Source organism: Mustela lutreola, chromosome 9 (genome assembly GCF_030435805.1).
Source record: "Mustela lutreola isolate mMusLut2 chromosome 9, mMusLut2.pri, whole genome shotgun sequence".
In the NCBI taxonomy this organism is placed as follows: domain Eukaryota; kingdom Metazoa; phylum Chordata; class Mammalia; order Carnivora; family Mustelidae; genus Mustela; species Mustela lutreola.
In genome coordinates, this window is record NC_081298.1 from 110,453,773 (window position 1) to 110,596,112 (window position 142,340).

At 45.2% G+C, this 142,340-nt stretch overlaps 5 protein-coding genes across 8 annotated transcripts in view; 3 read left to right on the forward strand and 2 right to left on the reverse strand.

The window, feature by feature from the left end:
* MAL (mal, T cell differentiation protein) overlaps positions 1-16,910 on the forward strand; it is a 25,194-nt gene extending 8,284 nt beyond the window's left edge. Inside the window, exons 2-4 of the mRNA XM_059188416.1 lie at positions 10,568-10,735; positions 12,183-12,308; positions 16,332-16,910. Of these exons, the coding sequence (XP_059044399.1) occupies positions 10,568-10,735; positions 12,183-12,308; positions 16,332-16,406 (369 nt within the window). The 3' untranslated portion in view covers positions 16,407-16,910. The remainder of the gene's footprint in view (positions 1-10,567; positions 10,736-12,182; positions 12,309-16,331) is intronic.
* A 25,260-nt stretch (positions 16,911-42,170) lies between these two features.
* Positions 42,171-64,635, reverse strand: MRPS5 (mitochondrial ribosomal protein S5). Of its 2 annotated transcripts, none has more exons than XM_059188423.1 (12): positions 64,482-64,635; positions 62,158-62,238; positions 60,106-60,243; positions 59,146-59,271; positions 57,495-57,728; positions 55,706-55,740; positions 53,646-53,736; positions 49,789-49,835; positions 49,246-49,303; positions 48,875-48,937; positions 44,952-45,088; positions 42,171-42,547 (listed from the first exon to the last, which is right to left on the reverse strand). In XM_059188423.1, exons 1-12 carry the CDS (start codon positions 64,537-64,539, stop codon positions 42,323-42,325), a joined length of 1,293 nt encoding a protein of 430 aa, XP_059044406.1. In that variant the 5' UTR covers positions 64,540-64,635; the 3' UTR covers positions 42,171-42,322. The 2 variants fall into 2 exon arrangements, with proteins under 2 accessions (XP_059044406.1, XP_059044405.1); XM_059188422.1 differs by having other exon boundaries at positions 64,486-64,576.
* A 10,830-nt stretch (positions 64,636-75,465) lies between these two features.
* ZNF514 (zinc finger protein 514) lies at positions 75,466-85,766 on the reverse strand. The gene is made up of 5 exons (XM_059188425.1): positions 85,098-85,766; positions 83,568-83,656; positions 78,922-79,048; positions 78,508-78,591; positions 75,466-76,594 (listed from the first exon to the last, which is right to left on the reverse strand). The coding sequence occupies exons 1-5, from the start codon at positions 85,114-85,116 to the stop codon at positions 75,615-75,617; spliced, it is 1,299 nt and encodes a 432-aa protein (XP_059044408.1). The 5' UTR covers positions 85,117-85,766; the 3' UTR covers positions 75,466-75,614.
* Positions 85,767-89,855: 4,089 nt separating this feature from the next.
* On the forward strand, positions 89,856-107,738 carry ZNF2 (zinc finger protein 2). Of its 3 annotated transcripts, XM_059188427.1 has the most exons (7): positions 89,856-90,513; positions 93,232-93,291; positions 93,816-93,867; positions 99,288-99,359; positions 100,514-100,640; positions 102,937-103,050; positions 103,567-107,738. In XM_059188427.1, the coding sequence occupies exons 4-7, from the start codon at positions 99,327-99,329 to the stop codon at positions 104,571-104,573; spliced, it is 1,281 nt and encodes a 426-aa protein (XP_059044410.1). In that variant the 5' UTR covers positions 89,856-90,513; positions 93,232-93,291; positions 93,816-93,867; positions 99,288-99,326; the 3' UTR covers positions 104,574-107,738. The 3 variants fall into 3 exon arrangements, with proteins under 3 accessions (XP_059044410.1, XP_059044409.1, XP_059044411.1); XM_059188426.1 differs by lacking the exon at positions 93,816-93,867; XM_059188428.1 differs by lacking the exons at positions 93,232-93,291; positions 93,816-93,867.
* A 21,090-nt stretch (positions 107,739-128,828) lies between these two features.
* On the forward strand, positions 128,829-139,458 carry ZNF892 (zinc finger protein 892). The gene is made up of 4 exons (XM_059188429.1): positions 128,829-129,308; positions 130,049-130,215; positions 134,080-134,160; positions 137,179-139,458. The coding sequence occupies exon 4, from the start codon at positions 137,500-137,502 to the stop codon at positions 138,442-138,444; it is 945 nt and encodes a 314-aa protein (XP_059044412.1). The 5' UTR covers positions 128,829-129,308; positions 130,049-130,215; positions 134,080-134,160; positions 137,179-137,499; the 3' UTR covers positions 138,445-139,458.
* The last annotated feature ends 2,882 nt before the right edge of the window (positions 139,459-142,340 follow it).

Genomic DNA, 142,340 nt, shown 5'->3' on the forward strand with positions numbered 1-142,340 from the left:
CCAGACTTTTCTACCACTCCCACCTCATTAACAGCTAATGTTCCGCCCACACTGGAGCAAAATAACTCCCTAAGGCCCCAGAAAAACATGTAGGAATGAAAAGAAAAGCCGTGTCACCAGCCATCACACATGGATATGCGCGGCAGCGGGAAGAGGCACTGCCAGTCCAGCTGCCCTGAAATTCCACACCGGAGCCCCATAGCCCCAGATTCCTGGTAGAACTGCAGTTGGGCTGAGAGGGGAGGGGGCAGGAAGAGGAGGAGCAGGGAGAGGGCAAGAGGAGTACCCTCCTCCCCACCAAAACTCCTGGATCCAAGTTTGAAGAAGGCCCTCAGAAACCCAAGGGTGCAGGCTCTAAATGAGGGGACAGTCCAGGAACCAAGCCAACAGGGAAGGAACGAAAGTGATGCTGGGATCCTTACACCTGTTAGGAGGGGTGGGGGGCAGGGTGAAGCTCATGACAAGTGTCCTGCCAATGGACCCCGGGATGAGAACCGCAGGCCTGTGCCTTACAGAAGAGGGAGTGCCATCCTTCAGTGTTCTGATCTTTTGCTTGTTTTCTGGTGTTAAACACAAAACCTTGGTATTCTCTTCCTCTGAAAGAACAGAGCCTATTGAACAAGCAGAGGGGCGGGGGAAGGGAAGCCAGCTCCGGAAGCCACCTCCCTTGCAGTTCTCTCCAGACCCAGGGCGGCTGGGAGCCCGGTGAAGGTTAAAGGACTAGTCTCCTGTTACTCCACATTGCTGCTCTCAAGGCCATTGCTAAAGTGACCCTAGACAGAGAGAGACTTCGTGGTGAACCGTTTGTGAGCTGCCTTGGGTAACTGCCTCACGCATGGGGGAGCTGACTCAGGCTCCCCAGCCAGCCTGTGGGAGCTGGTCCTTAGCGGCTGTGGGGATATGAGCAGGCGACTGTGCCTCGGTTTCTGCTTCAGTAAAATGGGGCTAACAGCACCTGCCACACGGATTGCTGTGAGGAATACGTGAATGAGTCTTGTGCAGAAAGCTCTTAACGACACGATGCACGCAGTTATGGTTCAATAGCTCTTAAGTACACCAGTTATTAATTTATTAATGACTCACCCACCTGCTCTGAGATCAATGGGCCAATCCCTGCGAAAAGGGGGCGACTGCAGGATGGGGGCCGGAAGACCCATCCCGATCCGCCTTTGGCCTTAGGTGCCCTTCTCAGGCAGGCTGGAGGCGAGTGAGATTTGGGAGTGGGTGGGGCTGTTGAGGGCACACTTGACTTGTCTCTGAGATTGTCAAGTACACACAGACGCCACCCTCTGTAGGGCCTAACCAGGGCCGCCTCTGTTGTGGGCTATCCCGGCCAGCCTGCTGGGGTGGCCAGGGGGGAGGCTGTGGCACTCCTGTCCTGCCTTCTGCCTCGGGACCAGGGGATGCCTTAGACCTCTCTCACGCACCACCCTGCAGCTCGGTGCCAGGATGGGTGGGGAGGGCTTTGTGAATTCTCAGTGCCCTGCAAACTGCTGCACCTGCCCAAGGGGAAGGGACCAATCGCTAGTGGGCCTGGGATTACGCCTGACGAAAATGATTTGTCTTCAGTGTCAGTGTATCGCCATCTGGGAGAGCATTGGTTCAGTAAGAGGGCGGCCTCTTGCACAAACGAGTACCCCCACCTCTTCCAGCTTCCATCCTGCCCTGTGGCTGGTGATAAGCCAAACATGGTTATAGAGCGGGACCTGACAGGAAGGGTCCCACCTTACTTTTGTGTCTTAGGATGCTTTCCAGAACCAGCCCATAGTCCTCCGCTGGTTTCCATTAGAGGCATTCCTTTAGTGCAGATGGCATGGTGGGACTAAGCCCTCTATCCTTCGGGCCCAGATTTCCTCAACACCTCTACCGGGAAGCCCACCCTGAGAGCACCCCTTTCCTGGCACTTGGCACCTGTACAGCAAGCCCTTGCTTGGCTCTGTCTCCTGCCCAGACCCTAAGATTGTCCGTGTTCCCAGCACAGACCATGCCCTCTGAAACATTTGTCTTAGCATTCATTGGTAGGACGGGGGCTAACTTCTCATCTCCCTCCTGGTTAATATGAATCAATAGAGGAGCCCCTGACTCCAAGGGCAGATGGAAGATGAAGCTGAGAGAGTCACCAGCAACTCCCAAGAAAGAACCCCCAGGACACTGGAAGGAAGCCCCCGGCCCTATATGGGCAGTTCCTTCTCACAGCAGAGGGTACACACCTGTTTTGTCTGTTTGCTCACCACCTTATTATGCTCGTGGTGACTCCCATTAGTACCTCTGGTTTTTCAGGCACTGTGGCCACGCCCATCAGGTCTCGCATTTCCCCGGATTTGCCCTCTTTACAAGTGGCTTACTGGTATTATTCTCGGAGCCTCCTGGTTTCTGTTTATCCTGCCGGGGAAAGCCCGTGGGTATAGGTGTGGTCAGGAAACTTTTCCATCCAGATGAGGACATGCTGGTCTGAAAGCCCTTGGACCCGTGTGGACCCGAAAGAACTTTTCATTCATTCAGGAGTGGGTGACCGTCCTCTGCAGCGGGAGGGAGTGATCGGTGTCCGGAGCTTAAAGCCGAGGTCTAGTGCATATTGCGGAAGAGATTTCCCTGGGACTTGAGGGAAGTGGGATGGAGGGACTGGACAGGACCCTCCTCTCAGTCCATACTCACCCTGTTAATGTCCACTGTGGACCTGAACTCAGCCCCTATCCCTTTGAATCTCAAGTCTCTAACGCCCTCTTTACAACCAGACTCAGTTGAGTCTGAGACTGTTACAACCTGAGTCCTGGTCTTACCTCCAGAAAAAGGGATACTGTCTAACCCTGCCTTGGAAGGGATAATGGCATAATGGAAGGATGAATTTGTTGATGAAGGGTTGGGGAGGGCGGAGCAACTTGCATAGGTAAACTGAGTCAGGTAGCCTCAACACCACTCTTGGTGTTTGCCTTAAGAGTAGCCTTGCGGTTGGACTCTCCACACACAAAGAATATTCTGACCCCTCCCCCCACCAGACACCTCCCTAGGGGGTCTATGCAAATTGCTGGGCTTTGCCCTGTCCTAGGCAGAGGTGGTTAGTGGCTCGCCCTCCCCAGGGCCCTGACACTTTTACCAGGGGATGACTCTGCCCTTGGTGGAGCCTGGCGGCAGGGCTGGAAGAGGGACTCCATATGTCCACCCCGGTAGGTGTACCTACCTCAGTGCTGGCCATGGTCAAGGGCACTGTCAGCATCTGCTAAATGCACGGATAACAGAATCAGGGAGGGAGGGGGTGAGCAAGGTAGCAAGTGAAGGAAGCCTCTCCTTTGACTTGCGGGGGTGCTGAGCTCCTCCACACCAGGGAGGTGGGGCTCACACAAAAGCCAGGGACCTTGGCAGAAGCCCCACGTGGCTACTTCTGCCATCACTACCCCTCAGAACAGGAAGAGTCCCCAGCCTCTGTCTCAGACCTGAAGAGCCAGAGGATGTTTGGAGAAGGCTTCTACGTTTAGGGGTCTGGTCTCGGGCTTTCCCTCTGAGCTCGCTCTGCACCTTCTCCTACCACCCAGTGCTTACGTCTTCTTGACTTCAGCTTGCTGCATTTCCCTTCTCCGTGATAGCACGTCCATAATCAGCCTCTACACACACACCCACACGCTTGCTCAGGCCCATGTGCACTCATGCACGTCCACACGCGCGCACGCACACACACACTAGTCCAGTCAGTATGGTCATTTCCCTCAACACAAATTGAGGTTACTGCTCCTGGTGGCCTCCTGAGAGCACTGGAGGGCTCAGAGCTCACAGCAGCCAGGACCTGGCTCATCTGGGGTTGCCATCTCCCCTTTTCCTTCCTAGGGAGAGGACTTGTGGACCCTCACCCAAGTGGCAGGATGGTGTAGTATTGGGTCACCGTCTACGTTCTATAACCAGTTTCCTTTTCTTCTCGAGAGTTCAGATTACAGACTTCTGTTCACATGTGCCTTCAGGAAACCCACACCATGCCCTCAGAGCCCCTGGGAATTCTGATGCTGGACTCCAAGGCGCCAAGCCCTGCATGGGAAATCCTCTTTAGTTCACACCTTGACTGGTGACTGGGAAAGGATCTGCCTGTGAAGACCTTAACAGAGTAAAATGGAGTCCCAGGAAAATATCCAGAGAATCTGAGCGATTCTCCTGCATTGTCCTCAGTTATCCCAGCCGCGCAGGAAAGACACTGGGCGATTGTGGACCCAGAGCTCTTTCAGCCCGGCGCAAGCTGTGGAAACACCATACGAATCTTAAGAATGTGCTGGAGGATTCCTTTTCCCCCTTTTGCAACCAAAGCTCATTGTTTGAAGACAGGCTCTCTCCTTTTTTAACATCCTTTGTGTTTCCTTCCACAGAAGCAGACACATTTTTCTCAACTTTTGATTTCTGGGAGATCAGTTGTTTTTCTCCTTTTTGATGTTTTTGAAATCATTATTTTTTTAAAAGATTTTATTTATTTATTTGACAGGCAGAGATCACAAATAGGCAGAGAGGCAGGCAGAGCGAGAGGGGGAATCAGGCTCCCTGCTGAACAGAGAGCCGGATGTGGGGCTCCATTCCAGGACTCTGGGATCATGACCTGAGCCCAAGGCAGAGGCTCAACCCACTGAGCCACCCGGGGAACCCCTTTTGAAATTATTTTTAAATTCTAGGCCCCAGTATGGTTTGGAGTGGATATCTGTGCGTGTCTCCCAGACCTGCTGGTAGTTACTTTGATACGTTTGCAGATGAGACTTCACCCCATCCTATGACAGCTGAGACAGCGAACACTCAGGCGCTCACTTTGTGTCAGGCACTCCGCAGACATAACCCCATTTCACCCCCAGCCCATGGGGTGGGCACTGTTGTTATTGCTGTTTCACAAATAGGGAACAGAGAGGTTAAGTAATGGACCAGGAACAACCAGCCACCCAGCTAGAAAGTGGCAGAGCTGAGACTGAAACCTGGTGCTTTCAGCTCCAAAGTCTATACGCTTTGCCATGCTAAGTCTGCCTCCTGTGGATTAATTCAGAAAGAAAAATTGAGAACCTTCTCTAAGTTTACATGAGAGCTCCCCCGAAGACTATCCCCTGAGAATTTTTTTTTTTTACAAAAATCATTTGAGTGGGCAGGCACAAATATAAACTCTTTAAAGTCTTTGGAATTTTTTGGTCTGGTTTTGATTATTACCCCTGGTTCTTAGGAACCTCAACTCTGCTTGGCATCCCAAACCAGCCTGAATTAAAGATGGGTGGTTTCCAGTCCTGAAACACCAGGTGTAGAGGCCTTAGATCACCAACTTATTCCCATTCACAGACATGGAGGCTACATCCCAGGATCTGGAGGACAGCCAAGGACGAGCTAACCTCACGTTCGAGGCAAGACAGGGATAGAAGCTTGAGGAGGGGAGAAGAGAGGGAGCTTTGCACGGAGAGCCCACTCAGGACCTAGAGAGTTTGCCTCAGCAGGCATCGCTAGACCGCCAAGCAGGGCATCAGAGACCGGAGCCAGTTCTTACTCTGTTTGACAGGAATTACCAGGACATAATCCAAGGGCTTGTGTTATGGAAACATGTTCTAAGGCTTTTGGCAAAGAGCCTGGGATGTCTGTTCCACGTGCTAGTCTAACACTCCTTCTCTCCACTTGAGTCGGATCGCAGACATTGGTGTTCCAGACAATTCTAGCATAGGGTAAGGGCTGCAAACTACAGTGTCAGCCCAGACCTACCACCGTTTTCCAGCTTGGGGTTCTGGGCCCCACAGAGAGAGCTCAGTACAGATGATTCTCAGGCCATGCAACTTAGCGACTGTTTCCGGCAACCACCCTAGCCAGCTGTACCATGTCTGTTATGGAGGACAGTGACCTGGTGTAGGCAGGGGGCAGTGGGAAGTTGCTGCCTGTTGACAGAGATGAAGGGCAAGTGGGGTCGTGCCTCCATGGGGATGACTAATGTTTCCAAATGATTGCCTCGGGGCACTTGCTGTGGGGGTTGGGGGGGTGGTCTTGGGAACTGTTTGGAGTTTTCTTTACAAAGGGAAATGCTTGAACCCTCACCTACCCCCTTCTCTTGACAAATATTTGGCCAGTGGGGTCCTGAGGTCAGGATGGGGTGGACTGCTCCCTGCCCAAGATGCCTTATCTCGGTGGGTGTGGGTGCTGTGCTTGTTCTGTTTGCTCTCTGCACACTTAGTAGGTGGAGTGGGACAGGCACTGGCTTTGTCCCATGATTCACACTGAACCCCAGTTTTCCGTGGAGCAGGGCCTTAAAGGCCTTCATGCTGACTCAGAGATCAGTTCTGTCACAAGTGTCCTCCCCGTTAAGCCCCATCTTCAGCACCCCTCCCTCTCACTGCATGCCTTATGCCCAGCTCCCAGGCCTTCTGAAACCCTCACTGTGGCTTCAGCATCTTCTGGACTTTGCCTGTATATTACATTACATTACATTACATTGTAATATCATCATGTACTTCTTCCTCCCCCTGGAAACCCACTCCTTGACCTTTCAGCCTGGTAAACCAGTTAGTCCAACTCCCCCTTCAAGACTTGATTGGGGCCCTGCCCCGGTCCAGGCTGCTTTGTCCCCTCAGGGCTGGTTATCATCCTGCCTTGTAAACCGGCTGTGTCTGCATCTGTCCCCAAGGGCTGTGGGCCCCGCAGGTGAACACTGTCTTATCCCAGTCGGGGATGGTGCTGGGCACGGCACCAGAGGCCTCACTCTCACACCCAGAGCGTCAGCCAGTGCGCACCAGCCTGCAATGTGGTGCGAACTGCCATTTGCCCACCAGGAGGCCAAGGCCCAAGAGCCTGACTCCCGCGACAGCCTGGTCCAGCGGTTTGTGGGGAGAGCACACACACACACCCCTGCCGCCGCCCACTCCTCCAGGGCTCCCAAGCCACTGCTGGTGGCACAGACGCTGCGTGGTGGCTGTGCCACGGGAGCCCGCGGGCCCGGGAGGGGCGGGAGCCTTCGCGCGTGCGCAGCTGGTACAGCTGGGGCGGCTTCTGGGCGGCATCGGGCCTGGCCCCAGGCTTCTCACAGCCGCGGTGCCTGTTTCCAGGGCGCTGCTCACAGACGTCTGGCTGAGAGTAGATGCCGTGGTTCAGCTGTGTTTGTCACTTACCCCTCCTGTTCTCGGGGTTCTGTCTCCATCTCAGCACCCCTCCCAGGCGGTCCTACCCTTAGGACCCAGTGGGCAGGGCCGTGGAGGGTAGTGGACAAGCCTCTGCCAGTCTTTTGGGAGCAAAATCCCCCCGGGTTTTAATCATTTCATTTGTGCTGAGGACATGGCCTTCCCATGATGGGTAACTTAATATACATTCCATTCCAGGGAGAGACTGGGCTGGTGGCATGCTTCCTTCAGGAACGTTCCTGGGAACCCATCGCTCTCCCATCTATTCACAGCTTGGAGGCTCCCCCCCCCCCAAAAAAAAGTCCAGAGGCACGTTCACTCAGTGTCCCCTGGATGACGGGGGTCAGAATGGGCCAGTGGGGTGTGCTGTGATGGTAGAGATATTTTGTGAAAGTCTCCTTGAGAGAGAATTTCTCACTTTGAAAGGCATTATGCTAAAGGAAAGAAGCCAGTCATAAAAGCCCATCTTTTGTCCTATGATTCAACTCAATGTGAAAGTTCAGAACAGGCAAATCTTAGAGAGACAGGAAGTAGGAGCATTAGCAGTCACTTAGGGATGGGAAGGAGAGAAGCAAGCCAAAGCTAAAGGTACGGGGTTTCTTTTGAGGTAATGAAAAGGTCCTAAAGTTGGTCTGGAGTTGATGACGGCACATATCTGTAAATAATCTTTAATCTTTGAATTTTACAATTTAAATAGGCGAGTTGTCTCATACATGAATTATATCTCATTAAAGCTGCATGCGAGAGAGGGAAAATTGCTTCCCACCATCTTACTATGAAACTTGCCTCTCTAAACCAACCATGCAAAGAAATAAAAAGCATAATTGTTAAAAGGACCTTTGCAAGGTCATACACCCAAAGGCAGGATAGGGTCCTGAGATCTGCCAGGGGGCAGGGGGCTGGGACTGAGCCCAGGGTGGGCTTTGCTTCCATGGACAAGTATTCTTACCATGGGCTCCAAGAGTCAGAGAGAGAGAGTTCATTTTCCAGGGAGCTGGGACACAGCATCATCAGACTGGTAAAAACACACACCCAAGGCGGGACAAGTGCCCGGATAAACCTTAACACTCCCCTCTGTAGAGGTACCAGAAGTTCAGCATCAGAACTGGGGCCACATCAAGCTAGCACATGCTCTGGACTCTATGGCAGGCACTCTGGGCCATGGCTTCACTCTGACTCTGCTTTCTTTTCCCTGCCTTTGATTCCTGGCCAAGCCAAAGAGGGAGAAAACAAGCAGTTGGAGAGAAAGTCACAGGAGTCTGTATGGCATCCTGAGAGCCATCTTCCCAGATTTTGCCATTGACTGGTACCATCAGTGCATTAACTTACCCCATATGGTTTTAAGTTAATTTTATCCAAAATAACTATATCACTATCTTAAAATAAAAACAGCCTCATTGCTCAGTTCACCTTTGCCAGCCCATTCCAGGAGCCCCTGCTCTAAGGGAGCTCCAGACCCCTGGCTCAACCCTGAGCCCCTCTTGCCTTAGAAAAAGAGAATTGTTTTTCGTAGTGTAGCATTCAGCGTTCATCAATGCCATGTCCACTGGCTGCCTGCAGGCACCTCTGGCCCACAGTGTCCCTCACTGGATTCCCTAACACTAGGACTCTCCGTCCACACTCAACGCATAAGTCATTCCTGTTTACCCATACCCATCTGACATGAGCCCCTGAAGGCTGGATAACTAACTCATACAGGTGGACAGGTGTCCCATACCAGAGAGTCTGCCATGAACAAGAGGGACCTCACCCCCTCCATCACGTGGTCAGGGATAGTACCATTTTGTAACTAACAAAGGACACCGATTTAATGCTGGGAACTGACAAGGAGAAGGAAGGGCAAGGCTCCCTGAGAGCATATGAGGGAACCTGAGATCGGTCCTCTTTGGACGGTCTTCTGGCGCCCAGTAAAGGACGCTCCGGAGAGGAACATCCCCCAGTCCCTTTCTTCTGCCCTCCATGTAGGCATTCCTGTTCTCTCCACGCTTGGCCAAGTTCTCAGCCACCAGCACGTTCACATCCCTTTACCAGGGTCCATTATGGAAAAGGCGAAGTCATCTCTGTGATCTTATAGACAGCTATGGATGAAAGGCACACACACAGAGATCATATGCTACGATGGTCTAAGGGTTTTTATTGAAGTGTCTGCTCCAATGACAGCAAGTTGTAAAATGCGTCCCACTGCCTCTGCCGATGCCTTCCCGGACCCTCAGATTCAACAGTAGAAGTGTTCTGGTCAGAGATGCCCAGATCTGAGTCATCAGGCCCAGCTTTGTTTTGATAACCCCAGTTTCTTCATCGCTCTGGTTTTTCTACTCAAATGTGTTTCCGTCCTGATGCTTCTCAGCTGAGAGGCTCAGGGAGCACCTGTGAAGATGGGGGGCCCTTGCCCAGCAGATGGACAGCAGATACAGGACAGGGGGCCCAGCTACTACTTGAGTTCACTCCACGGGACATAAGGCTGGGAGGGCATCCTGTCCTCAGCCCCCAGATGCTCTGAAGGACCTTGGAAACCTTTGGCCACGGAACCCTCTCCATCTGTGTCCCAGCCTTTCCGAGCACAGTCCTTACCTGGGTGGAGGACAGTGGAGAAGGCTAAACTGTCTTCCTGGGAGATAAAGAGGGACAGGGGAAGAGAAGACAATCCCAGCTTTGGTGTGTGTGCTTTAGTCCTCAGGGATCCAGGACTGTGGCCTCAGGGGCGTGGTATGACTCCTCTGCTGTCCTGTGCTCCTCTTTGAAAACGTGGGGCTCACTGAGGCTTCAGATACCAACAGGGAAATGCTTCTCTCACACCAGTCCTAGGCCACCCAAGGAGGCGGGCTGACCTCTCTACTCCAGCCTGGACCCCACTAGTCAGAGCACTTCCTGGACTTGGGGATTTAAGGGTGAAATTAAAAAATATATATATGCTTATGACATAGTGTGGTCAATTATTTTGCCAAGTAAAGACCAAAAAATCTGCTAGTCACTAACTTTTTATAACGGGAAAGATATTTTAATGTCAAAATATTAGGATCTAATCTAGGATAAAACCTCAGAATAATGATAATACTGGAGGAGATAAGTCCTTTCTTGGGATGACAGATTACTTAGTGTCCACGTGCCTCAGTTTCCCCATCTGACAAATGGACCTCGTCTGTAGGGTTATTGAGAGAATTAACCGAGTTAATATTTTCAAAGTGCTTAGGATGGTGCCTAGCATATAAGTGTGTGGTATACGTTTTTGTTAAATAAAAAATCAAAATTGCATTTAAAATGTGAAAAAGGCAAGCAAGAAGGGATTGGACCAAGACCCGCAATGCAGGCAGAAAGAGTGGTTTTGGGGGAGGAAAATGCCCACCGCCATTCTCTGCCTCTTTCCTGTTTTTCTGCCCCCAATGCCCCAGCATGACTGTGGGTCTGGCCCTTCATGGGTGCGGGCTCTCCCGCTCCGAGGCTCACCCCTGCCCTCTCTCCCTCCGCAGGTCTTTGGGGGCCTGGTGTGGATCCTGGTCGCCTCATCCCTGGTGCCCATCCCCCTGATCCAGGGCTGGGTGATGTTTGTGTCCGTGTTCTGCTTCCTGGCCACCACAACCCTCCTCGTCCTGTACATAATTGGTGCCCACGGCGGGGAGACTTCCTGGGTCACCCTGGTGAGTCACAGCCCGGAATGTTTGAGGTGGGTGGGTGGGTATTGGACCCTCTCCACGGGCAGGCTGGCTTTTCTAGGGCTGGGGGAGGCTGTCCTGTTGATGAGTCCTAGCCCCGTTCCCAGGCTAAGCTGGCCAGGCCTTTGGCTCTGACCTCTCCCTAGCAGCCCAGGTCTCCCCACAGCAAGGAGGTCAGGAGAAGGTGAAAGCAAAGGTCGATTGTTGCTGTCTGATTCCCATTGGGCCTGCTGATTCCCATTGGGCCTGCTCGGCTTTCTCCTACATGACTGCCTTTTTCATGGACAACCAGCAGCCCAGCCCCCCTCCCCATCCGCCTGCACCTGCCAGGTGCCTGCTGGCGTCTCCCAAACCCCAGGAGAGCTGGTTTCCATCTTAGGAAGGGGCAAGGACCTGGGGGCTGGCCTTAACTGCCCAGTGGGAGGCACTGGGCTTCCTGGCCAGTGCCCAGTGATGATCTTCTAAAGCAGGGTGCCCAGAGAAGGACTTGGAGGTGGCAGAGACATGGCCTCTGGTCTGAATTCTGCCTGAATTCTGCCTTCAAGCCCTTGAAGCAGGTAGAACTTACACATGGGACACCTGCCTTTTATCTATGGCAGAAGAGGGCAGGGCCATTTGGCAAGGCCTCTGCTCTCAAAAGGCCTCCTACTTAGAATTTCTTTCTCTTTTTTTTAAGTTGTTGGTTTCTTTTTTTTAAGATTTTATTTATTAGAGAGTGAGAGAGCACAAGCAGGGGGAGTGGCAGGGGGAAAGGCAGAGGGAGAGGGAGAAGCAGACTCCACCCTGAGCAGGGAGCCCAACCCAGGGCTCAATCCCAGAGATCATGACCTGAGCCGAAGGCAGACACTTAACCAAATGAGCCACCCAGGCACCCCCTACTTAGACTTTCGAAATTACCTCCAAATTACAGCTGCTTAAAACCCTATTCTAGTCATTTTTTGCTTTTAAACAAACCTGGAGTTTGACTACCCAAGAAAAATTGAACACTAACAAGAAAAAAACCATAGTGGAAATGGCCTGGGCCCCTCTCCCCCTGCCCTGGTCACTGAGGCCACATATGAACTGGGACTGTGACCACCTGGGGGTTAAATCCCAGGCTGCCCTTCCTGACCCCCAGCTCTTCCTCAATCCCACGTCAAGGGAAAGCAGCGTGCCTTCTCCCCTGAAGTCCTGACTGTGGCCCCCCCACCATGAGCTAGAACCCACTGGGCAGTGTTGCTTACCCACACTCTGTGAGGAGAGGGCTAGGGTGGGGTGACGGGTGGACAGGGCAGGGAGCGGGGCAGGAAGGCCCTTCTTTCCCAAAGGAAGCAGCAGAAGATGAAGGCAGGACCTGAGCCATGCCAGGAGAGCAAGGAGTGGGGGTAGACAGACCTGGCTAAGACCACAGCTGCCCCCCCTCCACTCCTCACTGCTCTCTCTGACCCTGTAGGATGCAGCCTACCACTGTCTCGCTGCCCTGTTTTACCTCAGCGCCTCCGTCCTGGAAGCTCTGGCCACCATCGGGATGCAGGAGGGCTACACCTACAAACAGTACCACGAGAACATCTCCGCTGTGGTAAGTCCCCCGGGTGACTTGCCCCTGGGCCCAGCTCCCCCTGCCCAGTGACAGAGGGTCAGCAGAACCCTGTTATGGACCCTCCCTCTCTTTCTGCTTCACCGACTCCTGAAGAAACAAAGCCCTGGAGGAGGGAGCTGACGTGCCCCAGCCTCCCTTAGCCCTCTGGTCTGCGCCTGGGTGGGCTTTGCAAAAGGGAAACGACCGCGAGTGTCAGGCACTGTCTGAACTCTCCATGAAGGACCTTGTTTAACTCTCGCCATAGCACTAGGATGTAGGCGCTCTTATTATACCCATTTCACAGATGTGGAAGCAGGATGTTGAGGACATGGATAGCTTGCTCCAAGAGGGTCAGGAGTTGCTGGTGTCCAGAGCTGGTGTTCTGTCACCCCTACTCTTGGCACCTGTTTGGAGCAGTGAATCTAGCCACGTGGGTGCCCCCGGCTCTCCCTGAGTGGTCTTCCCTTCAAGCACACAGTCAGGCCAGGGAAGCGCAGAGGCCACAGATGTCAAATCAAGTGGCCAGGGTCTCACCAAGCCACGGGCTTCAGGGCTGGGGTTGTACAAAAGCTCTTCTGGGCCCAGCGTGTCCAGACCTGTAGGTGTTTGCTGCTGCGGTTAGGCCATTCAGCTCTTCGTGACAATGCTTCCTGCCCAGCGGCTCTGAGAACCTGCTGGAGCAGGAGGGGCCGGAGCTCACGCCCCTGCCATTTCCTTGAGCCGGTACCTCAACGTGCTCATCTGTCCAACTCCCTCAGAACCACAGAGACGTTAACTCCCTTTCTCCGAGCCCTCACAGTGAGCAATGGGGGCCCTTGGGAGCTTCCTTCACGCCGTCGTTATAACAAATGGGGGTGCCTGCTATGTGTGGCCAAGGCGCATGGCGCATGAGGGCCTCTGGACTCTGAAGGAAGCGTTCTCCAACTTTGGGCCCAGACCACTGGTGCACTTTGAGGGCATAACCCGGATTCCCTTTTTAATGGAATGAATCAGACAGAGAGTAGGAGAAGGTTTCGATTCCTAAGACCTTCTTCCAGGCTGCATGTGAGGCCTCCCACCAAGATGTGAACTCGAAATAGCAGATGTATCTCTAGCCACTTAAAAAATATGAAAGAGGTTCAGGAACTAGCACTCCTCAGGTCTTTAAAGGTTGACCTGTGAGTTCTACAAATCCTGAGGTCAAATGTGATGATCAATCACAAGATCTCCAGGAGAAAAACAGGGCTGTCCCCACTTTTTGGAAAGAGTAGAGCAGAGGCTGAGAGAAAACGCACAGGGAGGGGCATGGTTGGGCTCTTGGAAAGGGTTTGGGGGGAGTGTTCTTCCTGCTCCCAGAGGGAGGGGTCTGGAGGAAAGTTCCTGAAAGCCTTGCCTGCAGGCCCCTATGGGCCCATCCCCCACCCCAAAGACACACATTCCCCTTAAGTCACCAGCCTACTCTCCAGTTCCATAAATATGACCACTTCTGGTCCCTGGTATCCCCTCAAATGTCCCATAATGTGGGAATGGCTCCCCATTTGGCTCAGCTCCCAAAATAGCTGGTTTCTAAATAGGAACATGGCCAGGCTTCACCTTGGTTGTTCTCCCCTCCCTCAGGAGGCTGGTAATCCCGCCTCCTCTGTCATCCTTCCAATGACTCTGTTGGGAGCCACCTCGCCCCATCCCAACCCCAGAAGCCTTCTCTCCGAACAGACATCAGCAGCACGAACGGACATCAGCAGCACGGTGTTAGACAACAAGTGCCGTAAAATTATTGCAGGTGAAAGTCGTGAAATGCACGTGGAATGCAGCCAGCAGGGAGCAAGCCAGTTAGGGTGAATGACTGCTCGGCCCGGGGGACAGGTCTCTAGTTGAGAACCTCTGTCATCTCCTGTGCTCCAGCTTTTCTCTTTTTCTCCTTACCAAAATGCAACAGACATCCAGAGAAGGGAGTGGGTTGCCAGTGTACAAGTGGGTAAACTTCCATGAAGTGAACTCCTCTGTGCAACAAGCATCCAAATTGAGAAACAGAACATAATAAATGGCTCCCAGGGTCCCTCTGTCCTGCTGCTATCACTGTGCACCCAAACGAAGGATACTGGTCTCCTGATTTCTAGCTGCTTAGTTCAGTTGTGCCTGCTTTTGAACTTGGAAATGGAGTCATGCACTGTGCACTTGTTTATGTCTGGCTTCTTGCTCTCAGCCTTGGGTTCGTGAGCCTCATCCACATTTTTGGGTGGAGATGCAGAATGTTTATTCTCACGGCTGTCTAGCATTCCGCTGACGACTACACCAACATCTACTTATCCACGCCGCAATTGATCATGTCCCCCCGTTTATGTTAGATGAATGAGATGTACATGGGCCAGAATCCAGAATAAAAACACTGCCTGCAGACCGGTGCCCTGGGCTAAAGGTCATGTAGGAGCCCGGTTTGATGTAAAGTCATGTCTCTCTATTGGAAATGTCAGCTATATCTGCTTGCAGGGACGACCCTGCCCAACCACAGCGTGCCTTTCCTACATCCAGGGGGTAGCAAGCCCTGGAATGGGGAGGTAGCTCAAGACCTCCTCCCACACATTCCTGGCCTTTGGAAGCATCTGGCCTGCCTCTCCCCTCTCTGTTACTTAGCTGCGGCTGCCTCAAAAGCCATGCTTCTCCCTCTCTCTTTCTCCTTCAGAGAGTCTATGCCAGAGGGATCTCTGGGATTGGTGGGAATTGAGAGGGCAGCTGGAAACTTCTGCAGAAATCTGGAATAACAGCCATTTAGGGAGAGGGGTTTCTGAAGGCCCAAGTATATGCTACATGCATGCATGTCCCCGGCTCTCAGGGTCCCCAGGGTGCCATTGCTTGACTCCACTTGGAAAATAAGTGTCTGTTTCCTGCTACTGCGGGGGACATCTGAGGGGGGTTCCTGCCAAAGGTTCTCATTGGGTCTGGAATTCCCCAGACAATAAAGTGCTCCCATCTGACAGGGAGAGGTGTTTTGGGGGCTGGGGTGCTGCTCAGTCAAATGCTTGGTCACGTAGAACTGCTCCTTTTAGATGCTGTTTCCAGATGAGTTCTCTTAAATTTGTTATTAAGTAACTCGGCTTAGTCATTGCCTCTGGCCAATGAGGGTGCAGGGTTCGCCCATGTGTGGAGGCAGGGAGAGAGAGCCGGCATGACGACCTCTGGTGTTTATGGGCATTTCCGAGAGCCACGGAACCGTAGCTGCCCTAACGTCGTGCGTGGGTTGGCAACTTTTGACCCCACACCCAAGGTCACAAATCCAGGTGCAGATATTTGACTTGGGGGCTGGCAAGCCTTCAGAGAGGCCAGCCACCCAGAGCAGGTGATAGGAATAGACGGTGCCTGAGTGAACACAAGGCTGGGCCTTGACAGGGACAAAGGGACCATTTGCCCCATTTCCAGGGCCTTTGTTCCCATCGTCAAAACCCTGACTGGATCTTTCCAACAGCTTTCTCATTAAGACCCCCCTTCTTTTTGCCAAAGCCCCAGTCCCTTCTTCTCATGCCAGTCCCTCATTTCCTCCGAGCCCATGCTTATGAAATTAAGATCCTAGAAGAAAATTCTGGTGGGTGTCTGAGGATGACCAGACAACATCGAGCCCTTAACCAGAGCCAGCAAACCCACATGTTCATATTCTCTTAGCCAAGGCCAGCGGATCACCACTGGCAGATCCTGCCCTTACTGGTGCAGGGGGAGGACGTTTTCCATGGAGAGTGGGTATCATTTGAGGGGTCTCTGAGGGCCTCCATTTCTAGCTGGGTCGCACCAGGACGATGACTTGTGTGATGACAGATACTTGACCTTGCACACCAAGTCCTGTGGACCGATGGGTCACCTGGAGCTCTGTGCTGAGCGCGTTCTGGGGCCACATCTGGGCTCAGCAGGAAAGGATGTCTGCGGGAGTGATGGTGGCCCGCACCCTTTTGGGCCATCATCCCGGAGCGCCGTGCCAGTGGTCAGCTCAATATGGACAGCCTGCGTGCTGCCCTCTCCCCGTGCACCCCCATTAATTGTTGTTTCTCTCGGTTCTAGGTGTTTTCATACGTGGTCACTCTCCTGTACGTGGTCCATGCAGTGTTTTCTCTCATCAGATGGAAGTCTTCTTAAAGCCACAGAACTTTTGCTGAAAACTCAGACGGTGTTCACTGACCAGCCCGCCTTCCAGTGTAACATTTTAGAATGCAGAAATACTCCCGAGGGTGGGAAAAAGAAACCAAACAAAAAGCAACGCTCTGTCTCTTGTGGGTGTTATGTTGACTCTCCCCTATACCTTCATGTCAGGGTTGGGGGGCTTGGGCATTTAACCTCCAGTGACTGAGCTATCTTTCTAGAGCTGTTTCCTGTTTGTGAAAGGGGGCCGCGGGGGTGGGAAATGGGGACCGTGACCACGAAACCAAGATGCCCTGCTAAGCCCTGCACCAGATCTTGAGAACTGTCTGCTGGAATTTTCCACGAGCTCTTTTGAGGACCCATCCTGGGGCCTGTTTCCAAGTCCTCACGGATAGCCTGCCTGTCCTGGGGGGTAGAGCTCATCGAGCAAGGGGTAGAGCTCACTGAGCAAGTGTCTGCAGATGTCCACGGTGGAAGATGATAAAACTTTGGAAAACGTCATGCAGTGCCTTTATGCTCAGTACCTTTGTAGGGTCTTGGGGGGTTTTGTTTTTAATTTCCCCGTTATCAGGGACTCCGTCATTTCCATTGTCTTTCTGAGGAATCCTTGGGCTTACATGGAATCTGGAGAGGCAACATCAATGGCAGGTCAGAGGACAGCTGCGTACACCTTACCAGAGAGCCCGTCACTGGGTATCGGCACCCCACGCCCCCAGCAACCATGCTTGTCCGTGGCTCTGTCCTCTCTGGAAACACATCAAGTACCAGCCCGGGGGAACCCCTTCTTTCTGGTGGAGCACAGACCCCCTAAGGCAAAGGGGTCTGTGCTCTACTAGAAAGTCCTTAAGCCAGGGGACACCTGGGTGGCTCAGTCTGTTGAGCATCCCACTCTTGATCACTGCTCAGGTCTTGATCTCAGGGTCATGAGTTCAAGCCCCACACTGGGCTCAATGCTGGGTGTTGTGTCTACTTAAAACAAAGAAACCACAAGTCCTTAAGCCAAAAGAAAACAGGGTGCAGAAAGTTCCTTCTCACTCCTCATGAAGCTGATCAGAAATTCTCTGGGCAGTGTGCTTTGTGCGCTGTTGCCAAATGGGATGAGGGTAATAAAATGTTTTCTAGAATTTCCTTGGGCCACTCCCAAGGAGAGCAAGCGGACCAGACTACTGAGGGAAAGGAAGTAAGAGGACAGGTGGTGAGTGCCATGTTTCAGGTGCGGGATGTCTGGATTGAAAGGAGAGGGGGCAGTTAGGAAGGAGGGCGCTCAGTTAGGAATCCCAAAAGCCTGGCTTCCATTTTAAAATGCTGCTTTGTCCCTTCGCTCAGAGAATTTAATGATATCCCACAGCTGGGCACACACCAAGTGTCTCAAAAAACCAGTTGCACCCCCAGCTATGGAGGTCTACAGGCGGAGGCTGGACAGCCTCTTGCTAGCAGCCACATAGAATGAAGATTCAAGCCTCAGGCAGAGGTTTAGCAAGTGGACATTTTACTCCCCTTCCAACTTAGGGATGCCTTGACTAAATGGGGTCTCTGTCGTATTTTCAGGTTATCCCTGTGATCCCAGGGTCATTGTACTGGAAAAAAAGGCCACTTTCAGTGAATCCACTTAAAATAAAATTGAAGTAAAAATTTCACAGTAAATTGGGAGCAAAAAGTTTGATTGAGGCTTTATCCTGAAAAAGTACACATTAAAAATCATGAAGAGGGACGCCTGGGTGGCTCAGTTGGTTGAGCAGCTGCCTTCGGCTCGGGTCATGATCCCAGCGTCCTGGGATCGAGTCCCACATCGGGCTCCCTGCTCAGCAGGGAGCCTGCTTCTGCCTCTGCCTGTGCCTGCCATTCTGTCTGCCTGTGCTCGCTCGCTCTCTCTCCCTCTCTCTCTCTGATAAATAAATAAAATCTTTAAAAAAAAAAATCATGAAGAAATGATAGGAAGTTTGTCATGTGTTTAACAAAATTTGCAATCAAGAGTTGATTGAGATAAGTGGCATTTTCACCCCCCAACAAAACTGCCTACTTGCCTGCTGGCGACCCAGCAATAGGGTGCCGATGAAGGAGCATTTCTGGGCCCCAACAAAAAGAGAAACCAAAGGCTTGCTTGAATTTCCCAAAGGTTCCTCAGTGTTTAGGAATTTTAATCATTCTCTTTAAAGGAATCTTGATTGGCGCTTTCTCTTTTCTCATTTTCATTTGCAAACTGGCCTAATGATAAAATGCATAAAATCCCTATTCAGCCAAGGCTTTCTTTGCAGGTGACTCTCTGAGAGGACTTCCTCATTCCTCCCACACTGAATTCTTTTTTTTTAAATTTGCAATTTCATCTGGTATTTGACTTGCATTTGTTCTCATTGGATGTTAATGGAATGCCAGACTCCGAAAAACACCCTCTCTTGGTCTCTGGTCTTGCTTTTCCCATTTGCCCAGACCCTCCTCCCTGCCACCCGCTGCTCGCCCCCGAACCTAGTCTAGTGCCCTTGCTCGGGCATCTCATTGCTCAGCTCTTCTGCACTCTGATGTTTAGGACGTGTTTGTAGGGTAAGGGCTGACTCTTGGACAGGCCTTCCTGCTAAGGGTACTGACCCTCTGGGAACCCACAATGCCTGGGTAGGGAGCACTTAAGTCTACAGGGCAAGAGCCAAGTTGTCCTCAGACCCCACAGAATGGATTGACTGAACACCTGCTCTGCTGGGACCGTTGATGGTGTGGGATGCTATCTGCCCCCCAAAGATTCTTGTGGCTGGCATGCCTCACCCCTGTGCCTCTGGGTCTTGAACAGGAGGGATTCCTCTCTGGGGCTTATCTTGGTTCCAGCCCAAGGGAATCTATGTTCCTTAGATATTGCTTGCTTCGTGTCCCTGATGGACCAAGGGTAAGGTAGCACCAACACCCCAATATGACCGCCCAGAGGACCCACCTGTGTACCTGTGCGGCCATTTCCCTTCCATTTTTGGAGCTCTTGCCTTGGGCCTGGCACTGGATAAGCCCCTTTCATGCACATGTGTAGCCTCCTATCATCCCTGCAGTGGACACAGGAGATAGTGAATCCTCTTTTTTTTGCATAGGGGAAATCAGGCTCATTCAGCTGGTAAGAACTGGGGCTGGGTTTCTGGCTGGCTCCTCATGCTTCCTAGCCCGAGGCTGCCCAGACCTGTCTTCATGCCAGTCTGTTCCCCTGCCTCTCAGGAAGCAAGAATGAGACAAGCCCTTGTAGTGTCCCAGATACCAGCGGGCAGGGTTCTTCTGAGGCGGTGAGACCAGCATTTGGGACAGCCCAGATTGCTGGAAGGGTCTGTAGGGGCCAAGTGGGGCTGTACTGAAAGGGGCTGGCGGCTCCAAGCTGCAAAGCCACAATAGTGCCCGCCCAGGCAGGTATCAAGGTCCGCTTTGCAGCCTCCAGAGAGACAAAGGCCCACCCGGTACAGCAGATCCTTTGCTAAGAAGGCGAATAACAGGATGGTTTTAAGGTCATGGAACAAAGAGCAGAATCCCTGCACGGATCTGAGGGAGGATTAAGAAGCTGGAACCTGGGATGGGTCCAAGAGCCAAAGCTTGCAGAACAGAACAAACCACAGTCACCATAAACACAGGGTGAGTGCCTGCATCAAGGGAGGGCACAGGGCGACAGACAGCCACGGCATAAATCCAGCGGCTTTACCTTAGGGAGACTCCTGCCTGTGACTGCAGTGGCCGTGGCCCCCTTGCTTTGTCGGGGCTCTGGGGGCCTTCTCCTGACAGCCTTCCCCGTGCGGGGCAGGGTGGCCTGCCTGGAGCCTTACCCGCAGATGGTCCTCCTCTGTGAACCAATCCCTGAACCCCATTCTGCTCCCAGTGGTCCCCACTGGATCTGCCCTTCTCCCAGAGAGGACAGCTGGTGGGAGTAGGGCTTTGTTAACATTGAGAAGCAAACTCTACAAAGCGCTTCGTATCAGAACCCTGGCAGCCGCCGCATGGGGGATAGCAGGCCTCTCTAAGCTGACCTTACAGAGACAGCAAAGGGCTCGTGCTGCCAGCCGAGGGCTTGAGCGAGCAAGTGGCCTTCGGGGCCCACACAAGGGCCTGTTGTCCTGGGAATCACTCAGAGCCGGTTCACGGGTCACAAAGGGGCCTTTCAAGGGACAAAGAGCTTCTGGCCCAGCGCAGCGTCCCTGCACACATGGGCATCTGCCTGGGGCATTTAAAATAACAGGATTTGGAAAAACAGATTTAAAGTGATGTTGCCCAGTTTTCGCATGATTCATGATTCAAGGCCTTTGTTCTGTCTCTCTCACGCTCGGCCATGGCAACCATGATGTGGTGCTGGAGGAGGACGCCAGGGCTCCCTCTCAGGTACCCCGGGGATAGTCACTGTGCCAGGCTTGGGGATTTGATACACTAGCATGTTCAGCTTCCAGGCCTTCTCTTGACCCATGCATGGTCCACGAAAGCTCCCTAGGTCAGACACCTAGGGACAGGAAGGGGGAGAAGACTCGTCAATGACACCAGTGCTTCATGACACGCTGACCTCTTCACATAATCCCATGACAATGGATGCCATTTAGAGGAGGAATCTGAGACCCAGAGAGGGGAAGCAACTTACCCAAGGTCACACAGCAGGTCAATGTGATTCCAGTTCCAGGGCGTCTAGCTTCAAAGCCCCAAAGATACCCGTCATGTGCCACACCTCACCATGATAGAGTCTCTGTCCCTCTGGGAGCAGGGAGCACAGACATGCCAAGCACGTTCTTCACACCCACAACACGGACAGACGAGATAAGAAGGTTCCAACCCACACACGAGGAGTGTGGGCAAAACTTGGCCAGAAGCCCAGCCCGCCTGGAAGGAATGTCTGAGATGAGGGGGGACTTTGTTGGGCAAAGATGGCTGGGAGGGCCTTCCTGGGCAGAGCCAGGGTGGGGATCGAACCCGGAGAGGGTGGGGAAGGAGAGGTCTCAGGAGATAATGAGGGTCTGGGGTGCCCCTGAAGGTGAGGCCACAGCTTGGCTTTTACCCAAGGAACTCCGGTGACAGAACACCTGTTGGACGGTGGCAGCTGTCCAAGCGAGAGATGGCTGGACGGCAGCGGTGGGAGGGGTGGGGCTGGGCTGGGGACTGGTGGGATGGACTTGACCAGACTGTGGTGGACCAAGAGCCAGTAGAAGGGAGTGGCCAAGGGCATGGATCCCTGAGCTCGCCCAAGTGTATGGCCTCTCTCTCAACCTCAGCTCCCTTGCCGGAGAAAGTGCCAGCTGCTCTTGCCATTATGGGAATGAAGTGAAAGGTCTAGAATGATCCCGAAGTTTCTAACCTGGGCAGAGAGCAGCTGGCCGGTTAGCTCAGTTGGTGCCGATAACCTGGGTAGATGACGGTCATTGGCTTTGTCTTTATTCATTAAATTCCTGACACCAGAAACTTGGATATTTTGCTCTTCCCCACAGAACTGAATGTCGAATTGGCTATGATGTAGTTTAAAATAACCCCATTTAAAATAGCCCGAGTGGCTCAGTCGGTTAAGTGTCCAAATCTTGATTTCGGCTCAGGTCATGATTTCAGGATTGTGAGATCGAACCCACAGAGGGCTCCACGCTGAGGGTGGAGACTGCTTGGGATTCTCTCTCTCTGCCCTACCCCCACCCCATGCTTACTCACTCTCTCTCTCTCTCTCTCAAAAAAAAAAAGCCCCATTTAGCAAATCAATGTCAGTCCCTTGGGAGGCGGCCATTTCCTCCAGAGCCCTTCTGACCACGATGTGAAATGCACCATGAGAGCCAGAGAGGGTCAGAGTCATCCAACCAGACCCTTGGCTCCTCTCAGTTTCCTGGGCTTGAGTAGCCAGGCATGAGCAGCCTGAAGCCCCCACCCCCTAGGGACAAGCGGGACAGCAGTGCTGGGAGGGATCACAGAAGGTGCAGATGAAGAACAGGAGACCCAAAAGGCCAACAGACCCAGCCAGCACCCAGCAAGTTAGCGCTGGAGCTGGCACTCAGCCTCAGGCCCCCAAGTTCCCTCCTGTGCTAACCACCCCCTTGTCTTCCTGCCCCTTCTGCCCTCCTCTTTCCCCTGGTTTTATTAAGATGTGATTGTCATAGGGGCACCTGGGTGGCTCAGTTGGTTGGACATCAGCCTTCGGCTCAGGTTGTGGTCCCGGGGTCCTGGGATCAAGTCCCACATGGGCTCCCTGCTCAGTGGGGAGCCTGCTTCTCCCTCTGCTGCTCCCCTGTTTGTTCTCTCTCTGTCAAATCAATACAATTAAAAAAAAAAAGATAATCATCATATAACATTGTACAAGTCGGAGGTGTGCAGCATGAGGATTTAACACACATACATATCGTGAAATGCTTACCACAGTAAGTTAACTAATATCCATTATCTCATGCTGTTACAAAATTTTTTTCCTTGTGCTGACGTCTTTTAAGACTTATTCTGTAAGCCACTTTTAAATATACAGTACAACGTCGTTAGCTGCAGTCATCATGTTATACATCACGTCCTCGAACTTATTCACGCTGTAACTGCAAGTTTTTGCTTTTTGACCCCCATCACCCAATTCTCCCGCCCCCTATGCCCTATGTCTTGCAACCACCAATATCATCTGTTTCTATGCGCTTGTTGTGGGTTGTTTCAGAGTTCACACACAGTGACACCCCACAGTATTTGTCTTTCTCTGACTCATTTCTCTTAGTAGAATGAAGTCACTATCCCCAACAGATATGGGCACCTACCTTGTTATTAACAGCACTATTTCCAACAGTCAAGACATGGAAACAACCTAGGCGTCCGTCTCCGGACAAATGGGTTAAAAATGTGATATAAAAAGGAATATTATTCGGCCATAAAAAAGAAGGAAGTCCTGCCATTTTTGACAACATGGATGGACCTCAAGGGCATTCCGCCCTGCTCTTTTAAGACCCCCCACTGTTTTCTGCCTCGTGCACCTGCACCGTGGTGAACAGAGCAGAGCTCAGTGAGCCGACTCTGCTGGTGGCATGGCAAGGGGGTGGGGATAAGAGTCATTCCTGGGAGCATGGGGATAAATACCAGGGCTCAGTGGCCCACTGGGAGACCCTGTGGCCTTCAGTTTCAGGGATTAGAACCGATGGCCATATTGAGCATCACACAGGACACGCATCCAGCAATGGCTTGAGAGAAGGGTGCGGCTGTCTCCCAACCTCACGCACAAAGCATCCAGATCCCTGTGAATTGTACTGTGAATGTCAGTGACAGTGATGATGGTGATGGTGGTGGCCATGATGTCATCCACCCTCCTGAACCCTGCCTGGCTGACATGCCACAGCCCTCAGGGCACTGTCCCCCTATCCAGCCAGCTCCCGCTCCTGGGTATCTTGACTTTCCACACCTCAGCCTCTGCTCCTTAAGCGGCAAGCACCCCTACCACTTCCTGGACAGACAGCCTCTCAGGTTTCCCTGCAGAAACCCATACCCACCGCCCCCCAACAGGATAGAATGAGACCAGAAGGACCAACAGCCTCTATGCAAGCTCCCAGGATGGAAAGAAGCAGAGGAAGTGGGAAGTGAACTGGCCTTGCGGGACTCTCCATGCCCCACATCCAGGCCAGGAAGTGACAGCCGGTGGGGGACGTGCAGGTGGACAGTGTATTTCCACGGACCCCTCACATCTAACAGCAGGGCTTGGCCTAGGCCCTGCTTGGTGTAAATAATACCTAGAATGCACGCCAAGGCCGCATGCCCAGGGAGCAGGCCCCCACAGCCCGCTGCTCTGACAGGGTTGCCCTGCCCTTCACCCCACTTCCCTGAGGCAGGCAGTGGCCAGCCCCTGCTGCTAACAGGCAAATGATGCTGACTCTCTCGGGTTGGGGGGGAGAGGGGCCACAGACTGTCTTCCATGCTCTGGGGCAGTCCCCCACTGTCAAGGAAGGGGCAGGGGTTTCTGGCCTCACTCGGCAGGAAGGTGGGGGAGAGGAGCGATGGAGAGACAGAGAAAGCAGCTCGGTGGTCATCGTGGGCCGCCTGCCCTTCCTCTTACTTAGCTCTCTTCCCTCCTGAACTACATCGTGGGGTCCCCAGTGGCTGGGGGGCACAGTAGGACTGAAGCTCAGACTTCCCCACATGTTCTTTGCTGTTTCCTCACAACAGTCCTGCTAAGTAGATGCTATGATCATTTCTCCGTGCCAATGAAGAAGCAGGCTCTCTGATGCTGAATAAGGACCATCTGAGGAATGCCCAGCCCGAGCCCAGCCTTGAACCCAGGCAGCCCCACCAGGAGCCCAGGCAGAGAGGGAGCCAGCCCTGCAGAAGTGTTGCATGGACTGAAGATCCCCGATGTCCCCCTGCTTCCATCCAGAGCTTGTCTCACCCACTGTCCCCGGCCCCCAACCCCTGGGCCTGGTTGGACACAGTTTCTCAGCTGGCCCTGTTCATTTTCGGAGCTCAAAGGGGCTCCAGAAGATACGTGCATTTTAACAAGAGACCCTTTGCAAATCTGAGAGGAAGGCTCTGGTGGTGATGTTTCGGACACACAATCCCATGCTTGCACATCCCCAAACTTTCCTACCAATGAGAATGTTCTTCCTGCTGGAGTGGGACAACGACCCAACCAGTCTTGAGGGCAGTAAGCAAACTCCAGTTTGCCTAAGCAAGCTCAGTCCTCTTGAGACCCAGATAAGTGATTTCCTGGACAGCTGTGAGAAAGAGCATGTGCAGCCGTAGAAGCGGGCAGGGTCCATGAGTGGTCAGGTGGCCGGGAGAGGCACACGGGATGAGGCTGAGTAAGAGCATCCCCTTCTTTCATGGATGTGACCACATGGCAGATGTGGATTTCACGTTCTGATTTCTATGCGGCCTTCGTTCCCTCCAGGTCTCCACTTCAGCACCAGGACCAAAGTCACCTGCCAGATCACTCTCTTGCCACCTGCCCAGAAGGTGGGTGTCAGAGAGCCTGCTTTCCTCCCTGCTCAAAGAGAAATGGCTCTGTGTCTTCTGTCCTCCTCCTCACGGGGCTGAGAATACTCTGTGGCTCTCTGAGCTGGTGTGACTGTCTCCAACCTCAGCAGGACCTCCACCAGCAACAAAGGCCCATCCATAGCCCGAAACAACGCGAAACCTCTTTCCTCAAGGCCCGATTTATCACTCGTTCCCAGCACCATGAGAGACCTCATCTAATTCCAAAAATTTAAAAGGAGGAAAAAGAAGAAAACCATCAGAGGAACTTCCCCCATTGCCTTTTCCTTCCTGGGCTCCTTCTTCCTGCCCCATCCCTCCTAGTCTACAAACCTACTCCCATCCTCCTGGCCACATATAGCCCCCTCACCTGGCTAAGGCCAGTCTCTCCTGCACTCCCGGACCCCATGCCTCCTCCCAGCACCGCCCCCCTTAACCTTCCATGGCTGCTCGGCTCCCTGCTGGGGTTTCCATCACTGCCCACAGCTCAATAGATCGCATACTTACCTCTTCCCAGACACCGCCAACACCAACAGGAAGCAAAACCAGATCAACAAAGAAGCAAAACTAAAATACAAGAAAGTAATAACAGTCCAAGGGAAACCAAACCAAACAAAACCTGTCCACCAACCCTCCTCTTGCCTTCACAGCCAGACTGGTGAAGGAGGTGCCCCCTTGTGCATTTGGAGAGGACAGGTGAAATTATTTCACCAACTTTATTGAGGAATGATTTGGATATAATAAAATGTACCCATGTTACATATATATTTTGATAAGTTTGGCCAACATGCACACCCATGTAACGATTACCTTGATCAAAATATAGAACATTTTCATCACATAGAAAAGTTCCCTTGTGTCCCGTTCAATCAATATCCTACCACTCCCACCCCTTGACCCCAGGCAACCACTCATCTGCTTTCTGTCTCTCTGGATGGATTTGTCATTTCTAGAGTTTCATATAAATAGAATCTTAGAGAATATACTCTTTTATACCTAGCTTCTTTTGCTCATCATGAAATCTATGAAACTCATCCATGTTATCAAGTTTTAAGCAATTTGTTCTTTTTTATGGAGATTTGTTTCTCGTATTCCATTGTATGAATATGTCATAATTTGTTTATCCATTCATCTGTCAATGGACATTCGGGCTGGTCCAGCTTGAGATATTATGAATAAAGCTTTGTCTTTGTGTGAACATGTTTTCTTTATTCTTGGTAAAAACCTAGTTGTTGGATAGCTGGGTCATGTGGTCAGTGAATATTTAGGTTTATAGAAAAACCATTTTGTTTTTCAAAATGGTGGTACCATTTTGCTCTCGCACAGAAATGCATGAGTCCCAGTTCCTCCTCCTACCAATATTTGATATTATTAGTCTTTTAAAATTTTAGTTATTCTGGTGGGTGAGATTTTAATATGTATTTTCCTAATAACTACTGATGTCAGACAACATTTCACATGCCTCTTGGCCATTGTATATCTTCTTTTGTGACATGTGTGTTGAAATCTTTTTCACATTTCCTATTGGGCTCTGTGTATGTGTATCAGATACATACTTGATTCTCACTTGCAGTCGTTACGGGCTATAAAGTCACCACAAACACTGACCTAGCAAATACCCTCCTAGAGTAAATACAGCACTAGGTTCTACGAGTCTCTGGTCACAACATTTTCATCATCTGACAAATACATAAACTTGTTTTATGTGTGTTTCTGTTTCAGGTACCTTATTTTACCTATTTTGTCAATTCTTTAACATTGAACTCATGGCCAACAGCATTTTAATTTATTCCTGAAAATTATCTAACACAGGGGAGCCTGGATGGCACAGTCTATTAAGCATCCAACTCTTGGTTTCAGCTCAGGTTGTGATCTCAGGATCTAACTCCAGGCTGGGCCACACCCTGAGGGTAGTCTGCGTGAGGCTCTCTTTCCCTCTCCCCTTGTCTCTCCCCACCACCCCTCCTGCCATGCTCTCTGACACTTGCTCTCTCTCTAAAATAAATTTGAATCAGAAATAAAGATAGAAAGAAAGAAAGGAAGGAAGAAAGGAAGAAAAGAAAAGGAGGAGGGAGAAAGGTGGGCACCTCGGTGGCTCAGTGGATTAGGCGTTTGCCTTCAGCTCAGGTCATGATCCCAAGGTCCTGGGATTGAGCCCCTCATCAGGCTCCCTGCCCAGCGGGAAGCCTGCTTCTTCCTCTCCCACTCTCCCTGCATGTGTTCCCTCTCTGTCAAATAAATAAATAAAATCTTTGGAAGGAAGGAAAGTAGGAAGGAAGGAAGGAAGGAAGGAAGGAAGGAAGGAAGGAAGGAAGGAAGGGGAAGAAAAACAGAACTCTAACATGTGTTTTCTCTATAGGACACATCACAGCTTGTTTGTACCAGCCAGCACTATGGTTGGACACCATTTAAAAAAGCAAAATCACGAACAAAACACACAAGACTGCAAGACACATGGCGTGACACAGACCACAGAAGGGACAATTTGGTTACAGCACGAGGGCTGAAACACAAAGCAGAGATTGGCTTTTCAACCCCAGCTGGAATGTGCACATCCAGAAACTCAAATTTTTGTTGCCAGAAGTCACTGTAAAAGTGCCAGAAGTATTGAATTGGGGGTCACAAGTAAGTGTTAATGAGTAGATGAATTGTTGTACGGAATCCACATTTAATAAGATGCAGCTACAAATATTCAGAGGAATACATGACCCAAGTTGGATACAAGACCTTTGTCAGATGGAAGTAGTGTGACGATTTGCTCCTGGACTGTCTTTTGAAAAACTGATCTTAGTTTCCTGAAGACTGGCTTATCAATGTTTCTTTTTATGATTTGTGATTTTTGCGTTTCTCAGATACATCAATCTTTGCCCAACCCAAGGTCTTGAAGACTTTTCCCTACATCACCTTCTAGAAGTTTTATTGAACTAACTTTATTATTTAGGTTTATGATCCATTTTGAGGTTATGTTTGTGTTTAGCCTAAGGTAAGGTTGAGATGTATTTTTTCCCCATGTGAATATCCAAGGATTCCATCGCTTCATGTTGACAAGACTACCCTTTTGTTCATTGGATTACCTTGGAGGTTCTGTCAGAAATTAGTTGACCCTCTATGTGTAGGTCTATTTCTGGATTCTCTTTGATATGCCATTGATCTACGTGTCCGTCCTTTTACCAGTACCACAGTTTTTGTACCTTCATAATAAGTCTTGAAATCAGGTATTGTAAGCCTCCTTTTGTCTTCTTTTTTCAAAATTGTTTGACTCTTCTATACCCTTCACATCTTCATATAAATTCTTTGTCCAGTTCAACAAAAAGGACTGATGGGTCTACAATTGGAATTTCATTGAATCTACAGCTCACTTTGGAGAGGACTGACACCTTAACAGTATCGAGTCTTCTACTCTAAGTGTGATCTATCTTTCTATTGATTTAATCTCTTTAATTACTCTCTGGGATGTTTTGTTTTCCAGATACATATCTTGCATGTATTGTTATTCATTTTCTTCCTTTTTAATGCTATTGCAAATGATATAAGTTTTAATATTAAAATATTTGGTGCTATAGATAAAAATATATTTGATTTTTATGTATTGATCTTATATGATCCTGCTAAACACTTATTAGTTCTAGAAGTTCTTCATAGATTCCTTAGGATTTTATACACATACAATCATATCATCTGCAAATAAAGACAGTTTTACTTTTTCCTTTTCAATCTGGATGCCTTTTATTTCTTTTTCTTATCTCATTATAACAGCTAGGACCTCTAGTACAATGTTGAATAGATGTGGTAAGAGTGGGCATTTTTGTTTTGTTTCCAGTCTGAGAGAGAGAACATTCTGTGTTTCACCATTAAATATGACATTTGTGGCAGGTTTTTCACAGATGGTCTTTATCAGTTTGAAGACCTTTCTTTCTTTTCCTAATTCTCTGAGAGGCTTTCTCATGAAAGTTGTTGAATTTTGCCAGATTTTGTCAAATGTTTTTTCTATATCTGTTGAGATAATCATACGGGTTTTCCTCATTCTGTTAATATGGTGGATTACATCACTTTGTTTTTGAATGTTAAACCAACTTTGTATTCCAAGGATGAACTCCACATGGTCATGGTGTATTTTTAACTTTTTTATATAACAATACATGTTACTGGATTCAACTTCGTAATGTTTTACCAAATATTTTCATGTCCTTGTTCATAAGGGTTATTGTCTTTCGTTTTCTTTCTTTGTAATGTATTTGTCTGGTTTTTGCATTAGGGGGATGCTGGCCCCATAGAATGAGTTGGGAAATTGTCTCTCCTTTCCCATTTTCTGAGTTTGTGTAGAATTAGCATTGTTTTATTCTTTAAATGTTTGTTTGAGTTAATCTTCAGTTTCATTTGAGTGACAGCTTATATTTAAAATGGGGTCTAGGGACGCCTGGGTGGCTCAGTTGGTTAGGCAGCTGCCTTCAGCTCAGGTCATGATCCCTGCGTCCTGGGATCGAGTCCCACATCGGGCTCCTTGCTGAGCAGGGAGCCTGCTTCTCCCTCTGCCTCTGCCTGCCATTCTGTCTGCCTGTGCTCGCTCTCTCCCCCTCTCTCTCTGATAAATAAATAAAATCTTTAAAAAAAAAATAATAAATAAATAAATAAATAAATAAATAAAATGGGGTCTAAAAGATGCTTAGCAGTTCTGCGTACAAAAGTCGGCTATTCTGGAGTGTCACTGTAGGGTGATCTGGATGGACTATTTAGTAAAGGAATCTCTAATATCACTATCTGTTAGTCTTTCTTCTTCCTTGGTTACAGTCCCCTAGAGAAGGCTTTTCCACTCTCCAGCTAGAAGGGGATAGGCCAGAGGCCTGCCCTGTGGGAGCCCAAAGGGGGAGGGAGGGAACATTCTTATTTGACTTCATTTTCAGTCCACCCTCTAGAGTTCCATGGTGTCAACAGTTCCTAAACCTTTTGAGGATTGTGTGTTACAAATTGGGTTGGTTCTAGGCTTTCCCTACTGCCACCTCAGGATTTGGTGGGGCGGGGTTTAGTCTGAAAAGCTAATTACAGTTTATCTGGTTTCCAGCTTCTAAACTTTGTTTTCTCTCATTAGTCCTGTCCTGTAAGTTATGCTTTTCAAAAACAACCTATACTATTATTTGAGTATAGTTTCAAGAAAGCACTAAAGCAGATATGCATGTTTCATCTACCATATTAACCCCATAAAGAACTTGATTTTCTTTTCTTTTTTTTTTTAAGATTTATTTATTTATTTGACAGAGAGCATGAGGGGAGAGGAACAGAGAGAGAGAGAGAGGAAGCAGACTCCCTGCGGAGTGGGAAGCCTCACACAGGGCTCCATCTCACAATCCTGAGATCACCACCTGAGCCAAAACCAAGAGTGGAGTGCTTAACTGACTGAGCCTTGTAAGCACCCATTTTCATTTTCAATCCACTGCCATCTGGCTTCTGATCCCACCACTCCACAGAAAGCTGCTCCTTCCTAGCTCAATTAACTCCTACTTACCAGGTACAATGAGCCTCAACCAACCTTTATCTTTCCCAACTTCTCACCAGCATTTGATATCACTAGGTTCCCCTGCTTGACACCTCTTCCTTCCTAGGTTTCAGAGACCTCACTGGGAGGTCACTGGTCTCCTGATCTCCCACATATTTCTCTGGCTTAGTGACCTTCAACACTCCAACTGGAGCCATCTTCTCTCCCCTGCTCCATGTCCATAATCATCCTTGGAGAAATCATTCAGATCCACGTCAATGACTCCCAAGTCCATTTATCATCTGCCTCTCCCCCAAGTTCCAGATCCATGTACACAACTGTCCACCAAGTCTTCTCATCCATGAACATCACACCTCTATTTGATCAAGACGTTTATGTCCTTCAGTAGAGATTTGCTGTCTTCTTAAAAATCTTGCAAATTTTCTGTTATGTGTGTTCCTGTGTTCTTTATAGTTGTGTTGCTATCATGGTTGGAACCTCTTTGATATTACTTTGATGTTACTTTTTCTAACTGGCCATTCTGAGGCACTGGCCTTCTGATGATTTCCTATGGGGTCACCTGTATCAGGCCACCTTGAGCCTCACTTGTATTCTCTCTAAGAGTCTATTCATTGATGCTCTTGGATAATATAGGTAGACAATCACGTCCCCTGTAAATGAAGACTGCTTTGTCCCTTCCTGTCCTTTCTCTTGTCTTGCTATGCTGGGTCAGCTTCCAGGACAGAACCGAATGATGGAGGGGCAGGCATGCATGTCGTATTCCCTCTTTGAATGGAAAGAATGTTTCTGAGTTTTCACCATTAAATTCCAGGTTTACTCTGGTCAGGACCACTTATCATGTTAAGGGTATTCCCTTCTACTTGAAGTTTGCCAAGAGATATTATCAAGAGTGGGTATGACTTTGGTCAGTTTTCTTTGGTCTCTATTAGAGACATCACAAGGCTTTTTTCTTTTAAGCTGTTATTCTACTAAATTACACCAGTGGACTATTGTTGAATTAACCCCGGAGCCATTATTCTGGCAGCCTTCTCAACACCTTAACCCCACTGTGTAATGATTTCTCCTTCTCAGGGGAGTGGACAGAGAAAATAAACCAGGGCCCATGTTCTCAGGCAAGTTTCACTAGTATCTGTTAGTCCCCTTACTAGAAGATAGTCTCAGGTAGCAACATCATGTAGGTCTGTCTACACACTTGCCTTGTCTGATCAGTCTCTGGGTTTGCTTATTGTTTAGTGAAGAGTTGGACACTTCGGGTCCTGAAGGAGGATGGAGACAAGCTAGGCTACGATCCAGACCTGTGATTTTTGGCTTTTAGGGATATAAGCAGCCATTTAGAACACCTCTGCACCCACCTGCTCTTGCCCTCAGTGCCTGGGTATGGATGACAGCCAAACCCCTCTGTGTCCACCTGTAGGACAAGGAAGCCACCACCTCCAGAGTCCAGGACATGCAGACTTAGGAGAAATTTTACCCTTGATAGAAAGAAGGCTGGGGCTGAACAACATTTTTGCTAGTCTCCATCTCTTGGTGTCTTGAAAGTTCATCTCTCTGAGATCAAAGGAATCAAAAGTAAAGAGTCTCCCAGAAAGGGAATTAATTGCCAATTTCATCAAGCCTCAACACAGTAATGGTGTAATGTTCTTCAAATGCACCATAATTTATTGGGGATTTTGGTTTGGGGATGAATGTGTGGGATGAACCCAGTTTTTTTTCCATGCACAGCATGAACTTGGGGAGCTTTAAAAAAAAATACAGGACAGGGCCCAAGCCCTGGAGATTCTCATCCAGTTGCCCAAAGATGGAAACAGGCATCTGTATTTTTTTTAAATGATTGATTTATTTATTTGAGAGAAAGGAAGAGAGAATGGGGGGAGTGGGGCAGAAGGACAGGGAAAAAGTCCCAAGCGGAGTCACTCTGAGCATGGACCCCGACATGAGACTTGATCTCATAACCCCAAGATCATAACCTGAGCCAAAACCAAGAGCCACATGGATAACTGACTTCACCATCCAGGTGCCCCAGGAGCCTTTTTTAAAAGAAGTGGTTTAGAGGGCTCTTAAGGACAGCCAGGTTTGGGAACCCCTGACCAGGAAGATACCGGAAGGTCCCGGCCTCAGCCTTATCACCACTGAGATCTAGGGATTCCTGTAGGGTCTTAGAGATAACATGGAAACCACAGACCTTCTAGCCTGATCTAGTCAAAGTGAAGCAGGAGTGTGTGCCTGTGTGTGTGCCTGTGTGTGTGTGCACGTGCACGCATACTGCTGAATCCAGCTCTCTCTGGGAAATGGGAGACTCTGATTTCATAAACCTGTGGTCCCTGGCCTGATAATCCTGAGGATTGTGAGTATCTATCTGTGGTACAAACACCTATATACTCTTTAAAGCTCTTTTTCAAGTATGTGTCGATGTGTTTGTGATACCTACAATACAACATCATTTAAAAACACTGCTGAACTCAGAGCAGCCTTTTATAAGTTTTACATTTTTATTTACAGTTTACTATTTATTATTATTATTTATTATTTATTTATTATTTATTATTTACAGTTACTGGAAGTGTACCTACTATTATCCGTGTCTCCGGTAAGGGGCCCATCTGTGCTCTATCTGTTGATTTTTAAATTTTAAGTAGGGATCTTCATTCATTGAAAGGCTGGGAAGTCCTAGGGAGAGGCCCCCTGGAGCCAGCAGCGTCCTTTGAGTTAACAGCAGCTGGGAGGTTGCTGCCCTGTCCACTGGGCAGGCGGTCACTCCCCCACACCGCCCCACCCCATCCACTCGGGTGACCAGCTGCCCGGGTGCTATCCAGGACTTGAGTCATCCCAGTCTGTGACAGTGAGGGCTCCGTTATAAAGGAGACTCAGGACCCAGGGATGGAGTGGGTCATTTGACGACAGAACTGTACTGGGGGTGAGGGGGAGGGCACTATGGCTGCCATCCAAGGGCACGCCTGCTCTCCTCCCCGACTTCGAGCTGATTCTTAGATCCTCGTGGGATTTCTCAGTCCTCCTAACTTTGAGTGGGAGAAGTCGATGTATTAATGGTCTCAAAAGCTTCTCTAAGGGCCATGAAGACACTATGCATAAGCTCTCATTACCTAACCAACCTCAAGATGTGAAAACTATAAATCTGGTGACTGACTCACACGCTTAAATCAGATGGTCACAAAACTCCCCCATGACTCCCTACTTGAGGGGACACCAGACTTTGCTCCTGTGAACCTCAAGAGCTCAAAAGCCCTGACAATACTACAGCCTTGAGAACACACAAGACATCTGAGGGTGTGTGTGTGTGTTTGTGTGTGTGTGTGTGTGTGTGTTGTAAAAGACTGCATTTTCCTGAATTATCTTGAAACCCCCTGGCCTCGCAGCATTTTCCCCAAACCCTGTGCACTCCAGATGGGAAATTCTATTGGTCCTGAGTAAATGCAGTTTCTGAGAAATAACCAATCCTACCTTCTCAAGGGTCCTTTTGTTCTTACTCTTGTCAACCAAGCCAGGTGTACCTGCTGTTTGGAAGATGCATTAGGCCACTTCACTTTAATTAACAACCTACTTCCGTACCTATTTTTGCCAACTGTAAGAACTCCAAATTGGATTTTGCTCTTATGAGAAAAGGCAAAAATAGCCGTCCAGTGTTTATTTTTCAGCGAGCCATCCCAGAGGCAGCGAGGGCCCAGAGCGGGAGTAGCGCCGCCCAGCGACTTCCCCAGGAACTACACCTCAGCCTCAGCCTCCAGCCGCCAGTGCTTTGAATCTGTACTTGATCTCAATTTCTTTTGTGCATACATTAGCAAGGTACGTCCTAAGATATCAAAAAAGCCCCCGAGAGCTTATTTTTGGGGCCTGGGAATGCTCAAAAGCTTTTCCCATATAAATTAATGGTAATCGCGCCTTCAAATTATGCCACTTTGGCTCAGGGAGGGTTTCATAGAAATGCTCTACTTGCCCATAACGGAGAAACCTGTAATCTTGTTTTGCTAAAACTTTGATGACAGAATGCTTAGAACTTTGCTCTTGCTTCCATTGTTAGAAGTGGTGCCGTTTGTTCTCAGTGCCTATACCCCCTTTCCTGTACCCCCCACCCCTCCCCAGCAAAATCCTTTCCTGTCCAGGGTCTAGTGCTTTGAAGCAGCTGTCTTCCTCCCACACAACGCAATAATAAGGAACTCCTGGGCGCCTGGGTGGCTCAGTCGGTTGGGCATCTGCCTTCCGCTCAGGTCATAATCCCAGGGGTCCTGGGATGGAGTCCCTGCAGCAGGATCCCTGCTCAGTGGGCAGTCAGCTTCTCCCTCACCCTCTGCCCCTCCTGCCCTTGTGCTCACTGGTGTTCTCAAATAAATAAATAAGACCTTAAGTGGGGGGTGGGGAGAGACAGGAATTCCTCCAAGTTTTATTTCCATACAGGGAAAGAGGGGCTGGATGGGCCCAGTGGTGGGAGTGGTTTCTCCCTGTTGAAGGCCACCTACCGGCTTTGGGCTGGGGGCTGCCAGTCTGAAGTCTTCCTGGATGGCTCTGGGGAGGCGAGTAGCCCTATCCAACCCTGGAAGTGGAGAGCAAGGCCTACTGGAGGCCTAGTCACAGCCTACAGATGTGGGGTTAACAGGCATAAAGCCCCCCCTGGGGGAGTAGGTAAGGACAGCTGGCGGTTGGTGGGGAAGCCTTTCTCCCCGCAAAGGGTGTTGCCACCACAATGTCTGTGGGGCCTCTGGAAAGGGCAGGGCAGCATCTAGGCAGGAAGAGACTGCAACATGGCAAGACTGGTGCTCACCAAGGGGACATTAGGAAGGGGTACAACTGTGTACAAAGACTGCTGTGAACCCAGCGTTAGCAAAGGGCCTGAGTGAAGACAAACTCTCCCCACTTTTTTAAAAAGATTTTATTTATTTATTCGACAGACAGAGATCACAAGAGGGCAGAGAGGCAAGCAAAGAGTGGGGGGGGGAAGCAGGCTCCCTGCTGAGCAGAGAGCCCGATGCAGGGCTCGATCCCAGGACCCTGAGATCATGACCTGAGCTGAATGCAGAGGCTTAACCCACTGAGCCACCTGCCCCCCAAACTCCCCCTTTAAAAGATTGAGGTATGGGGGTACCTGGGTGGCTCAGTTGGTTAAGCATCTGACTGGATCTCAGCTCAGGTCTTGATCTCTGAGTCATGAGTTCAAGACCCTCACTGGACTCCATGCTGGGTGTCGAGCCTACTTAAAAAAAAAAAAAAAAAAAAAAGTTATCAAGAGGTTTCCTGAGAGCCACAGAGACTGACTCTTTGGCTTGTGTTTGCCCTGGATGAATGCCCTTGGCCATGCTGATGATAATCCCCCCTACCCTTGATGTGACCTCTGGCATCTGCCCCAAGAGACTTCTCGTAGGCCTGGCCTCAGGAGGCAGAGAAAAATCTATGCTGGTCCTCTGTCCTGGGCCCTAAGGATGACATACTTTGAAGCGAGTTTAACATCAGTTTTGACTGATGTTGAATCCCCATGGAACTAGGATCCATACTTTTGCACCAGCAGCCGCATTTGTAAGATGAAAATCTTACCCTGATTTTTCAGTTGTATCGCAATGTCCTTAAAGAAAGAATCTCCTGGTTGATGTTTACTAGACATGAATTGAGCTGATCTCCAGTGGCACAATGAGACAAAAATAAAATAGCTCTGCTGTGCGGTGCAGACCCTCCACGGACACCCAGGAGGCAGAATGCAGCTTTCTTCCTGAGGAGTGCCACAGCCAACGATAAATGCATAAACGCATGCCAAACAGTATTCTCTGTAAGGATGAGTATCTCAACACCAAAGTACAGAACAAATGTCTGAGGGTCTGGGATGGCTGACTTCATGCTAAGAAAAAGGCAGGAGTGTACCTGCCTGGTAGAGGTTACGGCAGAAGGACCGTCATTGGTCCCAAGTATGCTCCGAGTGAGGCACCTTCTGCCCTGTGTCCAGGTCTTGTTTGCCAGCAAGTGTTGCTTTTTCCTAAAAAGATGAACCCTTAGAAGCTGCAGGGTTGGACTGGTGAGAGGAACCAGGCCCACCTTACCCAGGTCCAAGAGTGCCCAAACTAGACGGCTCCCCTCCCAGGACTGCCACTTGTCTCCTGTAGCCCATCAGCCACCGCTCTCCTCCATGGCCCTGCCTCACAAGCTCCCCTCCCTCTGATATGGGTCTTGGGCTGCCCCGGCAGGCAGTGTCGATTTTATAAGCAACATTCATGTCATTCCTCATTTTCAGAAAGCTGAGACTGCGTGCTGGAGGTACGTAAAGTGGTTAAGCAGCGTGACTGATGTCACACAGCAGCTTGGCGGACTCTGCACTACGGTCCCCAGATCCCGCAAGCTCCCTGCAGCGGCCCCCCACCCCGACTTGCGCTTTAGGTTTGTGAACCTTAGTTTGAATGCAGTGATCTGCAGCTGAAAGAAGTTTGACTATCCTCATGAGAGGAAGGAGAGCAAATGTGATTCATTCAAGACAGTGTTTGTAGCACAAATCTGAAAGATTAAACTGAATCTCGTTGCTAATAGATATACTAGAAATGCTAGTAGACATTTATAGTCCCTGTCCCCTGGGGATCCCACCTCTAGCACTGCAAATTGGAATGATTTATCTGTGAAGTAAGCAAGCATTCCTAACTACAAAATATTTCTTTGAGAGAGTAGAGTTGCATTTCTACTAGAATCATCAATTTCTATGTTGTAGTAGGTACTGCGGCATTGGATAAATGGAACAGAGGCTATTTGCAGGAGCGCTCCCTGCTCCCTGCTGGTTGTAAGTGTAAGTCTTGAACAGTCTCAGGTTTAAACAACATAAACTGCACACGTTTAAACTTACCAAAACTTTGACATAAGCACATGAAATCGCTATGAAATCATCATAACCAAAATAATGAATATATTAGCCCCCAAACTTTTTTTATGCCCCTTTGTCATCCCTCCCACCCTGCCCACCCCTCTCCTAGTATTATTGGTTTACACTTAAACAATAGAAATTACCCAATCTGAACAACAGAGCGTGAGCAGATGACAAAAACTAAACAGAGCCCAAGAGACATGTGGGGCTACAGCAAAAGATCTCACGCTTCTGTCATCAGTGTCCCAGTAGGATGTGGGTGAGTGGGTACAGTTGGGGGGAGAAAAGCCCAAGAAATAAGAAAATAATAATACAACCCACAGAACGGGAGAAAACTTTTGCAAGTCATATATCTGATAGAGGGCTTGTATCTAGATTCTATAAAGAACTATTCCATTCAATAAAAACACAAATATCCGAGTTTTTAAATGCACAAAGGATCTGATTAGACATTGCTCCAAAGAAGATAGACAAATGGCCAACGAGCCACAAAAAGATGCTCAACGTCCTTAGCCATTAGGGAAATGCAAATCAAAACCACAATGAGGGGCACCTGGGTGGTTCAGTGGGATAAGCCTCTGCCTTCGGCTCAGGGCATGATCTCAGGTCCTAGGATCGAGGCCCGCATCAGGCTCTCTGCTCAGCGGGGAGTCTGCCCCCCCACCACCGCCGCCTGCCTCTCTGCCTACTTATGATCTCTTTCTCTCTGTCAAATAAATAAATAAAATCTTAAAAAAAAAAAAAAAAAAAGAATTACGTAAAAAAAAAAAAAAAAAACCACGACAAGATGCCACTTCATTCCTACTAGGGTAACTATCATCAAAAGATGGAACAAATATTGGCAAAGATGTAGAGAAACCCTTGTTCGTCACCAGTGGGAACGTGAAGTGGTGCAGCCACTGTGGAAAACACGTTAGCAGTTCCTCAAAGGGTTAAGCATAGAATCATGGTATGACCCAGCAAGTCCACTCCTAGGTATATACCCCCAATCAAAAACTGGTCTACACAAAAACTGGCACAAAAATGTTCATAGCAGGGGGGCACCTGGGTGGCTCAGTGGGTTAAAGCCTCTACCTTCAGCTCAGGTCATGATCCCAGGGTCCTGGGATAGAGGCCCGCATCGGGCTTCTCTGCTCTGCAGGGAGCCTGCTTCCCCCTCTCTCTCTGCCTGCCTCTCTGCCTACTTGTGATCTCTGTCTGTCAAATAAATAAATAAAATCTTAAAAAAAAAAAAATGTTCATAGCAGGGACACCTGGCTGGCCTCAGTCAGAAGAGCGTGTGACTCTTGATCTCACGGTTGTAGGTTCCAGCCCCATGTCGGGTATAGAACCTACTTAAAAAATCTTTTTTTAAAAGTTCATAGCAGCATTATTCGTAAGAGCTAAAAGGTAGAAACACGTGTCTATCAACTGATGAGTGTATAAATAAAAATGTGGTTTATCTACGCAATGAAGTATTTTTTGGCAATGAAACCGAATGAAGTACTGACAGATGTATATGAATGAATCTTGAAAACATGAAAATCATTCAAAAACATCAGTTACAAAAGACCATGTATTGTGGGACTGCACGTGTGAAATGTCGAGAATAAGCAAATCCATAGAGAGGAGATCAGTGGTTACCACAGGCTGAGAAAGGGGGTCCTGGGAAAGTACTGCTAATGGGTACAGAGGGCCTTGTTCTTAAAAAGCTCTTAAAATTGATTATGCTAATGGTTGTACAACTCTGTGAATAAACTAAAAACTACTAAACCATTAAGAGAAAATTCAGAAGAAATTTTAGGAGAAAAATGTCCAAGTTTGGCAAAAGACAGATACACCTATAGATTCAAGGTGAGCAACCCCCCCCCAAATAAATGGAAAGAAATCTATCCCAAGACATATTGTAATCAGACTACAAAACACTAGACAAAGAAAGGTTCTTGAAAGCAGAGAGAGAAAAACAGCATCTTGTCTGTAAAGGGAAACCATTCAAAGGAAAGCAAATTGTCATCAGAAACCAAGGAGGCCAGAAGAAGTGGCCTATTTGTTGAGTGGTGAAAGGCACTGTCAGTCTGAGCCGGATACCTGGCTCTGGGACCTACTCTGAAAGTGGAAGTAGAACCACAGCTGTAGTAGCTGCATTATTAACTTAGCTCCACATTTTGTTCCCTACCTAATTCACTTTACTTTGTTCACCTCTATCCCGTTTACACACTGATGAGGACTGGACGGTAACATTGGTCTATTGACATAGCTGACGTGCCAGGTCCCAAAGAGTGCCTTACTGTCCAGAAGAATGCTCACCTCCAGACTGTTTCAAGGCCCCAATCCCACCACTCAAGGTTCCAAGAAACCCCCTACACTCCTCTCCCGCACACAGGCTGTCCCTAGACTCAAGAAGGCAAAGCAGCTTTGGGAATGATCCCCTGGATTCTCGTTGGGCTGCCCTTCTGATAATAAAGCTTTCTTTGGTTCAAAACCAGTGTCCCAGTCAGACATTGGCTTACTGTGCACTGGGGACACGGACAAGCTTAAGTATGGTAATAAACCTGGATTCTCTAGCTGGTGAAACTAGTCTTAAGGAATGAAAAATAAAGACATTCTCACTGGAGGAAAACTAAGAATTTGTTAGCTAAAGGAAGTTCTTAAAGCAGGAAGTAAATGTATGAGATAATCGATATACTTACTTATTTGCTTATTTATTATAGAAAACATATATATATTATATATATAGTAGAAAATAGAAAATAAAATAAATTGCTCTATACATATACAGATCTGTGTATGTATATACATACATAATCTGTATATACATATACAAATACATATTTGGCCCCAGTTCCTGGCACAGAGATCTTAAAACCACTGTCATTTCTTAAGTGATAAGAGCATTGGCAAAATCTTTTATTCTAATAATTGGTCTTTGACCCCAGTTCCTGACAGTTCCTCGAACCCTTGGAATTTCCTAGGTGATGACAGGGTCTTTTGTTCTAATGAGGTGACTCTTGATGGGCTCCTGGATGGGGTCTGGTCACCAGAAAGACCAAGCTGTGATTAGCTTAGAATTTTCAGCCCCACCTCCCATTCTCCAGAGAGGGGAGAGGGGCTGGAAATGGGGTTAATGATCCCTCATGCCCGTGTGGTAAAGCCACCATAAATCTCCCAGCACTACAGGGTCCTGAGGGCTTCTGGGTTGGTGAACACACAGAGGTGCTGAGACTAGCACATCCTTTCCCATGCACCTTGCCCGAGGCTCTTCTCCATCTGGATGTTCCTCTGGATCTTTTATCGTATCCTTTTATGATCAACTTGTATACAGGAAGTAAATTGTGAGCTGCTCTAGCAAATTCACCAAACCCAGCGAGGCTGCTGGGGGAACTCAGAAGCACAGGGGACAACCCACCTGTGACTGGAATCTAACGTAGGGTGAGGGCGGTCTTGTGGGACTGAGCCTTCAACTGGCGGGATTGGACCCCACCTTCAGGTCAACAGTGTCAGAATTGTGTTAAATCACAAGACACGTGAACTGCCTAGGGAGAAAAAAGCCCACAAGTCTGGTGTCAGAAGTGCTGTGATTTCAGCAATAAAGGGGATATGCAGGAGAACGGGGTGTTTCCTACTCAGAATGCTAACAGAGACTCCTGGAAGGTCAGGAGAGAAGAACTGAAAGAATAAAAATATGAGTAGGGCACGTCCGACTGGCTCTTGATCTAAGGGTCTTGAGTTCGAGCCCCACATTGGGGGCAGAGTTTACCTAAAATAAATAAATAAATAGGGGAGCCTGCGTGGCTCAGTCAGTTAAGAATCTGACTCTCGATAGCTCAGGTTCTGATCTTAGGGTTGGGAGTCCAGGGCTTGCGTGGGGATCCATGCCCAGTGTGGACACTGCTTAGAAAAAAAAAAATGAAAATGAAAAAAATAAATCAATAAAATTTTAAAATATGGATAAATAAAATAGGCTTTTGTTTTCGTCTTGAGTTTTCCATATTATGTTTGATGGTTGAAGCAAAAAGTAGAATATCTAACATGGTCCTAAATGTAGGGAGAGGAAATTTTGAAACACTTACAGACACTAGGGAAGGTAAGGGATTTAAAGGGAGGTAAGGTTTCTATACTTCAAACGGGTAAAATATCAGCCCAGTAGACAGGTGATGAGTCAAATATGCATAATGTAATACCTAAAGCAATCACTAAAACAGCATACAAAGTAATTTAAAAAAGAGAATTTCTAGTCAAAAACAACATGGTTTGCCCATTTTCCTCTAGTTTCAAGCTGAGTGACTGTAATCAAGTCATTGGGTTGACTCACTGAATTCAGTGTCTGCCTTTGGCTCAAATCATGATCCCAGGGTCCTGAGATTGAGCCCCACATTGGGCTCCTCGCTCAGCAGGAAGTCGGCTTCTCCCTCTCCTTCTGCCTACCGCTCTGCCTGCTTGTGCTCTATCAAATAAATACAATCTTAAAAAATAAATAAACAAAGTAGCCTTGATACTATGTATGTACTGTTCTTTCGCAGTTCTCGGTAGATATCACATGCTCGATAAGTTAAAGCTATAATTATTTATTATTTGTCAATAAAGAAGGTGGGCCTGTCCTTTAAAAGGACAGTGACATTCCAAAATGTGAGTGGCTGAGCCTCCTCTAGATGCTGGACAGTACCAGCTGCTGCAGCTGTGCGAGGCCAGAGGGAAGGAAGCTCAGGTAGCGGCTCTCTTTAAATTCGACCACACTGAGCGCTTCATTCCCTGTGTGGCCCGTACTTCTTGCCAGTCCAGTTTGATGTCTGGAACCTCATCTTCCGGCTCAGGATCCTTTCTCAGGGCTCCCTGTGGGGAGGCCACCACGATGGGCAGAGGGCCACACTCCTCCCGGAATTCTACAACGTGGAGACTCTTCTTATCGGCCAGCTGTTGATGGGTTTCCTGGGCAAGACCAAATGGAGAACGCCAGGTTAGGTCTATGAGATGTATCTATAACTGAAAGAACAGGAATGTCCACAGACCACTTGGGGACTTAACATTTCAGAGGATTCTGGGTAATGTACCTTGCAGCTAAACGATGGGATCTGGAGTGGATGGCATCATCTCCCCACTCCACACTGGAATGGAGGAAGAGACCTTGGCCTCTGGTCTCTTGGCTTCTAAACCCCCCAATGATGTGTCATGCCATGCCCAAAACTGAACTTGAATCTCATCAAGACCCTAGTTCTAGCCACTGTTTTATAGGACACGTAGGGAGAGAAGACATTAAGAACCCACAAGTATTTAGCAGTAGATTGGGAAGCTACAGGACCAAAAAAAAAAAGGCAAGGAAAGAAAAAGAGGGAAACCTACAGACTAGAAGTGACCTAGAAGACATGGCAAGAACTCATAATGTATCGACCTTTTCTGTAAACTAACAAATTATGCAAAAAACTTTTTAACAAAATTAAACAAATGGATACATTACTATGAACACCACCCAGGTAACTGAAGATGCTGTGAAGTTTCAGGTATAACAGCAGTGCAGGGTATTTTTCAATCTTTATTTTTTAAAAATACATACTGAAATATTTACAAATGCTACAAGGTGATGTCTGAGACCTGGTTCAAATGGGGGAGGTACTGAGAGCAAAGGTGGCCACAGCTACTAACTGCCGACACTTGGTGAGAAGGCCATGTGGATTCATTACAGACAGCAGCCACAGAAGACCGGAAAAAGGCAAATAAATTTAGCAGATGGCTTATTGATAGCACATTAAAATACCTGACATGTCCAACCTCATTTTCCAGACTCTATGGCCATCTTATACTGTTCTAATTCTATATAAGTTTGAAATTAGAAACATGAGCTATTTCATAGAAAGAAAATAATTTAAATTAGTGGGTCTTACAATCAATGGCATATTGCTTAAACTGGTGACATTCTTTCTCTTTTTGAGTGGCACATAAAATAATGCAACATTTTATTTATGTATTATTTTATTATTTTTGAGAGAGTGCATGTGCATGTGGGGAGATTGGAGATTCCCAAGCAGCCTCCATGCTCAGCACAGAGCAATGTGGGGCTCGATCTCATGACCCTGAGATCTTGACCTAAGCCAAAATCAAAAGTCAGTCACTTAACTGACTGAGCAACCAAGGCACCCTAAATAATGCAACATTTTATAGTTGATGGCATTTTAGAAGAGATGATACATGGTGATCATATCAGAAAATTCAAAGTACTAACATAAAACAAAAATATTATAGGGGCGCCTAGGTGGCTCAGTCTGTTAAGCATCTGCCTTCAGCTCAAGTCGTGATCCCGGGTTCTGGGATCAAGCCCCCACATCGGGCTCTCTGCTCAGATGTCTTTAAAAAGAAACAAAAAAATTACATAAAAGAGCAAGTTTCCCTGATCATAAATATAAACTATCTAAAACCAATACCTTAGTTATATCAAACAAACCTCTAATGTGAAGTCTGAATTTAGAAGTCCTTTTGAAGCCTATTTTTTATAGTACCAACACACACAACTGTTCAAAAAGGATCTTTTAACCAAAACTTTTCTTCCAATTAATTTTTCCTATTTTACACAGGGATATGTATAATTATTCCAAAGACCACATTATTCAAAACGAGGTATCACACTTCCTAAGTATCAGGAAGACTATCAAAGTTGAATCTCTTGAACCTGTTTGTCTTTTCTGCTCACCCAGCTGCTAAGGTCTATCCATCCCTTCAAAGGACAGGCCAGCCCTTGGAGCAGGTAAGAGGGCAGCCCAGGGGAGTAGAGCAATTGTGCTCCTCGCCCAGGCTGAGGGGGGAAGGCTGGGTGGTAGCACAGGGCTCTCATCTCTGCAGAGAAATAACTTGGCATGTTAAGTTCATAGCTCCTTCTGACTCAGGTGTCCGTCTGAATGACCTATGCGGGTAACGTGAAAACCGCTTGTGCTTCTCCTGAAGACAGCACTCTTGAGTGGACCGGCTTCACTCTAGTCCCAACTGAAAGGACTAAATCAGGAAACAGACTTTCTCTCTCTTCGTTACATTTCTATACTGTTAGAATTGTAGAACAAGCATAAATTCTGTTCACAATAAAACACAGATTATAATTACTGGCTTCTATAAATATTTCATTTCAAAACTTTACAATAGCCACGAGGTATTTTTTAAAAGTGTAATTTTCATGAACTAACTCTCCAGTTGGATTAATTAAACAGATGCAGCCACAGGGAGCAAAGAATGCCCAAGCCCTCAGGCAGTAACGGGACAGCAACTCCAAGAGGCTCCCAGGACATCACGGTCCAAATGCCCACAACTGAAACAAGAAGAAATTCTGTTTCAGAGCCCAGGGAAGGGTTACCTGGCGGGAGAGCCCATGGAAGAGGCCCCGTGTGAGGTTGAGCATGTTGACAGACCCAGAGACCTTGGCATACATGTCTTTGATGCCAATGAGTCGGCAGATGGTGATGATGGCCCGATGGCAGCGGAGCCCATAGCCTAGAAAAGGAAAAACACCATCAGTCACCTTGCTGCCTTTCACACAGCTTTGGGCTCTGAGTTTGGGAGGCCCTGCTTCACATTCTGGCTTCATCACTTCTCTGGACAACTTACTTCCATAATGGCACTGATTTAAATCAGATGTTATAAAGACTAAAGAAATAATATATATAAATCTCTTAAGCAAGTGGGCAAAAATACCAGGGATGTTATAAAGATTAAGAATATAAACATTAAGTTCTTGGCCCCCCCATGCCTGAGTTGGCTAAGAACAGAGGAACACATCTGTTTTCACCCTCCTCAATTGCTCAGTTGCATTGAGATCTACTTCCTCTTCCTGGAAAAACGCCTCTCTTGGCTTTGGTAACACACCCTCTCCCTCTCCCCCCAAAACACAGCATCTTAATTGCTGTTTTCAGGCACTTCGTGGAACTTGCTTACCTGATGTTTCCCCTCAGTAGAATGTGGGCTCTGTGAGGACTAAAATAGTGTTTATTTCTACTGTATCCCCAGAATCTAGATCAGTACCCAGCAAATGCAGGTAGCAGGGAGGGAAAGACACCCCAAGTTTAGACTCTAACATTTTGATAAGCCAAGACATGGAACCCAGCACATACCTCCCTGCTTTAAGACAGAGGATCTACTCTGTGTTCCTGGCTTTCTAATTTCCAACTTGTAATGGTAACTCAATATATGTATGTAAAAACTATTTGGATATAAGGACCTAACACAGAACCGTGCTTTCTACTTGCAACAGTCAGTTAAATGTGGATCCCAGAGCTATGCCAGATCACGTGAAAACTAGGGACCTCAGAGGATAGCTAAGACAGGCAACAACAGGTGGTTTGCCCTTCTTTGTGGAGTTACATACACAGGACAAGTGTTCACGTGAGAACAAGTGTTCACGTGAGAACAAATGCACACGTGCACAGGTATATATAAATGCACACACCTCTGGAGACTGGTGCCCATGCAAGAGGGTGCAAGGCAGGTCGTGGAAGGGCCTGGAAGGCAGATTCTAACCTGCTACCACTCACAGGGCAAGAGCCTCCCTTCTCCACACCCACTTAGCAGAGCTGATGCTGGGCTCCCGATGGAAGGCGTGGCTACCGCACAGCCACTGGGCCATACACAACGCTCCCCAAATGGGGCCAGTTTTGTATATATACAAACATCCATGCAATAGTGGTCACAACCCTATGGTAATTATTTGGATGTACTTGGATTGTAAACAAATTCCAGGCAAGAACTGTGTCAAAACCCTTGTTTTTTTGGTTTTCTGGGTTTTTTTAAAGATTTTATTTATTTATTTATTTGACAGAGAGTGAGATCACAAGCAGGCAGCAAAGAGAGAGGGGGAAGCAGGCTCCCCAATGAGCAGAAAGCCTGATGTGGGGCTCGATCCCAGGACCCTGAGATCATGACCTGAGCCAAAGTCAGAAGCTTAACCCACTAAGCCACCCAGGCACCCCTCAAAACCCTTGTTGAATGCAAGTTAAATGTATGTGTGCATGTGTGTGTATGATGTGATAGGGGCATGCTTGGCAGTGCTGCATGAGGCATTAAACACCACACTGCAGCCAAGGAAGAAGCATCCCAAGGTCAAATAAGTTTGCGAATGCCGCCTTCTCTAGCCCACTCTGGGAAATTCACACCGCACAGCAGTGCATTAAAGACTTCGACAACCCCCAAGATGCCCAAGCATCTTTTCCTACTTTCCGTAATCGTTTTCCCACATGCACTCTTTCTGGAGTTCACACCTATTAATATCTCCTCACAGAAATAGCAATACATGGGAACATAGTTTAGAAACTGCTATCTTGGGACGCCTGGGTGGCTCAGTTGGTTAAGCGCTGCCTTTGGCTCAGGTCATGATCCCAGTGTCTTGGGATCGAGTCCCACATCAGGCTCCTTGCTCGGCAGGGAGCCTGCTTCTCCCTCTGCCTCTGCCTTCCACTCTGTCTGCCTATGCTCGCTCGCTCTCTCTCCCTCTATCCCTGACAAATAAATAAAATCTCAAAAAAAAAAAAAAAAATTAGAAACTGCTATCTATAATGTATCCTACTGTTTTAGCTTCAAGATCAGAAAATTTAAACCCGGGACGCTTGAGTGGCTCAGTCAGTTAAGCATCTGCCTTCAGCTCAGGTCATGATCCCAGGGTCCTGGGATTGAAACCTGCATAGGGCTCCCTGCTCATTGGAAAGCCTGCTTCTCCCTCTCCCTTCCTACCCCCCATGTTCCCTCTCTTGCTGACTCTGTCAAATAAATAGATAAAATCTTAAAGAAAAAAATTAACCCCAATGCACAGGGAACAGGTTCAACTATATAGAAACCTGAAAAATACAGCTTCAAGAGACAGGGAAGATTTAAAAAAACAACTTTAGCCATTAATTCAGCCATCCTTCAAAAATCTTTCAGATATAAATTTATCTATACTAACACTGTTCAACAGAAATAGGACATAAGCCATAAATGCAAAAGCCATCTATGGAATTTTAAAATTTTCTCATCAATGTATTTGAAAAAAAGAGGTAAAATTAATTTTAGTTAAATCTTTGATTAACCTAGGGGCACCTGGGTGACTCAGTGGGTTAAGCCTCTGCCAATGGCTCAGGTCATGATCTCAGGGTCCTGGGATTGAGCCCCGCATAGGGCACTCTGCTCAGCAGGGAGCCTGCTTCCCTCCCCCACCCTCTCTCTGCCCACCTGCCTCTCTGCCTACTTGTGATCTCTGTCAAATAAATTTTAAAAATATATATTTTTTAAATCTTCAATTAACCTATATCCCCAAACACTATCATTTCAACATGTAATCAATAATAACTTTCAGCTATTTTACATTCTTTTTTTTCATAATGAGCCTGTAAAATCTGGTGTATACTTGAAAATCTGATGTACACTTGGCAGCAGATCCCAGTAGCCACATTTCAATGGCTCGACAGCCACTTGGGGTCCCAGATACCACAGGAATAGTGCAAGTCGAAACGTTGATGTCAAAGTGTTTGACTCAATACTTTTTCTAATAATAAAATAACGGTTTTTACTGGGCATACAAATGATTGTGATTTTAAAGCTGAAGGCAAGTTCTCTTGTGCACAATTAGTACTGTGATGTTTTTTTTTCCTGATTTATTTCTACATACTAGAACCTTTGACATGAAAAGTTTAGATGTTTTATCTTTTTCTGACCCAAACTTTTTAAGATATATCTAGAGTATCATTTTAACTGTAGAACCACAGGCTAAATACAAATCCAAGTGCTCAAGAATTCTACACCCAGAGTCCACTGGGCATGACTGCCCCAGCTCCATGACCCTGAACTCTGCCTGCCTGCCCTTCCAAAGGACAGGAAGGTCCACTTTGGCATCCCCAGAGCTTAGCACAGCACCCAGTTCAACCGATACTTGATGATGCGAGCAAATGACCAGAACCAAAGAAACTGTAAGAGTCCTCCAACTAATACCATCAATTATTCTCGAGGAGGAACTCATGTTCCAACTCATCCAAAATGACTCACTCGGTTGCTCTTTCCCATTCAGAACATGCTCTTCCCACCTAGAACTCCCCTGGAATATGCCTGTGTTCATTCGAGCCTGAGTAGGTTGACTACTTTTATGTCCCTGAGAACCTCAGCCTGCTTAGATCTAACGTAGGCCTTTCCTTTTGGTGTCTTCAAAAGGGAGTTCAAAAGGAAGTTTCAAAAGGGGACCAAAAACAGAGGACAGGACGGATCTGGGAACATTTCTCTGCTTTATCTCTAACAAACTGTAAGAGTGTGTTTGGTTACCTCTAGGTTGTTTCTTCATCTTGATATGCGTCCTCTTAAATCTTAAAGAAATATCATGGAATACTGGAGGATAAAAACATAAACATAAAAGGATTAGGCATACAGTTTTAATGCCCTTACAAATAACACAGGGCAACTGCTACTACCCTAAGCGGCTGGTACACACTGGCCAAGGATGAGTGACAAAACTCTAATTTCACTCATTACTAACCTTCTCAGGGGAGAAAACTTGTTTCTGTACTTTACATAATTATTTGTTCCAGGACACAATAACCAGCAGAGAAACACAAAGACAGCCATAGAACTAAACTGCCACACTTAAGGAAACAAGTGTAACCCTGTAAATTTTACGAGAGAAGATTAGCACTCACTTGTGTGGTCTTCATATCGTTCTATATAATGCAGATAGTGAACTGCCCTGTTCTTCGCCTGAAAGGAAAAAGGAAAATCATTTTCTTAAAATCTATTGATAGAATTTACATTTCCTTAGAGATTTAAAAAAAATAATAATACCTTCCAGAAAATGTTTTATTACAGAAAATTCCACACTCACACAAAAATTTCATTATATACTTCGAAAAGCTGAGGATTTAATTTTAAGAATTTGTGACAGTAACACTATCACATGTAAAAAAAACATTAACAGTAATTCCTTAGTATTTTTGAACATTCTGTCAGAGTTGCAACCTTCAGCTGTCTCGCACTTTTGGTAAGCAGCCACAAGTCTGCCAAAACCAATGCAAAAGAAAACAGATGCTGTCATGGCTGCCTTTGAGGAGACCAGTAACTGATGCCAGGAAGCCTCGGGAGAGGGTTCTTAATTTCATTATTTTTTTCTTTTTTTTTTTTTTTGTAGTTCTAATGGTGCCTAGCACACTGATCTTTTACTATCAACAAAAGAAAAATGTACATACTTTTCTGAAAGCATCCACCCGCTGAGTAGCCTTCCCAACAGCAAAACCTTTAAAAAAAAAAAAGGAAAAATATAAAAAGGGGCATACATTTGGCACACAATGTCTTTCACCACATTTCAAGTGTCAATTCCTAAAATACTGCACAGCACTACATTTGTCTTCTGTCCACAGAAAACCCGTTACCCAAAACAAATGATAAAACATGAAGCTACAGGGGGGAGGGGGGTTGGGAGAAGGGGGGTGGGGTTATGGACATTGGGGAGGGTATGTGCTATGGTGAGTGCTGTGAAGTGTGTAAACCTGGCGATTCACAGACCTGTACCCCTGGGGATAAAAATATAAAATAAAAAAGGAAAAAAAATGAAAAATTTTTTAAAAAATGAAAAAAAAAAAAAAAACCATGAAGCTACAGATGGGCGCCTGGCAGGCTCAGTCAGTACAGCATGCGACTCTTCCATCTTGGGGTTATGAGTTCAAGGCCCACACTGGGTTGTAGAGATTACTTAAATAAATGAAACTTAAAGCAAAAACATGAAGCTACAGAGACTCGCTTTTCTGTTTTGGGGCAATCTGGAAAGATCACATTTGAAATTATCTCTAAAATCCAAGGTTAGGTATATAAAACTACCTTTTATAAATCTCTAGATAAAACTAAATACACTTTAAAAAACTAACCATGCTCTAAACTAATAAGATAGTTTTGAAGATTTTTAAAAATAGATTAAAATAACCAAAACAGTTGGGGAAAAACATATGTTGGCTATAGAGTAAAAGCACAACTTCACTGGAACTTTTTTTTTTTTTTTAACTAAGCTGTGTATTTTTAAGAAGTTGTTTTATTTATTTGTCGGAGAGACAGCACAAGTAGGCAGAGGGGCAGGCAGAAGGAGAGGGAGAAACAGACTCCCCGCTGAGCAAGAAGCCCAATCCAGGACTCAATCCCAGGATCCTGGGATCCTGACCTGAGCCGAAGACAGGTGCTTAAACTGAGTCACCCAGGTGCCCCACTAGAACTTTCATATGCAATTCAGATTTTCAATTAACCAGGAAATAAAATCAACAATTCTAAGTTTGTGAATGCTTAACCTTATAAAATGAGATTTAGGGGTGCCTGGGTGGCTCAGTGGGTTAAAGCCTCTGCCTTCGGCTCAGGTCATCTCAGGGTCCTGGGATCAAGCACCCCATTGGGCGCTCTGCTCAGCAGGAAGCCTGCTTCCCTCCGCCCCCACAACCTGTTTCTCTACTTGCTTGTGAGCTGTCAAATAAATAAATAAAATGAGATTTATCACAATTTAACAGAAATACTGCTATTATTTGCTATTACATTAATTATTTACTTTGAAGAATGTATTTTATTTTTAAATTATATATACAAAAGTAACATAAAGCAATACTGCTCCATGAAATGAAATGCAAGACCTATGATAACCTGGGACAAAAGGGGCTATAGATTTTAATTCCTAGTTTTAACAAAACAAATTAAGCCATATAAGTCTTGGAGGAAAATACCAATGAACTTGTATTGAAGGCTTTCTAAACAAGATACAAAACTAGAAGTGATAAAAAAAAAAAACTAATAAGTTGCAATATAGGGACACCTGGGTGGCTTCGTTGGTTAAGTGTCCAACTCTTGATTTTAACTAAGGTAATGATCTCAAGGTCTCCCCATGTCAGCCTCCACACTGGGCATAAAGCATGCCTTGGATTGTCTCTTTCCCTCTCCCTTTGCCTCTCCCCTGTTCATTCTCTCTCTCTCTCAAAAAAAAAAAAAAAAAAAAAGCTGCTATAGAAAGGTTTAAAACTTCTGTGGATTTAAAACTTTTGTGTAGAAAAAAATTTAAAGTGAAATCAAAGTATAATAGACAAAGGGCTAAGAACCTTAACTTACAAAGAGCTTTTACCAATCAGTAAAAAAACAAACAAACAAAAAAAACCCCATAACCCAATAGGAGAATGGGTAAAACAGGTAAACAGATCTCAAAAAGGAAATAATGGCAAATGAAACATGTAAAATGGTGCCCAGACTCTCATAATTAAAGAAATGCAAATCAAAACTAAGAGATCTGCTTGACAATCAGTGAAGTTTGATAATACCCAGGGCTGGCCAGGGTGTGTTGGTATGGAGGGACCTAAACTGATGCAACCTTTTTGGGGGGCAATCTGGCAATACTTATCAACATTTAGAACACATCTAACTTTGAGGCAGCAATTTCACTGCAAGAAGCTTCCCTTATTGATATACTGGGAAAAGTACAACAAATTACATATATAAGAAGCTCACTGGTTTTTCTAAGCGGTGAAAAATGGAAATAACATGGACATTCACCAAAAGGGAAAAGGATACAATAATTATGTTTCTTCACCCAATGGAACACTATGCAGTCAGTACAAAGAATGAGAGGGAATCTGTTTATGCTCCTACAGCAAGACCTCTGGGTATAATACTAAGCAAGGAAAGCAAGGTACAAAATTATGGATATACTCTGTAAATGTTTTTTAAAGGTAATTTTTAAAAAATGTTTTAAAAGGTAAATGGTGGGGCCCCTGGGTGGCTCAGTCGTTAAGTGTCTGCCTTCAGCGCAGGTTATGATCCCAGGGTCCTGAGACCAAGCCCCTCATTGGGTAACCTGCCCAGCGGAAAGCCTGCTTCTCCCTCTCCCACTCCCCCTGCTTGTGTTCCCTCTCTCACTGTGTCTCTCTCTGTCAAATAAATAAATAAAAACTTAAAAAAAAAAAAAAAAGGTAGGGGCACCTGAGTGGCTCAGTGGGTTAAAGCCTCTGCCTTCATCTCAGGTCATGATCCCAGGGTCCTGGGATCGAGCCCTGCATCGGGCTCTCTGCTCAGCAGGGAGCCTGCTTCCTCTTCTCTCTCTCTCTGCCTGCCTCTCTGCCTACTTGTGATCTGTCAAATAAATAAATAAATAAATAAAATCTTTGGGGAAAAAAAAGGTAAATGGTGATACATGAATACAGAAGTTCTGGAAGAAATAAAAGTAACTATTAAGAGTGGTTTCTTTTGGCAACATAGTATCGTATAGATGACTTGTTATGACACTGTCAGTAAGGGTTTAAATAAACAGTTCTCTTTCCTAACCCATGTACGCACTTTAAAACCAGATATTCACTGGAGAAATTTTACCAAAAAGTATAAAGAAGAAAATTTAAATGATGCACAAACCTATGGACTAAACATTATTAACTTTTGGGGGATTATATTATACAATCTTCTGTGAAGTTTTTTCAGTTGCTTATTTTTACTTAGCATAATTTTGTAAGTAATTCTCCATTACTCTTTAATGGCTACAGAAAATTACAATGTGTGGCTATGCTCTTTTTGTAACTATGCCCTTTTATTGAACATTTAGTGGCTTTTCCCTGCTAAAGTTTCACTATTATACATAACACAACAGTTTCTTTTATTTTTTTTAAGATTTTTTATTTATTTATTTGACAGAAATCACAAGTGGGCCAAGAGGCAGGCGGAAAGAGAGGAGGAAGCAGGCTTGCCACTAAGCAGAGCCTGATGTGGGGCTCAATCCCAGGACCCTGAGATCATGACCTGATCCGAAGGCAGAGGCTTTAACCCACTGAGCTACCCAGGTGCCCCAACACAACAGTTTCTTAAGCCTTTTCAAATATCCATTGCTCTTCATGGAAAACGCAGGTAGAGAAAGATCTGTTCCTTCTTTTTCCTCTAAGGAGTTTTATGGGTTTTTTGTGGACCCAAGCCACTTAAAAGGTTTCATCTGTACAGAGAGTCTGGGCAGCAACAAGAACCCATGGACCCCAGAGCGGAGCTCAGGCCACACCTGTCCCTGCCTCCACCACCAGCACCGTGCCTATCACACCCCATTCACCTGCAACTCCTCGGCCGTTCCCCACCGCGACCAGGACACGGACTGATTTTTTTCTTCCCTCTTTTGCTGTCATATTGAAAACATTTCTTACCTAAAAGACAAAATGTTTCATATGTATAGCACCTTAAGAAAAATCTGGGGGAGCCTGGCTGGCTCAGTCAGTAGAGCATGCAACTCTTGATCTCAGGGTTGTTGAGTTCAAGCCCCATCAATTTAAAAATAAAATAAAAAGGAAAAGAAAATTCGGAATTAAGGAACTAGAGTGACCTCCTTCCACACACACCCCCGTAGTGAGTAGCTACACCATCCTCCCAAGCCATGAGCAGCAACAGCAAACTTTCCCAAAAGGAAAGCTCTCTCTGCGCTATTTCTTCAGTGGTAAAGTGGGAATAAGGCTCTCCCTTCCTATTTCATAAGGCAGTTAGAATGCTGGACTGAGAGCTTTTGAAGGGATTCAAAACTACAACTCTGTACAACAAAATTGTACACTATTTTAATGAATTTCACAAAGGAAAAGAGTTGTTGATTAAACTTTGAAAGAATTTATAACTGATAATAACATATCCCAATTATCAGAGATGTTAGAACATGAGAATATGCTCTTCTTGGAAATGAATGAAAATGCAGTACATAGAATTAGGGTAGGACTGGATCTCTGTATGAAGGATTAGGCTCACCTGATAACGCAGAATTTGGAAATACCTGCTTATTATGAACTACACGAAAATCTGTGTTTTATTTAGCTTAGTTATTTTGGTTTTTTGGTGTATTTAAAAGGCCAGGAATTATGAAACTGCTACTTCTAACTGCTTACATGGCAAGCCCTTTCCCATAAAAATAGCTTAAAGGAAAAGGGAGCTTCTGTTCATGTCCATGGATAATCCTACAGGAAATTATCCATATATAGAAGAATTTTCTTTTTTCTTTTTTTTTTTTTAAAGATTTTATTTATTTATTTGACAGAGAGAGATCACAAGCAGGCAGAGAGGCAGGCAGAGAGAGAGAGAGAGAGGAGGAAGCAGGCTCCCTGCTGAGCAGAGAGCCAGATGCGGGACTCGCTCCCAGGACCCTGAGATCATGACCTGAGCCGAAGGCAGCGGCTTAACCCACTGAGCCACCCAGGCGCCCTAGAAGAATTTTCTAAGGGATTAACTTCCAAAAGGTATAAACTGGTACCGAAAGACATAAAACGCTTGTAAATGTTATTTTAAATTACTGATAACAATGATACAATATACATATTTGATCACAAAATCATTAAGTGGTTTTTCCATATGGTATTTAATCCTGACCATGTACATGGTTCTAGCTCAAAGCGAAGCTCACTGTGAGGAAGTGCCCTGGAAAGAGTGAAATTTACCTGATACAGGCTTCAGTTTCAAGGACCCACAAACAGCCAAGCAGATTGTGTCCTCATCAAGAGCTGGGTACTCACAGCAACTCCAAGCTTTCTTCCCCTGCCCCATGGTTCCTCCTCTCTGCCCCCAAAACCAAGTACCCAATACAGCTTGGTTAAGAATTCAAAGAGAGATTGCTAATCCTACTTTAGCTCTGAAGGAGGGCTTTAACAGTAATCTCCAAATTCTGTTCTCCACAATACCACTGAGGTTGCCTGGTCATGGGACCACAACTGGTAGCCCCCAAAAAGGGCAGCAATCAGGAGAGTCAGTATCAAGTAACTGCAATTAAAATGTCATCATTTCCTTATCCAGATCAACCTTGTGTCTCAGAAAAGTCATGCATCAAAGGCTTTTCCTCAGAGGCACCCGGATGGTGCAGTCCGTTAAATGCTCAGCTCCTGATTTCAGCTGAGGTCATGATCTCAGGGGCCTGAGATCAAGCCCTGCATTGGGCTCTAGGCTGGGCATGGAGCCTACCTGAGATTCTCTCTCTACCTCTCCCTCCGCCCACCCCTATCCCTGACTCTCTTTTCCCGCCTCTCAAAAAGAAAAGAAAAAAAAAAGAAAAGACCTTTCCTGATGGTTGCTCTCATGCTAATCCCACTCCACCCACCCCAACTTCTCAAAGGCTCCACTGGGTATTTAATTCAGCATGCCTACCTCAAGAATCCTGGTATCAAAATCATCGTATGTTTCTGTAGAGAGAGAAGCAGACACACAGATAAAATGTGTCTATATGGTTAGTACATGAAAGCATTTTCAACACAGGCATACCAACAATTTTTAAGTGAGAAAGAACCTCAGATCTCTTGCTGCGACTCCCTGGTCGTCCATCACCACCAGAGACTGCTCCAGCACTAAATTCATAAATTCCATCACCCTCTCCAACAGCATCACTGGAGAGGTATCTCTAGCTCTCTCACTCAACCATTCTCACGGTGATGGCTCCCGGAGCACCCCAGCACCTCCAGATTCTTGACCACTATCTTCCTTTCCCTCAAATCCCTCTGGTCTTCAGAGCTTCTGCCACTCAGCCAAGATACCACAAACCATAGCTTCCGCCAGAGCTTGCAAATGTCCTCAAATCTCTCACCTGCTTCTCTCTCCAACACACTATCCAGGCCAGAATCAATGCAACTGTCTGACCACACCTGGCCTGCTGGGTGCTACAGGAGAGGAGTTGAAGCACAGCACACATGTGGGCCACTAGAAATTCATGCTCCAACTCAATCAAGTTCTCCCTGCTGCCTGATGGCCTTTTAAGTCCTTTTAGGTCCCTTTCCACTCACCACAGCAGCCACTGCAAACTCTCTGTGTTCTTTTATTTTTACTAACTTCTTCCTATAGAAAATTTCAACCATACAAAAAATAAGAGAGAAGAGCAAAATGAAATCTTACATACCCATTAGCGAGCTTCAACAATTACCAACTCATAGCCAATCTTCTTTTCTCTAAACTCTAATTCCTACTCCACTAGATAATTCTGAAGCCAGTCCTAGAGGCAGGGTCTCTTCATCAAAAGACTCTGGTGGCCACGCTCATCCACACGCCCACCCTACTTTCAGCAGACGACCCCACCTCCTCCTCACAGACTAAATGAAGCCACCAGACAGACAGCACTCAGACACCACGCCCCCAGCATGCACACGTTTCCACTACCAACAGCACAGGCTCCCCTGAATCCGTAGTCACAAGTGAATCCATTTATCCATTCTGGATCTGGACCCTCAGTAGGGATTTAGTTATGAGCTTTTTTTCTCTCCAACCCACACCTTCCTCCTCTCAACTGAAGCACTTTGTTCCATTCTAAGCACATTCACCTGAATCTCTCCACCTCAACTTCTCCTCTCCTCTCTAAGCCAAACTTGAGAAAGTCGTCAAACTTTTGTCTATTACTTCATCTTCTACTCGTTGGCAAGAGTTTTTTAGATGATTTTTACTTCTTTATATATTTGGGATGGGGCGAGGGGTGGGGAGGACTCTCTTTTCTAATTCGGCCTGCTAAGTATTATCAATTTTTATTTCATGTATACTTTTGTAAAGCTGAAAGACAATTATGTAGTCTATCTCCTGTTAACAAAATAGCACTCCCAAGCTATGTTGCTCCATAGGTACCCCATGAGCAAACCTGTGTTTGGGGAACTGCACCCTACACGTGGCTCATATAGACCCAAAAGGCATGGTACCACATTCAAGGCTCTGAGAAGTCACACAGTAAGGATGCCACACAAGTACTCTGCTTCCCGTGTGTCGAATACCTCTTGGTTGTGGGCCTCTAATGTTCCATAAAATACAACTAAATAATAATGTGAAGTTATTTCGGTAATGCTCAAATCCTTTCTTGGGAAAAGGCAATTTAAAAGACAAGTAAATAAAATCTTATTAAGGAATTCTAGAACTATAAGTACTCTCTCTGTCACAAAGGAAAGCAACACCAGGACTCTGCTACCTCCATTGGGACCAGGGTCAGGAGGGCCAAGACTGACGCCTCCCCAGGTGTTTCCGCTCCATCCTCGCTCGCGTTTAACCTTCATCTTCCTCTTCCGGTCCCATTCCTCCCTCTGCTGGACCAGATCAGCCTCTACCTTCTCCTGCTCTTCCTTGCTTCTTTGGGCAATGGTCTGCACAGCTCCCTCTCTCATAAGAGGGGCATTCAGACCAGGCCATAAGAAGCCACGACGCCCTGAAGATTTAAAAAAAATACATTAATAAGAATTTTTTAAAATCATCCATTTCTTAAATGTTAAGCTGGCAGGCAACGTGTGAACAGATGATGACACTGCTGGATGGAGCTTAAACTAACGATCACCTGGTAGGCCACTCAGCACGGTCTATTAAAATTTTAAGTGTATCTACCCCGTAACTAGTAATTCTACTTCATGATGTTACCTAGAGAAACACTCCTGTGCAAGTACGAGGCATAAGTGTGCTTAGACAAGGAGGTCCACTGAAGTGTTATTTGTAAAGGCAAAGAGTGGAAACATTCTATTGCTATACAGCAACACTGGACTGGTTAAATGAACTACGGCATCTTTAACCCATGAAATATTCTGCACTAAATTGAAAGAATAAGGTAGCTATATAGGTTCTGATATGGAATAATTTCCAAGACCTATTACCAAGTGAAAAAAGTAAACCATAAGCTAGTTCATACCATGACATAATTTAATTTTTTTTTTAAGAAAACGTGTGTTTCTTTTAGAGTATTTATGTATACAAAAACATTTTAAAAAGTCAGAAGGAAACACATCAAAATGAGATCAATGCCTTGCTTGGGGGCAGCAACTGGGATTGGAAGAGAGAGAAAGGGCATCAAGGGGACTTTAGATTTCTCTATAATCTTTGAATTTTTTACTGAGAAGGTATACGTAATGAGACTGTTGTAACTTTTAGAAATGCTAAAAAATAAGATACAAGGTGAGTCATTAGAGAAAAAGATTCAAGTAGACAAGCAAGTGCAGTGAATGCTATTTTCTTTATGCCTGGAAGCCTATTACAATTAAAGACAATTTGTCAGCCCCCACAGCACAAAATATCGATTCATGTACACTGTACTATTTTTACTCTTCAAAAAAACACACGTATAAATGACCATATGTTCCAGGGGTTGGCAAGTTAAGGCCCCGGGGCCAAACCCCGGCCACCATTTGTTTTTGTCAAGTTTTACTAGAACGCAGCCATCCTGGTTTGATCATGTATTATCTGAACTGTCTTTGAGCTCCCATGGCAGAGCTGGATAGTTGGAACAGAGTCCATATGGCTCCCTAAAGCTAAAAAGATTTACTAACTGGCTCTTTACAGAGAAAGTCTGCCAACTCTCTCAATGAATCATAAGCTCCTTGAGAGCAGTGACTGTCGCAGAAGATGCGACACAATGGCACTTAAAGCTTGTTGAATGAAAAAGTGAATAAATTCCTTTCCACGGGATTTTCTTCCCCCCAGAATCATGGGACATTAAGTGAGCCATGTGGTTGAACTCTAAAACTACAGACCCTAATGCCCTTCCTGAAAATGTGCGAGGCTTCTAGACTATAAAAACTCTCTATAAAACTAGGAGGGAAACCTTAAAAAGCAATTAGGTTTATTATAAATAAGCTTACCTTCACCAATGACCTGACCCCTGTTCAAATCCTTTCTTCTCTTTTTCTTAGTTCTTTTGCCTCTTCCTTTTCTTGCTCCTGCTCCAGTCTCTGCTAAAGCGCCTTTCCAAAGCTCATCTGCTGTCACTATAATGAAACAGGTTTTTTTTGTTTTTTAATTACCAAGCAATGATCGATGGTCCTCTACTGAATGAAAAAGGCCAGAAGAGGCCAGCTTCACTTCTATCACTGTGATACAAGTGGTGATCTTCTTTTTGATTTTCTGTATTTACCAAATAATCTAAAATGAATTGGCTTTATAATCCTAATTTCTTTTTTTTTAAACAGAGACTTTTTTTTTAAGTCATCTCTACACCCAATACAAGGCTCAAACTCACAACTCCAAAATCAAGAACTGCATGCTCCACCAAATGAGTGGACCAGGCGCCCCAATTCTTTTTATTTTCCCCCAATTCTAATTTCTTTTAATTTGCCAATGCTGAGTTCTGAAATCAATCTCCATTTATTACAAGCTAATTTCAGTTCAGATTGGACTATTTCAAATACCACTGCAAACAGGAACAGTATTAGTAACACAATGTCTACTGAAAATTAACTTTTCCTTTTGTACTCTCTCCTCTACCAAAGTGCAATTGAAAACAGACCTCAAGTACATTCTTGTTGTGAATCTAAATCAGCAGGGATTTGGGCCCCAATTCAATACTTTAGGTCTCAGGTGCCCCAGACGAGGGGATTAAACTAGTGCTCACCAAGTACAGTACAAATAGAGTTGGTAGTACGTGAGATAATTCTATGAGGTACACTAAGGAATATTTTTATTTCAAGAGCACATCATATACTAATTTTTTAAGTGTTAATTCATTAAAGGAAGAAGAGGAAAAAGAAAAAAATTAAGATACAAAAAAGCACCTTTTATTTTCCTGCCTCACGAAATGAGAGGTTTGTGGCCAGTCTACGTACGTTTAGTGAAGAAACTATAGGCTCTATACTGTTGGCCCATCAAATTACTGGGAGAAGAAATACAGCACTGTGTCTGTAGGGCATGGCTCAAGCCAATGAAATGATGAATGTCTCTGGTTCCTGGAGACGACAGAGGGCCTATAGGTAGATGGAATAAAACTCCAAGTTAGATGCCCATGCCTGTGGAAAAATATTGCCAGCACCAAATAATTAATTGTTCCTGACACAAATAAGTCACTTATACCTGAACATTTAAGGGCCCTATTTTTTAAAGAGTTTATTTATTTATTTGACAGTTGGAGATCACAAGTAGGCAGAGAGGCAGGCAGAGACAGAGAGGGGGAAGCAGCCTCCCTGCTGAGCAGAGAGCCCCATGCAGGGCTCAATCCCAGGACCCTGAGATCATGACCTGAGCTGAATGCAGAGTCTTTAACCCTCTGAGCCTCCTAGGCACCCCTTAAGAGTCATTATTTTGAGGACAGCCTTTCTTTAAAAAATAATCATATTTAGACTGCTGAGCTAACTGCCGATCCTAGTTAGAGAAGTGAGAGTTCATCCACACGATGGATGCAGCTGTCTAAAAAAGTAGATCTGTCCTTACCTGGGTACCCACGGCGCTATGTTGCCCTGACAACCCCATGATCAGCACTGTCTACTCTGGGCAAGTAGTGACCTCTGCTATATTCAGCAGGCAATGCACCTGCGTGGAAAGACCTGTAAATGGCCTGGTTAGAAGAGCACAGTGCCCAAACAGGAGAGCACCCTACCCTTCATGCTGAAAAAACAAGGAGGGGACACCAATACACTTTACAGACTAATTTCAGATGCATATATAAGAAATTGGTCACAGCAGTTGCCTCGGAGGAAGAAAACTGATGTGTCCGTGGTTAGTGGGAGAGATTTGCTTTTTTTGTTTTTTTGGAATTTCTCTAACCACATGCATGTTTCACACAAGAAGACGTTTTCAAACAGCCATGTCCTAGAGGCAGCCGTTTGACCAAGTCCATGGGTGGTAGTGTCCTGTGAGGGAGATGGCAGGTGACAGGAATCAGGGAAATGGGAATGCTGATTACAAAAACAGTACACACACTCCAGCTTTGTATTTCATTGGATAATCGCGTCACTGTGAAAAAAATGAGAGGGGGATTAAAACAGCCCTGGAGAGAATAAAGTTGATTTAGGGGCACTGGACTTGAACAGAAAGCCAAAGAGTGACAGCAGCTGTTTTCACGTCTGTGAGAAGTGAGGCCAGTCTGTAGCCTTCCTCATAGAAGCCTTCTGCAGACCATCTATCAGCTCAGGCTGGGGATACTGCCTGGCTCACAGCAGAGGACAGAGTCAGTAGCTTATGAATGAGTAAGTCACCCACATAAAGGGAAGAGCTCAGGTAAGCACACTCTTCTGGACCCCTCAAGCAAGGCATGAAGTTATCTCAACAAGTGGGGTTAACAAGATAAAAGGGAGTTAAGACTAAAAGTAAAGTTCCAGAAGGTCTAGGACACAATGAGATTTCAATTCTGCCCTAACCATAGGAAAAGGCATTTCACTGACCACAAGTACAACATGGGCTCAGCAAAGGTTGGCTTCCTTCCCTTCTGGAGAGTGACTAAAGAGAGGGCCCTGCGCTATGTCAGTGTAGCAGTAAGGCCTCTGTACAGACACAGCTTTACTAGGAGGCATCACAGTATCCAGACATCTCTAGACCTAGTCTTGCCACTTACTGGCTGTGTGATCTGAGCGAGTCTCTTAGCCTCTCAGAGACTCACTCGTCATCTGCAAAATGGAAACGAAACCCCCTCATAAAAACTGGTGAGAATTAACCAATATAACATGTTACAAGCCTGACACACAGTAATTACTCCAAAAATCACAGCTATTATTTTTTAAAGCCCTGAAACATAACAACTATAATCATATAAAACTTGAAAACTACTCCAGGCCTTATGCACTTCCATTATAAAAAATGTGCTTTGTTCATTTTCATTTATTCCTACATAAAGTACTCTAGCATTAGATCTTGTAAGAAAAGGCAGTTGTATAAACCAATCTCACCATTGCTGAGAGCAGTCTTCACTGCCAAAATGGAAGCTGCTGGAAAGGTATTTCGGTAAAGCTGTCTGGACCATATGTGACCTGTAAATTTTTTAAAAATTCTTTTAAAATACATTTCTACATTAAAAAGAACATTTGTAAAAAATATTTTATTTATTTATTTGACAAACAGAGATCACAAGTAGGCAGAGAGGCAGGCAGAGAGATGGGGAGTGGGGGATGCAGGCTCCCTGCTGAGCCAAAAGCCCCATGTGGGGCTCAATCCCAGGACCTTGGGATCATGACCTGAGCCGAAGGCAGAGGCTTTAACCCACTGAGCTACCTAGGCACCCCTAAAGAGAACATTTTTAACACCCAAAGAATATTGATATCTATAGAATAATTGAACCAAGAGAAGTAAATGAATCATTTTTGGATCCCATGACCACTTGAACATTACATCATATCTTCTCCTTCATGCTGACATCTAACCAGTTACCAAGCCCTATAAATTGTCCTCAAATATCCATCAGCTGCACCCCCTCCCATTGTCTCACTGCCCTTTCTTTGCTCAGGCGCCATCCCATGGCCACAAGATAACAACAGTCCCCTAGCAGGTCTTGCTGCTCCCCCTCTAAGTCCCCACCTGTTACCAGGCAGGCCTTTCTAAAATAACACGCTTGGTCACTTCCCAGTCCCGATTTACCATTCTTTGGCTCCCTACTGCCTGCAGAACAAAGTCAAAAGTCCTCCACATGGCATACAGGACTACAACGTGGCCCCAACCTTCCACATCAGCCTCATCTGTCACCATTGTCCCCTCCACCCTCTTTCACTACACCAGACTTGTAGTCATTCTTGAACACACTCTGCTCTTCAATCCCGTTGTGTCTCTGACATGCTCTCCTGAAACACCACCTACAACATCAATGAATCTTGACAAACAATGTTAAGTAAAAGAAGCCAATCACAGAAGGATACATGGATACATGAAATATCCAGAACATGTGAACTATAGAGAGAGAAAGATAAGTGGTTGACCAGTGCTGGGGGCAATGAAAAACTTGGGGGATGAGAGCCAAAGGATATACTTTAATGAAAATGTTCTAAAATTTGGTTATACAGTGATGGTTGTATTTATAAATGGTTGTTTTGTAAATATACTAAAAACCACTAAATTGTACACTTTAAGAGGATAATTGTAGTGTGTAAATTACATCTCGATAAAGCTGCTACAAAAAGAGAAGTTTATAATATACCAGAAAAGGGGGTAGGCAAAAAAATAAATAAATAAAAAACAAGAAAACAAACTAGACTCTGGATCCAAGTGGTATGGGTACAAAAACCTGATCCCCTCCCCGTGTAACCTTAAACACGTTTCTCAACTTCTGTGTGTTGATTCCCTCATCTTTATAATGGAAATAATAAAGGCATCTATCTCACAAAGGCACTGTGAAGAGGAAGTGAGGAAGAGCATAAACAGCTTAAGATAATCCCAGGAACACAGTAAGGGCTCACGAAGGAAAGCTACAAATGCCATAGATCTTATTTGAACGGAGCCTTGAAATAGGAGGAGGTGGTCAAAATATGGGACAGAAGTAAAGAATGTTCAGGGTAGATTTTCTGCCATAGGATTTCTGGTTAAATTTCCCAACAAATGAGTTACCAAAAAAAAAAAAAAAAAATCTTCGGTTTTTAGAGGTCTTTGGGTTTCGGAATTACGAATGTTGGGTTGTGGATTTACAATAAAATAGAACGAAGAAACAAGGCCAAGTCGATCATGAAACATAGGGTAACACAGAGCAGACTGCCCCTCTGCAGGCTGCAAACCACCAAAGGTGGGAGAGGACAATTTAACAGCAAAACCTAGACATTCAAAACATCCTTCTTTTCAATAACGACACTGACCAGCCCGGAATCTAAAATGACTGATACTAACCTTATCCGACTCAAGCTGGAGGACTGCCTCCACCTGCCTCGAATCCCCACATCGACATCTCCAAGTGAACCCATCACCAAATGAATTACCATCACGCCCGCCGGGAAGGCGATGCTTGCTTCCCAGTTCCCCGCGCCTCTTAGCCAAGCACGCACTAGCAGTTTGGTGAACTGGAAGGAGACTTGGGCGGCGTCCCGTTCACCCTCACTTTACAGAGCCCTGCGATCCAGAGAAGGCGCGGAAGCGCGCAAGGTCACAGAGCGGCTCTGGAAGGGACGGGAGCCGAGCATGACAGGTCCAGGGGCCGGGTTCGGTCGCTTCTTTCTGCCCGTGCATCTGCAGTCTGCGTGAAAGCCCAGGTTCCCGACCCCGCTCAGAGCCCCTCTCCCAGCATCCCGGCTCTCACCCGCCTGCAAGCCACACAACGTAGGGAGACAGCCTGCGGCTCGCACCGCCGCCGCCATAATGAAGTCCTGCGAGCGCCTCCGTCCGGACCGCCTTCTCCACTGCCTGTCGCGACTGCAACTCCCGAAAGGCTAGCCACAACCTGCGGCTGAATTTCCGAGGCCAGAGGGCCGTGCCGCCGCGCAGACTGAGGTGGGGAGGGAAGGAGAGGGTAGTTTCTACCGGCAGCATGAGAGAGTGAGTCCGGCGCAGCCGCGGACAGCCCCCTCTGGGGTCCTCGCGTTAGGACCCGGGAGCGGGGCTTGGGCTGGCCTCCCGAGAAGCCGGGGCTGGCTTACAGCGAACACTGCTGGGGGCAGACGCGAGTGACCAGACGGAAAGGCTGCAGACTCTTCGGTTCCGTGAGGGCCTCCTCGGGCTGACAGGAGCTGGGGCTGCGGACTCTTAGGTTCCGTGAGGGCCTCCTAGGGCTGACAGGAGCTGGGGCTGCGGACCGTCTGCAACAAGAAGTGCGAGGTACAGACGAGCACGAAAAGGGTCTAAAGCTGCAAGGGGTGATGTCTCGAGAAGGTTTAGAGTAGGTAAGACAGACAAGAAGTATAAAGTTCATACCCAGCTCTGGTAAAGCTCTGACGTGTTTACAGTTATTACGCATCCTGGATTTCACACGTATTTATGGTTTCTTCCGATTCTCACGTTTGATCACACACTCATATCCCAGGCCTCCGGCTGCGGTGTTTTCACCAGCCCGGCTCATGGCTTCACTGCATCTGGGTCTGCCCGGATTGCCCAAATATGTGGATGGAGAAGATACGGATTTTTTTTTAATTACTTTTATTAACATAATGTACTATTAGCCCCAGGGGTACAGGTCTGTGAATCATCAGGCTTACACACTTCACAGCACTCACCATAGCACATACCCTCCCCAATGTCCATAACCCAACCACCGTCTCCCGATCCCCTAACCTCCCAGCAACCCTCAGTTTGTTTCCTGAGATTAAGAGTCTCTTATGGTTTGTCTCCCTCCCGATCCCATCTTGTTTCATTTATTCCCTTCCGCACCCCCCAAATCCCCTACTTTGCTTCTCAAATTCCTCATATCAGGGAGATCATATGATAATTGTCTTTCTCTGATTGACTTATTTCGCTAAGCGTGATACCCTCTAGTTCCATCCACGTCGTGGCAAATGGCAAGATTTCGTTTCTTTTGATGGCTGCCTGGTATTCCATTGTATATTTATATACCACTAGTTCTTTATCCATTCATCTGTTGAGGGACAATCACGGTTCTTTCCATAGTTTGGCTATTGTGGACATTGCTGCTATAAACATTCAGGTACACGTACCCCTTCGGATCACTACATTTGTATCTTTGAGTTAAATACACAGTAGTGCAATTGCTGGGTCATAGGGTAGCTCTATTTTCAACTTTTTGAGGAACTTCTATACTGTTTTCCAGAGTGACTGCACCAGCTTGCATTCCCACCAACAGTGTAGGAGGTTTCCCCTTTCTCTATATCCTCACCAGCATTTGTTGTTTCCTGACTTGTTAATTTTAGCCATTCTGACGGGCATGAGGTGGTCTCTCATTGTGGTTTTGATTTGTATTTCCCTGATGCCGAGTGATGTGGAGCACTTTTTGATGTGTCCGTTGGCCATCTGGATGTCTTCTTTGCAGAAATGTCTGTTCTTGTCTTCCACCCATTTCTTCATTGGATTATTTGTTCTTTGGGTGTTGAGTTTAAAAAGTTCTTTATCGATTTCGGATACTAGCCCTTTATCTGATATGTCGTTTGCAAATATCTTCTCCCATTCTGTCAGTTGTCTTTTGGTTTTATTGACTGTTTCCTTTGCTATGCAGAAGCCTGTGATCTTGATAAAGCCCCAATAAGGATATGGACTTCTTTTAAGAAGTCAGTACTCCTGCTCAGCCAGACCTCCCGATTTTCAAATTTAGTACAAAAATTTTCAAACATACAGAAAAACAAAAATAGTGACAAGTTAGATTCCAAAAATTAAGATTGACTTGGTCGCTTCATCCATTTCTTTTTCTTTGCTGAGTTAGACAACCTGTTTCACCCCTATTTTATGATGCATCCCTTTTTTAGTAGACTTCTAACATATCAAGTTGGCTAAATTAAAAGAGATTGATCCCACTCAGTGCTGGCAGGAATTTGGGTAAGAGGCATTCAAACAGAGGACTGAAGAAGGAAAATTATTGCTCAGTTAAAATCATAATGGTAGGATCACTGCAAAGATGGTCCCAACAATTCTTTCTCTGTCTCTAACTTACATGTTATTAATCTCATCAAGAAGTGAAGTTTAGGGGCACATGGGTGGCTCAGTCGTTAAGGGTCTGCCTTCAGCTCAGGTCATGATCCCAGGATCCTGGGATCAAGCCCCACTTCAGGCTCCCTGGTCGGTGGGAAGCCTATTTCTCCCTCTCCCCCTCCCCTGCTTGTGTTCCCTCTCTCACTGTGTCTTTCTTTGTCAAATAAATAAATAAGATCTTTTTAAAAAGACTGTGCTTGGATGGCACAGTTGGTGTAGCACCCAACTCTTGATTACTGCTCAGGTCATGATCTCAGGGTCTTGAGATATAGATCAAGACCCTGTCATAGTCTCCACTCAGTGTGGAATCTGCTTAAGACTCTTTCTCCCTCTGCCTTTACCCTCCTCTAAAAATAAGTAAATAAATCTTTAAAAAAAAAAAAAGTGAAGTTTATTTCCCCTTCCTTGAATCTGGACTGGACTTATCACTTGCTTTAACCAATAGAAAGTGGTGGAGGCCTCATCAGATTTGAGAAGGCAGAAGAGAACATCAGTGAACTAGAACATAGAACTAGAACTAGAACATAGAACTAGAACATCAGTGTTCTAGATCCATAAAAATTATACAGTCCAAAGAACAGAGAGAGAGAAAGAAAATGAAGGATAAGTAATGGAGCTTCATAAACATTAATACATATGTAATGGGCATTTCCAAAGGCAGAAAAAAATATCTGAAGACTTCATTGGAAAGCTATTGGTGTTCTGGGACTTCTAGCAAAGCCAGAAGAGGACTGGCAACTTCCACGTTCATCCCCTAGGTATCCAGCTACCATGTAGAGAAATGTAGTTCAGCCTAGCCAAGTTGACATTTTAAAGCCATTACAGTCCATTCCATGTCAACTTGACACCCACACACTTTACAGGACCTATTATAAAAGAACTCTATAAGAACCCTTATTCAAAAAGTGTGTTGTCCTTACCATACATAGTGTCCTGGTAAAGTTGTAAGAACCAACGGCATCTTTAACTTAAAATTAGCAAAACTTCTAGAAACACTTTAGCAGCCTGACCAAAGGCAGCCCTTATGGCCAGAGCCCTGATGGCTATATGGGTCACTCCCTTGGGGATACAATATTATCCCCCTAAAAACTGATAACTGGAAGGCCCATGTATTTAGAGATTCTACTGCCAATACTAGACTCTGCCCTGCTGCATGCAGACATGGCAAAATAGTGCAGGAGATTCTTGTACTATACCCAGTTTTAGCATCAACAGGTCAACACTGTCTTTGCACAGCATCTTCCTAAATAGCCTCTTTGTGCTCTTCAGCCATGAGGTTTTATCTATAAGAAGAGACATCAGAGAAAACTTCTCTTGAGCTTCATTGTATGGAACTTTATCAGGTACTGTTAACAAAAAATACAGCAGTGAAACCAGAGTCAATTCTTCAGTACGTATTTCACAACTAAAGAAGAAATTCTTCCAAAAGTAGATGTGGTACAACTAGAAGCCTACTCTGGTAAAGGAGTTCAGACAAGCTTCTCCAAGATACTCTAGAAGCAGATGATGTTCAGAGGAATATAGCTGACCGAAGACCTCTGGAAGAAATAGCTGACCTCAGATAATGAATAGCTTCTGCCCAAGATGTCAGACTGAGACTTCCGTTAAAGTCCTTTGTGTTTTTCTTCTGCTTGCTTCTATTATTTTTCTCATTCCTATAGGTCCCTGGTTGTCACTCACCCATAATGGTCCTTTTTTCTCTTTTCTTTCTCCTTTCATATAATTGTTAGGTTGGAACATATTCACTCTAATGCCATTCTTAAATTATCCCAAACAGTAAGCACTACTCTCAGTCTTACCAGCTGCTAAATATGCTGTCCATTGTCAGACCACCATGATATATGATTGAACAATTCTGGTCTCGTCTTAAGAGACTATAGGGAATTATAGCCAATTTTTTTCCACATGTACCTACAGGGACAAATGACCTTAAACAAATCAACCTGTGACTGCTAGTGTCCCTGACTCCCATAGAAGGCTAGTTACTACAATCTAATGATCAGACCACAGGTAACTGTAGACTTGAATCTGACAACCTTTGTAGTGTTATGGGTCAGTTACTCATCACTTGGGTAGTAGGAATCCAAATAGGTAACAAAACTAATGTAAGGCTTTGGTCCCAATCTCATGTCCTGGGCAACCCCCCCCTTGATTTCTTTTTTTTTTTTTTTTTTTTTTTTAGATTTTTATTTATTTATTTGGCAGAGAGAGACATAATGAAAGAGGGAACAGAAGCAGAGGGAGTGGGAGAGGGAGAAGCAGGCTTCCGGCTGAGCAGGAAGCCCGATGCAGGGCTCAATCCCAGGACCCTGGGATCATGACCCAAGCTGAAGGCGGACGCTTAACGACTGAGCCACCCAGGAGCCCTCCCCCTTGATTTCTATATGCCCCTACTGGATTCTGCTTCCCTTGCTGCCAGAACAACTGTCTTGTTTTTCTCACACTAAAACCTAATGCAGTTTAGAAATAGTATCCTAAGATCTGAGTATGTATAGAAATCCTTTGTACAGAAGTCCTGTTAGTCACCAATGCTGGAAATTCTAACATGGATAGGAGCTCCAAAATGAGGAGCTTGACTATTCAGGCACTCTGGCAAGTTGCTAACTCATTGTTTACTGGACAATCAGAGCAGTATTTCCAATGGAGGGAAATAAAAAGACTTTAGAAGACCTATCACTGACTCTGGCAGAAGTTATTAATGATATCACCTCTTCCCTACATGGAAGATCTGTAAATTTGCCTCATTTTGTTGGCACAAGTAGTTACGGGCATTTGTGCTACTCTAAACCTCTAATTGACTAACCATGGTGGTTCTGTGTCATGGCCGTAATTTCTTGCTGTTCTTAGATATATGAAATAGACACAGTAGCACTGGGTATATATTGCCTTAAAGAAAACACTACTTGGCTCAATACTTCTTCACAACTGCTCTCTTATTTGATTATCGCTGTGATAATACAATAACAAAAGATATGATATAGTTGGGGAAAATTGAAAAATCTGTAAGTTGTAAAGATCTGGAGGTCTAGTATATCTGAATTAGCCAATCTTTCTCGAGGAAGGGAATGACCAAAGCGGGGGAACTGAGGAACTAAATATACCAACGGACAATCGACACACCATATATGACAATAGAACTTTGACACACTCCTCTGCAGTAACCAATCTGAGAGGCAAACCATGGCCTCTACAGCAATCAGCTCAGAACAGCCAGAACTTGGTCAATGACTGCCAGTACCCCTATTTTGTTTGTCCCCACTTTCAACTTAGGATCAACCATAGAGAGCCAATTAAGCTCCCCAAACCAATCATTTAAGATGTCCTGGGGCACCTGGGTGAACTAAGCCTCTGCCTTCGGCTCAGGTCATGATCTCAGGCTCTCTGCTCAGCAAGGAGCCTGCTTCCCCACTCCCTCTGCCCGCCTCTCTCCCTACCTGTGATCTCTCTCTCTCTGTGTCAAATATATAAATAAAATCTTAAAAAAAAAAAAAAAATGTCCTGCTCCCAGTTAACCTACCTCCAGCTTTCCCGTGCTAACAACCTCCAATCAGGGCATCCCTGAAGCTTCATTCTTTTTCTCAGTTTAAAGCATTCTTCCTTTCTGCATGCCTCTGGATCTCTGCCAAATGCAGGTGATAGTAGCTGATCCTTTGCAATCGCAGGCTCTGAATAAATAGCCTTTGTGCTCTCATTTGAGTGAGCTTCACTTATTTTCACAAGTACAGAGCCCTTCATCTTACAGAGAAGGCTGAGACCCAGAGGATTGTGGATGTGACCTCACACCCAAATGGCTTTGCAGTATTGGGTCTTGAGAAACAGATTCCTGGTCATCTGTCAAAATCCATCATCCTCTTTTTCCTTAATAACAGAATCCCCCCAACTTTTAACTGGACTATTTGCTGCCCAGGACAAAGACCAATTTCTGGCTTCCCTTGCCATCAGATCTGGTCCTGTGTCTAAGTTCTCGCCAGTGATCTGTAAGCAGATATAGTATATAGCAGTTATTTGTTGAGGAATATCTAAAGTACAGTCTTCATATTTATGCTTTGTTTATTTTGGATAATTGAAGAATTGAGGATGTGGAGAATTGAAGAATTGAGGATGTGCACTATTGGTGGGAATGCAAACTGGTACAACTGATGTAGAGAATAAAGGCAAAAGAATGTAGGTAAAATTAAGTCTCCTTATAACTTACAGCCCATTGGCAAATACTTGGGTGGGGAAAAAAAATGGAAAAAAATAATTGAAGAAGTATTTTCACATTGACTTGAGTGTGTGCTTCTGTCATAAAGAACTTGGCTGGTCTTTGTCCTTGGCTCCCAGGAGGTAATTGTGAAATCTGTGGAAATTCCTTTGTACAGGAATAAGAGTGTCTTTGTTATTCATAGTGGGTCTTGGGGAACCACACCTGATAGTTCATGCAGATGAGATGACTCTTGGGATGCCTGGGTGGCTCAGTCAGTTAGGCATCTGTCTTTGGCTCAGGTCATGATCCTGGGACCCAGTCCTGCATTGGACTCCTTGCTCGGCAGGGAGCCTGCTTCTCCCTCAGCCTGCTGCTCCCCCTGCTTGTGCTCCCTGACAAATAAATAAAATCTTAAAACAATATATAAAAAGGTGACTCTGGTTTCCCCTGGTTTATACTAATCAGATGATTCAAGATGGGGGCTGGCCAAGTGAGAAAGACCCGTCTTGTGATTAGAGAGTTGGGACTCTGAGCCACGTGATATCAGCCTGACCTCCAAGGAGGGAAGAGGCACTGGAAATTTAGTTCAACTGTGTGGTCAACCCAACTGTGACATGAACCCCAGTAAAAACTTTGGCCTCTGAAGCTCAGGTAAGCTTCCCTAGTTTGCAGTACTCTGCATAGTTAACACATTGCTGTACCAATCAGTGGTGTGTTCCTGGAGAAGATGAAAGCCTCACATTTGAGATGCTGTCAGACCTCAATCTATGTGCCTCTTCCTTAGGTTGAATTTGATTTGTATCTTTTTGTTGTAATAAAATTGTCATAATAAATATAGCCCTTTCCTGTTCTGAGATTTGCTCAGAGAATTATCAAACCTGAAGGAGTGGTGGGAACTCCCAAATTTGTAGCCAACTGGTCAGAAGAGTAGCCTAAGGACCCCCACATTTGTGGCTGGTGTCTGAAATGAGAGCAATCTTGTGGAGTACTGTATCTTTAACCTGTGGAGTTTGACCTAATTCTCATAGTTGATATGAGAAGTCATTGTAGTGCTACAAAATAAAATAGCAATGAGTTTTTATGTACACACATACCAACCCACCCCCCAAAAATGGAACAATCCCAATCTACATTTGAATCTGAAAAATAATTATAGGAATCAACATTGTATTTTTCTAAAAAAATATTTAATTGGTAGTTTTCTAGAAGGAAAGTTTTTCATCTAATACAAAAGTGTGAAGTCAAGGGCACCTGGCTGGCACAGTCAGAAGAGCATGTGACTCTTGATCTTGGGGTGGTGAGTTCAAGCCCCATGTTGGGTAAGAGATTACTTAAATAAATACTATTTTTAAAAATGTGGTATATCAGGGCACCTGGGTCGCTCAGTTGGTTAAGTGACTGCCTTCAGCTCAGGTCATGATCCTGGAGGGAGTCCTGCATAGGGCTCCCTACCCAGCAGGGAGTCTGCTTATCCCTCTGACCCTCTCTGCCTCATGCTCTGTCTCTCAAAAAGTAAATAGTTTTTTTTTTAAATATTTTATTTATTTGAGAGAGAGAGAATGAGAGAGGAGTGAGCATGAGAGGGGAGAAGTTAGAGGGAGAAGCGAGAAGCAGACTCCCCGCCAAGCAAGGAGCCGGACATGGGACTCGATCCTGGGACTTCAGGATCATGACCTGAGCTGAAGGCAGAGGCTTAACCCACTGAGCCACCCAGATGCCCCAAATAAATAAATCTTTAAAAAAATAAAATGTAGTATATCTGTACAGTAAAATATTTTTTTATAAACAGTGTGAAGTCAGAAGCAGTGAGAAAACATGGGCAATACAAGTTTCTCAAATTAACACCTGGTTAGTAAGCACCTATGAGAGGAAGTGGAGGAAATTATCTGAAGCAGCTGATAATCTGGTTCAGGAGACAAGAAAGGGGCAAGCTGATAAACAAATGCTTTAAAGAGATCAAGACAGTAATAAGAACTACCCAAGACATCTTTCATTTTTAAAAACCTTAAGCAAATGCAAATGCTTTTACAATTGCAAATCAGTAAGATATGACTTCACATCAGTGTTCAAGAGAATTCTTCCCTGATGAGAGGGTATTTGACCAGGGCTCTACTTATTAGGCTTCCGAGAAGTGGAGAGGGCATTTCAGGCTGGTGGAGTAGGCAGGGGAGTGTGAAGGTATCTCTGAGGTATGGCAAGCAAATTAGTTTGTCTGTAATAGAGGTTCTTGTCAGGAGTAGCAGGAGGTTAAGGCAGAGTGAAGAGGGCGTTAAATGCCAAACTGAGGAGTGAGGATTTTTTCTTGTAGGCAGTACAGAGGCTTTCAGACAAGGCAGTGGGTACAGACTGATAAGAATGGTTACCATAGCAAAGATACACAAGACAGATGTTAAGCAAAGACCAGCTACAAAGTTGCAGGTATCCAGGTATATAAAGTGACTTAAGTTGGGGTTAGAAAAGAGCACTGGGAGGAAAGGTAAGACAGAGCAAACTAAGACAGTACTAATGTAGTAAATTTGCTGTTTCTCTCCTGTATACTTTGGCTCTCTGGAAAGAAATTCCCATGATTTCTAGGTTACTAGACGGGCATTCTGATCTCAGCTGTCTAGATGCCTCCATTCATCCTGTCTGCCTGCACCTCTCAGCCTTAGCCAACCTGTTGGACCTCTAGATTCTGCCTGTCTGCATGGACCCACTTTGAACTGATTCCCTGAAGTCTAGGCTCAGTGACTTAAAATGCTTGAAGGACTGTCTTTAGTATAAGCTAATCTTTTTAGTCAAGACTCCTCTACTCTCTGCCAGCTCCTACTCCTGGCGTCTCCACATAAATTTCAGATGCATCATGATATGAACTTGAGACCCAGAAAGCTTAGGGTTAACTATTACAGAAAATAAAGACATACATATGGCTTGAAGTAACAGACAAGGTAGGAAAAATAGTTTAGCAATAGTTGGTATATCTGTATATTTGATGTTTTATAAAAGCAATTTTACTGAGGTGTAATTTATATACCATAAATTTCACCCATTTTGTGTGTGCAATTCAATAATTTTTAGTAAATTTACCAAACTCTTCAATCATCAACATAATCCAGCTTTAGGACATTTGCATCACCCCAATAAGACTCTTTCTAATATTTGCATTTATTCCCAGTTGCTTCTCCCGGTACCAGACAACCACTAATCTACTTTGCCTCTGAGGATTTGCCATTTCTGGACATTTGCTATAAATGGAATGGTGGCATTTGGCTTTCACTTAGAATAATGTTTTTGAAGTTTTGATTTTTTTTAATACCCACATTTTAATGATTTTAATGTTTAAAAAAGATTTTATTTCAAAAATCTCAAATCTCAGAGCATAAAGATCTAATGAAATTTGCTTTTTGCTCAGACTTTAAAAATATCACTCCAGCCTCTTAAAGAGAGGTAACATGTAGTGCCATGGGGGTTTTTTTATGGGGAAGACCTTCAGTCTCTCAATCTCAAAACCATAGCTGTGAACCAGAAGGAAGAGAGACCTAGCCCAGCACACGGCACTTTCAAAATCAGTTTTCTTAGCCCTAAGATAGGGTCTGGCTGAATCAGTGGTGGCTCTCAACCTAGCGCAGCTTCAATTCTCTTCACCCACACAGTAGCACCTCTGCTCCCATCAGTAACAGGATAGGGAGGTGAAGCACAGTGCCATTACAGAGAGCCCCACCAGGTAGGAAATCACTTGTTGAATCACTCAGATACCTTTCAGCTCTTGCTTTATGAATCTCAAGCCTGAAAGGAACTTTTCCCACATTCATTAAGTTCCCAGGGTTTCTCATTGGAGTAAAGCCTTAATGTATGCTGAGGCCTGAACTATACTAGTGGGTTTTCCCAGTTTCACCAAATTCAAAAAGTCACTCCAGTACACATTCTCTGATGTGCAAAATGGGTGGAACATTGGCCAAAGGCTTTTCCGCATGCATTCTATTCCCAGGTTTCTAACTAGCAGGGTAAGTTCACTGATTTTTGCAAAAGAAAGAGGTATGGCTGAAGATTCTCCGACATTCACTATTTCCATAGTGTTTTTCTCAAAAATAAATTCTCTGATGTTTATTGAGAGATGAGCTCTAAAAGGCCCTCCCACTTTTATTGCTTTCAAAGACTTTTCTAAGTGTTCTTGGTGCTTAGTAAGAGAAGTATCACAGATTGCTTTTACCACACTTGAGTTATCTGATATTTATTTATTTATTTATTTGCTTACTTACTTAGTTTCTGAATAGTATGTGACTGAAGGCTGTGCCACACACAGTGCATTGATAAGGCTTCTTGCCAGTAGAAACTGTCTGCTGTTGAATAATATGTGTCTTCTGACAAAAGCCTCTCCAAATCGATCCCATCTACTTGGTTTCTCACTAATATGGATCCTCTGGTGTTTGATAAAGGGCGAGGTGTGACAGAAAGCCCACCTTCTCTCTTGACATCGAAAGAGCCTTTCTTTAGCATGTACGGTCTGATGTTGAATAAGACAGGTCTTCCAACCAAGTCTTCCCACATACATTACACATACAGGATCTCTCTCCAGGGTGTGTCATGTGAAAACTCTGTGGGCTCCAGCTGAAAGCCTTCCTACATTGACTGAATTCATATAGCTTTTTTTCCAGCATGACTTTTCTGATGTTTAATAAGGGATGCAGTATGAGCAAAGGCTCTCCCACATTCATTACATTTGTAAGGTTTCTCTCCAGTATGAAATCTGTAATGTTGAGTGAGAGATGAACTCTGGCTGAAGGCTCGCCCACATTTATTACATTTGTAAGGTTTCTCTCCAGTATGAAATCTGTAATGTACAATGAGAGATGAACTCTGGCTGAAGGTTCTCCCGCATTCCCTGCATTCATAGGGCTTTTCCCCAGTGTGAGTTCTCTGATGTTTAATAAGAGATGAAGTATGACCAAAGGCTCTTCCACATTCATTACATTTGTAGGGTTTCTCCCCAGTATGAAATCTGTAATGTAAAACAAGAGATGAACTCTGGCTGAAGGCTCTCCCACATTCACTGCATTCATAGGGCTTTTCTCCAGTGTGAGTTCTCTGATGTTTAATAAGGGATGAAATATGACCAAAGGCTCTTCCACATTCACTGCATTCATAGGGCTTTTCTCCGGTGTGACATCTCTGATGGCGCCTCAGCTCTGACTGGAAATGGAAAGACTTCCCACATTCATTACATTTACAAGGTTTCTTTCCTGGATGGCTTCTCTGGGAGTTATTTCTCCCTGAAGTCTGTCTGAATTCTGTGTCACATTTATAGGCTCCTTCTATAGGAACACTGCGTTGGTTAACAAGGACTGATCTTAGGTCTAAACTTCTCCCAAATTCACTCCGTTCATGATCTATCTTAAGGGTGGTAGATTTGTGAGAGATTGGCATTCCTTTCAGATGTCTCGCCTGGATTTTTGGTTGTATTTCTAATTGGTCATCACAACCACAGGTTGCTTTCAGTTTGCAGAAGCAGAATTCATCTCTGATGTATTTTTCCACTGATGCTATCTGGTGTAATTCTTCTTTAGAAATTCCCTGATTCAGTACGGATTCCTTGGCTTTAGGCCTTTTCTCCCAGTCTGAGAGGAGGGGAAAAAAAAAAAAAAAGACAAGACATTCTCATATTAACTGTTCCATGTGCCCAGAGGAAGTAAAGTCCTATAATGGATGTAAGGTAATGAAGCTTTAAAATAATACCTGAGATGTGTACAGTTTCTTTCAAGTATAGTATATATCTGAAGAAGGTTTTGGAGTTATCAAGAGGTGATAAATTACTGAATGGAGATTAGGAAAATCTAAAAAAATATCGTTTGGATTCCAGTACACAACGGTAAATCTAACATAAAGATGAGAAGAGGGTAGGAAGATGTCCTCCACAAAGTCCCCTCAGCACCTCAGTAATATACTATAGTATATAATTGTGACAGGCAAAATAATTCTCCCCCAAAGACATCCATGCTCTAATCCCAAGAACTTGTAAATGTGTTGTCTTACATGGCAAAAAGGACTTTGCAGATATGATTAAGGGCCCAAACCTTTAGATGGGGAGATTATCCTGGATTATTCAGATGGGCCCAATCTAATCACATAAGTCCTTAATTAAAATCAGAAAACATTTCCTGGCTGGGTCAGAGAGATGTGTGAGAATGACTCAGCCCACCATTTCTGGCTTTGAAGATGGAGTAAGGGCACCATGAGCCAAGGAATGTAGCAGTCTCTAGAAGCTGGAAGTATTTCTCAGTTGACAGCCAGCAAGAAAACAGGGATCTCAATTTCACAACTCCAAGAATTGGTTCTGCCAACAACTCAAATGACAGAAAACAGAATCTCCCCTAGTGACTCCAGAAAGGAACACACCTCTCCTGACATCTTTTGTGAGATCCATGCCAGATTTCTGACCTATGAACTATAACTAAACTTGTGTTTAAAGTCATTAAATTTGTATTCCTTTGTTCCAGCAATAACAGAAAACTAATGTAATAATAGTAACACTTCTGAAGAGGTAGATGATTACTGATTCCAGTGCTCCCAGGAGCCATATTCTGAGTCAGTAGGTCTCGTGTGGCCCCTGGAGATCTGGATCTTTAACAGGCTCCCTGAGAGATTCTGAAACACAGCCATGTTTGTAGAGAGCACTGTCAAGACTAGATCCAGAAGTCACACCCTTGCTCCCATTCTAGAAGGAAAAAAAGATCAAGAAAATATGAATATAGCAGAGATTAGCAACTTCACTCCCTGATCTCTATTCTAGGCTCCTTTAATGAGGCCCAGCCTGTGCTCCCAGGATATAAGCACTTATTTCCTGAGATTTATCTCTGACCCAGGGCTATAATTCTACCTGAGATCGATACTGGCACAGACTGTCACCTTCCTCCATTGTGCCTTAGTTACACATGGAAGGCAGAAGAGCTTGAGTCCAGAATTCTGCTCCAAGAAGTGAGGCTCATCAGGTATTCTCAAGTTACCTAGGAACACGTGTGCTCAAAGAGGTGACATCAGTAGACAGTAAGAAGTAATTTTTGTTCCTGGAACCACCTCTGTTGAAGCTCAGCTTGATCAAGCATGAAATGTCTCTACCTTGATCTTCTTGACATCTACCATCTGTCCTTGCCTGTAACCCTTTAATTTCTAGGCTACTCTACTGTTTGGTCTTTCACTAACTCTCTTAACCCTGCTGGCAAAGGAGGGCCTGGCCATTTACAACTGTCAATCCTTTGATTCCATCCAACATCTCCATATGACATCTAGCGATGCTGAGTGGCACCAAGAACCCAGAAAGGGTGGGCAGAGATGGGTTCCAAAGTATAAATACTAGAGAAGAAAATGAGCATCTCTTCTTTCTGACACCAGAAAGCCCGAGAAGCAGTGGAGAGCTCCTGACAAGTGGTCTTAGCTTCTCAAAGGAGACCCCCGTGAGCAAGGGTTCAGAGCAATTTCTCACCCATGGCTGGTCCTTATTATGTGTGATGTTGCTTAGTTCTCATTCACTCACCTGTTGAGATTTCTCCCTCTAATACACAGGGTTCTTTCCCTTTCTCCAACTGGGAGATGACATATGGTTTAGCCACTGGAAGCCCTGATGGTAGAGAAGGAAAAGGACCATGACTCTGTATGTTAGAGGCAAAGGCTTTGGCTCTAGGTCTCTCTGGGGGAGATCAGACTGTAGGTATAGAAAGCCTCCAAAGAATAGGCACTGTGAAATATTGGGAGCAGAATCATGAAACTTCATATGGAGCATAACTTTTTCTAGGAATTAGGACCCCAAGGTCAATGTAAATGCCTAATTCCATAATCCCAGGGCAAAACTCAGCAAACAGGCCTAGAAACCCCAAGCTTTTAAACACCAATGAAATAGAGATGGCAGGCCTGACAGGCAGGCTTTGGGCTTTGGAGGAGCTGAGCTCACCCAGAGAGGCCAGGTTCTTGAAGTTCTCCAGCATCACTACCCTGTATAGGTCCTTTTGAGCAGGGTCCAGCTGTCCCCATTCCCACTTGGTGAATTCCACAGCTACATCCTCGAATGTCATCAGATCCTGAAACATAGAAAATACTCTTGTACCCTAAGGGAACACACTAGCAGCCCCAGGGAGAAGAGTGGGTGGATGTCTGAGTAAAACCTTAGGATGTAGAAGGGATTCCAAGAGTTCCTAGCTATCCCAGTGCCCAGTGTTTTTGTTTGTTTGTTTGGATTTTTTTAGATTTTATTTATTTGACAGACAGAGATCATAAGTAGGCAGAGAGGCAGGCAGAGATAGTGGGGGGAGGTTAGCAGGCTCCCCGCTGAGCAGAGAGCTTGATGCAGGGCTTGATCTTGGGATTTGACCTGAGCCGAAGGCAGAGGCTTTAACCCACTGAGCCACCCAGGCACCCCACCAATACCCAGTTTTGGGTCTTGTCATCCCCAAAATATTTTAAGCTGCTCCAGGGATTGTATTATTGTTACTACTTGGATCCTACCCACTGATGCCGACTTGTCAGTATCACGCTGCTTAATATATATATATGGATAAGGATCTCAAGATCTCAGGCCTACAGAGACAGTCTGTCCGCTTACATAAGGGAGATAAATGAAATTAATTTCTTCCATTTTCCACATAGTTGCATTTAATTAGAATCAACTAGAAGTAACAGACTAATATGTTTTGCATTCCTTTTTTCTTAAGATGCCTTTACTTATTTGAGAGAGAGCATGAGTGAGTGTGGGAGGGGCACAGAGAGAGGAGAGAGAAACTCCAGCAGACTCCTCACTGAGCTTGGAGCCTGACATGGGGCACCATCCCAAGACCCCGAGATCATGACCTGAGCCCAAACCAATAGTTGGACACTTAACCAACTGTGCCACCCAGAGGCCCCTGTTTTGCATTCTCAGATGCACTAGTATCAACAGTCTCCAACTATTTTTGAAACTTGTGGCCTATGATTTTAAAGACAATTTTTACTAAGTCCAAATCAAATAATTGGGGATTTATAATACTATATCACCACCACCACACAGTTCAGTGAAAGTATATCCAGTGGCCTTAACGAATCAGTAAGTCTTTTGTGAGTTTGATTAACACAAATCCTCTCCCCCAAACCCTAATCACTTTTCGTCCCTACTCATTCAATTCCTGAATGTGCAAAACTGACAGACTGAATCCCAGGTCCCCACAAGGTACAATCATTCTGTGGGTCCCAGTCAGGACTCTCCTGTCATCCTCTGTAACAACAATTAGAACACCTCCCATCTGACTGTTAAATTCCTGTTACTTTTCCCAAAATATATTTAGAAATCAAATCCCATTTAGGCATTGTTTCCATAAAATAAGTCAAAGTAAAATTTTACATTAACATGAAAGTCAGTCCAAAATAGTCAAATATGGAAAACTCACTGCTATAGTAACATCTTGTGATAGATTACATTATTTGTTCAAAATAATCACTGGCTCTCCCTACAGGATTGAGTTCCCTGCCCCAACAATGCAGGGGTAGTCGAATAATCTGCTTTCACAAATGGGATGTAAAACAGGTAATGCAGGCAAGATATAAACCTTTGTTGGTATAAGTCTTTGAGAGTTTGCTGTTGTTATTACAGCATAACTAGCCTAAACTGGCTCATTAAGAAACTAGTACTTAATGTAGGGTTCTGCCATAGCAAAAAGCCTAAAATACCTGACTTTGGCTTCAGGGCCAGTAGTAAAGAAACCTACTGGTAAGATAGCAACCTACATGATTTAATGGTGAACTGTGTGCTAAAACTGTTATCAGCAGTAACTGCAAAGATGAACAATGTAAGCATGAACTTGTGATGTTACAAGAAGAGGCCGGAACATCAGTAGTGTGAGCTGGTTGTTACTGGCAGAATCTGACAAAATATTACAAGAAAAAAAATGAGCTTAAGAGTTTGTGAGTTTACAAAATAAAAGTGGAAGGCAAAAGAAAGTATCTTGAAATTCCAGGACTTGGAGAGTTAGAGATTAAACCAGTTCTCCTTTCCAACTGGTCAGAGACAATGTAGATAAGGCTTTTGCAGTGACAAAGGATGATTAAAACTCAACCTAAGGAAGGACCAAATTATGAGTGTGGTAATCAAACCTTTTGTTTAAACATCTGAATAATTCCAGATGGCTCCTAGGATATCTTTAGGGCAACCAAACTGCTTACTGTCTAAAAGAATGGCTGTCCTAAGAAAAACCCTCAAAGCTCCACAATTAAGCCTAAAGAAGGGTATATTTTAAAAAGAACCGTGGGTAAAACTTGACACATGGAAATAACAGAAAGCTAATACGTTAAAAGCTGATTACATTTTGAGAGTTACACTGAACGTCCCGGACTTGAAAAAATCCTTGGGCCATCAACCTACTCAGGCAGGATGAAAAAGCTGCCTAACCCTCAAGTGAGTTTATTCTCCAGTATCATCTCCTATGTGACCAAGGAGGATACTGCAAAAGGAACTTGTGGGGCAGAGCCAAGAGCTAAGGAAAACATGGGACTCAGGAGCTCCACCCGGGGAAGAGAACCCAAACAGAACCAAAAGACTTCCCAGTCCCAAGATCATTGTTGGTTCTCACCAAGTCTGCCAAGTGGAATATCTTAACGGTTATGGACCTGAGACTGCTGGGCTTCTCCCTTGCTTCCCTCTTTTGAATAGGGGTTTCTTACTGTGGTTAAGTACGTTGGATATATGGATATCCAACTATACGTTGGATATATGGATTTTGGGCAGTTTGTCCTTTTAGTTCATAGTCTCCAGATCCAGAGGAGAAACATCCAGACCTGATGTTGAGGCCATCACCCCATTCAGGACTTTGATCTTGATGTTCCTACTAGGTAACTAAATGGAGTTTTTGGGTTATCTCTTGGGGAGGGAATTTGTGTGGAGGAAGGCGAGTGAATTTTTTTAAGAAAACAGACAATGGTAAACTCATTAGTTGTTCAGAATAGCCACTGCCCCTCCCCTGGCGCCCCTCACTGTGGGAGGCTTATATTTCCCATCTCACTGACATTAGGCTTGGCCACATGACTTGCTTCAGCCAATGGATTGTGGGTAGAAGCAACACATGTCCTTCCTGGGCAGAAGCCAGAAGAACCATCTCCTGGCTCTGACATTGCATTTCTCCCTGCCACATAACATATCCCAGAGGAGGACTAATCCTTCAGCCTAAATCCCAGATCAAAGAGGGTGTGGAGCAGTCACAGCCAGTCCACTACTGATACGTAACAGAGAAGAAATACACCTTTGTTACTATGGGCCATTGAGATCTATAGGCCATTGTCACCACGGTATAATTAGATTAAGCTCTCTGATATACCTCTGAATGGGTACATCAAGGCCAAAGAGGTTTAAACTCTATTAACACTACTAGTTATTTGTGAGACTTCCATACTGGTTGGGATTTCCCCCATTTGCTAGAAAATTAAACACAATATCTATCATTAAACTAGAATACATGAAACTATCATTTAGGTAGTACCAAGATGGTATTACCTTGGCATCCATGGTAGGAAGCCATGCAGTCTGGCATCCACAGCCCTCCACTTGGTTCTCCGGACCACTGTAGCCAACCCTGAATGCACTTCTGGAGTCAGTCACCATTATCCCTTATACCCCCATCACAACTGCAGCTCACAAGGACTAAGCAGTTACCATTTGCCAGAAGATGGTAGCAATGATATGAGCTAGCTGCATTACTGAGTGGTTAAGATCTCAGAGCCAGACAACCCAGATCTGAAATTAGAATGCCTTCCTTATGAGCCAGATAACCATAAACAAGTTACCTTATCTCTCTCTGCCTTGGCTTTCTCAGTTGCCTCTCTGTGCCTTAGATGCCATTCTTCAAAATGAGAATGTTTGAAAGATGTAGAATAGTTCCTGATACATATTTAGTTCTCAGTACATAATGGCTATTACGGCTTTCATCTTTATCATTAACATGATTACCATCTTCATTTTACAGTTGGCAAAAACAATGCATAGAGAAGTCAGGTGCATCTTCCAGCAAGGAAGTAGTGCGTTAAGTCTATCTCCTCACTAATCCAGGAAGATAACATCTGAACAGGGACATAGACTCAAATGGCTTCCCCACCTGTCTATACCCTCAGAACCTTGTCCCTCTTTTCTCCCTGAGCCTTCCCCCAGCCTCTCCAGCACAAGCTGATTTTTCCTTTTACTAAACTTTGAAGGAAAGGCCTATCCGTGACACTCCCATCTGTCATTAAATCATGCATATCCTTACTGTGGCTGGGGCTGCATCCTAGGTACCAGAGTCCTCTCCCTTCTGTGGTAGTGACACTCTTTCAAGGCCAGGGCTCTCTCACATTACTTGGTACTCACTGCAGTGCTCATGACAGAAATAAACCAAAGGATCTGAGTGAGTACATACAGAGCAGAGAGGAGAGGGCCCTGGAAAGGGCCAGGGAGGCCAGCATCCACTTTGATGGGCTCAGGCTCCTACAGAGCAGGAATTGGGGTCCGTTCCCCTTGGCATTGAACAAAGGGGCTCCAGAGAAAAGGGGGCAAAGACGTCCGTAGTTCAGTCATTTGAGAAAAAAACGAAGAGAACCTCAACTCACCTGGGACCTGGCTTTCAGGAATAAACTGGTTGTTCCCTTTTCTCCTGGGTATCTCTCTGGAGGAAGAGGAGGGTCCTGAGAAGGGAGAACTAGGAAGGTAAAAGGATCCATAAGGAAGACTAACCCCATGGCCTTTGCAGCTCCCAGACTCCCCACACTAGAGATCCCTGAAGAGTCAGTGTGTCTTGGTTCTGGGGACAGAGCTGGTTCAAAGGGAGCTGAGTGGCAGCCTCTAGCTATCCCACATGAGAAAGAAGTGCACAAACTCCCCGCCCCCTTCCTGTCCAAAGGCCACAGCAGGCTGCAGGTAACTTGGGTTTCACCATAGCTTGGCCACTCCACTGGACAGTTATTTACTGGGCATCCACAATATAAACGTGGAGAAGACTTCCAAGAAACTTTAAATCTAGCCTGCGGTATAAGACAGGTTAAGAATACAAAACAAGGCCCAGGGCAAGGCCACAGAGGGATAGGGACTCTAAGGGAAAGCAAGTCACACCTTCCCCTCATCCTTGGGAAGCCAGCTCAAAGGTCGGTTCTTCCTGACAAGTTCCCAAGCATCCTTAGGTCTCTGCAACCATACTTTGCAAGTCCCTCTATGATAGGGTTTTGTCCCTTACTGCTTTTAAAGCCTGAAAATCAACTATACCAGATAAGTGGTCACAGCTAACAACAACGATAAAAGCATGGGTGGCAAGCAGCATGGTACAGTACAGGTCAGCACTTCTCAAACTTGAATGTGTGTATGGATTCTTGAGGATCTTCTTAAACAGACTCTGATTCAGTGAATGTAGGGTAGGGCCTGAGAGCCTGCGATTTCTAAGGAATTTCGAGATAATTCCTGTGCTGATGGTCTACAGAACACAAGGCATAAAGGAATACAGAGAGGGTGGTAGTCCCAGAGATGCAGCCCAGTTTTGCCGTTGGCCAGTCTTGTGACCTTGAGCATTGGCACTGAAGACAGAAAAGTCTAATTAAAATGCCATTTGGTGAAGGACAGTAGATTCTAAATTTACAAAGGAATGGCTTAAAACCTCCTGGGTCACCTAGATTGCCTCCTCCCAAGCACTAGTGAAAGAGTGGTACAGGTGACCCCACCCCCTCATGTGCACTGCTAATCTTGTACAGTTGAGCTAGAGGAATCTTATCAATGAAGCAATAAAGGAAAGGGCGGGCAGGCTCTAAATGGCCCCACTGCCCTCTGATCTCTGGCCAAGGGCTACTCCCCCAAAGCTTTATATTGTTCACCCTCTCCCTCCCACACAGGAAGAGATCCTCTCCCTCCCGCTACTCTCTCCTCTGGCCTTTGGGAATACTTCCGTGGCCATCTCCTCCACTTTTACCATGTTATCTGGATACTGGGACCTCATGCTCCTGGACCTGGCAAATTAGGAAATGCCACAGGGAAGACGGTTACAGGCTCTGCCCCATCACTGGAGTCCCCGGCTTATTTCTAGAGTCGTCCTCCTCCTCGGCCCACTACTAACTCCCCAGAGGGCTTCTGGCCCTCTGCACCCTCGAGAGCCAAACCTGATGCTGTGGAGTCCATAGCTGGGTCTAAGGGGCGACGTCCTTTCACTAGGTCCAAATCTCCGTTCTGCGGCCGCAGCCCTGCGGTCCTCCCTACGATTCAGGGAGCAGGGAGTACGCTGGGTGACACCGGGCATTCCCACTCCGCGCGGTGACGCCCAGTCGACCCGCACGGCCCTGAACAGGGATATCAAACCCGGACTGCCGCCCCGGCGCGGAGCTCTGCCGCCCGAGGAGGAGCCGTTCCCCCGCTTTCAGGCGCGCTCTCAGACCCCTCACGAGCCCGGCCTGGGGGCACTGGCGCCGCTCCGCCGCCTTTCTCAGGACCACGCTTCGGAACCCAGTTCCCTCGCAGACCCACACCCACAGTGACGACTATACCACCAGGAGGTAGGTCCGTGGCCACGCCTGCGACCTCGGGGGTCAGTGCGCCTCCGCGGCCCTAAGACCGCAGGGATTCGGGAGAGAGCCTCACAGGGACACGGACCGGCCCTGCAACTCTGTCTCCTAGCTCTAGGCCCCCAGAGCCCCTGGCAGGTGGGCAGGCGGAAGAGCACTCCCAACTCTGTCACGGGCTGGGGCGCGGTGCCCGCGATAAACCCGCGCGCCCGAAGTCACAGATCCCACAAAGAGTAGAGCCCTTCCCGGCCCCAGACCCAGCCCCTAAGCCCAGACCGTCCCGAGCCTGCGCAGATGAGCCGCCTCGCGGGGGTCAAACAAGCGAGCGTCCGGGGCGGGTCCGCGGGGCGGGGCGGGGCGAGTGGCGCCAGCGCCGTGGGGGCGGGAGAGAATGGTCCTGATGGTGCAGGCCGGGAGTCCTTTGGGAGCCGCACTATTAGCCACCGACCAGGGTAGAGGGTTTCCCGGGCTCTCACCACCAGCTGGGAACTGAGAGCAACTTCCATTTTAGGCTCCATAGCCAGTTTTGGGGCTGTCCAACCAGAAGCCATTGGAAATTTGTTAAGAAGAGAAGCCTGGCCCTACTCTGAATCGGCCGAGTAAGGATTTACAGGAGACTCTCTAGGCATATCTCTTACAGAGTGCCCAGGACATGCAGCTGGCTTATTGCTAGTTACTTACTGCTATTCTACAGGCCCTCCCGTGCCTCTCCGCCTTCCTCCCACTTCTCCAAGCTCTGAGTTCAGAGAAGGGTCAACGAAGAAATTATATGGACTCCTTCCTGCTCCAGAAACGAGTATCATTTACATTTCTAAAGAAATGTAGAAATGGTCTGAATATTAAAACGATGGCTCTCAGGAGGCAGTCCTCAGCCAGAGAGGGGACTTGTGAAGACTGAGTGGTTTATAGACCCTGTCTAGGGGTTCTGGGACAACCCATTAAGTCAGGGCAAAACCCACCATTTTCCCCTCTTGCTTTTCAATCTGTCACTTTTCCCCAGCACTCACGGTGGCACACATGGCCAGGATGGCATAGCAAGTGCCCAAAAAGCAAGCCCTCTTCTTCTGGGGCGGGGAGGGGGCCAGCAGGTGGCTGGGGGTGCTGCCAGGGAACCCTGGTTTTGGCCCAGGAGTTTGTTCTCTTCTGTGCTCTGCAACCAAGAAGGGAAAGGGATGGACAAATGAGAAAAAAAAATGTCATCTCATTTGTGACTTAGCACAACTAGGAGAAATGGAACTGCTTCAGATTATCTTGAGGAGCACCCTCTGTGCCTGGTGTGCCTTTTGGCATTGGCCTGCTACAGTGTCTGAAATATCCGTCCTCTTAAATTCAGGACAGAGCCTGATCCAGAGGCCTATGTCACAATGCACATGTTACCCAAGAGAGTTAATCAATAGCTTAACAAGTTTGTTAACAAGTTAACAAAACACTCTTCCAGTGTGTTTCATGTGCTACTGTTAGGGTAGCTCTGGTTTCCAGCAACCCGGTAAGTTTGTGCACTGCCCCCAACATTCCCTTTTGCTGCTCCTTTATAGTCTTTATAACATTTCTCCCATTCCAACCCAGTGTGACTACTGTTCTGTACCCATAGTTTTGCCTTTTACAGAATGCCATATAAAGAGGATTATGTCGTATGTAGCTTTTTTTAAAAAAAATTATTTATTTGACGGACAGAGATCCCAAGTAGGCAGAGGCAGGCAGAGAGAGAGAGAGAGAGAGAGAGAGAGGAGGAAGCAGGCTCCCCTCTGAGCAGAGAGCCCAAATTGGGGCTCGATCCCAGGACCCTGGGATCATGACCCGAGCCGAATGCAGAGGCTTTATCCCATTGAGCCACCCAGGCACCACTAGAATGTAACATTTTGAGAGTGGCTTTTATCACTCAGCATAAAGCCCTTGAGATCCATCTCTGTTGTCATGAGGATCAATAGTTCATTCTTTTGTACTCTTGACTCCAGCTGTCCTGTAAGGAAGGCTGTCCTAAGGAGCCATACACCACATCCACTTACATCCTATTTATAAGAACACTTGGCCCCATCTACCTGCAGAGTAATGTACTCTTTAAACATGTGCCTGGCTAACATTCTATTGCGATGGAAGATGGAGAGAAAAAACAGAAGACATCAGATTTTAGGAACAATATTGGTAAATTGAAGTTTGTTCAGAGGAAGAGCAGGTGGCAAGAACATCTCTAAATCAAATTAGCCTGAGGGAGATGGCTTATCCCATTTTAAGCCAATTATTAAAAAAAAAAAAAAAAAACTGTAAAGGTGCTTTTGTAAGGCAGAATTGAAGCACAGATTTTTCTATAGATCCCCTGTGTGCTCAGGCATCCATCATCACACAACCTCCAACTTTCCTGGGCTGGGAGCCCCATAGTAAAAAACAGAAACCTGTTCACAATTAGGAGTCAGGAGTATGCAGTCATTGACAGTGGACTAAAGATGCCCCAATGGTGGCCATTCTGAAAGAAGGTATTATGAAAACAAAAACATAGAAGTAGAAAGCCGGTCCAATCTGGAATCAGATCTGCGTATTAAAAGCAACAGTGTTGGGGCGCCTGGGTGGCTCAGTGGGTTAAGCCGCTGCCTTCGGCTCAGGTCATGATCTCAGGGTCCTGGGATCGAGGCCCGCATCGGGCTCTCTGCTCAGCAGGGAGCCTGCTTCCCTCTCTCTCTCTCTCTGCCTGCCTCTCCGACTACTTGTGATTTCTTTCTGTCAAAAAAATAAATAAAATCTTTAAAAAAAATAAAAAATAAAATAAAAGCAACAGTGTTTTTCAGGTATAGTGTGAAATTGTGCCAGAATATTTCTCTCCCACCGATCACCCAGCTTCTGATCGTATGCAATTTCCACTCTCAGTATCTAAGGCTAGATAAATTAAAAACAGCAACACCCAGGAGGGAAACAGCAAGAAAGGATGTCCGTCTTAGACATCATGACTTTAATCAAGTCCTAATTCTGGAAGATCCAAACCCTTACTACAGTACAAAACCATCCCCAATATGGCCCCAAATTACACTTGTCAGAACCTAAATACTCACTGGCTACTCATCTTGCTACTAATTTTTTGCACTTTTATCCCCTAATCTGTATCTTTACAAGATGCTATTCTCTTTACATAGATTGCAGTGTGTGTGTGTGTGTGTGTGTGTGTGCACGCGCGCGTGTGTGTGCGCGCGCGTGTGTTTAAAAATTTTATTTATTTATTTGGAGGTGGCAGAGGTAAAGAGAGAGAATCCCAAGCAGAGTCCACACTGAGCATGGAGCCCAACTTGGGATCCTGAGATCCCGGAGATCATGACCTGAGCTCAAACCAAAAGTCCAAAGCTTAACCAACTGAGCCACCAAAACACACTTTCTTTCTTCTTAATAAAGCAAGTGTTTTTTTTTTTAATAAGATTTTATTTATTTGACAGACAGAGATCACAAGTAGGCAGAGAGACAGGCAGAGAGAGAGAGGAGGAAGCAGGCTCCCTGCTGAGCAGAGAGCCTGATGCAGGGCTGGATCCCAGGACCCTGAGATCATGACCTGAGCCGAAGGCAGAGGCTTTAACCCACTGAGCCACCCAGGTGCCCCAAAGCAAGTGTGTGTGTATGTTTGTGTGGGTTTTGTTTTGTATTGTTTTTTTAAGTGGATCGGTTATAAGACTGTAACTGTTACAGGCCTTTTTAAACATTTTCAGCCACAGTTAATTGCTTCCTGCTTGTACTCCCCTAGTATCTCCAGTGTGACATATAGAACATACTGCATTGTTTTAACTTGTACATTCTGGTTTTTCCTTTAGACCATGAGTTCGTCTGAGGCAGTAACTATGTTTTACTTACATTTTTAACAATGCCTTGTGTATGGTAGGCATTACAGGTTCTTTTTTTTTTTTTTTTCAAAGATTGAGGTTTTTTTTTTTTTTTTTTAAGATTTTATTTATTTATTTGACAGACAGAAATCACAAGTAGACGGAGAGGCAGGCAGAGAGAGAGAGAGGGAAGCAGGCTCCCTGCTGAGCAGAGAGCCCGATGCGGGCCTCGATCCCAGGACCCTGAGATTATTACCTGAGCCGAAGGCAGCGGCATAACCCACTGAGCCACTCAGGCGCGCCGCATTACAGGTTTTTTGAGTGAAAGCGTAAACTTGTTTCCGAAGTAGTGTTTTATCATATTCTTGCAATCTCCAGTATTCTCTGAAGCTCTAGCTCGGTGGTTCTTAGCTTTAGTAGCACATCAGAATCACCTGAAGATCTTTGTAAACTCTCTCTCCTCGGAGTGGACCCCCACGTAACAATGTGTCCAAAGCTCTTCAGGTGATTCCGACATGGAGCCACCGATGAGAATCCCTACATGTCTCCAACTAGGGCCCTTCTAGCAGTACCAAAGAAGGCAGGCTGGTGTGAGCTCACACTGTCCGGCAGTCAGCCAACCGCCCAGTTAAACAGACGTGTATCGTGGGCTTTCCTCTTACGGCGCAAAAATGTGCACATACCCTGCCTCGGGCCTAGCCTTGTCCTAGAACCAAATTCTGCCTTTCTCCCAAATTTCAGAACAAAATGCCTGAAAGCGGACAAGCTGAAGCATGGAAAATCCTCTTTCAAGCGCCAGGAGCGCCAGGAGACTCGTTCTCTGTCTTCCGTCGGTGAAAAACAAGGGTAGGGACCGGCCCCAAAGATCACATTTCCTTCGGATGGCCCTTCCATCAGAGGACTGGAGGGACGTGACAACACACGTAGGCAGTACTTCCAGGGTCTTACAATTCTCCCATACATCTTCTCTCACCTGGCTACAGCAACTGGAACGCTCTATTCAAACCGCCAGAGAGCCTTCAGCCCCGTTCCCAGAAACGTGCGCTTGCGCAAAATTTCACACGTCATAGTGGAGCGCGCGGACCGCTGAGACTTCTGGGAAATGGAGTCTGTGAGGAGGCCGAACACTGTGAGCGCAGACGTCAGAGCCTTTACGCAGGCGCATTGCTTTTCAGACCTGAAGAGGCGCCGTCTTCCTGGGTACCCAGCACTCTGTGTAGGAGGTGAGCTCAGGCTGCGGGTGTTTGACTTCGAGATGTGGAGTGAGCGCAGCGGCCGAGAGAAGGGGACACTGAGAACTTGGGGGAGGTGCTATGGGAATTCAACGGGGTGACGCGGGCAGAGCCAGCCTGCAGAGAGAGAGAGAGAGTGAGTGTGTGTGTGTGTGTGTGTGTGTGTGTATCCCCGCTCGGAGAGGTGCAGATGGAAAGTTGCCCCTCGCCTCCTGTGTGTGTGTGTGTGTGTATTCCATCGAGTGTGGGCACTGTCAGGAGTGATCTTTCATCATACACCCACTATATGCCAGATCCCAGCTTTCAGGTTGGAAGTTTGGAGCCTTCCGCTCCTGTCGTCCTCCTTCCCATAATGGGTGTTTAATAAATATGGGTGGAATCAACACTAAATCTGTGGGGACGCTGGCTCCACCCCTACGTCTTTCTCAGAAAACATCTCAGATTGTCTCGGTTAGCTCCCTCCGTACGAGGCCCTCATTTAAGGATAGATACATCATGTTTTAGACTACATCATTGAACATTTAAAAAAAAATTAACCAAGGAAGTTTAACTTTTAAGCTGGTTGGAATCCATTGTTGAAACCGGTGATTATTATTTAGCTTATTGACAAGTTTGATTCTAGAGGTAACTACATCTCTGAGATATCTGTGATTTAAAAAAGGATATTTGCAAATTGAGTCTGAGATGCAGTCCTTAAAGCACTTGGCTTGACATATATGGTTATCCATTAAACCAGTAATTAAAGCTACCTTAATGCCTAATGTGTCTGTTTCAGCTGTCAACATCATGCACAATCTTTTCTTAGTTCAGAGGAATGAATGGTAAAACGAATGCTTTAATATCATTCTTTAGTTGCTAAGGGCCTTGATGAGGCAGGGCCTATCATGGAGGAGGTAGGATTTGAGGTGGGGGGGGGGGAACAGGGAAGAAGTAGCAAAGCATTAGGCAGATTTGAGAGGGAGCTGATTTTAACTGGAGTGAAGTGTCAAGGAGTAGTGGGAGACAAGGGTGGAGAAAAGTACACTGGCATGAGAACAGAGGATCAGGACAAAACACAGGGCAACTGGATAGTATAGTTCTGATCTGAAGACTGTCAGGAAGAAAACTATTTGGGGACAGAAATTCTAGAGGTCACATCCAGGACTAGAGAGAGAAAGGGACTAGTGGCAGGGGGCCAGTTGGGAATGCAAGGTAATCCTGATGTGGGTTGTTACAGACCTGAATTAATGGTGTCAGTGGTAGGAAAGGATAAAAATGACAATGCAGAAGAAGAGTCAGAAGGACCTGGTGAGGGGCGCCTGGGTGGCTCAGTGAATTAAAACCTCTGACTTCAGGTTGGGCCATGATCCCATGGTCCTGGGATCAAGCCCCGTGTTGGGCTCTCTGCCTGACGGGGAGCCTGCTTCCCCCCGTCTCTCTCTGCCTGCCTCTCTGCTTACTTGTGATCTCTGTGTGTCAAATAAATAAATATTAAAAAAAAAAAAAAAAGAAGAAGAAGAAGAAGGACATGGTGACTAGATTTGGGAGGAAAGAGAGCAAGTTAAAAGTGAATTGGAGTCATCTGGGAAAATGATAGAACATCTGACAGAAATGTCAAGCTAGGGAGAGGGATTAATTGGGGAGTTGCATAGGGGAAGATGTTTTAAGGTGCTGGCAGAATGCCTGAATCAAAATTTGCAGTCACTTGGAAATGCCAGCTGAGTTTGGAAGAGTCATGGGGACTAGACTGGAAACCATCTCCGTAGAGGTGGAAAATGGAGGGCCAGGTGGATGGACTTTCTGAGGGATAGCAGGAACATTGTACAAAGACTAAGTGTTGTTGGGCAGCAGCCAGGTTTCCAGGGCAAGACTGGGGAAAAGAAGCCGGAACTTGTCAGAATAATCAAAAGCTGCAGAGAAATGAAGATAAGGAGAAAAAGACTATGGTAATTAGAGGTGCATTGGTCATTTTCAAGTGTACAGTTTCAGATGGTGAGGGGTGACAAGAACAGAAAAAGATTCAAAAAGAGGAGATGGAGTTGATAAGTATGTGTTACCAAGAACTTTGATCATGAAAGGAAAACCTAAATGAGAACTCTTTTGCTAAAGAGTTGAGAGTTGTATCTGTTTGAGAGAGATGAGAGTTGTATCTGTTTGAAAATATGGGGAAGAAGTTACTGGTGAGCTGGGAGATGGTGGAGAAAGCAAGACCTGGTAATGCAGGGACCAGATTCTGAAAAGCAAGAGTAGTGGAAAAGGAGGTAGGACACACAGGACACTCAGGGAAAGACCCAGAGACAGAAACATTTCTGTTTCGTCTTCACACCCCATGCTACCATGCACATAGCAGGTCCTTGGATGTATTTGTTGACTCAGGGTGAATGAGTAGATGAATGGGTTGGTATTGGGCAGTCGAAAAGCAAGCAATTTTCATTTATTGAACAGACTAAGATAAACACTTTACATTAACTGTCTCATTTACTGTTTATAACTACTCTGTGAGGTAGGTAGTAAACAACTGGAGGTCAACCTTTAATTAATTTGCGCAAGCCTTCATCGTTAATAAATACGTGCCCATGGAATGCTTTTTACCACACAGACTTTGGAATTCTTGTGAGCATTCTTCCAAAATCGAATGGCAAGGATGCGAACAGGAAAAGCTTTCCAGGCAAGGGCTCATCTGAAGATCTAGAATAAGAATTTGAAGAGTTGTTCTTTTTTTTTCTCTAGAAATACTCTGAGAACCAGCAGTTGGACAAGAGAAAACACAAGTGACTCCATGTGAATTTGGTATACTTGGGGAGCCCTGAGTATCACTGGGAGGCTACTGAAGCGACTGCCAGGGGAGGGAAGTCAGCCTGGCAGGGATCCCATGAATAATAGCACCTCAGGAGTATTGGCTGTAGTGGAAAAGGTTACTGAATGGCTGGGGAGCTTTTATGCCCACCACCATTTGTAAGGTGTTCAGTGCTCGTTTTATGAAGTCATAATCCAATAAACAAAACAAAATTGTCTTTAAGGATTTAAACATTGAGCAGTTTCAACTACAATCTCAGATGTAGTTCAGCGGATTTGTTTGAAAAGCTCAAATGGCTTTCGACAACATATTCAAATACTTTGATTCCAAAGTGATTCCTACTCTTACACTTAAACCTATTCTAAAAAAGCAACAACACATTGTAATTAATGTTTTCATTCTTTCTACCTTCCTAAGATTATAACCCGTGTAGCCCATTATTCTATATGCTTTATTTGTATTCTACTTACGCATCACAATAGCTCTGATAGGTACTTTCATTATTCTAATTTTACAGATGACTGGGTGAACTGAGACAGAGGTTGAGAAACTTGCCTAAGGTCATACAGGTAGTAAGCAGAGCTGGAATTTTATTTCTGGCAGTCTCTCCTGTATCTCAAAATACTAATTTAGACTTCTTACGAGGGCCCAAGAGTAATGTGGTGTGTTTTTTTAATAGTTTTTTTTTTAAGATTTTTTTTATTTATTTGACAGAGATCACAAGTAGGCAGAGAGGCAGGCAGAGAGAGAAGGAAGCAGGCTCCCTGCTGAGCAGAGAGCCCCATGCTGCGGGGCTCCATCCCAGGACCCCCAGGATCATGACCTGAGCCAAAGGGAGAGGCTTTAACACACTGAGCCACCCAGGTGCCCCCAAGAGTAATGTTTTAAAACCCTTCTGGGAATGGGGGAATCTTGACAAGCAAGGGAAGGATTACGGTCTTAAACAACACAGCTTGCAGGCTACTGATGATATCTTAGCTGTTTCCATTTGTGTATATATCACTCTGCCTCCTCCTAACAAGATTCAAATACCAATCTCTCAGGTCCAAAAAAAAAAAAAATTGTAGTTACACTAAACATGTTTTCCAGTATTTTTTTTAAGTTTTTACCTTTTGCATAGTTTTTTTTTTTTTTTAAAGATTTTATTATTTGACAGAGATCACAAGTAGGCAGAGAGGCAGGCAGAGAGAGAGGGGAGAAACAGGCTCCCCACTGAGCAGAGAGCCTGAGGGGGGCTCAATCCCAGGACCTGGAGATCATGACCTGAACCAAAGGCAGAGGCTCAATCCACTGAGCCACCCAGGTGCCCCACCTTTTGCATAGGTTTAAACATTTTTGCAAACTGGTGTTCACCCTCAAGGTGGTAATCTTTGAAAGTTTTGCTTGGCCAGTGCTCAATAACCCATTGTCTAGTAAATATGTATTGGTCTGGTCTTTTTGAAAATTTAACTGTACCTTAGTAGTATCTCATAATAAGACAATCTAGTGGGCTCATCTCCTAAAGGAGGAAGGATTAAGTCTGCATGATTACTTTGCCTCTTTAGACGAGCTCATACTCCTTCCTTTCCCCAGTACTGATTAGTCTGTTTGGGGTTTGACGTTCCTGATTCTGGGATTACTTGGTTTATCCACATTCCCTTGATTTCTTTTATATATCCTAAGGATACATCTATACTTTGTGAATAGTCATACAATTAATAGAAAAAAAAAAAAAACAAAACAAAGTACTTGTTTGTATCACTAAAGGTGTATTTGCCCTCTTTGTATTACAATGATTTTTAAAATATATTATTTTTTTTCTCATTTTGAGTATGGAACTTGTGGTCTTTCAAAATTCAAACTGTTTCATTCAGCAATAATAATTTTTATAACCTGGCCAGTGGAAGCCAGAATCACCTGGTTTTTCCGATCCAAAGATTTGGTTGGCAACAGCTCAAACTCTAAATACTCCAAACTGTACCCAGTAGCTTTCCCTCCAAACCTCCTCCTCTGTTGCTCATCTCCATGAGTGGTACCTCAGTGCACACCGTTGTTCAGATCAGTGACCTGGAGATCATTCTTGCTTTTCCTATCACCCTCAGCCTCCACAGTAAGTCTGTTGTCTGTTCTTCATTTTTTTTTTTTTAAGATTTTTAAAATTTATTTGTCACAGAGAGAGAGCACAAGCAGGGGGAGCTGCAGACAGGAAGAAGCAGGCTCCCCAATGAGCAAAGAACCCAATGCAGGACTCGATCTCAGGACCCTGAGATCATGATCTGAGCTGAAGGCAGATACTTAACCCACTGAGCCACCCAGGCATCCCTGTTCTTCATGTCTTAATAGTAGTTCCACTTTTGTCCATTTCTGCTGTCACTACTTTCATTCAGCTTTTCATCATTTTTCCTTATTTAATTATGAGATTCCTCACTGGTCTTCTCACCTCCATTCTTGCTCTCCTCTAGTCCCATTCTGCTACAGCTACCCAGAATGGCATGGTTGCCTGTGTTGGAGGTCCCCAAGATCACCCCCCATTCAGGGATTTGCTGGAAGGATGTGGGGCTCAGCCTATACTTGCATTCATGGCTAAGACAAGGATGTACAGCTAGGTCAATCAGGGATGAGAGAGGCAGAGTCTGGAGAAACCCAACTACTGGCTTTCTTGTGCTCTCTCCCTGCCATGAGGAGTCACACCAAACGCATCCTCTCCAGCAATAAAAATGCAACAACGTGTGTGATGTTCCAGCTCACAAAGGCTCATTAGAGGCTCAGAGCCCAAGTTTTTTTTATTGAGAGCAGGTCAGGCAGGCACTCTCTGCCTAACACATACCAAAATTCCAGACCCTCTGGGAGGAGAGTAAGTGTTCAACATAAACCACATCGTTTGTTCAAATAGTTTGGCATAATGGGCCACCCTTCTTTCTTAGGGAACCCTCCCCAAATCGAAGTTCCCAGACCCCAGCCAAGGACCAACCTCGCAAATGGAATTTTCTGAGAATAGCTATCTTGGGTCTGCTTTAACTTTTCTATATACCCACATTCCTTCCTGTTTTTTTCCCCTGTACACCAACGTAAATACAGACTCATAAAAACAAAAATCGGAATAAAGAATGACAAGAAATAGAATAAAACCACTTGAAATGCCACCACTCAAATTGCACTTACATTTTAGTGTACACTATTTCAGTCCTTTTTCTTTACATATGCACATACACAAGTAAATAGCTTTAAGTGTGCATTCTTCACTTAATATTTGTACATTTGTTTAAAAAAAATTTTTTAACAAAACATCACAGACAAAGTTGAACTCTCCTGGTTATCTGTCCCAATTCCATATCCCTCCCTTCCCAGAGATAACTCATAATTTGGTACTGACTGTCCCACACAGATTTTTATAGATATTATTTACCTGTTTTTAAGTTTGGGTTTTTTTTTTTTTAAGATACATTTATTTGAGAGAGAGAGAAAGAGTGTGAGCTTGGTAAAGAGGGGCAGAGGAAAAAAGAGAACCTCATGCAGACTCCCCAGTGAGTGTGTAGTCTGATGCAGGGATCAACCTCATGACCCTGAGATCATGGCCCTAGATCATGACCTGAGCCAAAATCAAGAGTCAGAGGCTTAACCGATTGAGCCATCCAGGTGCCCTGTTTTTTAAGTTTTATATAGATGTTACACAGTAATTCTAAAACTTTATTTTTTGCTCAGTAATTACCTTTTATGATTTATTATTAACACTAAGCTCTACTTCATTCATCTTAATGTATAATACTCCAATACACATAAATTCACACATAAAATAACAATTGGTCCTTCTGATGAACATTTAAGTTGTTTGCAGTTTATCATTAGTGATCTTTTCCTCAATGATTTGTAATGCCGGCTCAGTTGTATATCAAGTTTCCGTACATGTTTGGATATGTTGGGGATTTTTTTATTCTAGTCTATTGGTCTGTTATCTGTGTGGCTATTTTTTTCATGAAAATGAAAATCATATTATAGCATTGAGGTTAGAAACTGATGGACAGACCTGGGTTCAAATTCTCCCTCAAATTCTCCCTTTTAACCCTAACTTTCCTAATCTGTAAGATAGTACCTATCTGTGGGGCACCTGGGTGGCTCAGTGGGTTAAAGCCTCTGCCTTCAGCTCAGGTCATGATCCTGGGGTCCTAGGATCGAGCCCCACATCGCTCTCCGCTCAGCAGGGAGCCTGCTTCCTTTCCTCTCTCTCTGCCTGCCTCTCTGCCTACTTGTGATCTCTGTCAAATAAATAAAATCTTAAAAAAAAAAAAAAAAAAGATATTCTCACTTACTTCCTTAGGACAAACTCCTAGGAAAGATTTGCTGAGCCAGAGTATGTGTGTTCCAAGGCTCTTCATACAATTTGCAATGATCTTTCTAAAACACAAATCTGATAATACTTCCATGTTGAAATACTTCAGTGATCTCCATGCTTGTGGTCCCTCTTCCATGTATGGGACCATACAAAGCTGTCCTTGATCTAGCTGGTCTCTGTCTACTTCCCCACTGCACTGCTCACAGCCTAGACCGCTGCCATTCTAAACTAGTTCCAGTTGTTCATTTTTCCATGTAAAGACACACCTCCTTATTTTTGAAAACTTGGTACTTTTCCTGCCTAGAATGTTCCACCTCTTCCCCCAAATCAAGCCTTACATCCCATTTCTGCCAAGGAACTTACAGCCTCCTGTCTGGATGAGGCAAGCCTCTGCTGGGCTCTGAGAGTTTGTTGTGGGTATCTCTGTATAGTACGTACCCATCCTGTAGTGACACACTATTGGGGCTACTGGTTTGTCCTATATTCTGAGCTATAAGCTTTTAGAGGACAAGGACAGTGTCCTAAAGTTTTTGTGTTTGGTATAAATAGCTGGTGCTGAATAAATGTTGGTTGGATAGATGGATGAATGAATACAAGGATCAGTACCCGTATCCCCTTGACCGCAGGAGAGTACTCGGGGCGCCCCCTCTTTGCCTCGTCCTTCCTCAGACCGCACTTCCCGTCCCACTCATGATTTCCAGAAATGCTTGACTTAACTGTGTTGACTTAGACTCTTGCCTGTGGGAAACTGAGACCTACTCAGCTAACTCAAGGAAAGGGGGTTAGCGATAGGATTCACACCAAGCCTAAGAAGGTTACAGGAATCCCAGAATAAAGGAGGCTGGTCTAAATGCAAATTGGAGCCCAGGGGTGGTCTGCATGCATTGAGGGACTTCACACCAGTAAAAAACCCTTAAGTCTTTGCTCCAGTGTTTCACCACTAAGGTGACCAGGCTCTTCTTCCCCCAGCCTGTGTCTAGTCTTCCCGGGTCCTGCCTCCTACACACTCATGGAATCTGCTTCCGGGTAGCTTTGGCTCCCCTGATCCTCATGGTTACTTCCGTCCCTCCTGATACCCTTTCAGCTCATTGCTCACCTATTGTGCTGACATTTCTTAGCTCATGTTCCCCTTTTCAAGGTAGATCACATCTCAGTCCACTACCTGAGACCTACGTCAGTGTGGCTCCAGGAGGGAGAGACAGTGTCATGTGGAACAAGATGTGGCTGCCCAACAGTGGCTCCTTTAGCACAGGGTTACAAATGGGGTATTTTTCCCTTAATGAGGCTGTGGGTATTTACTGGACATGTCTTTCCATATAGTCATTTATAAAATTTCTTAGACTTCTTACCTGGTAACCGTCAGGGTAATATTGAATGTGAACTTATATAGTATAAGCTTCATATGTTCTTGATTCCCAGGAACAGAGCTCTACGTCTGGGGTCATGGTCAAACCAGCACCCCGTTGTGTCCTGAATAGCACTATCCGTGGCCTTTCATTCCAACTCTGGTTTAGGGTGGGGTTGCTCCTAGCCTGGCTTTGCTTTGTCTTCCCTGTTTGTAGGGTATTAAGAAAGAGAATGGGTATATAACTCACTGGTATTTGGAGATTTCTTGCTTTATGGGTCAAAAAACTACAAACCAAGACTTGTCTTTCTCATCCCATACCTTTTCCTCGTTAGGACTCTGCCCTTTTCTACAAGGAGAGTACACAGGAGGGAATGGCTGCTGTGTCTCCGACTGCCAGATGCCAGGTGAGGTGAACTTTGTGTGTCTGGAATACTCGCTTAGTCTCCAGATTGTAACCACTTTTCTCTCTTTATCTGGGAGCTGCTTCAGTCAAACTGAGCCAGGTAAATGAAAGGCTCTGGGGGGGAGTGCATCTTTCCCATTTGACTTGTGGTTTCCTTCAGTGACCTTCTCTTGCCTTGAACATGTGCCCAGTAGTGTGTCACCAGGGACACGGCCCCTGTGCACTTGGCTCTGAGAGCTTTTGCCTAAAAAATGATGGTACAGGTTGGCTTGGGTGGTTTGAGGGAACAGTTCCTGTCCTGACCTGCCTTCAGAGTGGACCCCAAGTATTCCAGGAAGTGTTGGGTTAGGCTGGGGGATATGATACTTGCTGAAGAGCCCCTCAGTGAGGTGGTAAGAGTCCCAAAGAGAGATGAGTATAGGTAGAGACATGGGGCTTGCCCCACACCTGCCCATGGACCTGGAGTCTTGAATTCTATGCTCTAGCTTAGAACTTGCACACTGGAAACTCATCTGGGGTTTTAGGATTGGGGGTAAAGATGCTGTCTTACACAATCACAAAGCATTTGCGTGAAATGAGGGGATCCTAAGGACAATCTAATCAATACCATCATTTTAAGGATTTGTAAAACAACAACAACAACACCCAGATAATTGGTAGAATTCAAATAAGGTTGTAGATTATAGTATAATATCAATGGTGTTTGCTTGACTTTCATAATTACACTGTGATTATATTAGAGAATATCCTTGTTTTTATAAAATAGGAGTAAAGAGGCATTATGTTTGCAAGTTACTCTCAAGAAGTTCAGGAAAGAGGAGAATGTGTATTTACTGAGAGAGACAAAAAGATAAAGCACATGTGGAGAATGTTAACATTTGGGGAAGCTGGGTGAAGGGTACATAGGCATTCTTTGTTCTGTTCTTGCAAATTATCTGAAATTTACAGGCTTGGCTATGAATATAAGAATTAAGACCAAGAACTTCATGCCTCAGGGAATTATGCCACTTTCTCCCAAGTGCTTCAAAGCCCTGCTTCATCAGAACAATTTTACTTACCCTCCTTCCACAACCCTGAGGTTGTGACTGTTTCGTCTGGTCCATATAAAGAGAAGAGAAGGGTTTTAAGTAAGGGGCAATGTGATTGTGTTTCCAGGAATCAGTGACATTCGAGGATGTGGCCGTGATTTTCACAGATGAGGAGTGGAGACATCTAGTCCCTATTCAGAGGGACCTCTACAAGGAGGTGATGCTGGAAAACTATAAGAGTATTGTCTCGTTAGGTAAGGAGAGCTTCCCATAAGAAGTTAGACTCGGTACTGTGTTAATGGGGGGTTGAGGGGCCAATAAATGATACCTCTTCTCCCACCTGACTTCTGAAGCAGTGAGAGACAAGATAGAGGAGTAGAAGGTATGGCTTAGGGGTACAGCGACAGTGGGCTTCTTCATCTTGAACCCCAAGATTGGACAGACTGGCTTCCTGAGCCATGGGCAGATTGTACAACCCCAGCCTCCCTTGTTCAGGAGCCTGTCCCTATAGTATAGAGGACCCACTCTCCAAAGGGGGTGGGGGGCAAACAGAAGAAGCTGAGTTACATATGGCCAGTTCCTCCACCAGCTCATCCGTCAGGTAACTTACTCAGCTCCGTCCAGAGGACTAAGGATGCCATCTTGTTGAGAGAAAATTTCTCCTCAGAGAAGCAGAGGAGGGGAGGAAGAAGTGTTTTCCTTTATTTATTTTTTTTAAAGATTTTATTTATTTATTTGACAGAATGAGAGAAAGAGTACAAGGAGGGGGAATAGCAGGTAGAGATGGAGAAGCAGGCTCCCCACTGAGCAGAGAGCTCAATCCCAGGCCCCCGGGATCATGACCTGAATCGAAGGCAGTTGCTTAACCGACTGAACCACCCAAGTGCCCCAAGTGTTTTCCTTTAAAAAGAGGGCAGGTGTGGGTGTAGAAATACAAGCTTGTGCTTCAGAGTAAGTCACTAAAAGTGTGTTTCATTTTGAATATTTATCTTAAGTGCAGGCTTAGATAGAGGCCCACAGAAGGCACTTTGCAGTTATAGAGACTTGGCTGACAAAAGGAAAATTAAGAATGACTGCTCTGAAGGCCCCCGCCCGGCTGGCTCAGTCTATAGAGCGTGGAACTCTTGATCTGGGGGCGTGCGTTTAAGCCCCACATTGGGTGTAGAACCTACTTCAAAAAAAGAAGAAGAAAAGGAAAAAGAAAAAGAATGTTGGTTTGAGATATTCATGAGAAGTAAAGGTTGGGCTCCTGTACATAATGCCAACCTCTCAGGAACTTCCAGAATTAAGAGACTGAGAGAGTGTGCAGATTCAGAAATAGGTATAAAACAAGCAACAGGTGGCCATCAGAGGACTCACACTGCAGGTTTTCTATGAGGCCAGTCAAGAATTTAAGTATGCCAAATAGGAAAAACAGGATAGCCAGGATAGAATGTTCAGGGAGCACTAAGGGAGACTGCTGAGCCTTTGTCACAGACTTTGGTGGGATGAAATATTGGGGAAAATAGAATTCCTAAGATCAGAAACAGGAAACCAAACAGGAAGGCAATGCATGTGGCCCATTTGTAGTAGGTGATCAGAATTTAACCAGATAGGTGATCCTTGGGCTCAATAAGAAGGTGTTTCTCTTTCACAAGTTGGGGACCCCCAATGTAAGGGAAGTTTAGACTTCAAGACTGCTTCTAGGATGGATTGTTTCTTTCAGTGACCAAAAATGGATAGACTCACTTGTAGAAATTCATCCCAAGCAAATAATAGCATCAGCAGCCCCGAGTGTACAAAAATGTTCGTCACATCATTGTTTGTTAATAGCAAAACAGTAAAAACAGTCTGAATGGCTGTCAGCAGGAGATTAAATAAATTAGATTATCCCATACAACTAACAGCGTGTAGCCATTAAAGTGGTGATGTAGATCTGTGCTAGTCGAAGTAAAGTAACACTTTATTATGTGAAAAAAATAAAATTTACAAATTAGCATTATTTCATAACCCAGTTTTTAACAGAATGTATCTATAGGTATCTTTCAGTTTCAAAATGAATAGAAAGAAAGAAAAAATGAATACAAAGTACAAAAGGTGATCTTTCTTTTTATTTCTACTTACCTCTAATTCTCCTACGATGAACGTGACCCTCTTGTGTAAATAAAAGCTTAATACTAAAGGGTAAACCAACCGACAAAATTACACGTTTTTTTACTCAGGATGATCTGTTTTCATTCTTATCTTTCCTGAGCCAAGGACTCCTTTCCACGATTGTACCAGTGCTAAAGCTATGACATCCCATTCACTTCAGCGGGGAGAATAAACACATTAGTTCAAATGGATTTTATCAACTTTTGACCAAGTGCTACTTGTTCCTTTGTAGAACCTCAGTCTTGACCTCCTTTGTGAGCTTCCCACATCCTTTTGCCTCACTTTGTACTCTGCATTCCCAGCGTGGGTCCTCTGGCTTTCCATTTTCTGTCAGAAAGAGTGAGAGGTTGGGTTTAAGCTTCGGAATAGTTGCTTATTTCCATCATATACCTGGCTTGTTTCTTTCTCCCTGAGCAGGACTTCCAGTTCCTCAACCTGACATCATTTTTCAGTTGAAGAGAGGGGATGAGCCTTGGGTAGTTGATCTTCACGGATCTGAGGAGAGAGAATGTCCAGAGGATGTCTCTCTAGGTAACTGTGTATGAACAGAGCAGGGCCGACTTTGGTTTTGTGACTGTTATTTGGTGGGTGTGTGGGAAGGAGGCTTGGGTACCACAGTTTTCTCACATTCACATCTTCTGCTTTAGTGTTTATTCTCTGTCACCCACCAGCTTTCATTTTTTTTCTCCACACATGAAAGTGTTACTCCTCTTTATCCACCAAATGTTTTTCTCTCAGATCTATCATGTTGCCCATACACACCTATTGCCCACCGCCCCCCCACACCACTTAGCCTACTCTCCCAATTATCCTGGCCACGCTCCCAGTGGAAAGTCTTCTCTCTCTTCTGAGCTGTCCGCTGTCAGTTCTGTTCTCTTTTCAAGTCTCAGTCTTTTCCCAACACGAACAACTGTCTATGGGAGCCAGCGGGGCAGTCCCTGTACACTACTGTTCAGATTTATTGTAGCATCTCATCTTTCTGCTGTCGCACTGTAGTATTTCCTAGCCCAGGAGAGAAATTGCATCTGTATTTTCTGTCTCTTCCAGATCGGGAGACTAAGCCCGAGATTCATGGTCCTTCAGAAGGAGAAGAATCAGAAGGAAGGGGGAGGGGAAAGCTTCGAGGAGAAGTTCCCGTGTGTCCTAAATTCAATGCTCATGCACTGGAGGGTGAGTCAGAAGCAGGGAAAGAGAGGCCTGCCATCCAGACCTGCAAGAAGTCCCTTTCCCAGAAGGAAAGCTTGCAGCCGGGGTCTACCCCTCTCAAGAAAATCCTCACTAAAGAGAGAGACCAGGAATGCAGCCATTGTGGGAAGACCTTTTTTGACCACTCATCCCTTACCCGCCACCAGAGGACTCACACTGGAGAGAAGCCCTATGACTGTCACGAGTGTGGGAAGGCCTTCAGTCACAGGAGCAGTCTCAGTAGACATCTGATGTCTCACACGGGGGAGAGCCCCTATGAATGCAATGCATGTGGGAAGGCCTTTTTCGACCGGTCGTCCCTAACTGTCCATCAGCGAATTCATACTGGAGAGAAGCCCTTTAAATGCAGTGAGTGTGGAAAAGCCTTCTTCGACCGCTCATCCCTTACTCGACACCAGAGAATCCACACCGGAGAAAGCCCTTATGAATGTAATCAGTGTGGGAAAGCCTTCAGCCAGAAAAGTATTCTCACTCGACATCAGCTCATCCACACCGGCAGGAAGCCTTACGAATGTAACGAGTGTGGGAAAGCCTTCTACGGCATGTCATCACTGAACAGACATCAGAAGGCTCACACTGGAGAACCTCACTATCAGTGCAGTGAGTGCGGGAAAGCTTTCTTCGACCGTTCATCCCTTACACAGCATCAGAAGATCCACACCGGAGACAAGCCGTATGAGTGCACCGAATGCGGGAAAGCCTTTAGCCAGAGATGCCGGCTCACGCGACATCAGCGAGTACATACAGGAGAGAAACCCTTTGAATGCAGCGTGTGTGGGAAAGTCTTCAGTTCTAAGTCATCCGTTATTCAACACCAACGGCGTTACGCCAAACAAGGAATAGACTGAGTTGGGTGAAAGCTTTAGTCAAAGGACCTCCGTAGAAACTCAAGCTAGGTCTTCCCCATTGTAAGCAAACCCATCCTTTGAGCATTCTACTTATCCTGGCTACACCTCTCCTTTTCCACCTCTGCTACCACAGTGTGAATAAACATTCTCTACTTACCATGTTCTAGAACTGCAGGATGCCAGAAGTTAGGATGTGACTCTAAAGGGTCGACACTTTGCGGAAGTTTGTTAGACAACAGGATAAATATTAGGAGGTGTTCGTCAGACATGTTTCTTGTCTGAGGCCCCAAATATCACTGCACTTTAATAACCGGAGGCTCGAGCAGGAGGGAAGGCGAAGTTAAAACAGCACTGTTGTTTCCAGAACACTTCTTTTTATAGCTTGCGTCCCTTTCCCTGGGAGCTTTTTTGGGCCATGATCTTGTTCTTTGTGTCCCAACTTCTAAGTTCCTTTCTACTACTACTACTACTACTACTACTACTACTACTACTATTGCTGGCTAGCACTTAGTGCTACTACTACTACTACTGCTGGCTAGCACTTACTGAGCGCTCACTATGGGGTAAGCACTCAGTGGAGAGTTTGGCAAAGAGTAGACTGTTTGGTCCTCTCACCAACCCTGTGAAGTAGAAGTAGGTACTATTACTATCCTCATTTTACATATAAGCAGACTAAAATTTAGAGGTATTAAATAATTTGCCCAAAGTTACACAGCTTGTAAAAGGTGAAGCTAATCCTTGAATACAAGTCTACCTTCAGAGTCTATTCTCTTAGCCATTATGCTATGTGGTTTAATAATTTATGTACAGGTATCATCTCCTCAACTAGATTAGAAGCACTTGGAGGCGTGACTTAGGTGTCTTTGCATCTCACACAGTGCCTTGCATATGATAGGTGCTCAATAAATATTTATCTGAATTAGTGATTTTTCTACTTACCAGGTTCTCTCTATTTAAAACATCTGTTGAGTGTACATCCTTTCTCTGAATTTTCAGTGTAGACTGCACCTTTATCCTCTCATGCTCCCATTACTGTGGTAGTCATTGAATTCTTCCCTCTTATTTTTTTTTATTAAAAGATTTTATTTATTTGTCAGAGAGAGAGAGTGTGTGCATGCACAAGCAGGTAGAGGCAGAGAGAACCAGGCTCCCTGCTGAGCAAGGAGCCAGATGCAGGACTTGATCCTAGGACCCCAGGATCACGACCCAAGTCAAAGGCAGGGGCTTAACCGACTGAGCCACCCAGGCATCCCTAACCTCTTCCTTACTGAACAGGGGTTTGTTAAGCTTAGGTGCCATAATAAGTAACCCCCAAACTGAAAATTCACATCTCACATAAAATCTGTTATGAGTCAGTCTGTCTCACTCCATCTTCATCATTTAGAACATGTTGCCTCTAAGGGTATCATGAAAGAGAAAGCTGGAAGATATTTTAGGTTATTTCTAAGAACCATCACTTGTGTCCACATCTCATAAACCAGAACCTAGCACCAGAGGCCAGAAAAGTAAACAAGCACCTCAGTATTTGGTAACATCAAAAGTGTCTGTCACGAATTACATTTTGCACATTACTGACATTTTGCACATTATGCTTAGACCAGTCTTTTTTTTTTTTTTAGTTTCATATGTTTTTTTTAATATAATTTTTCATTTTTTATAAACATATATTTTTATCCCCATGGGGTACAGATCTGTGAATCACCAGGTTTACACACTTCACAGCACTCACCAAAGCACATACCCTCCCCAATGTCCATAATCCTACCCCCTTCTCCTAAACCCCCTCCCCCCAGCAACCCTCAGTTTGTTTTGTGAGATTAAGAGTCACTTATGGTTTGTCTCCCTCCCAATCCCATCTTGTTTCATTTATTCTTCTCCTACCCACTTAAGCCCCCATGTTGCATCACCACTTCCTCATATCAGGGAGATCATATGATAGTTGTCTTTCTCTGCTTGACTTATTTCGCTAAGCATGATACGCTCTAGTTCCATCCATATTGTAGCAAATGGCAAGATTTCATTTCTTTTGATGGCTGCATAGTATTCCATTGTGTATATATACCACATCTTCTTGATCCATTCATCTGTTGATGGACATCTAGGTTCTTTCCATAGTTTGGCTATTGTGGACATTGCTGCTATAAACATTCGGGTGCATGTGCCCCTTTGGATCACTACGTTTGTATCTTTAGGGTAAATACCCAATAGTGCAATTGCTGGGTCATAGGGCAGTTCTATTTTCAACATTTTGAGGAACCTCCATGCTGTTTTCCAGAGTGGCTGCACCAGCTTGCATTCCCACCAACAGTGTAGGAGGGTTCCCCTTTCTCCACATCCTTGCCAGCATCTGTCATTTCCTGACTTGTTTATTTTAGCCATTCTGACTGGTGTGAGGTGATATCTCATTGTGGTTTTGATTTGTATTTCCCTGATGCCGAGTGATATGGAGCACTTTTTCATGTGTCTGTTGGCCATCTGGATGTCTTCTTTGTGGTAGACCAGTCTTTCTAAATGACCCTTTCCTGCTCATCATTGCCTTACTTGAGACCTAAAATAGCTCCCTGTTTAATGAAAGCTTCTCTGAATATTTAAGGTCTGCCTTGATGTGATTTCACATTAAGTTCTGACTCCCAAAACTCTTCTATGCCCTGGGCCCAGTCCTTTATTTTTATCTTATTAAGGATCAGGGACTAGGCAGCTTTGGCCCTAGGCATCTGCATTCCCTTTCTAGTTGCTTCAAGTGAAGCCCGGAAGAGGACTTGATTCTAGACAGAAGCTGTCTAGAATTTAGCTTACCTGCATGAATCCCAGTGGACCAAGATGCATTTCTCCTAAGAGGTAAAGCCAGATTCAAGAAGATGGATTGCCAAACAGACACCCTTCCCCCACACCCCAGTCTACTAACAACTCTATTTGTCCACCTTTCTTAAAGCAGATGAGTGACAGGGAAGACTTTTCACGTGTGGACTCCTGAAGCAACCTGAAGAAAAACACTTCAGAGAGTGCAGAATCTATTGGAGTGGATAATATCTCGTATTATTTAATAATGTCAAGTAGAAAATAAAAGGGACTATTAACAGACTTTGGACTGGACTATATCTGAGAGTTCTGAATCTTTAATCTATTCCCTTGTTAAAAATAAACACGATTGAGTATTTCCCCCAAGATATTCTGCCATTGTCAGCAAGATGAGACCAGAACAAATTCAGAACACTAATGGAATTCTGAGTATGCTGATAAGTGAAACAATGGGGACATTGCCTTTGTTCCTTTTTAAAATTTGGTGATCTGCAGAGCATTTTTAAAAATGTGAAGTGCTATTCTACCTCCTACTAAAAATTCTGAGGGAAGGGCCATTTTCCCTTTTAACTGATATCTTCCAAGAGGGCATACAGTACTGGAAGCCTTAAATATTTTTTTTAAGATTTTATTTATTTATTTGACAGACAGAGATTACAAGTAGGCAGAGAGGTAGTCAGAGAGAGGAGGAAGCAGGCTCCCTGCTGAGCAGAGAGCCCGATGTGGGGCCATGTGGGGCTCGATCCCAGGACCCTGAGATCATGACCTGAGACGAAGGCAGAGGCTTTAGCCCACTGAGCCACCCAGGCACCCCATGAAGGCCTTAAATTTTGAGGTGTTAGCTTCACCAAATGATCATTGGGTGTACAAATCTTGGAATCAGAAATTGGTCAAATTGGAAGTATGCCCTATTTTTAAAATCAAAAATGAAACTGATGGAATTTTAATATTTGAATTTAATTCAAATATCTAAAATTTTCATGCAGTGTTACTTCAACATGTAATCAATACAAAAAGTATTGAGATACCCTACATCCTTTTTTTAAAAACTGAATCTTCAACTACTTTGTATTTAGAGCACGTCTCAAATTCAGACTAGACATATTTCAAGTGCTCAATAGCTATTGCCTTGAATAGCACAATTTCAGATAGCCATCAGGAGCTTTTAGAGGGAAAAGATAAAGGGATTGTTTTGGTCATTGGAGATGTTGGAGGGATGCTTGCTTCTGGCCATGTGGCAAGCACTCTGCACCTGTATAAGGTAGTCATCTGCTTCCAGTAGGTCAAGTGGGGTCCAAGACTGGGAAGCCTGTTCTTACCATCCCTCAGACACATTTTTAACACATCTCAAAACAGCTGCTTTGATCTCTGTGTGCCTGTCTCCTTTGTTCTGAGTTGGATCTTTTGTTACCTCAGGTGGGGAAGGGATTGTTATTTATGAATCTTTAACAACCCAACCAGGATATGGAGGAGGAAGTACCTAAGATTGCCCGTTAGTGAAAGATGAAAATTACTTTGATCATTTCACGTTTTCTGAGCAGACTATTAGAATCCACTTATGATTCTGGAGGGAGGAGGGGTTCTGTTAGAATGAGCAAAGCATGAATGGGTGCTGGCGAAGGATGTGCCCAGTAGAAGCCACTGGAGCTCCCCCACCACTCCAAGATTGTCAATACAAAAAAGGAAAACTACAGCCATGATGATAAAGTTGGAGGTCTTGGGAGTGATTGTTCCACCATTTTCTTTCTGATTCCTTGGTTTGATCAAAAAGCTAGATCCTGGAAGTTAAGTGTCTCTGATATTACAGAAAAGCTAATGAAGTGGAGTCAACTGTAGCTAGTTCTGTGCTTCACCTCGTTTCTATATTGGAAGGTAGCTGTAAGTTGCCCTTTGACTGATGTGTAGCGACTGATCTAGTTAGTTCTTTTTTATACCCATTAAGTTGATCTGCCGATAGCAGTGTAAATTTAGCTTACCTAACACACTAGCAATTTATTTTTATTGGCCTGCCCCTGAGATTTTTTTTTTTGCATTGTACCATAATTTGATAAAGCAAGATTTAAATAATTCAAATAATTAAGTTATTCACTATAGTAATGGCAGTATCTGTTAAAAAAGAGAAGGAGAAAAAGCCAGTAAATAGTACATAATCAAGTTAGTCACTGCCATGGGCAACTGAGGCTCAACCCCACTGGGACATGGGAGTCCTGTTGCATGGGCTTCATAATTGTCTGACCCTGAAGCGGGGAGCATTTATCTACTGGCTTCCATTCCCTGGTGGTTAAGTGCTGCTGCATGAACACCCAAGGTTTCTGTAGTCATCCCCTTTGGCAAAGTCAGAGACTCACTCCAGGGAATAAAGTGACGAGGGTGGGGTACAACTGAAGCAAGTATTTATCTGATTGTGTTTGCAAAAGTGGTTGCTGCAGCGTGGCTGGGGTAAAATTTGGGCCAAGAGAATATGGGGTAGTGCACCCAACGTGTTTGGAATGAGGGTAGAGAGTAAGTTCATTTGAATACATTGAGCTTGAGATGCTTGTGAAATATCCAGACATATGTGGGAATGTTCTGTAGGCAAAAAAGAGTGATCCCAGGTATATGGGTGGTGAGTGGTGGGAAACAGTTTATCAAAGTGTAGGTAGGAAGAGACTAGGATCCAGGATAGGTCCTTGAAGAATATGGAGATTAGACAGGCATGAAGTGAGGAAGAGTCCATAAAAGCAGAATGCATAGAAGAGGATAGGGAAGCAAGAGAAACACTAGGTGAGAGCAGGGTCACAGAAAGACTTTCAAGAAAGAGGATAGCAAAAAAGTATTCAATGCTGCCAAGTGGTCAAGAAAGACAAAGCATTAGCCTTTTCAGGAAGATGGCACCAAAGGCAAAGGAAAACCCTGCCCTTCCCAAAGCAGAAGCCAAAGCAAAAGCTTTGAAGGCCAAGAACGTGGTGCTGAAAGGCATCCACAGTTACAGTGAAAAGAAGATCCAAGGTCACCTACATTTGCACAGCCCAAGACACTGTGTCTCTGAAGGCAGCCCAAACACCCTCCAAAGACCGCCGCCAGGAGAAACAAGGTTGACCACTATGCCACCATCAATTACCCCTGACTATGGAGTCAGCCATGAAGAAAATGTAAGACAACACCACACTTGGCTCATTGTGGATGTCAAGACCAACAAGCATCAGATCAAACAGGCCCTGAAGACGCCTTATGACACTGACAGAGCCAAGGTCCACACCCTAATCAGGCCTGATGGAGAGAAGGCCTACATTCAACTGGCTCCTGAATACGGTGCTTTGGATGTTGCCAACAAAACTGGGACCATACTAAACTGAGCCCAGCTGGCTAAATATAAAGGTTTTCACCGTGGTGGCGGGATGGGGGAAGACAAAGCCGTAATGTCCACTCCCGGCATGTTTGTCGGTAACTGGGATGGTGGCGCCAAAGCCATGTTGGAATGAATGTGGTTAAGGAATGAGTGGGGAGTGGAAGGTAGAAATAACAAGTATCCTCAGTGCTGAGTAGTTTGGCTTTAGAAGGAGAGGTCAAGACTGGTAGCTGGAGGGGGACGTAAGACTAAGCAAATACTTCTTTTAAAATAGGAGAGATGTGAACATGTACCAGGATGCCTTCAGGTACAGGGGACAGAAAATTCTTCCCTAACTTGCTTAAGCCTAAAGGGACTTTATTAACTGATAGAATTGCAGAGCTCAGGTCTAGTTCTTGTTTATTGTTACAATTGGCGAGGGCAGTAGAATGGAAGTAAGGAAAGGCGAATTTGTATATCTGATTACAGGCAAGTATGGGAATTCTCTCGGATGCTTCTTGCGCAACCCGCACCCCCCCCACCTCACCCCCCCCACCCCCCCCACCCCCCGGCAAAGTGAGGAAGATGAAGTAGCAGGGGCCTGGGGAGAGCAGAGGTTACAAAGATCCTCCTGGAGAACTGAATTGCAAGCAGCATAAAAACAGGCATACGCGGTGCGGGGTCCGCCTGGCGAGGGCGAAAAGATCCAGGAGACAGCTTTAGTTCTTCACCCCTTCACCCCTCGGCCTCCCTTCATCTTTACTCCAAATATCAATTTCCACCTTTTGAAGGGCACATTCGAGAACCGCGTTGGTACCTCAGGGGGCGGGGCCTGGGGCCTTCTGGGAATCGTAGTTTTTTTTTTTTAAGGTTTTTGTTTTTGGTTTTGTTTTTTTTTTTAAACAGACTGAAATCACAAGTAGGCAGAGGCAGGTTCCCTGCTGAACAGAGAGCCCGATGCGGGGCTCGATCCCAGGACCCTGAGATCATGACCTGAGCCGAAGGCAGAGGCTTTAACCCACTGAGCCACCCAGGCGCCCCTGGGAATCGTAGATTTTTGAGGGCACTGTGCGTCGGCGCTCTGTGGTCCTTGCTCCTTGTAGGGCCGCCGCGAGCAGGTTGGCGCCCAAGGTGAGGACCAGGGGTAGCGTGTGGCGGGAGCGGCGGCAGGGGGAGGGAGGTGTGAAGAAAGGACGGGGAAGGAAGGAGGGATTCGAGACGCGATGACGTGAGGGTGGAACCGAAATGGGATGTTTCGAACTATCCTTGGCCCCTTCCTCAGGCTGACCTTGATCCGACCTGCTGCGGGGCAGGGGAGGAGGCGTCGGCTGCAGGCCGGGCGCTGCTCAGGGTGACGACGTGGCTCGGAGGTGTAGTGAGATGTCGCTAGCCTGATCCCAGAGCGTGAGTGCCCTGGGGTGTGTGCCGCGCTCCGCGGTGCGAGTCCCTCGGGTAGAACGGTGCATTTCCTCCCCTAGCCTTCCTTTCCGAAGCTTACCCTGCTGTCCTTCCCCTGCTTACCCGTCGTAGGGGTTCAGTACACCGGGATTGAACTGGGCCCACAGAACCCTGTTGGTCCGTCTTTCCCGGAAAACACCTCAATCGCTCATTTCTCTCCGTTCCCTGGGCCAGGTCCAGGCGTTTCAACCTCTTACACCCGGCTCCTTGGAGCTGCCCAGTGGTGCTCCCTCTTCTGAGTGCTGCTTTCCAATGCCAGCCAGACTTCGCGCACAACTTAGTATTTCAGTTAGTCTGCAGATAGTTCTGGAGTACTATGTGGAAGTAGCTTTCTTAGTGTGAGGGAACCAAGATGTGAGTCCCAACATTTACCACCTACTTGGCAAGACAAAGACACAAAGATAACTTACATACTAGGCGATTGAATCAGAAATCTGAGAGTTCAAGGAAGATAAAGACCCTGACTCTTTGTTTCATCATGAGGATCCATTTGGTTCTGGATTGGAAAAGAGTTTATAGGCTTGGCTGGAAACAGCCATAGCTTATTTTAATGTCACTGGTGGGCACCTTTTGGTTAATACCACCTTTTGGTTCTGTGAGCCACATTGGATGCTGTGTCCTCTATGTACCCGCCAGACTCCAAAGAGCTCTTGGGAGGAGAAGTCTGGTAGCAGAACATGAACAATGAAACCTTAGGTGAGGAAGGTAGAAGGGTTGCCTTTGCTACCTATCTGGGTCTCTGGGGTGCAAATTACGGGAACCCAGCTCAAACTAGTATGGAGGTGGGGGAAAATTTCATGCAGAGGATATTTTTTAGGTCACGGAGCCCCAAAGAAAAGAATACAGGTGGGTAAACTGGGACTGGGGACCCTCTCTTAAACCCCTGCCTCTGCTTTTGTATGTACTTATATTTCATATTTTCCTGTCACTGCTGACCGGCATTTCTGCTCTCCAATGGCTTGACAAAATGTGACTGTCAAGGGCTCCCAAGTGGAGCCTCATGAGAAGAGACTGACCTCTTTTTCTTGGTTCCACTTCCAAAATTCCATGAGAAGGACTAATTGGTTCAGATGCCAATCAGCTTTGGCCAGGAAGTAGAGTCCGTTTTTATTGTTGTATCCATGTGGGTAGAGCCATTTCCTTGAAAAGTGTAAAGTATTGGCAGAGCTCAAGAGACGGAACAGTAGCTGCTCCCTGTTGCCTGTCACTCATCCTGAAATAGGACTACTAAGAAAATTACTTTATGTAGAGTAATTTACACCCTGTCCTTGCCATAGTCCCTTTCTCTGAGAACTGCTCTTTCTGCTCATGGGAATGGCTGAGTGGGCAAGAGGTGGAAAAATGATCTAAGGTCATTAGTCTCTCAATGGCTAACAACAGATAAGGTCCTGAGAATTCTGAGTAGGAGATGCAGAGACCATGGCCAGTGAATTGTGGGTGTTAGATCAGCAAGCCCAGGAGGGCTGGGAGTTAAAGACCTCACTGAGCCTTATCTGTACAGAGGACAATGTTCTGAAAACATTCTCTTGGGAGATGAAGAGATGCAAGACCCATTTAGCCCCTGATGGCTTGAGAGAGCACCCTTTATCTCAGCACCATTCTCATTTGTGGTTGCCTCCATGCCCATATCTGATGGCCTGCATACACAGAAATTATAAATATAATCTTGCTATCGGCCATTCTAAGTGTCCAAGATGGCATATCCACGTTCTCTATGTAGAGATCTTAAGAGCAAGAGATAAAGAATGTGCAGCACCATCATCCTTCAGTATCCAGCAGGGTACACAACTCTATTAATGAAAAAAAAAAAATCTGATTGGTAGTGGATCACAACCATATCAGAATCCCAAAGATGGTGCCTAATAGGATTTATCCTGCTGAACCATAGGGATTATGTTACATAGAATCAGCCTCAGATGAGCACTGATGGATCCTTTTACCCTTTTTTTCTCCTCTAACGTCCTCTCTACTGGTACTGACTCCATCTTGCAACAGCCTTTGTAATAAAACCCTGACAGAATATTGTTCTAGCTTTCTCTGTGGGCAAGCCTGGGGAGACCATTGTTCCTGGCCACTCCTGGAATGGTTTTTCAGATTCCCTGAATAAAATTTCTGTCAGATGAATGCATCTTTCTCTTGAGAATATTACCTCTCCTGTCTTCCAGGTACTGTTATGTCATAGGTGGTCTCCACATCAGGCCCAACGATGAGCAGGATTGGAGAGAAGAGGACAGAGATTCTTCATCCTGTTCCAGATGGATAGTTACTCTGTGTAGTCTGCCTTCGCTTTCTGATATTTGACTGCTGACAGCTTTTAAGACTCACCCCTCCTACCCCTTGAGTCTCACACCTGTACAAGCTGATAAGAAAGCCTGAATGCTGTCTCCCTGGGCCTTGGCAAGAGATCCACATCACACAAGCCCCTTCCTGTGGGCGTGGGAACACTCACCCTAGTCCTAAGCACAATACAAACCCAACCTCCTTTCCTCACTCTCTTAAGCCATTTTGGCCCGGATTGAGAGACTGACCCTGGTCTAGACCTCAGTTACGTAAGTAATGAACCTTTTCATACACTTGGTGTGTGTTTATGTGGCACCGTCATTCTCAGTATTGGAACCAAACTTTGGGTGGGGCCTGTCTGCCTCTGCAGGTGACCATTACACTCTGGATACACTAGCTCTCTAGCTAATCCTTTATTTCTCATGGTCTTCTGAGATGCCAGCCCATGTAGGGTCAGTGGTCAGTCAGTCCACTGGTTGGTCCTGCTGCCCTGTATTCAGGCCTGGACTTACCATTGAATAGCTGGGTGTCATTTTGCATATAGCCTCCTAGCGCTGTGGAAACTAAAAAATAAAATGGCTAACAGAGGAGCTGGCTCTCTGAGTTGGAGGAGTGTGCAACTCTTGATCTCAAGGTTGTGAGTTCAAGCCCCATGTTGTGTGTAGAAATAATAAACTAAAAAATAAATAAACTTTAAAAAAAAATGACCGTGACCAAAAAAGATTACCCTGAAGAAGCTGGCTGGGGACGCCTGGGTGGCTCAGTGGATTAAAGCCTCTGCTTTCGGCTCAGGTCATGATCCCAGGGTCCTGGGATCAAGCCCCTCATCGGGCTCTCTGCTCAGCAGGGAGCCTGCTTTCCTTCCACTCTCTCTGCCTGCCTCTCTGCCTACTTGTGATCTTTGTCTGTCCAAAAAAAAAAAAAAAAAATTTTAAAGAAGCTGGCTGGAATTTCTAGAATCTGGTGTCTGACTCCATTTCTTGGTTAGATGAAACACAGTCGCTTTTTTTGAACCTGTACTTGGGACCTTTGGCAATCAGGAAGGAATTAGGACAGGAGGCCAGTGCTCTTCAGATCCCAGTAGGAGCCACAGAAGTCATAAGGCCTAGATGCTGTGTGTTTTGGTTTTTTTTTTCCCTAAAGATTTTACTTATTTATTTGACAGAGAGAGAGATCACAAGTAGGCAGAGAAGCAGGCGGTGGGGGGGGGGGGGGGGAGGGTGGCGCGGGGAAGCAGGCAATACAAGGCTTGATCCCAGGACGCTGAGACCATGACCTTGACCTGAGCCAAAGGCAGGTCAATCCACTGAGCCACCCAGGTGCCCCGACCTAGATGCTGTTTAATTTCATTATAATGCCCACCATATCCTATAAATAACACCTGACCTGGCTTAAATGTATTTCTGGTCCTTAGAACTAAATAAAACTTGACTACTAGTACACTAGTACACTAATCTGCTTTTACTGTTTTATTGGTGATCATATAGTCTTCACAATAGCTTTTTAAAAGAATGTTAGTATAAGCATCCTCCTGGTTGTCTTGAATTTAAAAGTCAAATTGAGTTATTTATTAAATTGCTTGCTTGTATCAAAATACTACAGAGTATAATGCTTATTATAGATTTATAAAATGGGGTAAAAATTGACTTCATTGTAAACTCTTTTTTTTTTTTTAAAGATCTTATTTATTTATTTGTCAGAGATAGAGGGAGAGAGAGCGAGTGAGCACAGGCAGACAGAGAGGCAGGCAGAGGGAGAAGCAGGCTCCCTGCCGAGCAAGGAGCCCGATATGGGACTCGATCTCAGGGCGCTGGGATCATGACCTGAGCCGAAGGCAGCTGCTTAGCCAACTGAGCCACCCAGGCGTCCCTGTAAACTCTTTTTTTAAATAGTTTTCTGATATGGGTTCTGTTTCCAGGAAGCTACTAACTCAGGAACAGAGTTGTGGCAATATCCATAATTTCCATCTCCTGGGAAAGGGTGAATTTGCTTCTAGGCTTGCTCTGCTCTTCGAAGAATATTGAGAGTAAGGACTGTTTCGTACCAAATTGATATGTAGAGATTTTTAGTTTGAGTCAGAGAACTACAGACTGGGATCTTTCATGTCTCCTTCTCTAGCTCTGCCAGCTCTGGCCTGGGCCTTTTCCAAGAGAACACAGAAGAGGAGAGAATGGCAGCCAGGTGGCAGGTGAGTTGAACTTCCTTTAGTCACGAGCTTTTTTGCAAACCTTAGAGATTATCCCATTATGATAGAAGTTGGGCTCTATAGAGAATACTAGTATGTTTGCTGGTTTCAGATTCTCTTCTTTCTTGCCATACAACCCAGCTGTAGGGATCTTCCTTCTGAATGGCCCTTCATAATGCCTGGGTGACCGGCCCCATCATGTGTTTTGTAATGGATGGGAGCAGAGGATTGAGGCAGTTCTCCCCTTAGCAGTAGCTCAGGGAGTGTTTAGAACTTTCATGAGAACATAAAAATTCTGAATCTTCTAATCCCTTTCAAAGGGACACCATATTTTTAATCCTTTTTCTCCAGTTTTAGTTCTTAAAAGTATCTTATGTTCCACGTACACTTATCATGGATCTTCCCTTGACTTGAGAATCAGCTGTTCAGCCTGAGATCTTGTGGATCCATGCATGTTAGAGCTGAAAGGGAACTCAAAGATCATCTAATTGAATTCTTTAATTTTATAGTTTAAAAAATTAATACTAATAACTGTCCCTGAAGTTTGGAGGCTCAGCCATGGATATGACATAGGCCATCACCAAGAGTTTCATGCCTCAGGTCACAGAACTGATGTATGATCTGTACCTCTTTTTTTTTTAAGATTTTTTTTTATTTATTTGAGAGAGAGAGAAATCCAGCATGAGCAGCGGGGAGAGCAGAGGGAGAGGAAGAAGCAGGCTCCCCACTGAGCAGGGAGTCCAATTCAGGGCTCAGTCCCGAGCTGAAGGCATATGCTTAACCAACTGAGCCACTCAGGTACCCCATCTTTTTTTTTTTTTTTAAGTAGTCTCCACATCCAGTGGGGAGCCCAACACAGGGCTTGAACTCAATGACTCTGAGATCAAGATCTGAGCTGAGATCAAGATTCAGAGGCTTAACCGACTGAGCCACCCAGGTGTCCCTCAGACTTATATCCCTTATGTAAAATATCCAGTGCCCTTTTATCATTAAAACCATTTCTTTCCTATTTTATACAACTTCCAGTGCTGTATTCTTTTCTCTTCCTCGGTAAGACATAAAAGAAGACACATGGGTGAGTAAGAACATGTTTGTCTTTCAGAAGTCACTCAAATTTAAGGATGTGGCTGTGAGGTTCTCAAAGATTGAATGGAAGCAACTTGTCCCTATTCAGAAGACTCTTTACAGGGACGCCTGGGTGGCTCAGTTGGTTAAGCAGCTGCCTTCAGCTCAGGTCATGATCTCAGTGTTCTGGGATCGAGTCCCACATTGGGCTCCTTGCTCCGCAGGGAGCCTGCTTCTCCCTCTGACTCTGCCTTCCACTCTGTCTGCCTGTGCTCGCTCTCACTCTCTCTCTCTTACAAAATAAATAAATAAAATCTTTAAAAAAAAAAAAAAAAAAAAAGAAGGCTCTTTACAGGGAGGTGATGCTGGAGAACTATCAGGGTTTTGTTTCTTTGGGTAGGCATGACTTTCCTTGGTGACTCAGAATCTGCCATTGGGTGTGTGTGTAAAGATGGCCCTTCTTTTCTTACCAGGGAAGAATTGTATGTCTTTGGATAGATCCCTGGGAAGGGTATAAATGGTTTGTGAGTTTATTTAACTTTTATTGTTTGTATTTAAGTAATGGCTGTCAGGACTGTCAGTAAATGGCCTTTTTGATCTGGATAGAGTCTGTAGGGTACGTGAAGCTTGGTCTGAGACCCTAGCTTTAAGCAAAAAATTGTATTATATAAAATGGAAAATGGATAGCCCCTTTCCTGGGGATTTTTTTTTTTTTTTTAAGATTTTATTTATTTATTTGACAGAGAACACAAGTAGGCAGAAAGGCAGGCAGAGAGAGAGGAGGAAGCAGGCTCCCTGCTGAGCAGAGAGCCCGATGCGGGACTCGATCCCAGGACCCTGAGATCATGACCTGAGCTGAAGGCAGCGGCTTAACCCACTGAGCCACCCAGGCGCCCTCCTGGGGATTTTCATAAGGGGGGAAAATCAGATAAATGTTTATTTGTGTTTTACCTAAAATTGTGAAACAATGGGAACAATGCAGGCACTTGGGAATGGGGATTTAGGTAAATGAATCATTGTACATCCATAGTGGACTACAGTATAGTATGGGCCTTGACCATGAGTGATATTTATAGAGTTGGCAAGATATTAATGATATCCTGTTGAATGATAAAAGCAGTGTACGAAATGATTGGGACCCAAGTACATTTACAACATGTATCTATATGCATAGAAAAAGTCTGGAAGAATCTACACCAGAATTCTATCCCTAATTATCTTTGACTAGTAGGCTTACAGGTAACTTTTTCCCTTTTTTATATTTCTTAATTGTCTACAATGAACATAAATTTTTTTTTTTAATTTAAAAAATTAAAGGCAGAGGGAGAGTGAGAGAGAGAATCCCAAGCAGGCCCCTGCTCAGCAGAGAGCCTGACATGTGGCTCGATCACATGACCCTGAGATCATGACCTGAGTCAAAATCAAGAGTTAGATACCCAAATGACTGAGCCATGCAGGTGCCCTGAACATGAAATATATATATATTTTTTTAAGATTTATTTATTTATTTATTTGACAGAGACAGAGATCACAAGTAGGCAGAGAGGCAGGTGGAGAAAGAGGGAAGCAGGCTCCCCGCTGAGCAGAGAGCCCGATGCGGGACTTGATCCCAGGACCCTGAGATCATGACCTGAGCTGAAGGCAGCGGCTTTACCCACTGAGCCACCCAGGTGCCCCAACATGAAATATTTTTAAAGCTACAAAGAAGATAAGGAAACATTAAATGAGTAGTGATTAACACCAAATTTAATACAGTGGTTGCCTCATCGTGGGGAGGAAGAGGGAATGAGGGAGGGGCTTCAATCTTAGTTTTAATGTTTATTTCTTAAGTTAGATGATGGGTTTGTAGGTGTTTGTCTTAGTCTTCATGCCTTTTATATGTCTTAAACATTTAGTAATGCATTTAAAAACTAAATATAGAAAACGTATATATTTCACTATATAAATTTATATATATATGACATTTATAAATGTCACTAAATCATTAAAAGAGGGGTGCCTGGGTGGCCCAGAGGTTAAGCCTTCAGCTCAGGTCATGATCTTAGGGTCCTGGGATTGAGCCCTGCATCGGGCTCTCTGCTTGGCGGGGAGCCTGCTTCCCCCTCTCTCTCTGCCTGCCTCTCTGCCTACTGTTGATCTCTCTCTCTCTCTCTGTCAAATAAATAAATAAAAATTTTAAAAATCATGAAAAGCCAAAGACATTATAATTTTTCTTTTTAAGGATTGCTAAAAAATTGTTTACTGATGTTTTCAGTTTTAAGCATTTAATATTAACTGCACATAAGCTGAATAATATTTCTTAAACTGTTCCAGTTTAATTTGTAGTTGCATCAGATTCATTTTAATTGCACAGAAATGTAATTAAGGGATACAAATCTATTATTTAAAAAACTACAAAAGAAAGTCAGGCAGCTTCTTCACCTTAGTTCCTTGAGGTGTGGAATCTTCTCCACATTCCACTTCTCTAAGCTAAGAATTTTCCCTCAACTCACAAGAATACTAGTTCCATCTGGGGGAGGTTTCTAGATCAGGGCAACTGCTTCAATAGATCTAATTCAGATTTTCTAAAAAGTCGGTACTGACTTCCCTTCAGAGAAGGAGAATTAGCATCTTGGTTTAGAAATTAGCGTATGCTTTTTGGATACTTCCATTTTCCTCTCCAGAGACTAAGAGGATCTTATTAAACCCTGGGAATGGTTGTGAATTTCCATCCCAAACAGCATTTCTCCTTTTGTCCTTTGCGAGCAGGACTTCTAGTTCCTAAACCTGATGTGATTTTCCAGTTGAAGAGAGGTGAAGAGCCAAGGAAACTTGATATTCAGGAAGATGAAGAATGTAAGGTCCCAGGAAGCACATTTCTAGGTAGTGTGAACTGGGCGGTTGGGACTTCGCTGGACAGTTCATTAGAGACCACTCCTTGGGCTAGTCATAGGCCTGTAGAGACGGTCACTGCTATACTGGGCCTTTGTCTGGAAAACTCCGGTCCAGAGAGCCACATGACTTTCTTGTCACCTTTATCAGGTTTATGCTCAAATGCGCTGTCTTCTCAATCAGGCCTGCCCTGATGACCCAGTCTATAACTGAACTCTCTCAGTCTCTTTCCTCCTCCCCTGTACAACCTAGCTCGCTTCTCAGTGTGTCTTCCTAACGTGCCATATTTTTACTTGTTTGTTTCGTGTTTGTCCATACCTACCTTGATGAAGATGTAAACTCCATCCGAGGTTTTATGTGGTTCACTACTGGACCCCAGTGTCTGGAACAGTACGTGGTATACAGCACTTAGGTATTTGTCAGATGAACAGACAGACATCAGGGTCTCACCTGTTGGGGGTTTTGGGAGAGGGGGCTGAGGGAGGGTTGAGACCTATTTGTATTTAACTCTGATAACACTTTTTTATCTTTCCTATTTAAATCTTTTACAGTATCTCCTTCCCCTTCCCTTAAAAACCATTGTCATTGACAGTTCACTTTCTTGGGTCCTAGACCATCTTCCTACTTACTCTCTGCTGTTTAAACTCAGGGACGTGTAGTAAACTGAGCAGTCATTTCTATGCTTTTGTCCTGCTTTTCTGCATGTACCTCTCCCTGAAATGTTCTTCTTTTGGTTGTTCGCATGGCTCACATATCTTCCAGAGCTCTACTTAAATGTCACTTCTAGATGACCATTCTTAAGTTTTCCCTCTAAAGAAGACCCCATGCCAACTTCCATTCATTTATTTCCTTCACTGGACTTACCATATGTGTTCCATTTTCTTTGTTTACTCTCTGTCTTCTGTCGTGTAGGATATAAGCATCGTGAGGGCAGGGCCATATTTCTCTTGTTCAATAGAGTCCCAGTGACTTCTTAGAGCTCTTTGTAGTCACCTAGTAAGTATCTAATGAATGAACAACAGAAACATGGGTGGTGGGCTAATGCACACCTTCTACTTCTCTGTTCTAACTCTGCCATTTTTCAGCTTCTCTGTATTGTTTTTCTTTGAGTAGTTACCAATAAACCAGGCAGTATTTTGTATTCATTCTTTTCTTTTCCTTTTTTTTTTTTTTTAAGATTTTATTTATTTGAGAGCATTGGAGAGAGAGAGAGCACAAGCCAGGGGGAGAGGCAGAGGGAGCAGGGAGCAGGGCTGAGCAGGGAGCCTGATGTGGGACTCGATCCCAGGACCCCAGGACCATGACCTGAGCCGAAGGCAGACAGTTAACCAACTGAGCCACCCAGAATGAACTCCTGTTTTCTTTTCATAACATGGATAATGTTCTCTTTTTCACTAGCATCAAGACCCAGTTATATCTGTAATTTCTATTTGTTTTAGACCAGAATGCTAGACTTGAGAACCAGGACCCAACTCAAAGGCAGGATGTTTCTAAAAAAGTGAAGTCACAAAAGACATTAATGGAAACACTGAGAAAAGATGGTCCTCTGGGTCTTATACTTGGCCCAGAAAACCTTGAGGGCACCAAGAAAGAACATCTTTCAGGGAAAACTTTGAAGAAATCCTCCTCCGAGGAGGACTCGCAAAGATCCACTCCTGCCAAGAAAACCAACAGTAAGGGGAGAAACCTTGAATGCAGTGTATGTGGGAAGACCTTATATAACTACATATCCCTCACTCGTCATCAAAGGACCCACATGGGAGAGAAGCCCTATAACTGTCAAGGGTGCAGGAAAGCCTTCAGCTATAGAAGTAGTCTTAAGAAACACCTGATGTCTCACAATGGGAAGAGCCCCTTTAAATGCAGGGAATGTGGGAAAACATTCTATGACCTATTAACCCTTACTGAACATCAGCAAACTCATACGGGAGAGAAGCCCTATAAATGTCATGAATGTGGCAAGGCTTTCTTTGTCCGCTCGTCTTTTACTTGACATTGGAGAATTCACACTGGAGAAAGTCCTTATGGGTTTACAGAATGTGGGAAATCCTTTAGCCAGAAAAGCATCCTTGTGCACCACCGGCTCACTCACACTGGTGAGCGGCCTTACGAATGCCAGGGGTGTGGCAAAGCCATGGCTGACTGCTTCTTCCACATTCACCACCGCAAGCACACATGGGAGAGCGCGCTTTCGAAGGTCATGAGTGCGTGAAAGTTTTCTTTGACCGCTCATCCCTTAAACGGCATGAGAAAGCTCATAGCGGAGACAAGCCCTATAAATGCACCGACTGTGGGAAAGCCTTCCTCCAGAAGAGACCCCTTACTCAGCATCAGAGTGCACACCAGGGAGAAGCCCTACGAGTGCAGCGCGTGTGGGAAGGTGTTACGATGCAAGTCCTCCATCACCCAGCACCAGCGACCTTATGCCAGCCAGGCTTCAGAGTATCACAGACATGCTTCTGTCCTGCAAAGGACCCCCACAGAGACTTAAGACGCCTTTGTGCAAGAAAAGGAAGCTTTTCTGTTTGAGCGCCGTCTAACTTATGCTTATTCTCATGCCTCCGTTGAGTCTAGAGTCTCAATAAATAGTCCCAGTGGACCATGCCACAGACTTCCTCTGGGATGCCTCATACTTTATATAATACTATCACGATCCCCAGAGGAGTCAGAAGCTCTCCAATCAATATGTTTTGTAAGTGTTTGAATGGGGCGCTAAGATAAGCCTTATTTATTTATCTATTTATTGAATGGGAACTATCTCATATCTGTGCACTGCCGTGTCCCCAGTGTGGTGCCTGCCACTTATGACATATTTTCTCAATATGTGAAAACCTGTCTAATCATGAGAACTTGAGTCCCCAGTCAAAAGTACTTTCTAGAACTAGACACTTTAGTAAGAAAATCACCATGAAGCTAGGAAGTATGCAGGACTGTAAATACCTTCACTGTAATGGTGCTGTTAGCTCCTAATCCACTCTTCTTGGAGGTTCCTGGAGTCCTGGTTTGGGTATGCATGTGATCTTCACTCAGGATCCTTAGTTTCCCTGACCTGGGCTCTTCCGCCGTCTAACCTGACCGTTGCGCTCTAGTAGACTAGCCCATCGCCCTTGCTTCTAGGTTAGTGGTTGTGTTTTTGTTTTATATTTGTTTGATCTCATTGATAACTAAAATCCCTTAGCCTGGTTCTTCCGTTCCAACCATACCCTGGACACACCACCTTCCCTTTCTCGTAATGTATTTGTGTATAAGGGAAAAATAATACACACCAAAGGTTCAAAGTCCAGTTGCAAGCCAGCTGTAGCCATGGCAGCTGGGTGGGGTTCCAGGCTGAAGAAGTCAGCCACAGTGAACCAGGAGATGGGACTATGTCTAGTCTCAAAGAATAGCACAAAGCCAAAGTTAACTCCAGGCATAGCTCATCCGTGAGTTCTCATCCTTCAGTACTAAGGCAGCGGACATGAGGATGTAACTGAGAGCCAGGCCATCACATCCTATTAGACCTTCTTGCCAGAACATCAGTATGTGTGAAACCAAAATCCACACTGTCCTATCCGCACCTTCACAGTGGCGACATAGATTGACTTCCTCACACCTACCTCTTAGGAATCCCTCAGTAATAAAGCAATAACTCCAGAGAGCAGCTGAGAGAACACGAGCACTTAGATGAGGAGGAGGATTCCTCACATCTAGGTGGGTTTTTTTGAAAAGCACAGTTGTTTTGATTTCTTATACCATATTGGTATTACAATGGATGAAGGACAGAGAAGTAGCATGGCACTCTCTTCTTTCGTCTTGTTAATGGACAGCAATCAGCAGCCAGCCATCTGGTGACTTTGAGGATCTAAGCCATGCCTAAAGGATGGGAAAGGAGAAAAAACAGAAGACATCTGATTGCTGGATGATCTTATGGAGATTCCATGCCAGCTCTAGACTACCTACTTCTGATCTTGCATGAGAGAGAATAAACCCTTATGCATTTAAACCACAATATTCACAGCCAAAGGAAATTCCTGTTAAAGTTGATGGGCAAAGAGAAGCAGAAGCAATGTATCTGATCCGATTCCTCTTGTTTCCTTCATACATTCAGGTTGCTTCATCCAGCCACCCCTAGGGAGGCCAGATCCCACAGCCCACTGTGTGGCAAGCCTGGAAGTGGTACAAGGAACGAGAGACTTGAGCTGTGCAGTTGTTTGGCCTGTGGCAGGTGATGGGAAAAGACTGACACCCCCAAAGAGATAACTGTCCAGCTGAAGCTGGTGCAGTCAGATGTGCAGTGGGTTCAGAGGCTCAGGCAACTGAGGTGGAGCAAAGCGCTGAGGGTATGTGCAAAGGCCCAAAGGTAACATGTAACTAGACTAGGCACATACTCATGCCTAATTTATTGCCTTTGCTGTTTATTTCACTCCAAGTTTGATTGTCTGTCTCCAATCTGCCTTCTTCTCTCCCTACCCGAGACCTGTAACTCCTCTCACTTCTGTTGAATCTCATGTCCCTGGGACTTTCACCTGTTTGCCACTCAAATCCCACCTTTCCATTTCCAGTTTGGCCCTCTCCCGTGGCGACTAAAGGTTTCCTTGTTATGATCGCTCTGCGTACCAGTTTTTACCTCAAAGTAAATGTCCTGTCAAGGTAATGTAGCCTCTAAGGAATGCAGAGATGCTTTCCTGGTGGGATGTTGTGGCAAACACAGAGAAAGACTAGAAGGAAACAGAAGCCCTCACTAAATTTAGAAAAACCCTTAAGAGACTATGGGGACTCACTGGGGACCAATGGATTTTTATCTTAAAGTGTTTCAATTCCACTCTACTATGGAACACTAATTTATGTGCTTGGGCCAGCTGGTATTGTCCAGGACTATGAGATTTGTAAAGTAAGGCCTCTGTAAATAAAAGTAGGGTTATGAAGGAAGGCCAAGTTTTCCAAAAGCACACAAATGTGAAAGCCAAGAAAAGCAATGAGGGCAATATTAGTTTCAGGCATTTACACCTTCTCTACAAGCACAGAGAAGAGTGTACTCGGTTATTGATCATCTAAGGAGCAGTAAATACTCTAGGATACTCCTCCCATGGACCTTAATCTGTGGCATATGTGTGTTGGGAGACACCCAATAAATAAAATTAATTATACGTTAGAAAGAGATAAGTACTGTGGAAAAAAATAAAGAAGTGGTCAGCAAGGGCTTCATAAAGAAGGGGAAAAAAGGTTTGGAGGAGGTGAGAGAGCAAGTCATGTGAATACCGTCCAGGCATATACTGGATACCCCCCCCCCCCCCATGTCTATCCAGGCAGAGGAGGAAGCACAGAAGCTCCATAGTGGAAGCATGCCTCACTGGATTGAATGACAGGCCAGTGTCAGGAGAACAAATGAGGGGAAAGTGGTAGAAGATGAGATCAGGGAGTGGATTTTTCAGGACTTTGTGTGCCACTGTAAGGACTTTGGCTTTGTTTTGAGATAGGAGAGCCGCTGTGTTGAGAATAGGATGTGTAGGGCAAGGGCAGGAGTGAGACCAGTGAGCAGGCATTTGCAGTGATCCAGGTAACAGAAGATGGGTGCTTAGACCAGGGGGGCAGCAGTGGACGTGGCGAGACGTGGTCAGATTCTGCATGTATCTTGAAAGTACAGCCAACAGGATTTGCAGAGGAACTGGGTGTGGATTGTGGGATAAAGAGAAGAATGATGACTCCAAGGTGTTTGGACTGAGCAACTAGAAGGAAGAGCTGCCATTTACTGAGTTAAGGAAAATTACAGGAGGAAGAGTTATGGCATTGGGGGAGGAAGGGCATCAAATTTCAGTTTTGAACATCCTATATTATAGATATTTATTAAACAAGGGAAGACTAAAGAAATTGAGACAGCTCAAGTTTGGAGGAGAAGCCCATGTTAGAGGCAGAAATTGGGATCACATTTGGTTGGTATTTAGAACATGTAGACTGAACAAGATTACTAAGAAGTGAGTGTTCACAGAAAAAGAACAGGATTGAGCCCTGGGACATTGCAACATTTACAGCAACTTCAGCAGCCCTTGGAAACTTGTTAGAAATGCAAAATCTCTGGCCCCACCCCAGCACCCTGAATAAGGGTAGAGAGAGTTCAGCACTGTGTTTTAACAAGCCTTCCAGGTGATTCTGATCATTGTACATTTTGAGAATCACTGGTTTCGAGGCTAGGGAGAAGAGGAGTGTACTTAAGAGACTGAGAAGGAGTGACCAGTCAAGGAGGAAAACCAGAGTTTTTCCAGGAGCAGAGAGTAGTCAGTTTTTGACTGCTGGTGATAGATAGGGAGACTGAGAACTGCCCATTGATTTGGTAATAAGAAGGGGGATTTCTGTGATGCGGTTGGTTAACAAAAGGGAGGACAGGATCCCAGGTGTTCAACCACCCTCCCTTTTAGACAAGTCAACTAGTGGCACCTTTCATATATAACAGTATTTCAAATTAACTATCCAGGGCACCTGGGTGGCTCAGTGGGTTGAGCCGCTGCCTTCGGCTCGGGTCATGATCTCGGGGTTCTGGGATCGAGTCCCGCGTCGGGCTCTCTGCTCTGCGGGGAGTCGGCTTCCTCCTCTCTCTCTCTCTTCCTGCTTCTCTGCCTACTTGTGATCTCTCTCTGTCAGGTAAATAAATAAAATCTTTAAAAAAAAAAATTTAAAAAAAAATTCAAATTAACTATCCACTCCATAGCTCTTGCTAATGGAGGAAGGGAGTTGGGGAGGGGCGGGGGGAGTTCCTTTCAGTTGTTCTTTGAGCTGGTAGAGCAGTGTTCTCTACCACATGCCTTCTCTCCTCTCAGCCCTAACTGACTGGACCAAAAGCAGCCAATCTTACAAGCCAGTTAGGAGATGAACATACCTATCTGTGTAACAAACCCAGTGTAAGAGTGGCTCACATAAAGTATAAGTTTACATCTCACATTAAAGTTCAACCTCTGTTCCACCAAATTGTCAGGGGCTCAGTTCCTTCTATGGGGTTGGTTTGCCATTCCTCTGGGGTTAACTTTATCCACGTGGTCCACAAGGACTTGTGTTCTAGCCCGCATGGAGGAGTTTTCCTCTCCCCTTTATCACTTGCTGTCATTTCCCTGGCAAGGGGTAGGGATGATAAGAAATGTAATCTTTACTCTAGGAAGTTTTAGGCCTACCTAGCAGTTGGGAACGCTATCAGAGCAAGGAGAAATTGTCATTGTGGTTTCTACCCAAACAGGGACAGTTAGGCTAATTTGATTTTCTTTCTCTGGAATCTGAACTAGAAAAAGCTGGCTACTTTATTGTGGGAAGATACGGGAAACCATGCACTGGCCTGAAGATACACCCAATCCCAGTTGGGAGCTCTTCGAACTTCTCTGGAATCTTGAGAGACTTTTCATGTTCCAGTCGCCTTGAGGTTAGCGGTACCAGTGTTAGGTCCCTTCCCAAATGGGTACCCCAATAATGGGTCTGTGATTAAAGGAGCGAGACGATACAAAGCGAAAGTCAAGCAAAGCTTTATTTCACGCCAAGCATCAAGAATCAGACCGACTTACATTGGACGACCCTTCCCTGCTTTCCAGACTAACTTTTATAGAGCAAAGGCCATGCGGTTGGGCCTGGCCACACACAGGTGGCTAATTGAATTACAATTCACCCCACAGTAGTCATGGAAACCAGCCCATCACCTTGGTAGCTAGGAGACCGTATGCGCCCCGCCCCCCCCCCCATCAGATGTCTCCACCTGGCTTGACCCACCCTTGTATCTGGGCTTTGTTACCTGGAGCTAGTTTCCGGGACTTGTTTTTAAGTCCCCTGGGGGAAGGGGAGCAGGGACTGTTTAAGGGTTAAACAACAAAGTTATTGTTTAACCTCAATGGAAGCCTCTGGGCTAAAATAAAAATATAAAATAGGTCCTTATACCAGTTATCAACTAATAACTTCTTGGGGACCTGTGTCTGTGTTGAGGTAATTTCCAGGAGCGAGATTTCACTTTTCCTTATTCTGAGACACAGCCTGGAATACACACCCCTGGTTACTTTATATAATCCCTGTTCCCATCACAATGGGCTCACACCACCGAGGCGCAGAAAGGAAGCCACAGGCAAGGAGCACCGCAGGTAAAGAAGAAACCCGGCGGGGGAAGGGCAGGATGCCGCCAGGCCCTTAGCCCCTCACAGTTGCGGGGCAGTAAATGTGTCATGCTAGGCGGGGATTAGCGCGGCCGAATACATCCTGGGTCCAGAGTCCGCATCAGGAAGGCGCCGCCTTTCGAGCAGCCAGCAAGGGTTTTTCTAGGGGGGGTCGACGCTCTCGTAGACAGGGTAACTGCCTGGCGTCGAGGGACTATTAGCCCCGAATGGGGAGGTCCGCCTGGCTAGCGTCCCGCGGAGTCCTCTGGGAAGCGGCGTTCCGTGACGTGCGCCGCCCCCCCCCCCCGCGGAGGGTTCTGGGAGTTGTAGTTCAGCCTCGAGCTCGGCCGGCGAAACTTGGCCTGGCGGGCTCCTAGATACCTTTGTTGCCTGGCCCGGGCTTCCTCCCCGTCGAGCAGGAGGTCGAGCCTGTTGTCGAGGAGGGCTGAACGCGGGGCCTTCCAAGTCTGAGTGGCCGGAAGCAGGGCGGCGGGAGGGCCCCGGGGTGGCGCCAGGCTGCCCTGTGAGATTCGCGCGCGCGCGGTCCGGGGCCTCTGAGTGCACAAGAGCGGTGGACACCCTGGGTCCCTCGCGCTTTCGCTGCTCCCTTCTCCCGCGGCATTCGTCACCTGCGTGGGCCGGGGGAGGGAGTAGCCATGGAGCCTGGGGCAGAGGTGAGAATTTCGGAGGGATGCGGCCGCAGAGCCTGCTGGAGAGAAAAAGGGAAAGGCTGCCCTCTGGCTGGGCAGTCTTTGGAAGGGGAAGCATCACGTCTTCTCTGTGAGACCACAAGCCCTTTCCATCTGGTTGGTCTCACGTTGAGGTTTTGCGGGAGAGCCCGCTACCTCTTGCCCTGCTGGTCTTTGGAATGATGTATGCCTCCCTTGCACCCCAAATCATCAGATCCAACAGTGTGGCTTTTGATAATGATTTCGTTTTCTTTTCACGGGAGCCCCATAAGGTGGTGGGAAGGAGATTGTCATACCCATTTGGCAGATGGGTAAAGTGAGGATTCCAGAAGTCACAGGATTTGTTTAGAATCCAGGACCCCCCCCCCCCCCTTAAGACCCATTGCTTTCCTAAGAATGCCAGTATTGTATCTGAAAAACCAGTGTTCAAGAAGACTTTAACTAGTCTTCCTTCATCCTGTGAGCCTGGAATAGGACAAGAATGGGTCCTTAAGTGAGGAATGGATGGACACACAGAAACTTTGCGTATTTTTTGACTCTCACTCAGCCGATCAGAGAGAGAAATAATGTATTTAATTTATATGTCCAGATTTTCATAGCAGAGTCTTAATAGAATTTAAGGTCACAGGAGTATAGGAGGAGTGGAAGGCAGTGATGGTCATGTTTGTCTTGATTCAGGGATGCTGTGGGATTGTCCCTTGATTTCCTGTGTTGACTCTTCTTAGGTGACAAGTAGCTGTGTACGGCAGTATCTTCAAGTTTACCACAAGGCAAGAGTAATCATCATGGCTCCTGACTCCACTTGTAGGGTTACTTTCTGAGGACTCACACCTTTTCTATGCTGGAGAAGATGGCATGACCACGGTGCTACTGACCCCTGCCTGCATCCCAGGTGGGTTAATTTCTTCTTTATTCTCTTTTGTTTTCAGAACAGAAATATGGTTTCCTCCATTGTTTAGGAATTGCTCACTCATGATTCCTAGACCACTGGGTTCATCCTGATAAAATGATGAGTGATGAACCAGACAGTAAATGCTCCTCACTTGTGCAGAACTTTCCCTTTGGCATTCCTTCTCGATACAGTGAGTGCTCAGTTCACTTCTTACTCGCACTTTGGTGTTGTCATTGGCCTCATGGTCAGACACAAAGTAATAAAAGCCAGTTTCCCTGACCCATAAAATTTACCAAGACAATAAGCTAGAGATAAGGAAAATAGTTAATCAATAAGAAGATATATATACATATAAAGATGCAGGAATGACTGGTAGGACAAGTCATAAACGGCCTTGGAAGAGGTTTTCCATCCTCTAGAGTATTTGAGGGAAAAAATACTGGGATAAAAGCTATACTTTGGAAAATAAGAGAGAGTAGGTAGTTGGAGAATAGAATAGAGGAGAGAGAAACAGCTTTGGCAGAAAGTCTGTAAGCACGTTGGAGGTCTTCACGGTATGTGTGTCACTGTAGGGTGAGCTGGAGTGTGGTAAGGGAAGTTTAGGTATTTGTAGTCAGACTGCAGGAAAACCTACATGGGGTCTTATTCCAAAGGTAAATAAAGCCCCATAAAAGTTTGTAGAGGCCCAGCAAGATGAAACATACCTCTCTCTGATTGAAGGGAAATTAGTCAAGATGTTTCTGTAGGCTCTGGCCTGAGACCCTGGGAGAATAGCAGACTCTGTGGTAAAGGCAGTGGGACGATTTGACAACTTCAGACCTGCCTCCCAGCACATAGGTCTGAAAGGCTGGGGGTTCTGATCTGAATTTGTAGATCTCTTTCAGAGGAAAGGGGAGACAGAGTCAGTAGCCTCTGTTGGACAGTTTGAGGTTGGTCTTCCTATGTCTTCCAGCCTCAGCACATGCACACTGAGCAGCAGCTCTTTAACAAGTTCAGTTGCTGAGGTTTTTTCAGGAAACTAAAGTTTGAAAGGAACTGCCAGTTAGTCTGTTACTGTTACTATTTGTAAAGAGAGGAAACCATATAAATTATATTGCTGTGTTGATCACTCCTAAGGCATATGGCCTTAAGGGACCATGAACTTAAATAAAAAGGGTAGTGATTTCATACTTAAAGTATTAAAGAATTAACATATGTGAATTTTTTTTAAGTTTTTTTTTTTTTTTTTTTTAAGATTTTATTTATTTGTCAGAGAGAGAGGAGTGAGGGTGAGCACAGGCAGACAGAGTGGCAGGCAGAGGCAGAGGGAGAAGCAGGCTCCCTGCCAAGCAAGGAGCCCGATGTGAGACTCAATCCCAGGACGCTGGGATCATGACCTGAGCTGAAGGCAGCTGCTTAACCAACTGAGCCACCCAGGCATCCCAACATATGTTTAATTTAAGAAACAAAACAGAGGCGCATAGGGGAAGGGAGGGAAAAATAAAACAAGATGAAATCAGAGAGGGAGACAAACTGTAAGAGATTCTTAACTAGGAAACAAACAGCGTTTGCTAGAGGGGAAGGGAGAGGGGAATGGGATAACTGGGGGCTGGACATTAAGGAGGGCAGGTTATATAATGAGCATTGGGTGTTATATAAGACTGACGAATCAAGGACGCCTGGGTGGCTCAGTTGGTTAAGCAGCTGCCTTCGGCTCAGGTCATGATCCCAGCGTCCTGGGATCGAGTCCCGCATCGGGCTCCTTGCTCCGCAGGGAGCCTGCTTCTCCCCCTGCCTCTGCCTGCCATTCTGTCTGCCTGTGCTTGCTCTCTCGCCCTCTCTCTCTGATAAATAAATAAAATCTTTAAAAAAAAAAAAAGACTGACGAATCAGTGACCTTTACCTCTGAAACGAATAATACTCTGTTAATTAATTCAATTTAAATAAAAAAAAAACCAACATAAAAATAAAAATAAAGAATTAAATTATTTTGAGTAGATGATTTGCCAATTAGGTAGTTCTCTTAACTTTATTTTATTATATGAATTGTTTTTACCATTTATTTTTGGAGAGCTGCATCATAAACCCTGGAATGCTGACTACAAACGAAACTACCCAGTATATTCATAGGTACGTTCAGGGAGCCAAGGCAAAAGTGGTAGTTGAAAGAGAAACATTTGCTTGCATCCCAGGGAACTGGTCTGTTTTAATGTATCAATAAAAGTTGTACATGAGGGACGCCTGGGTGGCTCAGTTGGTTAAGCAGCTGCCTTCAGCTCAGGTTATGATCCCAGCGTCCTGGGATCGAGTCCCACATCGGGCTCCTTGCTCCACGGGGAGCCTGCTTCTCCCTCTGACTCTGCCTTCCACTCTGTCTGCCTGTGCTCGCTTTCGCTCGCTCTCTCTCTGACAAATAAATAAGTAAAATCTTAAAAAAAAAAAAAAAAAAGTTGTACATGAATTTTTTTATATAGAATTAGAAAAATTAGTAGACATCGGTGTTATCCGCAGTAAATAGATCAGCTACAGATTCCGAGGAGCATGGCCCACTCTACTCCCTTACCCTGCGTTTTAGGAGACGGTCTGAGCTGTGTGCCTGTCACATAGATCAAGGTTAGACTTGGCACTCCTGCAATGTCTGATATCCTTCTCTTCCCTTCCCCACCTGTGTTCCCATGCCCACTTTTACAGAACTTCATTTTAACTTGTTTCTACTACTTCTTCTTCAAGTGTTCCTTCCTTCGTTCAGCCTTTGACAAATACAGTGTTTCTGCTCTGTGCCAGGTAACCAGGGTTGCTTCCGTGAGCAAAATTAGACTCGTGTAGAGCTTCCCATCAAATAGGAGACACAGACATGACGCCCAAAGTCAGTGTGTGCATCACCCGAAAGAAGGGAAAGAACAAGGCTCTTCAACCCAGAGAGCCGGGAAAGCCTTCCCTGAGAGGGTAACACTTGAGCTGAGATATGAAGTGTGAGCAGGATAGAAATAGCTGAATGGATGCGGCAGGGGGAGAACATTCAGGAAGAGAAAGCAGCTTGTATAAGGGGGTTAAAGGGAATGTGGCCCACATCTCAAAGGCAACCACCAGCTGGAGGCACAGGGCATGTGGGAGGAGTAGTGTGTGATAGGGGAAGAGAGAGAAGACGGAGCAGGGTGGCGGGTGTCAGACTCATCAGGGCCATTATGAGACATGGCAGGAACACTTTGGGGACTTTGAGCTTGAGATACTGTTTTACAAATAAATCTACATTCTGTGACAGGTATAGCCAACATCTTAACTTTTAATATGTATTGGACAGATTTTATTCTTTTTTTTTTTTTTTTAAGATTTTATTTATTTGTCAGAGTGAGTACAGGCAGACAGAGTGGCAGGCAGGCAGAGGCAGACAGAGAAGCAGGCTCCCGCTGAGCAGGGAGCCCGATGTGGGACTGGATCCCAGGACACTGGGATCATGACCTGAGCCGAAGGCAGCTGCTTAACCACTGAGCCACCCAGGCGTCCCGGACAGATTTTATTCTTAAAGGAAAACTAGAGAGAAAAATTTTGCCTATTTCTTGAACCCCTTACAGTCTGAAACCATACCACCAAGAAAATAGTTAACTCATAACTACATTTTTTTTTACAGAGAGAGCCAGACAGCACAAGTTGCGGGGGGGATAGCAGAGGGAGAGAGAGAAGCAAACCCCTCCACTGAGGAGAGAGCCCAATGTGGGGCTCACTCCCAGGACCCTGAGGTCATGACCTGAGAAGAAAGCAACCTCTTAACCCACTGAACCATTCCATGCTCCCCTCTTTGTTTCTCTTATACTATCTTCCTAATAACCAAGGAAATAACACCAAATAAACTCTTTACCAAACGAATTTTTCTTTTCCCATGAACAGGGCTTCCAATTTCCAAGCGTGATGTCATCCCTCAGTTGGAGTGTGGGGAGGAGCTAGAGAGAGAAGTATCAAAAGCGTCAGGTGAGTGGTAACATAAAACCCAGATGGCCAGTGGGATCAAACGGGTCAAAGCATCTTGGAAGTGCTTGTGGAGGAGCCTCTCCAGATTTCACTAGACCCATGGAAACGTTGCAGTGAAGTCCCTTTCTCCGGTGCTGCACTCCAGCTCTGGATGATCATCTTTTATAAATGCATTCTTTTTACATTTTTTTTTTTTTTAGAAAATAAATATTTTCCACCCTTTCAAGCCAGTTCTTTTTCCCAAATAAGGTAAAATGAAGTCAATATTTTAATATTTGTTAATAATATGCTTGGTTGGGACGTCTGGGTGGCTCAGTGGGTTGGGCCTCTGCCTTCAGCTCGGGTCATGGTCCCAGGGTCCTGGGATCGAACCCCACATCAGGCTTTCTGCTCAGCGGGGAGCCTGCTTCCTCCTCTCTCTCTCTCTCTGCCTGCCTCTCTGCCTACTTGTGATCTCTGTCTGTCAAATAAATAAATAAAATCTTAAAAAAAAATAATATGCTTGGCTGTTAGGCTTTAAATCAGGCTTTTCATATATGTTATTTTATCTCAAGAGTGTGACTTTTTGTCTCAGATCAATGACTAAAAATCGATCTCTTGACTTTCCCTTTGCCTTCCTTTATCTAAGCAGAGGAAGCATAGAATAGTGGTTGAGTGCAAACCTTAGAACCAGTCTAAATGTGTTCAAAGCCAATCTCAACTACTTACTAGCTCTGTGACCTTTAACAAGTGAATTATCCTCTCTGTGACTCAAAATCCCCTACTATAAAATAAAGATAATGATAGCACTTAACTCATAGGATTGCTGTGAAGATCAAATAAAATAATCCAAGAGAAATGTTTAGAATAGTACCTGGCCAAATGCTAAGCAAGTAATAACTATTGATTAAGTCCTGGTAACTTATTTTGAAAGATATCATGAAATTGACTTGATCATTTCTATCCAAATGGATACTATCACGGACTGCCTGCTAATTATACTTTCCCTAGTCTTATCCTTGTCTAACTGAGGCAGCATCCCACTGCTAGATTCCTCACTCTGCCAGTTCCGTATTCCTCTGCCTGCTTTCAAGGCTTTTGCTACTTACCTGCCTAACCTTTTCATCTTCTTCATCCTTCAGCTTGAACCCTTAACACCAGACAGGCAGTCTCTTACTTTCCTCCACTTCCTGTGTGTTCTCCGTGGACATTTGGGAATTTAATTCCTCCATTCCCCATAGCTGAAAGTCCTGAAAGTCCGTTTGCCTTCAACCTGTTTCTGCCCATTTGCCCTTTAAAATCCCAGGTACTTCCCTGATTATGGCATGTAGTTGAGAACATTGTATTGCATCGATTTATTTGTGGATATTAAGGAGCATTTAAGCCTGGAAATATTTAATTAAATATTTTTAGCTTTTTAATAATTAAACATTTTTAGCTTTTCTCCCAAAACTCTTACTAGGAAACCTAGGATTTGGGGCAGGCCCCCTGACAGACTGAGAACAAATCTGAGCATGTAGGGATTTTCCCTTCTCCCTACATGCCACTCTTTTTTTCTGAACTTCGTTCTATTTAACTCTTTGAAGTTTGTTAAGTGTGGGGCAGTCAGAGGTGATCAGTTGCTTCTTTTTTTTTAAAGATTATGGGTGCCTGGGTGGCTTAGTCATCGAGAGTCTGCCTTTGGCTCGGATCACGATCCCAGGGTTCTGAGATCGAGGCCCACACTGGGCTCCCTGCTTGGCAGGAAGACTGCTTCTCCCTCTCCCACTCCCCTTGCTTGTGCTCCTTCTGTGTGTGTGTGTGTGTCTCTGTCAAATAAATCTTTTTTTAATGATTTATTTATTTATTTATTTGAGAGAGAGCATAAGTGGAAGGGGCAGGAGGAGGAGAGAGAATTCCAAGCAGGCTCCATGCTGAGCACAGAGCCTGACATGGAACTCAGTCTCATGACCCTGAGACTGTGACCTGAGCTGAAATCAAGAAGAGTTGGACGCTTAACCAACTGAACCACCCAGACATTCCATTTGCTTCTTAATCACTAAGCCTTGTGATGATGTGAAGTTGCTGATCTGGACCATTTTGTTTCTTTGGTTTTTTAAAAATTTTTTTAAAAGATTTTATTTATTTGTTTTAGAGAATGCATGCAGCTCTTGCGAGTGCACACAAGCAGGGGGAGGGGCAGAGGGGAAGGGAGAAGCAGACTCCCTGCTGAGCAAGGAACCTGATGCGGGATTCAATCCCAGGCCCCTGGGATCATGACCTGAGTCAAAGGCAGATGCTCAGCCGACTGAGCCAACCAGGTGCCCTGATCTGGACCACTTTGAATGCTAGCTTAGAGAATCCGCGTCTCATCTTGAGACAATGGAACCAACAGAGATTTTTTTTTTAAGGTGTTTTGTTTTTTTTTTAATTTTTTAAATTTTTATTTTTTTATTTTTTATAAACATATATTTTTATCCCCAGGGGTACAGGTCTGTGAATCACCAGGTTTACACATGTCCGAGCACTCACCAAAGCACATACCCTCCCCAATGTTTTTTAAGGTTTTGAAGGTCAGTCTCTTAGCAGTGATTGGGAAATCCTGGGATGGGGAAAGACTGGTAGTAACGAGATCAACTAACGTTGATCACCTCAAGGCATGAGGTGCAGAGGCTCCAGTGAGGGGGGGTAAGAGTGGGCAATCCTTACAAGACTGTCTTTTCCTGTCTCCACCTCACCCGTTTTTAAATCTCATCTGCCATTTCCCCACATGACCTCTGCCTAGTCTTACTCTCTCTCACTCTTTCTCATCTCCTCCCCTCCTGGATAGAAGAATATTGAGTGCCTGCTCACTCTTTCCCTTTTGGGCACCTCTTTGCCCACTCATCTTTCTTTTCTCAAGTCCTTTCAAAATTGCGAAGCGATTTTTGAGAGCTTTCAAGTTTCTCCGTTCCCTGTAAGTGTTTTTCATTTGTTTGTTTTTCATTATTTTCCTACCACAGCAGTTATTTTCCTTTCCTGTGTAGGAAATGACCCATGTGTATTTTTGTTGTTTTTCAGACTGAGAGACAAGACCAGAAGGCAAGGAGCTTACTCCAGAACAGAATATTTCTGAGGAAGAACCAGCCCCGGGTGTGTTACTAGAAAGATTTCCAAAAGAAAGTTCCAGTGAATGTGAAGATTCTTTAGAGAGTCAGCAGGAGAACCATGAGAAACATTTAATACGGGAGGCTGTCACTCAGAAGAAATCTTCTGGGGAGAGACGTTACCAGTGTGATGAATTGGGGAAAAGTTGTAGTCAGAGGTCATCCCTTCCCCAGCAACAAGGAGGGAGACTGCATAACTGTGATTCATTTACAAAGAACTTAAAATTCCGATCTAATGAGGCACGAGAAGATTTGTGCCGAGAAGAAACCTTGGAAGTGTAATGAGTGTGAGAAAGCCTTTAGTTACTACTCAGCTTTTGTCTTGCATCAGAGAATTCACACAGGAGAAAAGCCCTATGAATGTAACGAGTGTGGGAAAGCTTTTAGCCAGAGCATACACCTTACTCTACACCAGAGAGTTCATACTGGAGAGAAACCCTACGAATGTCACGAATGTGGGAAAGCCTTCAGTCACCGCTCTGCTCTCATTCGCCACCATATCATCCATACTGGAGAGAAGCCCTATGAGTGCAGTGAATGTGGGAAGGCCTTTAATCAGAGCTCATACCTCACTCAACATCAGCGAATTCATACTGGAGAAAAACCTTACGAGTGTAACGAGTGTGGGAAGGCCTTTAGCCAGAGCACATTCCTTACCCAGCATCAGGTCATTCACACTGGAGAGAAACCCTATAAGTGTAATGAATGTGGGAAGGCCTTTAGTGATCGATCAGGCCTTATTCAGCACCAGAGAACTCATACTGGGGAGAGGCCTTATGAGTGTAATGAGTGTGGGAAAGCCTTTGGCTACTGTTCAGCCCTGACTCAACACCAGAGAACTCACACTGGGGAGAAACCCTATAAATGCAATGATTGTGCCAAAGCCTTCAGCGACCGCTCAGCCCTTATTCGTCATCAGAGAACACACACTGGAGAGAAACCTTACAAGTGTAAGGACTGTGGAAAAGCTTTCAGCCAGAGCTCATCTCTTACAAAGCATCAGAAAACTCACACTGGAGAAAAGCCCTATAAGTGTAAGGAATGTGGAAAAGCCTTCAGCCAGAGTTCATCCCTTTCTCAACATCAGAAAACTCATGCTGGGGGGAAAACCAAAGAATACGGAAAAGCCTTTAGTGAGCATTCAGCCTTTGGCCAGCAAAAGAGAATTCATACTGGATAGAGACCATGTAGATGTGGTACCTTTAGAGCATATTTAGCAGACAGTTACTAAGCGTCATGTGAGGGCTACAAATGAAGTTCAGAGTGTGTCATGCAAACGATATTGAGAAGTCATTGCTGATACATAGCGTACTTAGGATGTGAAGGAGGGGTTTGACATTTTTCCGTTGCAGCAGAGGACTTTAAATTTCCTCGGGGAAAGAGAATGATTATTTCCAACACCTTAAGGTGTATGTAAGCTTCCAAATCCTTGGGAGAGAAACAGGGTGTGTGGTGATGCAAAGAAGGCATCTTGTCTGGGCTGGATAGTCTCTTAATGCTAAGGAGACGAAGCTTTAAAGAGTTGAGGGGGTTCTTTAGGGAAATTGCAGAGGCAGATATAAGAGATTAAGAATTCACAAGTTGGTCCAGGGTTGGGAGTGGCGGTGGAAGGGAAGTGGTCCTCTGGCTTAAGTATAGGGTCACTTGGGAAATAGATGAGAAGGATCGAGAAAAAGGACTGGGGGAATGAACTCAAGAGATGTTGATTGCGATAACTACCCAAATGAGTGCTCCCAACCAGGGAAAGTATTAGACACGTTAGTTGGCCAGGTGCAGAGTTTCCACCCCAACACCAAGGAACGTCGGCGTGCCAGTCTGCTGCCGCAGTCTTTGTTTCGGAGACCTTGCTTACTGATTCACAGCCTGCTAAGAATCGTACTAACTCCAGAGGTCAAGACTGACAGTCTAGAAAGAGAAGGTACAGAAGGGACCTTTGATGTTTTCAGTCTATTTTAAGCTAAGTTACCTGAGGATGTGTTTATTTATAAAGATTTTACCTCAATTGTATGTAGTTTGTACTTTAGACTTATCCATAGTCACATTAAGTTGTAGACCTGAGCTGACACTGCATATTAGTTTGTGAAATTTGGTAAGACTTTGAAATACCTTTCACCATTTTATTCTTGGGTAGAGGCACAGGACAGCCATATATATATTTTTTTTTTTTCATTGAAACTTTGAAGGTTATTGCACATATTTTAGAGTATTTTGTTTTTAGTTTTCCCAAGTTTGATGATGTGTCTTGATGTGGATTTCTTTGAGTTTATCCTGTTTTCTGAACTTCAGTCTGTAGGTGTATGTGTTTCACGACGTTTGGGGCATTTTTACCCATCATTTCTTTGAACACATTTTCCAGCCCTCACTCCTCTCCTTCTAGGACTCTGATGACACACATGTTAGATCTTTGATTGTAGTCCCACAGGTTCCTGAGGCTCTGTTCTTCTTCTGTTTTTTTTTTTTTTTTTCTCCCCCCGCCCCTACCCAGAGTATATTTTTACCTTGATGTCCTCAGGCTACCATAACAAAATAATCTAGAATGGGGAGCTCAAACAACAGAAATGAATTTCTCACAGTTTTGGAGGCTGGGAAGTCCAAGATCAAGCTGTCAGCTTTGGCCCCTGGTGAGGGCTCTTTTCCTGGATTGCAAAGGGCCACCTTCTTGCTGTGTCCTCACGAGGCCTTTTTTTGGTGCTTTCATGGGAAAAGAGAGCTCTCTCTCTTCTATTTCCTATAAAGCTGCCAGTCCTATCTGGTTAGGACCCCAGCCTTATGACCTCATTTAACCTTAGTTACCTCTGAGAACCCCTGTGTCCAAATACAATTCACACTGAGAGTTAACACTTCAACATATGAATTTGGGGGGCACACAATTCAGTCCATAGCATTCTGCCCCTGGTCCCCCAAATTCATGTTCATGCAAAATACATTTGCTCCATCCCAACAACCCCTCAAATTTTAACTCATTCCAACATCAAGTCTGAAATCTTACCTAAATATCACATAAATCAGATATGGGTGAGGCTTAAGGTATAATTTATCCTGAGGCAGAATTCTTGTTCAGCTGCGAACCTGTGAAACCAGATAAGTTATATGCTTCCAAAATAGGATTGTGGGACAGGCATGTGATAGATATTCTCATTCCAAAAGGGAGAAATAGGAAAGAAGGAAGGAGTGAGAGGTCCCCAGCAAGTCCAAAACCCAGCAAGGCAAACTCCCTTAAATCTTAGGTCTTGAGAACAATCCTATTTGGCTGGATATCCCACCTTCCAGACCCACTGAGACAGTGATCCCACCTTCTGGACCCACTGGTTAGCAGTCTCCGCACCAAGTCTCTGCTGGGTAGCCCTGCCTCCAGAACTTTGTTGGCATCTGTGGCAGCTGGCCTGTTGAAACTTAGGTGACATCCCCATCCTTTGACACAGGAGGCAGTGATGATCCTGAAATTGACTTGAGTCATTCTTTTTTTTTTTTTTTTTGAAACATAGAGCATGTTTGTGTTTGTGGCTGAGTAGCTTTATTGTCCAGTACTGTAGGATCTGAGAGTCTTCCTCCATTTGTCTACTTTTTCTGTCCCTTGAGTCTCAGCTGGCGTGTTTCTGCTGGTACCATCCCGGCTTCTGTGGAGATGGCTGAACTTAATCACACCCATGATCACACGCCTGTTCTCTTTTTCAGATGGTTGTTCAGCCACACCCTTAGCGTTCTCTGCAGAACAGGCTTTCTCATATTTTGCAATATGGGTGGACAGAATTTTCCAAATCTCTAAGTTCTAGGGTTTGGGGTTTTTGTTTTGTTTTTGCTTAACAAGTCCTTCAGTGTACCTCTTACCTCTCACATTTTGTTACAAGCAGTAAGGAGGGCCCAAGCTGCACCTCCAACACTTTGCTTGGAAATCTGTGTTGAATGTCTACAGTTTCTTTGCTCACAAGTTCTACCTTCCACAAAACACTGGAACTTTACAACAAGGATTGCCTTCCAGTTTCTGATAACGTGTTCCTCATTTCTATCTGAGATTTCATCAGAATGGCCTTTAACATCCATATTTAGAGTGTGCACCTCAAAACTCTGCCAACCTCTACCCATTACCCAGTTCAAAGGTACTTCTACATCTTTAGGCATCTGTTAGAGCCCGTCTTATAGGTGCCAAAATCTGTTAATCTGCTTGGGGGTGCCAAAACAAAATACCATAGACTGGGGGGCTCATATAACAGAAGTTCATTTCTCACCATTCTAGAGGCTGGGAAGGCCAAGATCAAGGTATGCACTGATTGGGTTTCTGATAAGAGGTTTCTCTTCCTAGCTTGTAGACGGCCACCTCCTTTCTGTGTCCTCACAGCTTTTCCTCTCTGCATGCACGTGTGGAGAGTATTCTATCTTCTTACAAGGCTACCAATCCTATCAGCTTAAGACCCCATACTTACAACCTCATTTAACCTTAATTACCTTCCTCAAACCCTGTCTCTAAATACAGTCACATTGGTTAGGGCTTCAGCATGAATTGGTGGTTGGGGGATAGTTGACACACAATTCCATCCACAGTAATTTCTTTTCTGTTGTTCAGGTTGCGTATTTTCTATTGTTCTATCTTCAACTTCACTAATTCTTTCCTCTGCCCCTTCCCTTCTGATGTTGACTCCATCATTGGGTTTTATTTCATTTCTATTTTTCAGTTCCATTTGATTGTATTCTACTTCTTTACTGAAACTCTTTTCTAAAATCGCGTCAAGCATGTTTGTCCTTGCTCATTGAGGCATTTTATGACGGCTGTTTTAAAATCTTTTATCAGGTAATTCTAACATCTGTGTCATTTCAGTGTTGGCACCTGTGGGCTGTCTTATTTGAGTTGAGATTTTCCTTCTGTGTGCGCTGGCAATATTTAGTTGAAATCTGGGCATTTTGAGTGTTATGTTATGAGACTCTGTTTCCTATTTAAAGCTTCTATTTGGGCAGGCCTCTTTGGAGAAAGGGTTGAGGGGTTACTGCTTATTACTGTTGGAATAAGGGTGGACAGAATTAGTGTTGGAAGTGCAGGCTCATCATTGGCCTCTACTGACACCAGGATAGGTGTCCTCACTA

What these genes read in the sequence shown, in the direction of transcription:
- MRPS5 (XM_059188423.1), bottom strand. Translation starts at nt 64,539, where the DNA reads ATGGCGGCGGCGGTGCGAGCCGCAGGCTGTCTCCCTACGTTGTGTGGC. An exon ending in GAAGACTGCTCTCAGCAATG is followed by an intron (nt 60,244 to 62,157) that starts GTGAGATTGGTT and finishes ATCTACCTATAG; the next exon opens with GCCCTCTGTCGTCTCCAGGA. An exon ending in CTATAGTTTCTTCACTAAAC is followed by an intron (nt 59,272 to 60,105) that starts GTACGTAGACTG and finishes GTTTCATTATAG; the next exon opens with TGACAGCAGATGAGCTTTGG.
- ZNF2 (XM_059188427.1), top strand. Translation starts at nt 99,327, where the DNA reads ATGGCTGCTGTGTCTCCGACTGCCAGATGCCAG. An exon ending in CTCCGACTGCCAGATGCCAG is followed by an intron (nt 99,360 to 100,513) that starts GTGAGGTGAACT and finishes TTGTGTTTCCAG; the next exon opens with GAATCAGTGACATTCGAGGA. An exon ending in TAAGAGTATTGTCTCGTTAG is followed by an intron (nt 100,641 to 102,936) that starts GTAAGGAGAGCT and finishes CTCCCTGAGCAG; the next exon opens with GACTTCCAGTTCCTCAACCT.
- ZNF892 (XM_059188429.1), top strand. Translation starts at nt 137,500, where the DNA reads ATGAGGCACGAGAAGATTTGTGCCGAGAAGAAACCTTGGAAGTGTAAT.
- ZNF514 (XM_059188425.1), bottom strand. An exon ending in TCCTGAAAGCCAGGTCCCAG is followed by an intron (nt 79,049 to 83,567) that starts GTGAGTTGAGGT and finishes TCTATGTTTCAG; the next exon opens with GATCTGATGACATTCGAGGA. An exon ending in AGAGGGAGAAATCTCAACAG is followed by an intron (nt 76,595 to 78,507) that starts GTGAGTGAATGA and finishes CCCTCCTCTCAG; the next exon opens with ACTGGGAGAAAAGGCCTAAA.